At 36.8% G+C, this 144,179-nt stretch overlaps 7 protein-coding genes and 1 long non-coding RNA gene across 11 annotated transcripts; 4 read left to right on the top strand and 4 right to left on the bottom strand.

Annotated features, from left to right (window-relative positions):
* The first annotated feature begins 15,649 nt into the window (after positions 1-15,649).
* On the top strand, positions 15,650-17,602 carry LOC131855775 (pentatricopeptide repeat-containing protein At3g53360, mitochondrial-like). The gene has a single exon (XM_059211809.1). The coding sequence runs from the start codon at positions 15,650-15,652 to the stop codon at positions 17,600-17,602; it is 1,953 nt and encodes a 650-aa protein (XP_059067792.1).
* Positions 17,603-17,721: 119 nt separating this feature from the next.
* Positions 17,722-28,636, top strand: LOC131052087 (pentatricopeptide repeat-containing protein At3g02330, mitochondrial-like). The gene is made up of 5 exons (XM_059211808.1): positions 17,722-17,908; positions 18,088-18,982; positions 19,042-19,174; positions 25,691-27,952; positions 28,067-28,636. The coding sequence occupies exons 1-4, from the start codon at positions 17,722-17,724 to the stop codon at positions 26,411-26,413; spliced, it is 1,938 nt and encodes a 645-aa protein (XP_059067791.1). The 3' UTR covers positions 26,414-27,952; positions 28,067-28,636.
* Positions 18,996-21,137, top strand: LOC131052108 (uncharacterized). Its single transcript, XR_009358905.1, has 4 exons — positions 18,996-19,649; positions 19,951-20,226; positions 20,347-20,495; positions 20,714-21,137. It is a non-coding gene; the product is annotated as an uncharacterized LOC131052108 (long non-coding RNA).
* LOC131052092 (putative pentatricopeptide repeat-containing protein At1g68930) lies at positions 26,459-27,091 on the top strand. Its single transcript, XM_057986681.2, has one exon. It carries the CDS (start codon positions 26,459-26,461, stop codon positions 27,089-27,091), a length of 633 nt encoding a protein of 210 aa, XP_057842664.2.
* An 11,741-nt stretch (positions 28,637-40,377) lies between the features above and the next one.
* Positions 40,378-98,685, bottom strand: LOC131855854 (pentatricopeptide repeat-containing protein At2g13600-like). Its single transcript, XM_059211806.1, has 3 exons — positions 97,771-98,685; positions 40,740-40,792; positions 40,378-40,642 (listed from the first exon to the last, which is right to left on the bottom strand). The coding sequence occupies exons 1-3, from the start codon at positions 98,683-98,685 to the stop codon at positions 40,378-40,380; spliced, it is 1,233 nt and encodes a 410-aa protein (XP_059067789.1).
* On the bottom strand, positions 95,505-100,334 carry LOC131052113 (putative pentatricopeptide repeat-containing protein At3g23330). Of its 4 annotated transcripts, none has more exons than XR_009107282.2 (2): positions 96,957-100,333; positions 95,505-96,848 (listed from the first exon to the last, which is right to left on the bottom strand). XR_009107282.2 is itself a non-coding variant. In XM_057986706.2 (2 exons), exons 1-2 carry the CDS (start codon positions 100,065-100,067, stop codon positions 98,694-98,696), a joined length of 1,200 nt encoding a protein of 399 aa, XP_057842689.2. In that variant the 5' UTR covers positions 100,068-100,334; the 3' UTR covers positions 95,505-98,693. The 4 variants fall into 4 exon arrangements, 2 of the variants coding, with proteins under 2 accessions (XP_057842689.2, XP_059067078.1); XR_009107283.2 differs by having other exon boundaries at positions 95,505-97,125; positions 97,309-100,333; XM_057986706.2 differs by having other exon boundaries at positions 95,505-99,727; positions 99,902-100,334.
* A 32,331-nt stretch (positions 100,335-132,665) lies between these two features.
* On the bottom strand, positions 132,666-133,603 carry LOC131052095 (pentatricopeptide repeat-containing protein At1g19720). The gene is made up of 2 exons (XM_057986683.2): positions 133,529-133,603; positions 132,666-133,355 (listed from the first exon to the last, which is right to left on the bottom strand). Exons 1-2 carry the CDS (start codon positions 133,601-133,603, stop codon positions 132,666-132,668), a joined length of 765 nt encoding a protein of 254 aa, XP_057842666.2.
* A 5,140-nt stretch (positions 133,604-138,743) lies between these two features.
* On the bottom strand, positions 138,744-142,849 carry LOC131052117 (pentatricopeptide repeat-containing protein At4g21065-like). The gene is given in 2 exon segments (XM_057986714.2): positions 138,744-141,765; positions 141,768-142,849. Coding segments are annotated over 2 exon segments (2,781 nt in total). The 5' UTR covers positions 142,728-142,849; the 3' UTR covers positions 138,744-139,944.
* Between the last annotated feature and the right edge of the window lie 1,330 nt (positions 142,850-144,179).

Here is a 144,179-nt window from a genome sequence, read left to right as displayed (position 1 = left end):
GTCACTACAAGATTGCACCTACATATAAAACCCAGTAGTAACTATTCTTATGGAAAAAGTGCTGAATATATAAAAGGAAATTATAGAAAAATAGAATTTTTAAGAGCATAATTAATTTAAAAAATTATGTGCTAACATGTTGCATTGTCTAAAAAGGATAATCTTTACAAGGATGCAATGGAAACTAGTTCTCAATTAGGTGATCGTGAACTTGCAGAGGAATTGCTGGTGTATTTTGTGGGACAGGTATACAATTGGTAAAACATATAGTTGGCTGTTCTCTCTCACAGGCTAAAGTATATTTTGAATTTTCATTTTGGATTGCGGCATTCAAATGGGGCTTACTTTTGCATTTGGGACTGCAGGGCAAGAAAGAATGCTTTGCTTCATGCTTGTTCATATGCTATGGCTTGATCAGACCAGATGTGGCTTTGGAACTTGCTTGGATGAATAATATGATTGACTTTATGTTTCCATACCTACTTCAGGTTCTTGATATACTCTGATGATTTTGTGAATATTTTAAGTTTCTCTTTAATAAACATTTTAAATCTTCTGCAGAATTAAATAGCTAATATTCAAAAAATCTCTTTTTTCAGAGTTCATTCGAGAATACACAACAAAAGTTGATGAGCTTGTTAAGGACAAGTTAGAGGCAATCCAAGAAGAAAAATCCAAGGAGAAAGAAGAGAAAGATCTTGTTTCTCAACAGGTATACATTTTGCTTAATTGAGCCTCAAGGAGCACTTGTTCTACTCTACTGACGGTTTTTAAAAATTCAAATAAATATGTGCCTATTTTGTTTACAGAATATGTATGCTCAACTTCTTCCCCTTTCTTTTCCAGCACCTCCAATAGCATTTTTAAGAGCATAATTAAGGAAATTATAGAAAATAGCATTTTTAAGAGCATAATTAAGGAAATTATAGAAAAATAGCATTTTTAAGAGAATAATTAAGGAAATTATAGAAAAATAGCATTTTTTAAGAGCATAATTAAGGAAATTATAGAAAAATAACATTTTTAAGGAAATTATAGAAAAAATATGTGCTAACATGTTGCACTATCTAAAAAGGATAATCTTTACAAGGATGCAATGGAAACTAGTTCTCAATTGGGTGATCGTGAACTTGCAGAGGAATTGTTGGTGTATTTTGTGGAATAGGTATACAATTGGTAAAACATATAATTGGTTGTTCTCTCTCACAGGCTAAATTTTCATTTTGGATTGGGGCATTGAAATGGGGCTTACTTTTGCATTTGGAACTGCAGGGCAAGAAAGAATGCTTTGCTTCATGCTTGTTCACATGCTATGACTTGATCAGACCAGATATGGCTTTGGAACTTACCTGGATGAGTAATATGGTTGACTTTTTGTTTCCATACCTACTTCAGGTTCTTGATATACTCTGATGATTCTGTGAATATTTTAAGTTTCTCCTAATAAACATTTTAAATCTTCTGCAAAAATAAATATGTGCCTATTTTGTTTACATAATATGTATGCTCAGCTTCTTCCCCTTACTTTGCTAGCACCTCCAATGCCTGGCATGGGAGGTTGCTTTCAGCCAGGTATGAGTGGAATGGGAATGCCTCCCATGCCAGCTTATGGTATGCCACCTATGGGTGGCTATTGATGGGATTGAATAACTTAACATGGGACACAATTCTTCAATCATACATGGTTTTTTGAGGCTGGTCTTCGAGTGGAAAGATTAGATTGTCAAATTATTTTTATTGTTGTTTGGTTGGTTGATACAGAATAATGAATCTTTAGTATTATTGTATTGGTCAATCAGTTCAAATCTTTCCATCCACCAAGCATCCAATGCCCGAGTTGTCGCATGCTTAGATTGTCATTTGGTTGGTTGATATAGAATAATGAATCTTTAGTATTATCGTATTGGTCGGTCAGTTCAAATCTTTCCATCCACCAAGCATCCGACGAGGATGTTGTATGTTCGACAACATCCTCGTCGAATAAGCAGTGAGGGGGTCGTCAAAATTTTGACGACTACCCAATTTATTTTGACGCTCGAACCGTTGCACATACAACATACTCATTAGTGCGGATGCCCTGGTTGTCGTTGGACGTCATTAAAATTCTGACGGACCCCCACAAAACATCTGATGAGAATGTTGTATATCTGATGACATTCTCGCCAGATGGGCAGTCATGTTCACCGTCGGATTATTACCTAGAAGCCATTGGAATTTCGAAGACTTATCAAGTTTTACCGACGGCTAAGTGCATTCATGGTTGTCATCAGAAGAATCTTTGATGGCATCAAAATTTTGATGGTCTTGAGCACCATAGGAATGTTTGACTACAAGTTTTCAACGGTGTTGCTCGTCGGTAGTCCGACAAATTGTAGTCGGAATTTCGACAAACTGCCATCATAATTGAGCCCCAAATGTACTAGTGTGTTATGGGGGTGGGTTTCATGTCAACAAAGGAAAATGAAAGCTCAGATGATACTCCCCAACAATTGATGCCTTTCATTCGATGGGCAAAAGGGACAAACAAAGATGAGTGTCAAGTTGAAGCCTTCATTGGATGGGATTCATTGATGCATTTCCTACATGCGAATGAGAAAGAGTGAGCAAGAGGGAAGAGAAATCTTGGGATGAAGGAGGAGCCAATTGCGAGATTTGAGTTGAAAGACTACTAGGTCAATGGAACCTTGAAAGTAGTGAGAAAGAACTAATACAAAAAATGACAATTTTTTTGTTCAATGTTTTTAGTATTTCTATATGGACTCTATGCTTAAAAATGTGATAGTGCATGTATGGATGTATAGGGTGGATCTCTAGTTGACAGGGGTAGGGTTTGAATAGAGGCTATGGCAGTATGTATTTTTTGTCTTTGCTGCTATTTTCAATGTCAATATAGAAATGGGTGTACATGGTTGAATCCGGGGCAAGGGGGTAGGGTTTGGGAAATGTTTTTCCTAATTTTGGACATCTCATTTTTTATATAGTTCTATGGAGGATGGATGGATGATATTTCTAATTTTGTAATATGCTTTGAATAAATTAATAAAAATATACTATTACTAACCAAAAAAAAGATTGTTTCAAGTTTATTTTGTTTTCATGATTTCACCATATTTTTTGCAAGGAAAAACTTCTTTTTAGGTGTCACTTCATTCTATTTCCCTACATCTCTTTGCTTTACTTCACCCCTTCATTATCACTTTCTTCCTTGTTTTGTAAATTTGTAGATTTCTCACATCTAACCAAACTTGGCAAAAATCTTTCCATTATTTACTTTCTCACATCCCTTTCTTCCTTTTGCATTCTTTCATTTTTTTACCTTTGTGGATTTATAGATTTGACATAAACTTCAACATCTTCCCTTACTTTGCTTCATTCCTTACTTTCTTGTCTCCCTACAAGTCTTAACTTCCACTTTGTGGGATTATGGAATTCCACACACCATCGATCTTCTTCCATCTTTTTTCCTTAATCCTTGTCTTTCACACATCTTTATGACCTTTCTCTAGATCAAACCTTCTTTTTCCTGGTGAAATTTTCATGGACTTTCAAACATATTCTAAAGTTCCTTCATGTATGATTTCCCTTTCCAACTTGGACTTTTGTAACCTTGATGTTAAGTTTCACCAACCAACCCACACTTGACACATGAGACCTCCTTACTAGCTTGCAACTAATATAATCCCAACAAAAAATCAACCCATTGAATATTATATATATTCACCATTACATTGAGATGAATGACAAAGAACATTTGACTATACAAACCTATTATAGCGTACCATGTGGCAATTTTTTATTTGTCACATCAACGCTCTATTTTTTAGTGATTATTTACACTACATCTGGCCTATTCACCTCTCCTTGGTCATTCAAAATGAGAAAGAAACCCTACACTTCATAATCCTAAATTTGGTAGCTTGTCTAACCAAAAAAATATTATCTTATGCATGTCTAAGGCACTATGAAGAGCTCATTTTTCCATCCAAGCCCCTATTTGAATTGTTCTTGTGTACGAATCTAACCATTAGCATGTGCAACTCCTAAAACTACCTACCTATTAATTTTTATATGCTCCCATAGCATATTTTACTCAAATTTAAGTTTTCTTATATTTGACTCTTTGTTTGCCATTTATGCAAGATTTAACACCATACTTTGCCTAAATCCATAACTAGATGTTTCATAAGTGAAGAGTTAAATAGAAATATAACTCAAGTCATAGATATTTATTCTTTAGGCTCGATTATACAAGTTATAATTTACAAAACAAGTAGGTCCACATGAGTGGGATTTGTCTAAAATTGTGAAAGTTGAAAATACCCATAATTTTAAATTTTATCTTTTGGGTCCCTTGAAATGCACAACATAATTAATTAGGGTATTTACCCTCTTCCTAAGAGATGTATAAATACCTCTTCCTAAGATATATAGAAAGATTTAGTAGAATTTTAATTGGAGTGGGACTGACTTGAGATCTATGAATAAGGAAAAAGAGAAAAATTTCTTCCTCTATGCATGTAATTGACGGAGTAGGGATTGTAGCATCATTTGGAACTCCATTTTTATAAGCTCAAAGAATGTATTTGGTACTATTATTCTTAGTAACACGTGTAATATGGTGAAGCTTAATGAATATTTATTTGTGGATACAATAGTTATTGGCTACACATGTAATACGATGATGATTTCATTCTTGTATTTATTTACAAATTTACTTTCATCAATTATATGCTAACTTGGAATCTTATACATGTGATTTTATGTGTTGAGGTGAAACTAATGATACAATCTATAATAGTTGCATGCTAAGAATACTACAACATGACAATGTTCCTCCTTGCAAATGGTGGATCTCTTCAATTTTCTCTTTCCCTTCTTTTTGTCCCTTCCTTCTCTTATTTTCTTTCATTATTTTTGTGCCTCTATTAATTGTTAGGTTAGTTTTATCATAGCTTCCCATTATCTAAATTTTAAAAAGTCTACATTTTTTCTCTTGAATCCTTATTAGACCCCTCATTATAATAACATCTCAAATGCCACTAAGTGAACCTTCCAAATCCAATACTTAGTGGCTATGAGACCTTACAGAGATCATGTATCCCTTTCAAGAGAGGAATCATACCCTTGATTACTAAGTGCTGGATTACATATCATTTCATAAACTAATAATTATAGCACTAGAAGGACCTTCTCTATTTCCACTCAATTTAGAAAGTTGCAAAAATCTTAGGTTCATGCTCGCATGTGGGTTTTATAACTATAGCTTGATTGTTATGCATGATTTTTATAACTACCCACTTTATGATCTTACAAAATTTTAACAGTATTTTCCAACTCATTTTGAGTGAGATTACCCCCCTCCACCTCATTTTAACCATAACCATCTATAATAGTGGATGCACTTGTTTCAAATTATCACTCATTATTTATTATATAATTGATCATTTGGATTTGATTAGTTTTTTTAATTTATCTTCTAAAATTAATTATTAGTATTTTGTTATTATTTAATTAATGTAACCAATGTTCACTTACTATTTGCCACTACTCATCCAACCTTGTTTCTACCACCTACTATACATTTCCTCCTTCTATAATTCACCTTGTTGGGAAAGGTGTTTAACCTTTCTCCTAATGTTGAGATTATAAAGTGTGATTTTCATATATAAAATAAATAAAAACTCATTTTTTAGGCTATAGAGTTGGTTTTTGGTCAAAACAAAAATTCCCAATTGTTTGGCACCACCTAGAGGGTTCTTCTTACATAAATCTCATTGAGTAATTCAATTTAAAAAAAAGGCCTAATCGACCGACCAAATTAGAAGTTATGACCTCCAAAAATTTGCATAGGAAATGTAAAAAGTTGTTGGATGCATAAAAGATTTGTAAGTTGAGTTGGATCCATCAACCAACTTATGATGTGCGTTACTACAAATCATAAGGCATCTTTGATTGAGAATAATTTGGGCAACACTTTGTAGCATTGTAAATTATATATCCTTCATAGTTTCATGCTAGGTTTAGCACCTGCCTTGGCATTTGTGATTGATTATATTTGATTGTGCCCACCCTAAGACCAAAATTGTGACATGGATCACATAATGTTATGCCCTGACCTTTATGCAACCTTAGTCTTAGGGTGGACACGAGTGCCCAACACCCCTATCCTCCCAAACTGGTTCCAATTTTAAATATTTGAAAGTAGACGTCACGCCCTTCATTGTTGTATCCCTTTGTTGACCTCTCCCGAGAAGTTGCAAATAAAAAAGTGCAAGTCACATATAAATGTGGCTCCATTTCCTATTTGAAAAGCTAGATCTCTAATTATTAATCATAAGAAAATTCAGTTCTTATGAGAAAAATTGTGCAGACATTTCAAACCATTTATTGCAAGATTAAAGACATACCAACATAAAAAATCCGAAGATCAATAATCAAGCATACTCAAACATCATCCTTTGTGTGGACATCGTGTTGCATTAAGGACTTGCAAATCTACACCATCTTCATCATAAGGTCCAAACTAGGATTTTGTGCATGAGGTAACCATTGTTATGTTATTTCGTTTGCCTCTACTTCCCCGAGGCACACACTCTTTATCAATCATTATTGTTTTTGTGGAGGTGGGATTTAACAATTGATGTCTGAGGATGATATTGCACAAGTCCAACATGGTACCATTTCAACCATTTATTTGGCTTAGAGAGTTATATATGGTATATTTTTCACACATACATGTTTACAATTGTTTATTGCATATGCATATCATATCAATTATCATTAATAAAATTATATATTCATTTATATTTTGATTTTAGTTTACTCTCGTAGGATACTCCAAGTATGGGTGAGGTGCAACATTTCCAATCTTTGACAACATAAAACTGAATTGAGGAAAGGTAATTGAACATAATTAAATAATTGAATTAATAGTTTAAAGAACTTATATAACTTATTGTAGCACGATTTAGATGTTAAATTTTCAAATGTATTAAATGATTATACATGTACATAGCTTGATAGTCTTACATTCTTGTCTTTTTTATACGACAACCTATTGGCTTTACATCCATGATGCTTGCTCCTAAAACATTTGAAGAAGCATCAAAAGATGTATGCATTTATTTTATATTGTAGATACATGTGTTTGGATATAAGTATCCATATATGTTTAGTTTATGTTTCTTTGTCAACAATTATATATTAATTCATATCAATTTTATTCTATTTGTTATAGTCTTTTACACGATTTGGCAATTTCATGGAGCTTCTACCATTGTGATATGTTAGGAGTCTGATTGTCCTATGGAGCATCATATGTAGAACATCTTTTGAGAAAAAGACCAAGAGATGAGGTAATCAAGAATTTAATTATAATTCAATATCTAGTGATTTTGATGTTAATTTGACAATTCTAAATTACAATATATAATTTTCTATTTAGTAGTATAACTTGTCAACCATTGACATAATTAATCTAATTTGTGGTTTGAATAATTAATGCACAGACAAATTCAGAGATACAAAGTACTTCAAAGAGGCTTGATTTTGATGATCCACACAAGTTTAGGATTTGATAGAGACATATAGTGTCCCCTGTGGACAGTTAGGTATTGATACATAACTATTTGACATGTATATTGTATATAGATCTTGATATGACATCTACCACATTTTGTAAAAAAAAATATTAAGTTGGCATATATGTAATTTTTGTATATGTACATACACAATTATTCTACAATTTGATATAGAAAACTTTATTTTTGATCTGTTTTATTCCTTGTGTACATGTTTTCCTACTTTGAAACTTAAATTTTGAATGTATAAACAATTTAGAATGATTAAGTTATGAACAATAACATGTTATAGATTAATGATATTACACTTCAATCAAACTTATGATTTACAATCGGTAATCCATTTATATTAGTGTTAAATTTGGTTTCCTTGGGCAACTTCGCCAATTTTATGACCTTCTTTGTAATGTTAACAATCATAACATGGATTCTTAGTAATCACAAATAAATACATAAAAAGGGTTGTTTTCAAGAGTTTAGGACTACCATAATCCACATAACAATACACTATCATGCCGGGATAGTCATAACAACCTGTAAGAACACTGATTCCCATAACTTTATGTGAAAAAAATAAAAGATAATCATTGGACATGGTAGACTTACACACTGGCATCTAGGTATATGGGTTATCATTATGTCCTAAAAAATAAGAAAAATGGGACAACCCTATGCTACCCATGGGAAAATAATTGTTCCTCCAAACCAACCTCTTTCAATTTTGGTCAACTCAACCCTATTTGATTATGCCAACATCAAATTCATTCTTGCAAAAACTATTAGTGGAAAGCAGTACAAAAATGGAAAGATTGAGAATTTTTTGTTTCATTTTCCTTGGAAAAAACCTGACTATACCAACACATCAAGGGAGGTAGTTGAACACTAGGGAAGCCCTCTTTTTGTTTCCCAAATCACTTGTTCATGCTCTAGAGTGCACATTTGGGGTAGTCTTCAAAGAGTCCTAAGAGAAAAACACTGCGAAACTATGACGAAGACGTTGTTTTATGCATCATGAAGCAGAACCAAGGTCACCAACACATCAAGGTGGGTAGGTAAATAATAGGGAAGGCTACCTTTTGTTTCCCAAGTCCCTCGATGACTCTAGAGTGCACTGATTCAAGGTAGTCTTTAAAGAGGCGTAAAAGAAAAAAATGCAAAATTATAAAATTGCTAGTGGTTTTGACAAATGGGTAGTGTGGACATGTAGAGGTAGGTAGGTAATTGCTAGGGAAGGTCTCTTTTAATTTTCCAAGCCACCCAATTATTCTGGGGCACTCTATCCGGGGTTGTTTCTAAAGAGTCTTAAGAGTAAAAATTGTTAGTAATTTTGATAAATGGAAAACATGGAGACATTAAGGTAGCAAGTACATGCTAGGGAAGGTCTCTTTTTGTTTCCCAAGTCACCCAATCATTCCAGGGTTCTCTATCTAGGGTAATCTGTAAAGAGCCCTAAGAGCAAGATACTATCAAACTATGACAAACTTGTTTTGGGAGCTTGTGGCACATAGGAATGCTTTGTCTAGACCTAAAAGTGGATACTGAATCCCTTCAAACCAACCTCTCTCCATTTTCATCAACTTAACATCATTTATGTGTTCCAAGGTTAAATGCATTCTTGCAATAATTGTTAGTGGAAAGCAGTGCAAAAATGGAAAGAAGCATGATTTTTATTTTTTGCATCATGGATCAAAACCAAGTACACCAACACATTAAGGTGGGTAATTTAATGCTAGGGAAGGCCTCCTTTTGTTGTCTAAGTCCCCTAATGATTCCAAAGTGCACTGATCCAAGGCAGCCTCTAAAGAGGCCTAAGAGCAAAAAATGTAGAATTGTAAAAATTGTTAGTAACTTTTTGACAAATGGACAACATGGACATGTCGAGTTAGGTAGTTAAATTATGGGTAAGGTCTCTTTTTGCTGCTCAAGTAACCCAAACATAATGAGGTGCTCTATCTAGGGTGGTTTCTGAAGATGCCTAAGAGAAAAAAATGCAAAATTATAAATTTTTTAGTAGTTTTGACTAATGGGCAGTGTGGACATGTCAAGGTAACCATGTAAATGCTAGGGAAGGTCCCTTTTCTTTGCCCAAGTCACTCGATCATTCTAGGGTTCTCTATTCATGGACAAGGTGAGAAAGAAATAAGAATCAAGACAAACTGGAAAAGGTGACCAAGACCTGAGAGAGAGAGAGAGAGAGAGAGAGAGAGAGAGAGAGAGAGAGAGAGAGAGAGAGAGAGAGAGAGAGAGAGAGAGAGAGAGAGAGAGAGAGAGAGAGAGAGAGAGAGAGAGAGAGAGAGAGAACTAGTAGAATTGAATTTGACAAGTAAATGACTATGTGACTAAAACTTTTAGTCACAACAACTAAAAATGACTAATTTAATTGTTCACAACTAAATAACTAGTCACACAAATAAAAATGACTAAATAAATGACTATTACTCTTCTATTACAACTAAACATAAGATTTATGCTTGAACAATAGTTTTATATGAAGTTTCTGAGAAGAGGTGAGGTTTCCATTCCAAACCCATCTATACCTAACACATCAAAGTGTTGCTTTATTATTAACACATTGTTTTTTACATATAACACATAACAATCGTCACAATAATCAAATTTAATTATAGTTACATTAAAAATATGTTAAATTTACTTTATTTAATTTAATTAAAAGGACGTAAGTTAACCCTAAAAATATCAACTGCACCAATCACATGAAATTCTAACTAGTGTTTATAATCATTAAATGCTTTCTTTATTATTACAAAATGAACAATTAATAATCATTCCATTATTTATTATTAAATAAACCATCATTTGGATTATTAACCCCTTTATCAATTAATCTTTTCATATTTTTTTCCTCATAAAAATCCTATAACAAATAATAACAAATCATATAGTTAAAAATCTCAAAATCCACTTACTAATTTTAAAATAATTTAATAATATTCTTTTACCAGATGTTAAGATTCATTATTAGCATTTAGCAAATAAATCTTAAAGATAGGCACTCCTTTCTAAAAGAAATAAAGAATTAGAAACTTTATTTAAATTTGAGTTGACCAGATTTTGAATGGAGCGACACATGGTTTTTTCACTTATTCTAGAGGTCCGAGGCAAGGAGACCCACTTTAGTCTTTTCTCTTCATTATCATGGCAAAGGCACTGGGTAGAAGAATTGGCCGATTTCGTGCTTCTGGAAGATGGAACGGTTTGGAAGTAGCCAATGGGCTACAACTAGTCTCACACCAACAATTCACATATGATATGATCTTCTTTGGAGAAGTAATTTGCACCAAGGCAAGTGTCATTAGATCATTCCTAAACAAATACTACAAGGCCTCAGGATGGAGTATCAATTGGAGAAAGTTAGAAATATTCTTTGTAAACATGAGCCTTGGTCTATAGAGAAATTGCAAGAATCCTTGATTTCTGAATTGCCTCCCTTCCAAGAAGATTCCTCATGATGCCTTTGTTTGTTGGGGAAAATAAAAATGCTGCTGGAACAATCTGATAAATAGTTGCAAAAGCAAAATGGAGAAATGGAAGGGAAAGTGGCCTACATCTATGCGTAGGCTGCTTACGGTCAGGGCCATTCCATCTTCAATCCTAGTATATTCAATGTCATGTTTGAAAATCCTAAAGGTTGTGGAAGGTGCTCTCAATTAGATCACAAGGAGATTATTTTGGAGTGGTACATAAGACTAGAAAAAATTCCCACTCATAGAATGGGATAAGGTTTGCACCCCGAAGGAGGTGGGGGGAGGTGACATAAGACAACTATTTGTAATGAACCTAGCTATGGGAGTGAAACTAGCATGGAATATATACACAAAAGGAAATCAAGAGTTGGTTCAAAACCTCAGAAGGAAATATCTAGACTCTTATGAGCTGAGTAGAATTTTGACAACTATGAACCTGCCTGGAGGATTGGCGATTTGGAACTACATAGTGGAATGTAGGGACATTGTATCATAGCATGCTACTTGCAAAGTTAGGAATGACATGAGTGCCCTTTTTTGGACCAACTCATGGGAAGGAAAAAAATTGATTGCAAGCTCGATATCCAAATCTATAAGCTAGTAGAGCTAAGACCACCAAAGTTTGGGGAAAGAGAGTATATGACTATGAGACCAAGGTTAGGCAGAATGGTGTGACTTAGTGGGAATGACACTCCCTCGGCACAATCAATTCCCTAAAGGATCAAAAGGAGACCCTCAAGATCTCATGAAAAATCAATTGATCTCCCCATCAGATGATGCTGATACCATCAGGTGGTGTGGATCCACTATTGGAGAATATAAAGTTAAAATATGATATAAGATGAAAGAGGCTGCAATGAAAAATCAAGAATGGCCTATGAAATTACTATGGAACAAGCACTGTCTACCTAATGCCAAAGTATTTGCATGGATGACAATACAAAGGAGAATTCAGACAGAAGATCGATTGTAGAAAATGGGCATCTAGGGCCTTGACAGGTGTGAATTGAGTAAATCTAAGAGTGAAAAAACCAACCATTTGCTACTAGGTTGTCCTTATGATAGATCTTGTTGGCACTTCTTCATGAACAAAATTAACCTTCAATGTCCAATGCCTATAAACATTAGTGACTAGTTCAAAATGTGGTTGAAGTTCAAGAGAAAGGCTTTATGTGATTGTTATGGAATGTCATTCCCTCGACAATAATCTGGGAGTTGTGGAAAGAGAGGAGCCAAAGGATATTTTAGGGTAAATCCACGCAAAGAGAGAAATTGTGTGATAAAATGGTGGAACAAATCAATGAATTAATTAGTAATGATGCAATAAATAAACCTTTGAAGAATAACAAATATACAGGTTGGGATGATGACATATTAAGGCTTTCCCTAGGCTGAAAGCTTCCCCCTATTAATCGGGTTGGGCTGGTTGATCAACCAGTAAATCCCAGGGATGGATTTTAGTGGGTTGCCCCAGAAGCAAGATAGATCAAAATCAACTTTGATGGTGCCTCAATGGGCAATCCAAGACCAAGTGGTGCTAGATGTGTCACCAAAGATCATGGAGGTCGTATACCGAGAGAAAAGAGAGTGTCGTTAGGGGTGAATACTAATAAATTGGTTGAATCTTAGGTAGCTTTGCTAGGTCTCAAATTGGGTTTACAATTGAAGGTGGATAGAGTGCACTTGGAAGACGACTCCCTCAACACTAGCAATGCTATCAGATAAAATTAGACCCCAAATTGGAAGCTCAATAAAATGGTTGTCTCTAATTAGATCTTTGATTGAGAAATACTCAGACTTTATGCTCACACATGTGTACAGGGAGGGTGACTTGCTGGTAGTCTAGATTGCCAAGAGGGCTGCTAGTAGGAACTGAGGGACGACATCAACAAATGATAGATTGAGGTACTACTGAAGAGTAGGTGATTGGACTAATGAGAGCAAGGATATTATGAAGTGGTAAGCTTTGAAGTAGGGGTAGGACAAAGGCATTAATAGGAATATACAAGGGCTTGTGTGACAAATGGTGAGGATGAAGTCATGGCACCCCATCTAAATTTAGATGATGTTGCCATTATGATTGGCAATACGGTTGCTGCAAGAATTGTGCAACATATACCATGAGCAAATAATTAAGGTTGAGTGGCAGATTGGGAAAGATTGACCCGAATGATGTAAATCATTAATGCAAAAGGCAATATGATTTCATGATGTTGACACAAGGTAGGTGCATTTACATGGGTGGAGATGGTGGCAGACGAGTCACTTTGAGTTGCTTGACTTTGTGAGCTAAGAGAAGAATAAATTGACCCATCAATTCTGCTTGAGTCATCCAGTCGACAAATGTCCTTCTTAGGGGAGGTGTTTGATAAAAGGCTAGTGGATATACTTGCCATGGGCCACGACCCACCCTTTGGTCATTCATGCTATGAAGAGAATCTTTGGGAAGGAGTTTCTCACGACCTTTCACCATCATAGGGTGAATATAGATGTAACTGTAGACACCTAAAATTGTCATGTCTAATTAAATAAATATTTTATTTATTTAATTATCTAAGCCTAATTCTTCTATTAATTAAATAAATCCTTATTTATTTAATTCATTCATTTATCCTCTTCTAGCCTTATTTCTCATTTAAATAAATACATTTATTTATTTAAATTATCCTTTTCTTAAATTAAATAAATATTTTTATTTATTTAATTATCCTACTTCTTCTATTAATTAAATAAATCTTTATTTATTTAATTAATTCATTAGCTTTTTCTACACATGACACATGTCATTCATCTCTTAATTCCTACACTACCTACCTCTTTCATTATTTTGGTATTTCTTTTACCTACCCTCTAATCCTAGCCGACCTCTCTTTTTACACCTCTCAATCTTATCCCTCCATTTCATATTGTGTCTTCTATTTAAGGAGATGCCTTCTTCACTGTCAAACCCTAACAACTTGATCAATTGGCTACACTACGATCCTACTTGCAACCACATTCCGTTCTTTGTTGAGCTCTTGTGCATATAAAAATCTGAGAGCAAATATATCAAGCAAGATCAATGGAGATAGGAAGAATGGAGATCAAAACCCTATTGGACATGTGATGGTATAATCTTTGTAATTTTATGTGATTTGCATTGTCTTAGGTAATCTTCATATGTTATGGTGGATCTTTGTTGATTGTTAGGCTAGGGTTTGGTGGTTGAATTCATTTAGCCTTTCAATATTGTTATTATTGTTATCCATTTTCACCATAAACAGTAACCACCATGTTTTTGGTTGTGGTGCTAATGACATGGGAGTTGGAAGATGGAGCTAAGGTGCTATGCCAAAAAAATTTCAAACATGCCTTCCTAGGTGAGATTGATGTGGTGCTGGATAATGTGGATGGAAATTTGCACATTTCGATGCCACATAATTACTATATGTAGAAAGACAGGGGTGGGGAAGTGAAGAAACTCCCCCTTATTAGCACCTTGGAGCTAGACATTTTGGTTGGATGTGGGAAGGAAATTGGTAGGAGCATTGTATTTTTGTAGAGGTTGACTGGGATTAGGATGGTCATAGAGGAAGGCTGGGTGAAAGAATACATGCAAAAGGAGGGATTGTTGGAGGAGAAAAAAGTAGAGCCAGATGTGGACCTAGATTTTGGGGTGTCGATACTGGAAGTAGAGTGGGTAGAGAATGACATGAGCGACCCCTTGGAGATGGCAAGCACTGCAGCTTATGACGCTTGTGGCCTAGAGTGCCCCGTGGTGGCCAGAGCCTTGGAAATCAAACGGCTAAAAGATGATTTAGTATGGCGGTCTGTGTGGTTTTGGATTTTTGGCATCTTCTCTGTCTCTAGTAAAGAAATAACAATTTTTAAGCTGTAAATTGATAGGTCCTAGTTCATTTCACCATTTTGCTAATACGGTGAAAAACATAATGATTTCCATGTATAACCTCCAATTTTGTGACATGGAGAGATTAGATGGGGCAAGTGTAGTGATACTTATATTGATAAGGGGTTTTTTGAATAGAAAGGTAGAACGCGATAGGAAGAAAGCTAATGAACTATATTGTACCTTTTTTCTCAATAATACAAAGGTGCCATGCAGTAATTTATCTAGAAAAAAAAAAGAGTTAAAAGATGTTCTTATCAAAAGAAAATAATAATAAAAGATAAAGTTGAGATAATTTTTTTCTTTTATGTGCATTCTTTTTCTAATTATTAATATTAAAATATAGATATTTTAATTTTTATCTTTATTTTTTAAAAAAAATTAATGTAAATTTAAGCATACTATTGAAATTGATTTTATAGTCTTGCATCCTTCTCCTCATCAATTTCAAAAAATATGTGATCCACTTAGGAATGCTTTGTATAATTAATTAAATTATTTTTATCAATTAATTATTAATTTTTTAATTTCCAGTTAATTAATAAATATAACAAATGTTTCTCAGACTACGACTTCATCCAAGGTCTCTGCGCCAATTTGGAACCGGCATTATTGTTAATGTTTTTCTCAGTTTTGATGGTTTTAAATGAAGTTTGTTAAGTGTACATACTGCTGCTACCTTCGTAACAACCCATGCGATGTTATCCGTTGCCTATTTCAATGGTCATGTCAGTTTGAGAGCACTTTGTAAAGAGGGTTGTTTGAAGGAGGTTCTGCGCATTCTTCTAACTGCAAACAACCCTCCTGTACATTCCTCTACATGCATTCATATATTGCACGCCTCCTTTGCCGGAAAAACTCTTTCCAAGGGCAAGCAAATCCACTCTTACATCAATGACAGCAAATTCACTTTTGCGACAAACCCAGTTTTACAAAACACACTTATCAACATGTATGACAAGTGCGGAAGCTTGGTGGATGCTCGTAGAGCCTTTGACAACATGTCTGAACCAGATGTCTTGTCATGGAATATGATAATTGCAGCTTACAGAAGGCACGGGCTTATTCAGCAAGCATTAACTCTGTTTCATAAAATGCAACGAACAGACATACAACCTGATCACTTCACCTTCTCTACTATTCTCCCTGTATGTGCCAATCCGGCGTCTCTAAATCATGGTTTGGAGATTCATGGAAAAATCATTAGATGTGGATGTCAATCTGATGTTATTGTGACGAATACCTTGATTGACATGTATGCGAAATGTCAGAGAGTAGAGACAGCCCATGAACTGTTTGACAAAATGCCTGACCGAGATGTGGTCTCATGGACTGCGATCCTTGCTGGATATGCACGGAATGGACTTTTTGAAAAAGCCTTGCAGAGTTTCAAGCAAATGCAGTTGGCTGGTGTAAAGCCGAACTCGGCAACGTTTGCTACCATGCTACCAGCGTGCTCCAAAATTGGAGACTTGGAACAGGGTATAGAGATTCATCAAGTAATAGTCGAAAGTGGTTTTTCGTCAGATGTTGTTGTTTCGAATGCGCTGATAGACATGTATGCGAAATGTGGAATCATACAGAAGTCACGCGCTGTGTTTGATAAAATGCATAATGCAGATGTTGTGTCATGGACTGCTATGATTACAGGATATACTCAAAGTGGTGTTCTTGACGAGGCTTTGATGCTTTTTGAAGAAATGCCTCAAAGAAATGTGGTTTCGTGGACTGCAATCATTGGTGGTTATGCACAAAATGGGTTTGTCGATAAATCCTTTGAGATTTTCGAGCAAATGCAATCATCAGGTGTTAAGCCAAACTCGGCAACCTTTGCTAGCATTCTCCCAGCATTTGCCAAAGTGGGAGATTTGCAACATGGCATGGAAGTCCATCAAAAAATAGTTGAGAGTGGATTGTTGTCAGATGCTACAGCTGTAACTACCCTGATAGACTTTTATGCTAAACGTGGAAGCATAGACAAGGCACATGAGCTGTTTGACAATATGTCTGAAAGGAATGTGGTCTCGTCGACTGCAATTGTTGCTGGATATGCACAAAATGGACTCGTTGAACAAGCTTTGGAAATTTTTAAGGAAATGCTTTCAGCAGGTGTGAAGCCAAACTCAGCAACTCTTGCCACTATTCTCCCTGTGTGTGCCAAAATGCGATCTTTGGAATATGGTATGGAAATCCATCAAATAATAATAGAATGTGAATTTTTGTCACACGTTGTAGTTGTTACTTCTCTGATAGACATGTATGCAAAATGTGGAAGTATACACAAGTCACGTAAGTTGTTTGAAAAAATACCCCAACGAGATGTGGCCTCATGGACAGCAATCATTGCTGGATATGCACAAATTGGGTTAGTTGAGGAGGCCTTGGAAATTTTAAAGCAAATGCAATTGGCAGGTATAAAGCCAAACTCATCAGTCTTTGCCAGCATCCTTTCAGCTTGTGTGAAACACGGAGTTATGGAAATAGGTATGGAAATCCATCGAAGAACAATTGAAAGTGGGTATTCGACAGATGTTGTAATTGCAACTAGTCTGATAGACATGTATGCAAATTTTGGATATGTAAATAAGGCATGCAAGTTGTTTGAAGAAATGCCAGAACGAAATTTGGCCTCATGGAATGCAATGATCTAGGGTTATACACAAAATGGTCTTGTTGAAAAAGCCTTTGACATTTTTTTAAGGAAATGCAATTGGCAGATGTAAATCCAAACTCAGCAACCTTTTCCAGCATCCTCCCAATGTGTGTCAAAATGGGAGATTTGGTGCAGGGATTGGAGATCCACCAAAAAATAATTGAATGTGGATTTTTGTCAGATGTTATCGTGGTGACTGCCTTGATAGATATGTATGCGAAATTTGGAAGCATACAAAAGGCATCCAACTTGTTTGATAAAATGTCCCCACGAGATGTAACATCATGGAATGCGATGATTATAGGTGATGCATAGAATGGCCTTGTTGATAGAGCCTTGGAGACTTTTAAGGAGATGAAATTGGCAGGTGCAAAGCCGAATTCATCAACATTTGTTAGTATCCTCCCAGCATGTTCCAAAATGGAAGCTTTGGAAGTAGGTATGGAAATGCATAAAAGAATAATTGAAAGTGGATTTTGTCAGAAGTTGCAGTTGCAAATGCGTTGGTAGACATGTATGCAAAATGTGAAAGCATACATAAGGCACATGAATTGTTTAACAATATGTCTCAACGAGATGTGGTCTCGTGGAATTCAATGATTGTAGGATATGCACAAAATGGACTTTTTGATAGGGCTTTGGATGCTTTTAAGGAAATGCAATTGGCAGGTATAAAACCAGACTCAGTAACCTTCTCCTGCATCCTTCCAGCTTGTGCACAACTTGTAGCTATGGAATTGGCCATGGAGATTCATCAAGGAATAGTCAAAAATGGATTTTTCTCAGATATTGTAGTTGGGACTTCCCTAATAGACATGTATGCAAAATGTGGAAGTTTACAGAAGGCTTGCACATTATTTCACAAAATGCCTAAAAGAGACGTGGCCTCATGGAATGCAATGATTGTAGGGTATGCACAAAATGGCCTTCTCGATAAATCCTTAGATTATTTTAAGAAAATGCGAATGGCAGATGAAAAGCCAGAATCATCTACTTTTGCCTGCATACTTCCAGTTTGTGCCAAACTTGGAGCACTTGAGCAGGGTATGGAGTTCCATCAAAACATAATCAAAAGTGGTTTTTCGTCAGATGTTGTAGTTGTGACTGCCTTGATTGACATGTATGCAAAATGTACGAGACTGCGGAAAGCCCGTGAGTTGTTTGACAAAATGTATCATCCAGGCATAGTCTCATGGAACACAATGATTTCAGGATATGCAATGCATGGCTATTGCAAGGAAGCCCTTGAACTATTTGAACTTATGAAGCATTCCGGAACAATTGCAGACCATGTAAGCTTAATCTGTGTTTTATTTGCATGCAGCCATGCAGGTTTACTGGATGAGGGATGTAAATCATTCATTCACATGAGCAACTCATAAAAATGCCAATAGAACCTGATATGGTTGTGTGGATGGGTTTGCTTGGTGCTTGTAGGTCACATAAGAATATGAGGCTAGGAGAATTTGTGACAAGAGTCCTTCTTGAGTTGGATCCTGGAAACGCTGCACATTATGTTCTTCTGTCCAACATATATGCAGACGCTGGCATGTGGGGTAATGTTCAAAAGGTAAGGGTATTGATGAAAGATAGAGGAATTAAAAAGATACCTGGGTGTAGTTGGATTGAAGTCCATAAAACAATACATAGTTTTTGTGTATGAGAGCGCATCAAAAAACACATGAGATCTATATAAAAAGTTGTAATATCATCTTGGGAGATGAAGGTATCAGGGTCTATTCCAAATACAAGATTTGTATTGCAAGATGTGGAGGAGAAGGAATTGCTTCTCAGAAACCATAGTGAGAAGTTGACAATTGCACTTGGATTGTGTCTCGTGGAACAATTATTAGCTTGTCAAGAATCTTCAAGCATGGGGTAACTTACACACTGCAACCAAGTTTATCTCACAAGATTATTACAAGAGAAATTGCTGTCATCGATGTGGAACTTTTCCATCATTTCACAAACTGAAATTGTTCTGAGGAGATTGCTAGGGATGCTAAGTGAAGCCAGCTGTAAGCATGGTCTTGCACTATTACAAGGTGCATGGTGTCTATCTTGCAGTGACAAGAAGTAATCAGGTTTCATTTAAAGTTTGAAAAAAATTGTTTTGGAGAGCTAATCCATACAATGACTTGATGAAATGATATTGTGTACTATGTATTACTTACTGGATATTGCGGTATACTGTATCTGTTAAACCCTGTTGTATGATACTGTGGAGGAGTCATAACGTTCAATTGTTTTTCTCTTTCCAAACCCTTGAGGAATGTCCTAGTACCCTTTAGGGAGGTCCTTGGTTCCTCGGTAAAGCTGATCTTTTCTTGAAAAAATGGTCTACAGGTTTTAATGCAGCCAGGGAAAGCTTTAACAGTGTCTCTGTCTGGGTTTAGGCTTCCAGGACTTCCTTAGGAATACTGCGATGAAGAGATCATATGAGGAAATGCCAACTCTCTTGGTCAGTTTTTATCAATTGATGAAGTCATGAAATCTATGAAACAATCGATTTTTGTCAGATTTTGCATAAGTGTTGATATTGATAAGGTGCTGCCAAATGCCATAAAATTGTGTCCCAAACTTGTGGTTTGGGAACAGAGAATTCATTAGGAGTCTTCACAGGTTTGCCTTCTTTGCCATAAAGCTGGACATTTCTTCCATTTTTATTATGATTTCAAGAAGCAGCACCATATTTGAACAAGAATTTCAATTCCTTCTCTTTCTCATTGGAATGCGATTCAGATTGTTGAAGGTGTTTCAAAGATCAAATAAGCACCCTGCTATGAGGATAGAAGGGAGGGATTTAGGCACCACTGTGGTCCTTAGGGAATACGTGAGGGTTTCCCGTTAGGGACACAGGTAAAGCTTTGTCTCCGCTTCAAAGTTCATTGGTAAGGTTTGGATTCAAAACTCCATGATTGTTGGTTTGGCTGTTCTTTTGTTGTTTGTTTCTTAGGGGGCCTTTCTAGTTTCATGGCCTGTTTCTATGTAGGTTCTGATTTCATGTTGGTTTGTCTTTCTTTTTCTGTTCAAGGTTTCAGGTTCCTTTCAAAACCCTCTCAATTTTTTTTATCTAATCAAGAACGTTCAATTGTTTTGGATCTTGTAGAGCTCTAGACTATATATCTGGGAAGAGGCAGAAGTACAGGAAATATGAAAGCAGAAAGCAGAAAGCTGTTAAGTCAAAAGGAAATATTAGAGAAGGGCCTCCAATGAAGCCAATGCTTAGATATGATGAGCAGAGCAACAGCATCTCTAGTTGATTTTATATGTCACGTTGTATGGCACATTTCTGGATTAATTCTAATATCTTGTGCCTCTCTCTGGAATGAAGTTGTCTTAAATTATATGCTCCAAAATACACATGCAAATTTAAATTTGTCCTGGTGGATTTCTGTCGGTTATGATTGTGGAATACCGAGGACATTTGATTGGTTTAACTTCTAAAGACCGGTGTTCAAATGTGGTTATTTTATTTCCTTAGTGAAGAATATATATATATATATATAGATGAGAAGTAGACTTACATTTTTTGACATGATCAAACAAAGCTTTTGGAAAAAACTGTTTTTTGTAACACTTTCAGATCACAGGATCCATCAGTAGGATGAAAAAAGATCATGAAAATTAATGATATACCAGATGTACACTTATCTTCTGAAATTGTATCTTATTTGCTTGATTGATTTTTGCGTTGCTTTTGTTACTCTCGATCTATTTATCTGGTTCTTAAAAGGCTTTACCTTGTCATTATAGCTTCTGATTGAATCGTTTTGTGTCTTCTTTGTTGTTTTTATAGATAACATTATTGGGGTCGTATATCGTCCCAAACAACATGCATTGATGCCATAGAGAGAGTTAAAACTGCTTGAACAACCCTAAACATAGGTGTAGCATACGGAAGCATGATAACTAATAGCATTAACGCCATAGGAAGAGCTAAAACTACTTGAACAATCCTAAACATAGGTGTAGCATAAGGAAGCATGATAACAGAAAACAACTAAGTACCAACCTCAGCTTGGGCGTGTCCAAAAGACAGATATAAAACAAACTACGTGACTGTAAGCAAACCCAAACAGCACCAAAAAATACTATTCGAATTCTAGCCATAACAACTATCGACAGAAAAACCTCCATAACATTGAAGTTTTACCACCACCCAACTTGCCATGCCACCAACAGTGCGAGCACCGATGATCATAAGTTCTGTAAAGCTATATCCCCTAAAGTTATATAAAGATTTGCAGCATGTTTAATTTGATTAGTTTAAATGTTGTACAATTTTATCATTACTATAATCCAATGCAATTTAAACAAAATTTTATTATAGTTTGATATTAAAAAATAAAAACAAATAACAGTGCAGATTCATGTATGTAATTTCCAAGTAGCTTTTAATAACAATATATTCAAATAACAGCCGAGAACAGCCCCTCCCTCTTTATATAATCTTTTGATTATCTACATTACATTAAGGTGTGATAAAAGAAAACAACTTATACCACCCTTCCATTGGGTGTGCCAAACAGATACAAAATTATGTTATACCAAGTAAGGATGGGGATGGGGATGGGGATGGGGATGGGGATGGTATGGAGGCCATTTTTAAGGGGAAGACAGTGATAACTATTAAAAAATTAAATAATTTGAAATATAAAAAATTTCAGCTATTCATATCATGGCAATCATATGATATCATGATAAGGCAATCATCATATATATCATAGAACTTCAACGTTTAATATTAGAGTTCAATTGAAACTTTTCATTTCATAAAAAAATGAGAAATAAATTAAGTTTTAATCAATTACATTCATTGATAATATGCATATATTATATAAAAATTACAACAAAGTTCTTAAAGGTTGCAAGTTTCAACTATAAAATGACAAAAATATAAAAATATGCAATTGTCTATAATCAACATCTCTTAACATTACATCGAAATCAAAATTGAGTGGAAATCACTACCACCATGAGAAATATGTACTCACTTGAATCTCCTCCACATTGAGTAATAGGGTGTTTAATTTTAGGGTCATGTATTATTAGTTTAGATTAAAGGTGAAATTTAGGTGTAAAAATTTGTAATTTAGATTTTAGAGTGTAACAATTAGGGTGAGGTATTGATATTTTAAAGGATAGAAAAGAAATTATAAAATGAAATGTAAAATTTAATGTATAATTAAAATAAGTTTATGATTATTGTAGAATTAAAAAGGTTTATGATTATTTAAATTATTTTGTAAATAAATATATGTTTTTTAAAACATAGATAGTGATATGTGTATTCAATTATTAGACCTTCTATATAAATTATAAGGTAAGATTTAACCATTGTAATTGTTATTAAAAAGTTTTGGGTTCATTTAGGTGTTAGATAAGTTATACTTGAAAGAAAAATATGAATTTCTTTTAATAACAAATGGTATTTTAATGTATTATTCTAAGGGGTCTCATGATTAAGTTTTAGTTGAATCTTAAAAAATACATTTTAAGGACACTTAAAAAGTAGATGTGTGAATGTTGTGGATATGACCAAAGTATTATTTCAAAAGAAGATTCGAAATAATTGTATATTAAAAGACAATCTTAAACAAATTAAATTAGTGTTAATTGATTTTGATTTATGAAATAATGAATGTATGAAAGTTTTTAATAACATCCATAAGACTAAACAACCTAACCTAGGTAACCGTCAACAACTAAGATAAGCAAAAAAATTAAAATAAACATAAGCCAGAAAACTAAAACAAACAGACTCACAAATGCTTACTTGTTCTCCCTCTCCTTTTAGATCTATATTAAAAAATAATCTTAAACAAATTAAATTAGCTTTAATTGATTTTGATTTATGAAAAAATGAATAAATGAAGGTTTTTAATAACACCCGCAAGACCAAACAACCTAGCTTAGATAACTGTCCACCACACAAACAAGTGCCACATAGTGGTGAGTACTTGCCTTGTTAATTTGTAGTTGAAATAGTAATTAGTATATTGTTTAATTTAATTTAATTTATTTTATATTATTTATCTTTCTTGTTAATTTGTATTTGAAATAGTAATTTACTAATTGTAACTAATTTATTATTTAATTTAATTTATTTTGTTTTATATTATTTATCTTTCTACAATTGTGTTGTCTTAATGGTATAATTATAAAATATTTTGTGAATAACACATTAATAACTATATTTTAATTATGGTATGTGAAGGTTTTGTTGATCAAGAAAATAAGCAATTACATCTTAGCCGCATTAATTCTAATCATAATATTAACCATAAACTTAATACTAATTAAACCCTAACCCTATAATCTCATTTTAAATCTTAGGAACACATCTTAGCCACATTAACTCTAATCATAATATTAACCATAACCTTAATACTAATTAAACCCTAACCCTATAATCTCATTTTAAATCTTGGCATAAGGCTTACATTTGCAAGGCACACACTTTTACAGAATAAGCTTATTAACTTGTATGACAAATGCGGAAGTTTGGTGGGTGCTCGCAAAGTTTTCGACCAATTGACTGAACCCAGCATTTTCTCATGGAAAAATCATCAGGTGTGGGTTTCAATGTGAAATTATTGTGATGAACACCCTGGTAGATATGTATGCAAAATGTGGAAGAATGGAAAAGGCGCGCGAATTGTTTGACAAAATGCACAGTGATGCTCTGCAAAATGGACAAGGTTAGTCTGAGATAAATAACACACACACAAGAAACCGTTAGTGTTAATCAATCAAAAACTAATCTAAACAGGCATATCAAAAGAGATACTAAAAACATGAAAGCATATTTAACTAAAGAAGCAAATATGATAAGGCATCTCCAAATACCTCCTAACATGCTCTTAGCTTCTTCTCTTTTGTTCCTCTCCTCTCCAAGTTCCAAAATAGTGTAGCTCTCAGCAGTTTTTTGCACTATGGATGCTTATGGAGGATTGAGATTTGAGTATTTTTCTTCAAATGAGAAATGAAAAACTAAAATACTGGATGCTATTAAAATGATTGATTTTAACTAAAATAACAAAGATATTAGTTTGCTATGCTAAATGCTCTCTAAAATGCCTATAGGTTAATTGCATACAAGTTTTCAAGATCTGGATTATGAAGAAATGAGCTCTATTTATAGGAAAAATAGAGCAATGGATGGTTGAGATTGAGTAATCTCAACAAGGGTCAATATTGAATGATTTCAAATCCATGTGAGGGCTTTCAACCCAATCCCAGGATGACAAGTGTTAATGTGAGATAGGTTGAGAGGAGAGGGAATAAGCATTAAATGCTTGATATGACTTTGGGAGTTAAAGTCAAGGTTAATTGAATGAATAAACTCTTTATTCAAAGAATAAAACTTTTATCCAATGGATAAATTCTTGTGCAAAGGCAAGAAGGATAAATATGGTCAAAGCAATAAATGCTTGGGGGGACAAGTTTGAAATAACCATAAATGGTTATGTAAAAGCCATAAATGGTCATGTAAGAGCCATTAGTGGTTTTTGAAGACTTTGGGAGTTAATTTGTTGAACACACAAAGCATTAAATACTTTTCAAAGACTTTAAAGTCTTTGAGAAGTGACTCCATTTTGCTTAGGAATGTGACAATAATTAAGGGATGGATTAGGCTAATTAAGAAGGGGTTAGAAGAATCTAGAAGGGGATTAGATTTTGCAATTGGATTTGGTGGGTGAGGGAAAATAGAATTTTTATTTAAAATAAAATTAGTTTATTTCAATAAATGAGTGCAAGTTGCATTTGTAGGAAAATGCAAGTGGGGGGGATAATGATTTAAATAAATATTTTTATTTAATATATTTAAAAGAAGAATAGGGAGATTTAATTAAATATATAGATTTTATTTATTTAATTGATTGGAATTTGATTTAATGAATTAATTAAAATAAATTGAATAATTTATTTAATTAATAGAAGAATGTTTGAGGATGAATTAATTAAATATTAATTAATTAATTGATGGCTAGTGGATTTATTTATTTAATTAAGCTGGACAGATTTGTGTGACTACACATAGTACAGACGTGATTTCATGATGATTATGGGATATGCGTAGAATGGTGTTCTTGACGAGGCGCTGAGGCTTCTCTATAAAGTTCCAAATCGAGATGTGGCCTTATGGACTGCTATGATTACAGCATGTGTGCAAAATGGTGCTCTTGACTTGGCTTTGAAGTTTTTCGAAGAAATGCCTCAGCGGAATGTGGTTTCATGGACTGCAATCATTTCTGGATATGCACAAAACGGGCATTCTGAAAAAGCATTGGAGATATTTAACCAAATGCAATTGGCAGGCGTAGAGTCAACCTCGGCAACTTTTGCCAGCATCCTCCCTGTTTGTGCCAAGATGGGAGATTTGGAAAAGGGTATGGAAAACCACCAAAAAATTATTGAATGCAACCTTTTGTCAGATGATGTTGTTTTGACTGGCCTGATAGATATGTATGCGAAATGTCGAAGCATGCAGAGGGCACTTTGTTTGTTTAAGAAAATGTCTAAACCAGATGCTGCCTCATGGACTGCAATCATTGCTGGATATATGCAAAATGGATTTGTTGATAAAGCCCTAGAGTTTTTTAAGCAAATGCAACTGGCAGGTGTAGAGCCGGACTCGTCAACATTTGCAAGCATCCTCCCAGCTTATGCGAGCATGGGAGATTTGGAACAGGGTAAGAAAATCCATCAAAAACTAATTGAAAGTGGATTTTTATCAGACACGGTAGTGACTGCACTGATCGACATGTATGCAAAATGTGGGAGTATACAGAAAGCTAATTAATTGTTTGACAAGCTGCCTAAATGAGACGTGATCACCTCAAATGCAATGATTGTAGGATATGTACAAAATGGGCTTCTTGATCAAGGCTTTGAGCTTTTTAAGAAAATGCAATTAGTGGGTGTAAAGCCAGACACATCAACGTTTGCCAGCATCCTCCCAACTTGTGCTAAACTTGGAGCTCTTGAGCAAGGTATGGAAATCCATCAAAAAGGATTTCTGTCAAACGTTGTAGTTGTGACATCTCTGATAGACATGTATGTAAAATGTGGATGCATACAGAATGGATACAAAATGTTTGACAATAAGCCTCAACGTGATGTGGCCTCGTGGAATGCAATGATAGTTGGATATACACAGAATGGACTTGCTGATAAAACCTTGGAGATGTTTAAGCAAATGCAATTCGTAGGTGTCAAGCCAGACACGTCAACCTTTGCCAGTATTCTGCCCGCATGTGCCAAGCTGGGAGGTTTGGAACAGGGGATGGAGATCCATCAAAAAATAATCGATAGTAGATGTTTGTCTGATATCGTTGTGACTGCCTTGATAGACATGTATGGAAAATGTGGAAGTATACAGAAGGCACGAGAATTGTTTGACAAAATGCATCATCCAGGCGCAGTCTCATGGAATGCAATGATCGCAGGATATACGCCCTCAATCTCTTTGAACAGATGAACTACTTTGGAACCAAACCTGACCCTGTAAGCTTCATCTGTGTTTTATTTGCATGCAGCCATGCCGGTCTAGTGGACGATGGCTGTAAATACTTCAATGGCATGAGTACATTTTATTCCATCATACCTAGAATGGATTATTATGTATGTATGTATGGTTGACCTTCTTGGCCGTGCTGGCTATCTCGTGGAAGCCTTCTACTTGGTCATCAAAATGCCATTAAAACTTGACAGGGTTGTATGGATGTGTTTGCTTGGTGCTTGTAGATCACATAAGAATATTGGGCTAGGAGAATTTGTGGCTAGACTCCTTTTTGAGTTGGATACTAAAAATGCTGCTCCTTATGTTCTTCTCTCAAACATCTTTGCAGAAGCAGACACGTGGGATGATGTTCATAAGGTAAGGAAATTAATGATAGATAGAGGAATTGAAAAGCTACCTGGATGTAGTTGGATTGAAGTCCATACAATGGTACATGTTTTCTGTTTAGGTGACAAATCACACCCACAAACACAGGAGATCTATACAAAGTTGGATAAATTGTTGTGGGAGATAAAGGGAGCAGGGTATGTTCCAGATACAAGATTTGTATTGAATTGCAATTGCATTTGGGTTGTTGAAATCACCACCTGGAACTACTATCAGAGTTGTCAAGAACCTTCGAGTATGTGGGGATTGCCACATTGCGACTAAGTTCATCTCCAAGGTTGCTGCAAGAGAAATTCTTGTGAGGGATGCAAACCGCTTCCATCTTTTTAAGCACGGCCAATGTTCCTGTGGAGATTACTGGTGATTATGAGGAAACAAGATACACACGCAGGCATGCTGTAGAACGAGGTGCATGGTTTCAAACTTGCAATGGTAAGAAGGATTCTCATTTTATTTTCCGTTTCTCTGATTCTGGAGAGCTATAGCATGCTTTTGACATTTTATAATGATTTTTAAAACTATTTCTTGTCTTTTTAACTGCTCAAGGTATTGAAGAGGTAGATCATGATTCATAGTACCGTCAAGGAAGTACCTCTACAACTTTGGACTGATAAGCTGGACTATAACGCATAGGAAAGGGAAATGCAAGAGAGGAATACTTTAAGGGCCAGCATGAAATGTGAGGGAACTTACAATCAACCCAATGCTTGGATTTGACAGAGAGAGCTTCACTTTATTCTTGTTGGATTATTCTATTATCCTTTTCTTATGTCAGGTCTGCTATCTGGGCCTAAATTATGCGTGCCAAATTATATATGCATGTCCACATGTTTGCATTGATTTTGTGAATTTTATGGCCACGATGCAAGCACATTTTGCAAGCGTCAAGTTAGATCTTATCCTAGCCAGGTTAATGGGTTAGGTTGTTCAAATATTGTTATTGGAAATTCTTTAGGGAGAGGAGTAACTTCTTGGACTTGCAAAGATGCCATATATAATCTAAATGCGATTCCCCTCAAAATCACAATCTTGGAATACGGTCCTGTAAAAATCATAACGAGCTTGTAAATGTCATTGTTATACATTTTTCACTTTCAGTTATAAATGCACATTTAGGGTCTTTATGTATCATTTAAACTTTAGTTTGGTTGGATTTGTAAGTCAAAATACAAATCTTGCGAAGAGTCTCCATTTATTGCAATACAATGAAAATCTTTATGAAGGGAACAGTCGTGTTTCAAGCATATCTGGAAAAATACGAATTGGGTTTTCATGATTGTTGGACAGAAATAAAAAACAATAAAATGAAAAAATTCAATAAATTTCGTGCAAATCTAGTTTGTAGTTTTTGAGAAGTCTTCCCCAGTCCTAAGTGCAATATTTGAAGGTTTTCATTGCTATAGAATGGTTGTTTTGATCATAAAGGAATATTTGTCAAACAAGGATGAATAAAAGAGGAGTCCAAACTCAAAAAATGCATTCAAAATGCGGTCAAAGCAATCATCAATGCAAACTTGAGTTCAAATTTCAAAAGATGAGCTAAGGGGGTCAACCAAGGAAAAGATCCACATTTTGGGGAGGTTTTTGGAGGATAATGCAGCAGTCAACCCTCAATTCGAAAGCCCACATGGGTTAGTCATCAATCAAAGCAGTTTGGAGAGAAAAATTAGCATGTTTGCTTCAATTCTAACCTAAGTTACCGGTTCGGGTTCGGATTCAATCTTGGGTACGGGTACGTGTTCGTCCGTACACACACACACACACACACATATTTTAATTATATATATACCCATATATTATATATATGTTCAATATATACAATCCATACAAAAATAAAATATACAATGTGACTTTCCATACATAAATGATAAATGATAAATGATAAATCAATAATTATTAATTGCCAATGCCAGGAAATATTCATATATCGCAAATGTAATTAGTAAACTAATAACTAAAGTCTAATATCATATTCATAATTTGCAAAAAAGATAATATTCAAGTTTCAAGTCTTTTTTAAAAAGTCATAAAGGGGCGAATTAGAGTTTTATTATTAAAAAAACTATTTTAAAAAGTCTTTTTTTATTGTTTTTTTGACCCGTGGCCCTGTTTTTTGGAAACCATGGGCCTGGGTTCACGCGGGTCCTCCTGGGTTCACCCGGGTCCTCCTGGGTTCGACCTGGGTTCCACTCGGGTCCTTCCCAGGTGGTCGGGTTCCCTGTGGGTCCTGCGGGAAGGACCCGGGAGGAACCCAAGGAGAACCTGGGGAGAACCAGGACCGGGCAAGAACTAGAACCCGAACCCAAGCCAAAAGGTGAAGAACCAGTAACTTAGATTCTAACCTTTTTTTGGTGGGATTTTCAAGCCTATCCGCTCAAGCAATTGAATTTTGAAATGCAACAATCATTTGGTCCTGATTTTGAGGAATTTGTTTCAGTTTACAACCTAATTTGAAGAAGAGCTCACAGCCTCCTCACCTACATTTGGAGTTCACACTTAGCCAGTCACTACAAGTCAACTTAGTCATGGAGTCAAAGGGAGCCAAAATTTCAAATTCAAAATTTTGGAGTATCTTTTCAATAAAAGGCAGCTTCATTCTTTCATGGAAGTTCTTGCTTTTCTTTTTTTGTAGGTAGAGCAGAAAGACTTGTCATGTAACTCAAAACCTTTTTAGTTTTATCAATTCCTCATGCATTGCAATCAGATTCTTCTAGAAAATCAATAAAGAATTGCCGTTCCTGCTCATTTTCTTCTCAAATTCATGTTGATATATGATTTTTATGGAGTTCATTATGATTATTTCAGTCTGTTGATTTCATCTCATCTATGCAATGTGAATTGAAAAGTGGTCCCAAGGTTTGATCAGGTTGTATGATGTGTCAAAATCTGAAATGCAAACTAAAACAAATAACCTCCATATGAAATGTTTATGGTCATCTTAAGTACAAATGAGTTGTGAATGTAATTAGTTTCTTTGTTGAACCAGTTGTAATCAGTTAGTTTTAAAACCAGAAAAGTAAATATTGGTGCATCACCACAAATTAGTTGTAGGTTTATGTTTCAAAGCACATTTTTTCTCTTTTCCTTGTAAAAAATTAGTAGTTTTAAAGAGTTTCAAAGAGAATCGACCCTCTTTGGAGGTCTACTTTCACTATAGGGTACCCACAACCTGAAAGTAGTCCCATGTTTTACAGGTTAGCTGAGTCTAGGCTTAGCTAGGGTGTAAAACCTTAGTGATAACAGTCATGATTTAAATATCTCAAATTTTGGATGGAGATTTGTAATTGAACTTCATATTCTCATTAAATTTTTCTTGGAGAGTTGATATATTTGTGACATTGTTTTCCATTAAATTTAAAATCAGTAAGTTTTGTTAAGTCATAGTCGCTTTGGTTATTTTAAATAAAATATTGATTTTTTTAGAATTAAAATTACTATAATTGTATTTATGTATAGTGTTTTTTTATTGAACAAAGCTGAAACAAAATTGTAGGTGGTTCTCATGAGACTAAATGTGCCCAATACCTCATGGGCTTTCTTGAGTAATGGACAATAATGGGGAGCATTGGATTTGTTCTAGTAGGCAGTCAAATGGCCAAGAATGTGAGTAAGTCTTCCATGGTTGTCCCAAGGTTTTCAAGTGATGGTGCTGTCTTCCCGTTACTCTTCATTTATCCCAAGGTTCAAACCACAAGCAATATATATTGCATCAAATGAGAACTTTTTTTAATTGACTATATTTCATTGTTCAAACTTTTTTTTCTATGTATATATTATAATATAATTATTTAATTTTCTTTTCATCTTTGAATACACAACATTCATTTTTGAGGTGTTAATAATATACACGGTGTTTTAAAATGAGTGTTAGGCTACATTCCTTAAACATGTTAGAATTATTGTGCTTACAATGTCACACTAAAGGTATTGAGTTTAACATAATGATAACAAGAAGGTTGGACGTACCTTTCAAATGAGTTCACACGATTCAAAGAATACAAACATATGTAAAACACTATTGGTAGTAAAGTCACCTTACTAAAGTTCCAAGCAAATAAGTCTAATCCATCCAAATTTGAAGGGCATCATGAACTTTAATAAACAAACAAACTAAAGTTGAAGCCCTCAAGCAACGCTTGTGGGACAATAAAAAAGCAACCACATTGAAGGCAACATGATCCAAGTTGTGACTACATTGAAAATCAATAGCAACAAATGACCAAAGAGGACCAAGACTATACAATCCCCAACCTAGATGTACCCCTTGTCATCGTTTTATTTAAGAATGAAGTAAGAAATTGTGGGGGTAAGAAACATTTTTTGAAGACTTTTCTTCCTCTTATGCATTATGGTCCAAAAAATGTCATTTATCACACTTGAGTAGTTGTAGCCAAAGGAGCTATGCTCCTCTCATTAATAGTTGGACATGTTGTAGGAGAAGAGTTGACGTTGAAGCACCTGGTAGCTAACAACAATCCACATCATCCAACAATATGGGACAAGTTTTATTTATTATCATTTGTGTTCTATTTTATTTTTTGCATTTCATTAAATAGTTAGATGCCAACATTTTTTGCTCCTCTTTAGACATCAAAATGGAACATTTGATTCCCACAAATCTAGAGGTTTTAATTGCAAGTTATGGGGGATCCAAAAAGGTTCTTAAAATTTTGACAAGCATCTACCATTCATATTAGATGATCGAGAGCACAAAAGATTGTTTGTTTTGGGAGAAGAAGTGACTTTTGGAATTGTTCTTTTTTGTCATTCTTCTATTTGTTAGAGAAAGAATAGGGATGAAAAAAAGAGGGGATTGAGTAACTAGTAGACAAAAGGAAAATGATGCATGTGGGTTTACTAGGAATATCTAAGAGCTGTAGGTGATTGCTATAAGTTGAGAACTAAGAAGGATTTACACCTGAACAAGGGAAGTTATCCCCACATTGCATTATCTAGTAAAAGTGAAAATACTTGAATTGTTGTAATTTTTTTATTATTATAATCAAGAGAAAAAACATTATCACTTATTGTGCCTTTTGTCATGTTTTGTTATCTGTGGGTGCATGAATGGTAGAGCTCCTAAGATTAAATTTGGATGTTTTCTAATAAAATATAGCTATGCTTGTTGTGAAAGCGTAAGAGTGTGAATATAAACTAAATGTTGGTTCCTCATAGAATTACCATAATAATAAATAAAGTACTCAGAGGCACCTTGCAAATATTTAAAGACATTTTTGATTGCATCGCAATGATATCCAATCTCAACCATGAATCAACTTTAGAATCCTACTTTTTGGGCAATTTCTATTCTTATTCAAACCACATCATACATAAAAATCCTAACAACATCAACATAAGGCATTGAAACCATGTCCTCCATCTCACTATGTGTAGATGGACTATGCTTTACAGATAGATTTATCCCTACCAAAATAGCAATACTCAATGATCTACATACTAACATGCTAAATCTCTCCACTATAAACTTATCATACTTACTATAGTCACATAAATTTGTCCACTTAATTAAATGAATATTTAGTATTTATTTGATTATTTAACCATCAATCAATAATTAATTAAATTAATATTTAATTAATTCATTTTAACCCTCTTCTCTTATTAATTAAATAAATTATTCAATTTATTTGATTTAATTCACTTAACCAAATTTGGACCATTAATTAAATAAATAAATCATATTTGTTTAATTAAATCTTCTCTCACATTTAAATAAATTAATATCTATATTTATTTAAATCCCCCAAAATCCCATCTCTCACATTTAAATAGATTAACATTTATTTAAATCACCTTTATCCTTCACCCACTTGTATTTTCCTACAAATGCAAGTTGCACAACTATTTTAAATAAATAAATAATTTATTTAAAATCATATTTATCCTCACCCACTTGAAAACTTTAATGGCTTCGCTTAAAGTCTTCAAACTTAATGACTTCCTTCCAGAGTCTTCTCAAGCCTTTAATGGTTTCCCTTAAAGTCTTCAAACTTAATGGCTTCCTTCTAGAGTCTTCTTAAGCCTTTAATGGTTTCCCTTAAAGTCTTCAAACTTAATGCCTTCTTTCTAAAGTCTTCTTAAGCCTTTAATGGTTTCCCTCAAAGTCTTCAAGCATTTAATGCTTTATCTTCCTTTTTTCTCATATAAATAAATTAAGATTTATTGAAATAAAATCCAAAATTCGCATTCACATTTAAATAAATTAATATTTATTTAAATATCTATCCAAATGCAGATTACACCATTTAATTGAAATAAATGATTTTATTTTAATTGAAAATCCCAAAATTTCTCCCACTTGCATTCTCCTACAAAATCCACTTGCATGCCTAAATCCCTTCTAGATTCTTCTAACTCCTTTTAATTAGCCTAATCCTATCCTAATCATTGTCACATTCCTAAATAAAAGGAAGTCACTTCTCAAAAACCTCCAAAGTCTTCAATAACCATTAAAGGCTTTATGTATTCAAATGGTTAACCTCTAAAGTCTTCCAAACTATTAAAGGCTCTTACATAACCATTTATGGTTAACTCACCTTTTACCTTTGGTTAGAGACTTTCCTCTAACTTAACTATCCTTTTGACTCATGGGTCTCTTCAAAGCATTTATTTCTTTGACTAAGGTGACCATTTAACCCTTGCACATTCATTTATCCCTTGGATAAAAGGAATATCCATTAACCTAACCCTAACCTAACCCCCTAGGGTAACCATCATGTCCCCTCAAGGATTTAATGCTCCTTATCTCTCCTCTCAAGCCTCCTCATGGTGACACTTGTCAACATGGGATTGGGTTGAAAGTCTCACATGGATTGAATATCTTTCAATCCTAACCCTTGTTAAGATTTCTCAATCTTAACCCTTCATTTCCCCATTTCTTCTATAAATAGAACCCTTCCCCTCAAGCAAAGAAGGAAGCATTAGAGTATTGTTGTTATACTGGTATTAGCATAGAGATTTTTCATAGCATCACTATCTACACTTGCATAATATTTATTTATCATTTTCAACCATCGTGAATCTCCACATGACATCCATGGCTAGTGCTAAAAGCTGAGAGCTACACTCATGTGGAACTTGGAGAGGAGAGGAACAAGGGAGGAGCAACTATGAGCATCTTGATTAGCATTTGGAGGAGTATAGTTTATCTATTCTATGTTTGTATGCTTTCTAATTCATGCTTAATATCTCTCTTGATATGCTTGTTTAGGATAATCTTTTGTTGCTAACACTAACGTTTGTTTCTTGTGTACAAATTTTCTAATCCTTTTTGCAGAGCATCACTTACAATTGCTAAATATCCATACCCTAGATATACTTGGGAAATCCAAGTCCATGTTGAACTATGCTAAAAGACCAAATTTCAAGTCACAAATCACATCCTTACTATTAACAAAAGATAATACAACATGTGTAGAATATAATAACAAGGAATTCATCAACATCCATTTGTAATAAACATTATCATTTGATTTAGATTTCAAAAATCCTAAGCCCAAAACAAATGAATCAAACTTCTTGTACTTGTTTGAGACCATATAAATATTTTTTGATCTATATAATAAAATTTAAAAGAACTCTTTCCATGTAGTTCTTAGGTTGTGTTATGTATATCTCACCATGCAAAAATGTTGTCTACACATCTAAAGTTATTGCTATAGATAAAAGGAGCCTAATAGATGCCATCTTATCAACTAGGAATTAAACTCACCAAAGTCTATCACCTCAACTTGGAAATGTCCTTTCCTAACTAACCTTGCCTTGTACTTTTCAATACCACCATCTAAATTGGTCTTCTTTTTGAATGCCCATTTAGATCCAATGGTCTTTCTTCCTTTTGACAATGATACCAAGTCCCATATTTCATTCTTCTTCAATATAGCCATCTCCTCATCCATAGATTCTCTCCAAGACTTAAAATCACCCATATCAATTACCTCCCTCACATCTCTAAGGTCATTAGTATTAGTAATCAAAGCAAAAATACATCTCCAATAAAAATGAGTCTACCTATTTGGTTCCTACCTTTGTCAAATCAAACTCCTCAAGAGCTAAGGTGGAGATTCTATGCCCTCTTTCGAACCATTGGTACTATTTGAGCTCTCCTACTCTATAGGTCTTTCATGAGCTTCTATTTCAACATTATCAATATTTTGGGTTAGTTGAACCACATATTTTTCCCATTCTTTTTTGGTTGCAACACTTTTGTTATAGAAAACTCTTGGCAACAAGGTCCCAAAGATTTTACTCATTCACATTGACACCATTGATGATGAAGATATGTTTCACTACTTTGTTCTTCAACTTTAAATGCTTCTTCTTAGGCATATCTGCATATGCATTACAGAAAAAAAACTCTCAATTGTTGTAATGAGGATTTTTTTCCCCTTTGTCTCTCTACAAGTCTTGTCAACAAGAGTTGATGTAGGAGATATATCAACTAGGTATCAAGTTGTGGCAACTATTTTTGCCCAAATTTTTTATTCCAAGCTCAATGTATTAAACATAGTCTTAGCCATCTCCATTAACATCTTATTCATTCCTTATACAATTTTGTTCTACTGAGGGGTACATGGAGTTGTCCATACAAAACTAGGGATGTGTAACACGCCATTGATCCCCTCCACTCACTTATTTAAGAATCAAATCTTAATTCTACCATCACTAACTATGCTCAAATGAGAATTATCACAAAATTACACCTTCCCACTACCATATATTTCATGCTTTAAAAACCATCTTCAATGACATGTCACGTGGAAGGTAGCTCCAAAGTCTATCAACCATGCACCTTTTGATGCATAGTTGCCAAGGTTGTAATAAAGACATCTGCATCATGTTAGGTGAATATTTTGTCAACAACGTATCAATGACAAAATATATAATTCACACACAACTATGTTGAGAAGTTAATCTCTCCTCTCATCAAGGGGAGGTTCCCTTTGAAATTTCTTCTCTAATTGACAAGAAATCAAAATCTATGAGTTGGTGTTGGGCATATAACTCTCTTTTTTTAGAGTTTATGTGTTCTCCCTCTACCTTGTTACAATTTCTCTATCTCTTCAGATACTTAAAGAAAAGAACAATGGGTCTAACAATCTACGCTAAAACTTACTATCAAGTAGCACAAAGTCTCCCTTGAAGGTAATACTATTTCAAACTGATTATTACAAATAATTAGAAATTTAACTCGCAGCTCAAAGTCTTCAAGTATGAATTCCTAATCCTTCAAACTACAAGTAACGACAACAATACAAAGTTTACCACTAATTACTCAATTACCAAAAGGATTCCCAAATATGCTAGAAGCACACTGTCTACTCGCACAATTCAAGAGCTCTCTAACTCACATAACAATCTCTCCAATATCAAAGAGGTAAAGAACATATGTAAGCAATGGACATAAGAACATTAACTCACATAAACACTTTTCTTGATACAACACAAAGTTTGAGATCAACAAAATGCTTTCTTTATTTGCTTGATAAAATTTTCACTACAAAAGCACAAAGTCTTCTTTGAGGCAAAAATTCTGCAGAGTTTTGCTTAGCATGAAAAAGATAAAAAATATACAAATGAGGTCCTCCTTAAATAGGAAAAGAATGGAGAAAAATGTGGGCACAATTGACTAATTCAACTGCACAGTCCCACTTTACTACAACTACAACATAAAGAAAACGTGCAACTGCAAGAAAACTAACAACATCTAATGATGCAACTGCATAAAAAGAATGTGTCAAAAAGGGGACACTTTATTCATCTTTCTCCTCCTCATTGGATTTCTAAAAATCTTCGAACTTAGCCAAGATGGCTTTCACCTCTGCTTCATCTAGCATTGGGGTAGAACTTGTGATCACTCGAACACGAGAAGTTGCATCTTCAATCTTTACCTGTTTCTTCTTAACATCCTTTAGCATGGATGCGAGAACTTCAAAACTGACCAGGATCTCCAAAAGCTTATCAAATGTATCAAGTGAGAAATCCTGTCTCGTGCCGTGATCCATCAAGGAAAGGAATTCATGTGTGATAACTTTAGCTGTGACGAGATTCTAATCACCATCATATAAATAGCAAGGAAGACCGCCAACTTTGGAAAAAATGAGGTTAATCTCATCATCACCCTCTTTCTTCTCTCGGTCCAGTTCTGCAATCATCAACCTTATTGTCTCTTGCTTATGAGATAATAAGGACAAAATCTGGATGTACTTTTCCCTTGTAGGAATTACCTGATTTTCAACAAGGACATCTATTCTGAAGTCCTCCATTTTACTCCATAAGGTAGTACCTTTCTCAACTTCCTCAATTTCCTGTGATAATGAAGTTTTGAGTCCTTGCATCTGACTCTGGATTACTTCAAAATCTGACAGTAGTCCAACTGTGGAACTCAGTAGATAAGAGTCTTCTAATCTTAACCATGAAATCCACTCATCCATCACTCGACCTTTAGCTCCTACCTGTTCAATCTTATTTAGAGCTTCGGTGTCCATTGAGGATCCTATGGGCTCGACTTCTCGAAAAGATTGTGTAACTTTGAGAAGAACATTAGTCAGCTGCTCACACTTTTGCTTCAGTTCATGCTTTTCATCCCTCTCCCGATCAAATCTTCTCAATAAAGAATCAAAAGCTGTTTGAGAATCCAATTTAACACTCTCATGTGTTTCCACCCCAAGTTCTATGACTTGCATGGTATAATCTTCGGGTTGTATGTTACATTTATCTTTGTCTGATGATGGCACCATGACCTCAACATACTTTCTCTTAGAAGTTGGGTCCACCAATACTCGAGATACGGTCTTTGGCTTCTTTGTTCCTTTTGGCTTCGGAGGAACCAACTACTCAAAATCAAACTCATCGGGAGAGATCACCTATTTTTTCCTCTTAGGGGCCACCACTTCCATCCAAGGTGGTAATTCTAGATTGGCCGATGGAGTAGTAGCTCCTTGCTGATTTTCCGTTAAAGTCTCGTGAGCAGGCTGACTAGAGCTTGGGGCAGTTATGAGTGTTGTCGATGGCACCAATGTAGAAGTATCTAGTGGCACATTCATTGATATTGTAACATTGGCTGTTGCTGACACCTCTTCAGTTACAGATGGGAGAATTGAAGGCGCTGTGGGTGCAACTTCAGTACTTACCAATGGTGGAATTTCTGTTGTGACTGTAGTAACAGGTAAGTCCACTGAAGCCTCTTCTGCAAATACCTCTTCCAAGGCTTCATTAAAATCCATCATTGTAGATTCAATGGTAGATGAGGGAATATCATCTAGATTGGAGAAGTTGGTCAGTGTGAAAAAGTGTTGAGCGACCTCTGACTGGGCCATGCCCATACTTAGATCTCCATCTTGAAAATCTTCATCCTCTTCATCAGAGTCAGATTCAACAAAGTGGATGACTACCTATGAAGTGGTCAAGGCATCAACTCCTGTTGGATGTGATACCTCTTCAACTTGTACTTCCTCTTGTTGAGGAATTTCACCTTCTTCGACTTCCTTTCCTTTTTCAACTTCATTGGTAGGCGGCTGTTCTGGCTCTTTCGTCACTGCTTCCTGTACTACGGATGACGATTCACCCTTTTTGGACCCTTTAACTGTAAATTTGATTTTAGGCCCTTTACCCTTCGACTGTACCATAAGAGCTGAGGATAGTGCTTGCGGGTCTGCCCTACTCTTTGTTCTCGTTTCAGCTGTAGCTGTCTTGCCAACTAGGCCATCGCTGTTATCATCATCTCCTGAACTAGCAGGAGGCTGCTTCATCCTGAGATTCTTCTTTATCAGCCATGCATTGGTGTTTGCCAGGATGGGAGCAATCCTTTGAGTGATCGATTTGCTTTCTTTCTTTGACCATTGCACGGGAGGAAGTGGAGAATCAACAATCTTTTTCTCATAATAAACAGGGTCTATTATGTCATATGTGTCTTCCATGGTCATTGGTATCTTAGCTAAATCCAAATTTTCAATTTGTTCCAAGGTAAGATGACTGAAATCCATCTTTCTTATATCCTCCTCATTCTGACAATCTGCCCAAACATCCTCAAACCTATAGACATGGGTATAACTCCTCTTGAGTTTACTCTTTATGCCACAAAAGTCAAAATTGTTTTGTGCCTTGAATCTTCGCATGGTATTCCATTGCATTTCTTCCTCCATGTTCTTGGCTTTAAGGTTGGTTAGGACTGAGTAGCCGCTGATTGAATCTGGGAACTTCAACCCAGTCTTATGTTCTTGTGATTGTTTTTCATGCACATACATTAGTTGTCTACACAACTCCATGAGAATGATCTTGTCAGAAGGGAATCTCGGTAGAATAAAAGGCTCACCTGAGAAACATCCAATTTGGATGTAAGTGAAAGTAGGAAATTGAAGAAAAACACACCCAAAATGAGATACCCTGTTATAGGCAGCCTCTGATAATCTCTGCTTCTGCAGGACCTTGTCAAACATGCACTTCCATACAACGAAGAAGGCATCATTAACTCTTCTGAAGTGGGTGCCTTGATTCTTGATGGTAAGCTGCTCATAATACTCCCAAATAGACACCAATCTTCTATCGCCCTTGGTAGATAGACCTGGATATTGCCTCATAGAGGCAGCTGCATAAACCAGGTATGGAGTCATGTAGAATTTTAGTGTTACTTTGACCTCTTTCAATTGAGCATAGAGTGCATCACTTATCTGTTCGCCTCAATCAATTCTTGTAGCCCCTTTTCTAATTATATTCATATAGTAATACATCCAAGTTTGGAAGTAATGAGAGTCTTTTAGCCCCTTTACTCTTGACAACATGGTAACCATGTCATTGTATTCCTCATTGAAGTCACTCCTATGGAAGGACTTGGGCCATCATGAGGTAGTAGAATGTCTAGAAGCAGAGAGGTACACAGTGTTGACCACTTTCTTGCATTTAACTTCATTTTTCTCATAGGACTCTTGAGCACTTTCTTGAGAAATGTCAGCTACCTCTTCAACTGGAGAGCCTCTGAAAACACTATTTAAAAATACACTGTCCAGAGTCATAATGACATTCCGATCTACATCTTTCACTTGCCTTGTATTTGGATCAAAGTGATCTGCTACTGCAAGCACAAATTCTAGTCGTGAGCTGCAACTGGGAAGGATGCATATTTATGCAACTCAGACTTGATCAGATTGGTTAGGCGAGCAGGAGCCTTCTTAACTCGGTCAATGAATTCCTGCATACTGACATGTCCAATCTCAGTATCTCTGATTTCCTTGATATTTGAGTCCACTGAACTCTCTGGGTACATATTCAAGTACTTATTGTACTTGTACTTCATTTTTCTTGTTGATGTTTTACCCAAAGAAGATTCCAATTGACTCGTGGAAGGCTCAGATTTATCTTGAGGGAGCTTTGACATTCATGATGACTGCATTCAACATTGAGGATTAGCTCTTTTGATATTTATCATCATCATAAAAATCAGTTTTTCTCAATCGGATAAAAAAACGGGACTCAAAACAAGCTTGGGAGTAAAACTGCCAAAAACAGTAGGTCGGGGAAAAAAGTCCGACATGCTCTTTTGGAAACAAAACTTGCACATCGGGCTTTAAAGTCCGGTGTGCAAGGATAAACATCTTGATTGACACATTGGACTTTAAAGTCCGATGTGCAAGTTCGAGGTAAGTTTATTAGCACATCGGACTTTAAAGTCCGATGTGCTAATCCAGGATGAGTTATCAACACATCGGACTTTAAAGTCCGATGTATTAATTTGGGGTAGATCAATGGCACATCGGACTTTAAAGTCTGATGTGCAAGGGTAAAACCTTAGGCAAAACCAACACATTGGACTTTAAAGTCCAATGTGCTAGGGTAAAAACAATCGGTTGACATGTCGGGTTTTAAAACCCGACATGTCAACCAAAACTTCACATCTCCTCATATTGGGTTTTAAAGTCCGATATGCAGAGATAAATTATCTCGCATATCAGACTTTAAAACCCGATATGTGGAGATTCCTCCATCCAACTGCATACCGAACTTTAAAGTCCGATATGCAGCTTGGAGAAGGATGACTTTGGAGGGCAATTGGACTTTAAAGTCCGGTTGTCCTCTCGACACAAGGCAAAACCTAGAGAAAACAAAACAAGGAAAAACGAATGGGAAGATAAAACAAAATAGGAAAAGAAACTCGAAAAGAAAGAATAAAAACCCTACCTTCTCTGCAACGAGCGATTTGGGGAAAAAATCGATGATGGCGCGATCCAATCTGAGTTGCGGCGAGCAAAAACGAAGGAGGGCGCGCGGAGAAGAAGAAGACACAAGCAAAAATGAAGAAAAGACACGCGAAAAGTGATTAAATAAACCTCTTATTTAACCATTAACATTGCATTAATGAATAACACACAGTGCAGGTCGGACTTTAAAGTCCGAACTGTAGGCTTCAACCACCTGCAGGTCGGACTTTAAAGTCCGAATTGTAGGCTTCAACACCTAGCAAACACACATCGGACTTAAAGTCCGATGTGCATAAAGCAAAGAAATACCCTGTAGTTCGGACTTTAAAGTCCGAATTGTAGGTATTCCTACAAACTTAGAAAAACTAAGAAAATACTAAAAATGAAAAGCAAGAAGCTAAATGAGCTAACCAACGAAGTCGATTAAGCTCTCCCAGAGACCATAAGGTACGAAACAAACCAGTTTCATAGGGTTGCCTCATGATTTTGGCCGTGCTGAAATCGAAGGCAACACGTCATTATGAAAAGACTTCCCAAAATTACAATCCAAATAATTTTCTTTCATTTTCTTCTTTTATAGTTTCTATGAAAGAGTACAATCTTTTCATAGTTCTAACATTTAGCCATAGACTTTGTAGTTGATTATCTTCCACAAGATTTGACTCTATTTTTTTGTTTCTTCTTTTTCTCTTTTGTTCTTCTAGGAACATGTAGGGCCTCCTTACTAGATTTGAAAATATTCCACTAGATCACCTTTGAGAGTAAAAAATCACTATCTCATCTAGTTTGAGTTATGAGGTAGTGCTTTTGATTATCATTACCAAGCAATCCCATGAGTTTGGAAAAGAACAAAGTAGTGCCATGCAATTATCCTTTTTCTCAAGTTTCACTCCAATAGAGTGTAACCAGGTTACTATCATATTGAATGCATTCAAATTCTTAGCTATATAAACACCATAATCCATTCTCAAGGTGTACAACTTTCTTGAGAAAATTTTGGTAGTTAGGGATTCAACCTATTACAAGTCTCCCAACTTCTTCCAAAGAGTTTTTGTGGTGGCTTCTTCATGTACATTCATCAAAATAGATTCACCAAATAGATCCTAATGAGGTCCTTTGCCTTTCTATCCAATATCTTCCAATCAACTTGTGACATTGCAATGGGTTTGGATCTTAGATATGATAGTTGACATATCTCTATCTCGAAGCATATCCTCCATCTTTAGTTTCCATAGCTCAAATTTATTTCCTATGAACTTCTCCATTTATATCCTTAATGTGCATGTCATTTTCTTGCAACAAGTTCTCCTTTTGTGCAAGCTCCTACTTGAACCAATATTAGAACAAAAAATCTTTTTCATAACACCTACGACACAAGGTGATCAAGCTCTGATACTAAATGAAAGGAAGTAGAGGTGTGGAATACATTTCTCACAATAGTTTATGAGAGGAGGTATGCACAATTGTTTTTGGATCATATTGTTACAATTAAATAACACAAATAAATATATTATAACACAATGATTTACATGAAGAAAAACATTTCAAATAAATGCAATCAAATTCGTGCAAGAAAAACAATCTCTCATTTATCTCCTACAAGAAAAACATTCTTTGTACACTATGCTAGAAGTAGTCCTAGAGGGGTCTCAATCAATCCTTCTATGACGTAATTGCTTCACTTGTACATTCACATTGGATAATCTCTTTTGGAGAGGGGTTTTGTTCCCTTTGGGTTTTCTTCTTTACTCAATTTTATGGGAAATTTTTACATGCGTACCTAACATGGCTAGTAGTCGAGATCCATCATCACTATTATTTACATTACTCCCTAAGTTTCACTTAAGGGGGGGCATTGGTGTAAATAGTGACTTGATGTATCTAGTTTGCTTTTAGCTTACTTAGGTAGAGTCCTATTCACATTTTTTAAGTGTCCACTTAGGGAATTTTAGAGATTTGTCTCACTTTATGTAGTTGAGACATGTGTACTCAGTTAGTGAGACACCTCTTGCACATGCCACTTTCTCACACACTTGTCAAGTGTGCTTACAAGTATTTGCATATGGAGGGGTAGTTAATTATCATTCTCTACCTTCTCACTTTTCTTGTTTGCCTACATATCTAATCCTTCTATGTAAATATCATTCAACTCCTTGATAATATTCATTTTCGTCTGCGTGCTCATAGTTCGTGGAAGTTTGGTTTTTGCTTGTCGATCTTGAAAATCCCAACAAATAGTACATTAAAAAATCACTATGAAACCTCAATCTCAAGTGTGCAATACATAGGACAAGCAATACATAAAACCATTATATGGTAATTAGGAAAGCATGAACTAAATATGATACCCAAATCTATACACAAAATACAACACCCAAATCCCAATATGAGTCAACAAACTAAAACTAATATATTCTTTGTAGCTATCATAAGCTCATCCTAATTCACTTTCCAACTTGGACGCTTCATTGTGGACCTATTATCTCCAATCAAATAGGGTTTAGGTCATGTCATAATGTGCATCATAAGCTCATCATAATTCACTTTCCAAATTGGATGCTTCATTGTGGACCTATTATCTATTGGTATTTTGGATGTGTTGATATGGTTTTGTCATTGATGTCTTGTCAACACTTGGAGATCTTTGTTTATGTTCGCCGGCATGTTCAGTGACTTATGCACAGTCACCGGTATCTGGTTCCAGCAGGTTATATTGTTCACCGACACTTGGAATGACTTGGAGATTACTTGGTTATGTCGAAGACATTGTTTGGACACTTGGTTTTGGTGATTTGTTCATTGGTCTAATCGGGTTTGCATATTTGTTGTTACCGACAAATAGGTCTAGGTTATGGACCAGCAAGCATATCTATTCCAAATTATCTATTCCATATCAACACGACACGTTATGAAGATGATTTATTATTATTGTAAATGCATTGAGCCGACATGATGCATCACACATTGATTCATTTGTAATTGATTTTATTGCAATATCTCGTAGTGAGCCGACCTACTCATTTGGTCTTAGGTTTTGGTATAAATGTAAGATCTCATTTGTGAGATTGTAATAGGAAGTGTGGAAGAGGAATATAATAAGGTATATGCGAATATAAGTAGAGCTATACACGCAAACATCATTCAAGGTTGAAGGAAGGTTTGAAGAAGGAAAATCAAAGCTTAACTGGCACTGAATCCAACATATGAAGATGCTATTTTGAGCAGTACATTATTATTGGATTTAACCATCCAATTGTAGTCAGTGTGACTCCCATTTTGTGATTGAGCAGGGAGCTCTAGGCAGTTGGCCTTTCTGCATGTGCAGACTCCATATTGTACACACATACTATCTGCAGTAGTATCATCTAATTGTGGGTAAGGTTTCCCACCGTGGTTTTTCCCCTTATAGGGTTTCCATGTACACATATCTGTGTTATGTGTTGTGGATGCTATTGTCTTTCATTTTCATGCATTAAACTTTACTGGTACTGCAATTAACTGATAAAACTGTCTACTGACATAAAGTTTGGTTTACCAGTATTAAGCATTAAGTTTGGATAAGTTAGTTTTGGTTTGAATTTATTGGACAACCGATTCACCCCCCTCTTAGTTGTCTCCGGGACCTAACAATTGGTATCAAAGCTTAGTCCTCTTTTTGCAGAAGTTTAACAGCTTGAAGAGATCTAATGTCTTCTAACTATTTCAGGAAGGACAGTCCAAAACTTGATGGAACCAACTATGGCCTATTGAAGATCAGGATGGAGACACATTTGAATTGCATTGGCAAGGACATATGAGATGTTACAAATAATGGTTATGTTGCTCCTACTCAAGGTCAACCTAATCCACCAACCTTGGCTAAAGATGAGGAAAATGATTGCAAAGCAAGAGAAGCACTTTTGAGCGCATTGTCAGATCATCAAATCATGGGATTATCAGATAGATCTACTGCTAAAGCTATTTGGGACAAATTGGAAACATTGAATGAAGGTGATACCATAGTCAAAATTGCAAAACTGGAATGCTTCCGGGTTAGGTATGAAAATCTGAAAATGGAAGAAGATGAAAGGATTTCTACTTTTATGGAAATAGTAAATGAAATTGTTTTGGGTATACAATGTTGTGGAGGAACCTTAAGTGAAGATGAAATTGTTTCTAAAGTTTTAAGAGCATTGCCACCCGCATATAAAATAAAAGTAATTGCTATAAATGAATTGAGAACAATGCCTAATGCGTCAGTATCTAGAGACACTTTGGTTGGAAAACTTTTGGCTTTTGAAATTGAGGAATTTGGTCCTGTTGCTACTATCAAGACAGATTTAGCTTTCAAGGCATCATCATCATCTGCAACATCATCATCATCTGATAAATCTGATTTGGAAAACCTTTTATGCAAGAGAACTTGAAGAAATCAGAAAGGAGAATGAAGAACTAGAAGAACTTGAAGCACTATTTGCAAGGAAAATGCCTAAAGGTCCAGTTGGAAGTAAGTATGAAGGTAAAGCACCCTTTAAATGTTTCAACTACAATAAAATTGGTCTTATGGCATCTAGGTGTCCTGATAGACATGCAAGATTGAAAGAAGAAGCTAAAAGAACATATAAGCCCAACCCTGAATATCAGAGATACATATTTAAGAAGAATAGAGACAAATCTTGTTACTATGTTGATGAAGGAGTTATTGATGATTCTGATGAAGAACCGACAGACAATGGATGGGTTTTTGTTGCTATAACAAAAGATCAACCGACACCTACCGTTCAACCGGTAGAGTAGGCTCTGGCAGCTAAAATTGAAGATAAGGATGAATGGATCATTGATTTTGGATGTTCACATCATATGACTCATGATAAAAGTAAATTCTTAACCTTTCAGGAATACAAGGGAGGTCTAGTAAGATTTGGAGATGACAAAGCTTGTTTGATCAAAGGAAAAGGCACTATATCTTTTGATGGTAAGCACAATACTGATAATGTTTACTATGTTGAAGGTTTGAAGCATAATCTTTTGAGTGTTGGTCAATTAGTTGAAAAATGATTTCAGTTACAATTCAAGAATGGTAAATGCAAAATCATGAACAAAACTGGCTTAGAAATTGCAACCGGTAATCAGACTAGAGGTAATATCTTTCATTTGAATAACAGTGAGAAGGCATGCTTGATTGCACATATTGACGAAAGTTGGTTATGGCATAAGAGACTTTGTTATGTAAATTTTGATTGCATTGTGAAATCAGTACAACTAAGGTAGTAAGAGATTTACCTAAGATTGTTAAACCTCACAATCCGGTATGTAAGGAATGTCAATTTGGAAAGCAAGTTAGAGCATCTTTGAAGAGTATTCTATAAAAATCCAATAATGTTCTTGAATTAATTCATACTGATTTATGTGGTCCAACAAGAACTAGAAGTTTACAAGGTGATAGATATTTTATGCTAATCATTGATGACTATTCTAGAATGTGTTGGGTTACTTTTCTCAGGGAGAAATCATAAGATTTTGGGAAATTCAAACTATTCAAGGTGATGGTAGAGAATGAAACCGGTAAGAAATTCAAATGTTTAAGATCAGATCAAGGAGGCGAATTCACATCTAAGGAATTTAATACATTCTGTGAAGTGAATGGAATTAAGAGACAATTATCAGCACCCCAGACACCCCAGCAGAATGGAGTTGTGGAAAGAAAGAACAAAACTATTTTGGATGTAGCTAGAAGTATGTTATCAGAAGCAAACTTACCTCATGTATATTGGAGAGAAGCAGTGAGTACCACAGTTTACACATTCAACAAAGTTCACATCAAAGGTGAAACCGGTAAGACCCCTCGTGAACTATGGTTTGGTAATACTCCTACTCTTAAATATTTCAGATTATTTGGAAGCAAATGCTCTATTAGAAGAGATGAGTATATTGGCAAATTTGATCCTAGAAGTGATGAAGGAATATTTCTTGGTTATTCATCTAAGAGCAAGACATATAGATGTTTTAATAAGAGATTGCATAAAATTGTTGAGAGTGCAAATGTGAAGATTGATGAACAGTTTAGAGATAATTCAAGGTACATGGACTCTGAACCGGCAACAGAGATAATATCAAATGAACCTACACTGGTACAGAATGTTGATCTAGTCACACTGGCATCATCTGAAAATTTCACAGTGACTGAAGAACAACAACAAGTAAGAACACCTCGGTATGTAATATTGAACCACTCTGAAAATCAGATAATTGGGAACAAGCACCAAGGTGTTATGACTAGAGGAAGACTAGAAAATGAAGAGGTATGTCTTATTTCTCAAATTGAACCAACATCAGTTAATGAGGCATGTGAAGATAAACACTAGATTAAAGCTATGGGAGATGAATTGGAACAAATTGAAAAGAATAACACATGGACATTAATTCCCTGACCTAAAGACAAAAATGTAATTGGAACTAAATGGATATTCAGAAATAAACTCAATGAAGATGGTAAGGTAATCTGAAATAAAGCAAGATTAGTGTATAAGGGATATTCACAGAAAGAAGGAATTGATTATAAAGAAAACTTTGCATCGGTATCTAGAATTGAGGCAGTCAGATTATTCTTAGCTTTTGCAGCACACAAGAATTACAAAGTATATCAAATGGATGTTAAATGTGCATTTCTGAATGGTGATCTTGAAGAGGAATTTTACATTGAACAACCTGATGGATTTTTATTGAGAAATGACAAAGATATGGTTTGCAGGTTAAGGAAAGCTTTGTATGGACTAAAGCAAGCTCCTAGAGCTTGGTATGCTAGATTGGACAAATATCTTTTGAAGATTGGTTTCACTAAAGGTAATGCTGACAACAATCTATATTACAAAGTGACTAATGATGACATCTTGGTTATAGAAGTTTTTGTTGATGATATAATCTTTGGAGGAGAAGATGAACTATGTAAAGAATTTTCTAAAAAGATGCAGGAAGAATTTGAAATGTCTATGATTGGGGAGAAAAAATTCTTTTTAGGATTGCAGATTTCACAGATTGATAAAGGTATATTCATAAATCAATCAAAGTACTTGAAGGAATTACTAAAGAAATTTGGCATGGAAAACTCTAAACTGGTAAGCACACCTATGACTACAATTGACAAACTATCATTGCAAGATGAATCCGCGCCTGTTAATCCAACTAGGTACAAGTCTATGATAGGAGGTTTATTGTATTTGACACAAACAAGACCTGATATTATGAATGCAGTATGTATTGTTTAAGATTTTAGAGTAATCTTAAAGAAAATCATGAATCAGTAGTGAAAAGGATTTTCTGGTATCTACAAGGCATTACAAATCTTGGCTTATCGTATCCTAGAGATGAAAACTTTGATTTATGTGCATACACAGATGCAAATTGGGCAGGAGATGTAGATGACAGAAAAAGTACCACCGGTGGAGCATTTTTTCTTGGTAGTAGATTAATTTCTTGGTTGAGCAAGAAACAAAGTTGCACATCTTTATTAACAATAGAATCAGAATATGTTGCAGCAGCAACTAATTGCACACATGTATTATGGATTAAGCAAATGTTGAAGGACATTAAGGTAAAATGCAAGGAACCTATAACTATTTACTATGATAATATGACAGCAATTGATATATCTAAGAATCTGGTATTTCACTCAAAAAATAAACATGTTTATATCAAATTCAATTTTCTAAAAGAGAATGTTGAAGCAAAGGAAGTGAAATTGGTCTATGTGAATACTAAAGAGCAGATTGCAGATATTTTTACTAAGCCTTTGCCTAAAGAATCTTTTGAGTATCTCAGAGAGCAGCTTGGGGTTATACCCCCACCAGTAGAGAGTTAGACAGTTGATGATTGTCATCAACCGACAGAATTAACAGAGAAATCTTTTTCCGGCTTTGATGGGGAGAGCTACTTCTGAGGGGGAGTAGCTGGACAAATTGATGAGTTGGTATTTTGTATGAACTATTTGAATCTGGTTTTTGTATTGCTTTGACATTTGATGTCAAAGGGGGAGAGATATCTATAGAAAAACACATTATCTTTTGAAAAGATTATTGGGGCAGAGATAATTGTTGGAGAGATTGTTACTCTTTGTATTTGTATTTTGATTTCTGGTTAATAATCTCTTTTGGAGATTGTTGGTTTTTGGTTTTTGGCATTTCTGTTTTTGCACTTTGATGGTTTTTCCATCTTGTGTTGCCATCAATGCCAAAGAGGGAGATTGTTGGTATTTTGGATATGTTGATATGGTTTTGTCATTGATGTCAACACTTATCAGCACTTGGAGATCTTTGGTTATGTTCACCGACATGTTCAGTGACTTATGCACAATCACCGATATCTTGTTCATCGACAAGTTATATTGTTCACCAACACTTGGAATGACTTGGAGATTACTTGGTTATGTCGAAGACATTGTTTGGACACTTGGTTTTGGTGATTGTTCATTGGTCTAATCGGGTTTGCATATTTTTTGTTACCCGCAAATAGGTCTAGGTTATGGACCGACAAGCATATCTATTCCAAATCAGCACGACATGTTATGAAGATGATTTATTATTATTGTAAATGCATTGAGCCAACATGATGCATCACATATTGATTCATTTGTAATTGATTTTATTGCAATATCTCTTAGTGAGCCGACCTACTCATTTGGTCTTAAGTTTTGGTATAAATGTAAGATCTCATTTGTGAGATTGTAATAGGAAGTGTGGAAGAGGAATATAATAAGGTATATGCAAATATAAGTAGAGCTATACACACAGACACCATTTAAGATTGAAGGAATGTTTGAAGAAGGAAAATCAGAGCTTAATCGGTATTGAATCCAGCATATGAAGATGCTATTTTGAGCAGTACATTATTATTGGATTTAACCATCCAATTGTAGTCAGTGTGACTCCCATTTTGTGATTGAGAAGTGAGTTCTAGGCAGTTGGCCTTTCTGCATGTGTAGACTCCATATTGTACACACATACTATCTGCAGTAGTATCATATGATTGTGGGTAAGGTTTTCCACCGTGATTTTTCCCCTTATAGGGTTTCCACGTACAAATATCTGTGTTATGTGTTGTGGATGTTATTGTCTTTTAGTTTCATGCATTAAACTTTACCGGTACTGCAATTAACTGATAAAACTGTCTACCGACATAAAGTTTGGTTTACTGGTATTAAGCATTAAGTTTGGATAAGTTAGTTTTGGTTTGAATTTATTAGACAATTGATTCACCCCCCCTCTCAGTTGTCTCTGGGACCTAACATTATCTCCAATCAAAGAGGGTTTATGGCATGTCATAATGTGCATCATAAGTTGGTCAACACGTGTAGCTCCTCTTTTAACTTTCTTATGTGTCACAAATGCTCTCACATTTTTAATGTGCGAGGCCCAACTTTTGGAGGCCATAACTTTTGATTTGGCAAGTTGATTGAACCCGTTTTCTAAAATCGAAAATCTCAAAATGATTCATGTTGTATAATCAACATTTTGTAGTTAAGAACCATTTGACATTTTGGGGGCCAAATCAACCTCTAGATCCCTCAAAATAGTAATTTTCATTTTATAGTCTATAAATTACATTTTGATTTTCATAGCATAAAAATGCAAGGTTGAGACACCTTTCCTAAAAGTACCATGAAATTACCTTTTTGCAATGGGAAATACTTCACTTTCACCTTCCATTCTAGACTAAACCATTCTTTGATATCTTCATCAAACATTTATCTTTGCCACACCCTTTAAGAGTCTTTGACAAATTGGTATTTGAATCCATGTTGACCTCTACTAGATCTGGTTGCGCTACTGTAGTGTTGCTATGTTGATAACCATGAAAAGAACAAATTGGCAGATAACCTTTCCACCTATTTTTGCTAACTCTCTCTACTAATAAATTTTTTCATTGCCCTTATATGTTTCTTCTCAGATGTCTTGACCTATGATACAATCAAAATCATTATATGTTATACTAGTCAGCATTTAGCTTTCCTCTACACCTAAATCTATCATTGGCAAGCTAGAGTATTTGCATGCAAGGTTTTCTATGGGCGCTACAATGTAAAACCTTTCATTTTAAATTCAAATTCATTTGAAATTTTTTCCTTCGATTGAATCTCATTCATTCTTCTTTGTGGATTTATTAGTTATAAAATTATGTTAACATGAATTCTAGTAAACTTTGAATGAAATGGAAATACTAAGAGATTGTTTATTAAAAAACTAGTAAGCAAAACTAATGACAATAATGTGGAAACTAGTTGGAGACTAGGAAGGAAGGTTGGAAACTTATTGATACTTAATCATGAAACCCAAGAGTTGGAAGAATCTAGGAAAGAGTTTGAAGAAACTAGGAGAGTGGAACCCTAAACCTAATATGTAAAATTAGGACCAGAGTTAGTTAATAACACTTAATTCGTTTTCAAATGGTATTTACATTGTAGAATTGTAGTCACCGGACGTGCTTACTAATTTGACCTTCCCATGAAATCAATTTGATTGGTATGTGTTGGGAATTACGAGTACTTTCTATAAAAATGCACTTGATTTAGTGTTTTGTGCCAATTAAAGTGTCAAACTTGATGTCATGATCGAAAGTTTATAGTTGAATTTTCCTAGGGACTAATTAGAAGTTATTTGTCTGTTTTTTTTTTGTTTTTGTTTTTGAGCAAGCACTTTTTGACTGGAGCTATGAACCAGTGAGATCACAAGGAGGACCTCATCTCTGAATCGAGGGCCAAGGCATCCTCTTTGAAGCATCCTACACAACCTGAGAGCACAACTGTCAATTTCCTAGCCAACGAACAAAGAGCAATCGTCCAGTGAGCATCAGGGGGACCAAGAGCACGCTCCAAATTTATCAATCACTCCTCGATATGCACCAACAACGAACTACCTCTCCGGCCAAAGCAAACCTTTGTCTTCCAAGTCAGCAGGCCGGTACAATGACAAATGATGTGGAACGGCGGAGCGGAGAGGGGCCAAGCCCTGTGCATCGAACTCACGACCTCCATTGAGGGAGGCTCGCAACAGTACTGCTGCGCTATGGGGTGAACCCCCAGCTATTTGTCTGTTTTGATTTTTATGTTCATAAGATATATGTGCATTATAATATACATGTAAATTTATCTTTCCTATTTTCAATTTATTAGAAGTCGTATGAATTTGTGTTGACCAAAGCCTAGAGGAAAGTTAGGGAAAGGGACTTGGATAGTCATTTTTGGAAAATATTGCGCTTGTTCAAATATTTGGGTATGGTTGACTTCTATATGGCTTGGAATTGAACCCATGTGGCTTGGGGTTGAGTTGGATAATTCTTGAGTGGCTTAGGATTGAACCTTGACCCTCAAAGGTGTGAAACTATTTATTTTGAATTTTGAAATCCTAATTTTATGATTATTATTATTATGCCTATCATAAACAATGAGTACTTCACTTAGTGGAAATAATTAGAAAACTAGATGCAATGTATGCTTAGATATTATCAACCTTTCAATTATGTTAGATTTGAGTTATATTGATTATTTATAGGATATTAACAATTTTTTAGTTTTGGGGTGTGATGCTCTGCAAAAAGGGAAGGTTAGTCCATGATATCAAGACACAAACAAGAATAAAAGGCAAACCATTAGTGTCAGAAATCACAAACAAAATACTTTCCTACACAAGCATATCAAAAGAGATATCAAAAGCATGATAAAATATCTAACTAAGAAGGTAAATATTATGAGGCATCTCCAAATGCCTCCTAACATGCTCTTGGTTTCTTCTCCCTTGTTCCTCTCCTCTCCAAGTTCCAAAATAGTGTAGCTCTCAACAGCTTTTAGCACTATGGATGCTTATGGAGGTTTGAGATTGAAGTATTTGCTCTAAATGTAAATAAAGAAGCTAATACTAAGCTATTGATACTAAAATGATTTATTTTATCCAAAATGACAATATATTAGTTGATTATGCTAAAATGCTCTCTCAAAATGCCTATAGCTTAAATGCATACAAGTTTTCAAGATTTGAATTATGAAAAAATGAGTTCTATTTATAGGTAAAATGGAGCAATGGATGGTTAAGATTGAGCAATCTCAACAAGGGTCAGGATTGAATGATTTGAGATCCATGTGAGGGCTTTCAACCCAATCCCAGTATGACAAGTGTCAATGTGAGATAGGTTGAGAGGAGAGGGAATAAGCATTAAATGCTTGACATGACCTTGGGAGTTAAGGTCAAGGTTAGTTGAATGAATAAACTCTTTATTCAAAGAATAAAGCTTTTATCCAATGGATAAACTCTTGTGCAAAGGCAAAAAGGATAAACATGGTCAAAGCAATAAATGCTTGAGGAGACACATGAGTGCAAGTTGAAGTAACGATAAATGGTTATGTAAGAGCCATTAGTGGTTTTGGAAGACTTTGGAAGTTAAATTGTTGAACACACAAAACATTAAATCCTTTTCAAAGACTTTGGAGTCTTTGAGAAGTGACAATAATTAGGGAATGGATTAGGCTAATTAGGAAGGGTTTAGAAGAATCTAGAAGGGGTTTATGAATGCAAGTGGGTTTGGTGGGTGAGGGAAATTATGATTTTATTAAAATAAAAATTCATTTATTTCAATAAATGTGTTCAATTTGCATTTGTAGGAAAATGCAAGTGGAGGGGGGGGGGGGGGGATAAATGATTTAAATAAATGTTTTATTTAATTTATTTAAAAGAGGAAAAAGGGGGATTTTATTTATTTAATTGATTTGAATTTGGTTTAATGAATTAATTAAAATAAATTGAATAATTTATTTAATTAATAGGAGAATGTTTGAAGATGAATTAATTAAATATTAATTTAATTAATTGATGACTAGTAGATTTTTAATCAAATAAATAGCAATTATTTATTTAATTAAGCTGGATAGATTTGTGTGACTACATTTGCACCTCTTTGAGACGGTGCGGTTTATCGTGTTGTTTCAAAGAAAGAAAAATAGGTGTGAAGAATATGCCCCATAAAATATAAATTTAATGGGTGGTATGCCCCCTCGAGAGATGGGCCGAAAATTTTCGAAAAATTGGACGATTTTTCGAAAAATAATGAAAATTGGTAGGGTAGTAGAAGAGAAGAATTTAGCAATACTGGTGAAAAATAGAAGAAATCGGGGGGAAAATGGAGAAATGGCGATTTTTCGAAAAATAATGAAAATTGGTAGGGTAGTAGAAGAGAAGAATTTAGCAATACTGGTGAAAAATAGAAGAAATCGGGGGGAAAATGGAGAAATGGGAGGCTTGGGAAGTTCACGGGGACCACGGCAGTGAGCGGGGGAAAGGTTACGGTGATTGCGAAGGGTTTATATGGGAAGAAAGAAGTGAAAACAAGATCATTTGTTACCGCGACTAGTGTGAAACCAGAGCTCTGAGATTGACTTTTGAGAGGAGTGAGTAGCAGTCAGGATGCCGGTACCAGTAGCAGAGCACCGATTCGAGCGAGTCCGTTGGTTCCAACGGCCAGACGACTACGGACTAGCGGTACGCAAATTTGAAATTTTAATTTTTATGCATTTTGGTCATGTTTTTTGCTGAGTCGAAGTTGAGTCGGAACAATAGCGCTGAAACTACGTTTTGGTGCTATTGTTCAATTAACTAGCGCTATTGTGCCGCAATGACGCTATTGAGGTGCTGTTTGAACACTTTTGAAACTGTTAGCGCTATTGTAGGCTAGTTTAGGCGCTTTTGATGTATGAACGCTATTGAGTGCTTAATTAAGTGTTTTTGTTGTTAAGCAACGCTATTGTATAGTTGTTTAGGCGCTTTTGCAGTTTTAACGCTTTTGCAGTTTTAGCGCTTTTGTTAGGGGTTTAGCGCTATTGTAGAGAAGTAGTGCTTTTGTGTGCAAAGTAACGCTTTTGTTTGCAAGATAATGAATTCCCCAGTTTGTGTGAAAATCTCCCGATGCCAAAGATGGATGGATAGGGAGGTGAAGTGAGAGTTGTTTTGAATCGTAGCAGCCTGATGAGACTTAGGTCATTAGAATAAATGCCTGTTGAAGTCTAGGTGTGCCATGATTGCTTACCTGTTGAGACCCGAAGATACTTGATCAAAGTATCCGTTGATAGTCTCAGGTTTAAACTTTAAGAAAGTTTGAAAACAAAACAACTAATGAGGAGTGATTAATGTCCGTGTGTAGGAGGATCTACGCGTGTTGCAGTTACGCGAGAGACATCCGATGACACAGGGGTTGCGGGATCGGCTAACAGAGGTCGAGATCAATTGCATTGCAGCTACCGGTTTGTATGATGTGATGCACATGCCTGTGATTCGGATGAATCACAGATTGATTACCGTGTTAGCAGAGCGTTGGCACAATGAGACGTGCACTTTTCACCTTGCGTAGGGGGAGATGACAGTGACCTTGGAGGATGTGTGGCGCATCCTGCGTATTTTGATTCGGGGGGAGCTGGTGACATATGACAGATCCTGGGGGACTCTAGTAGTACAGAGGTTCTTTGATGAGGATGTTTTCATTGATGATGGCTCCATTGCTTGGGAGGAGACTGCGAGCTTATATGAGCCTTTACCAGCAGTTGTGTCCGACATTATGGGAGGACTACTGTGTCCTAATAGGCGCTCTCATGGTCTGGCCATTGGATGGGGATAGGTGATAGAGTAGATGATTACAGAGGGGACCCGTTTTGCCTGGGGCCCGTGCATGCTGGCGCACCTGTATCAGGAGCTGCATGATGTGGTCTACAGCGGGAGGGGTTCATTAGCAGTGGGAGTGACGCTGCTACATATTTGGGCGTGGGAGCATTTACCAGTAACTCGACCAGTGAGTCTTAGATTCTGAGTAGTGGATAAGCCGTATATGTTTATGTACAGTGGTATGATGAGTCAGCCCCACCTGGGGAAGTTAGAGTGGTGGCGGCGGGCATTGGATGATATTGATGCAGTGATATGGAGACCCTATCTAGAGTGCAAGCCCTGGGATGATGATGCGGAGGCATTGCCATATGTGTTTATGACCCGATTCCTTATTGGGAGGACCTTGTACCATGTAGAGAGACAGGTGCCTGGTAGAGTGACGAGGCAGTTTGGACAGCAGCAAGGACTGCCTAGTGGTTCAGGGGAGTATGCTCGAGTGATATGAGAGAGATATGCCTGGGGGCCAATACTTCCGTATGACCAGGCACTGGCAGAGTTTCAGATGCTGTAGGCGAAACCTTGGGACATACGACCGAGGGTTGTGGATGCAGGGGTATCTGATGAGTACACACAGTACTTGGCAGCTCATCCGATTCTATGGATATCTGATCCAGCAAAGCTAGTGCCCGATTTTGAGGATGAGAGGGGATGAAGATGGAGGAGGGCAGGAGGTCGAGGACTGATAGCAGGTGGAGGAGGGAGAGGAGATGGTGGAGATGGAGGAGGAGGGGGTGGTGGGGGAGGTGGAGGAGGTGGTGGGTTGGGTAGTCGGATCCAGCGGAGAGGGAGGGGCGGATTGCCACTGCGGATATTGTAGGGACCGTTGATGCAGGGAGGAGTTAAATTGGGTGGGAGAGGGATGGAGAGGGAGATATCGATGGATAGAGGGGAGGGAGCCACTAGAGAGGGATATATCGGTGAGGCAACCATGGAGACAAGAGAGGGATCAGGTGGAGATGTGCGGGAGCAACTGATAGTACATTTGTAGTCTCGACTTGAGGCATCTGAGACACGGGTGGAAGATTTGGAGGCGGATGTGGTAGCTAGAGATGTGTAGCTATTTGCACGAGAGTCAGAGCTAACTATAGTGCTGCAGGAGAGAGATCAAGCCATGGACAGGGTGATCCAGTTGCAGGAGAGAGTGAGGGTTTTGGAGGGAGTGCAGGGATAGGGGCCATCTGTGGAGGCATTGGCGAGGGAGGTACAAAGAGCAGGTGGAGAGGTTGATTATTGGCGGGGCCTATATGAGCAGGTGGTACCATCCAGTCAGCGAGCACTAAGCTATTCTCAAATGCAGCATGCCAGATTAGAGCGATCCCAGAGGATGCAGAGCAGTGGGGGTGTGATGGGTCCTCTACGGAGAGACAGGTCAAGGGGTGCAGGAGCGAGTGGGGGATTGATGGGGCCTCCACGGAGAGATAGATCAAATGGTGCGGGGACCAGTGGGGGAGCAAGTGGTGATGGTGGTACAACATCTGGTCAGAGTGGCATTTGAGAGAGCATTTTTGCATATATGTATTTTATTTTTGGACTGTATCTTGGATGGCTCTTGGTAACCGATTTTGTAGACTTCATTGTACTCTAATACATGAGATGATATATATGAGGAGATCCCATTTTTTGATTTATATGCATTTGATATGTATGGATGCTATGCAGGATGGTGATTGTATGAGTTTATGCTTAGATGGATATGTGTATATGTATGCATTTATGAGATGATTCCTATATGCATGCTTTTATGATGATTTGTGATGTTCGATACTAACATATGAATGCAGGTTTATACATGTGTGCATGTTTTGTTTTGATGTAATGCTTTATGTATGCTTATGATGATTTATGAACATGATTGTGGTGTTTTCATGTTTGGTATAATGATGAGATAATGATATGCAATGATGTTAATGCAAAGAATGAATGATTTATGTATGGATATGCATCTAGATGTTTTTAGATGAATGAAATATGGATAAACAAATGTAAAGTACAAATGTTTTTATGATGATGTCTAAATGAATGCATATATATAATGGATATATAAATGGTATGAACCAATGTTTTGGAAACAAATGGGTTTATGATTCTAAATGCTTAAATATAATTAAGTAAAAATGTGAGGATAATGCAACTTATTCTTTAATAACTGCACCTTAATGCAATTAAAAAGGGATAATGAATGCAATGTAAAATGAATCCTAAAATGAGCATAATAAGATACTTAATAATGGATGAATGAATGCACCTTTCAATTAATGAATAGATAAGTGAATGTATGTAATGATAAAGGATGATAAAGGATGATAAAATGATAATGGATAATTGATACTAAATGAATGCATAGTAAATGGTTTAATACAATCAAGGACAATTTGATCATATGAATCAAATTATGCAATGATGCAAATGATTAATGAAGACTAATGTCAATAAACTAAATGAACTATATGTAATTTAATTAAAATGACATGAATGTACTTAATGCAAAATGCAACTAAATGTAATGATGATACGACCATGAGGAATGCAAGGTTTTTGAGACTTTGCATGATGCATTGATGATGTATCAGAGTACTCGGTCGTGATTGTATCCAAGACCAGCTTAATTTTCTCATAACTGTTCTCATTAACCCCGTTCATATTTGCATATAAATCATACATATGAATGAGTGAATGGATGGGTGATATGCAACAGAATGCAATATATAATTAGATGAGATGAAATGACGATCCATAGTGCTCTATTTTCATCATTGAGCTTTAAAATGTTGGAAGAGAATACAAGCATCTTGACATAATGATTCAAGATGACCTGAGTATTTCTTACATGGATTTTGATATAGCAAGTTAATACAAATGACTTGATATAAGGGTCAAGCCGACCAGAGTATTGCTTGCAGAATAGACAAGGATCATCTCCGTTCATGCATGACTTGGATCATCCTCCTTGATCTTGAATTGATCATATCCTGAGACAAGTTCATACCTTAATAAGAAACAAAAACCTTTATCCAATTGAATGAGGAGGAACCAAAGAAGGAGCATTGTTCTTGTAAGAAAACAGTATGTACATAAAGAATAAAGAATATGGATCCTTGGTAATGGTTCATGCTCAAATGGTCGAGGTATACACTGTAGTCAGCAAGTCGTAGTGATCGATGACTGCATTTTGCATAAGATCACGTAGCTTAGTGAACTTCCCATGTAGACACCATTAGGACATGCTCCAGTACTTCATCGGAATAATGCGCCGAAGATACACAAAAATGCTGAAAGATCCCAATATAGATAGACGAATGTATTACTCACAAATTAACCAAGTATTTGATAGCCTAACACAATTTTCTTGTCAAAGAAAATGTCATTTTGTCTTTGTTTTGGTAAGGAAGGATGCATCCTCGTTGAAGACAGTTTGATTGTTGATGTCGATTGTTTTGGTCAATTTTGAGAAGTGATCATTGTACGAGAATTGTTCAATGTTTGTTTTGTATCTGCTCGGATTAGTATGTACAATGTGTTGCCATGTTTTTGTTTGATTTTTGATGTTTTTTGATGTTTTTGGATTTTGAATTGTTTTGAATGTTTTTGGATTTTGATGCTTGTTTTGAATGTTTTTGGTATTTTGATGATTGTTTTGAATGTTTTTGGATTTTGTGAGATAGTTTTGAATGAAGAACTTTAATGAATCACAAGACAATGTAGAATCCACTTCCATCAATAGGTTAAGGGCATTGCCCGTAGTTTAGGCATGACTATGAAAAAGCGGGATGCAAGACGCGTGCAATACTTTATCGATTGCAGATCAATAACGAGCCATGGTTTGGACGGATAGATGTGTGTATGGAGTGGATGTGATTGCAAAAAGTATGAAAGACACTGGAGCCATAGCCTTTACGAGTGGCGCCTGTTTGCCAAGTTTTCACCATCGCACTTACCCAAGGTGCCACTAGAGTGGTTGTTCACCGTTTGTATGCATGATTTTTCTTTACTCTTTTGATGTTTTTGTATTTTCTTCAGGTCATTTATCTGGATGTTTTTGGTATTTTTGCCAGTATATATGGGAGTCTGATGCTTTGTGCAGCTTTTATGTATAAAATTGTTTGAGGTGCATGCTGTTGATCGAATCTGCTAGCGGTTCTCCTTCTGAAGTAGCCAATTGATATGCCCCGGACCCAAATATAGCAGTGACAACATATGGACCCAGCCAATTTGATTCAAACTTTCCTTGATGTTCTCAGTTGGGTGATTACGAGGATTTTCTTGAAGAACAAGATCACCTACCTCGAATGTACGAGGCTTAACTCGATGATTATAACTTCTGCTCATGCGCTGCTGATAGGCTTTGAGATGATTGTATGCAGCTTGTCATTTCTCATGAAGTAGCTCTAAGTCCTGAAGATGTGATACTCTGTATGCTTCATCATTGATGAGATTATGCAAGGAAACTCGTAGTGATGGTATTTCAACCTCAATAGGTAAGATAACTTCTACTCCATAGACCAGTGAGTAGGGAGTTGCGCCTGTAGGGGTTCAAATGCTAGTTCGATATGCCCATAGTGCTAAATTCAATTGAACGTGCCAGTCACGACCGACATCATTGACTGTCTTCTTTAGGATCCGTAATATGTTCTTGTTTGATGCTTTGGCCTGACCATTGCCTTGTGGGTAATAGGGAGTGGAAAAGCGGTGTTGGATGTGAAACTTCTCACAGAGTTCACAAACATCTTGATTCTTGAAAGGAAGACCGTTATCTGTGATGATGGACATGGGTACACCATACCGACAGATGATGTAATTGAGGATGAATGAGGCGATTTGCTTGCCAGTAACTTGGATAAGTGGAATAGCTTTGATCCACTTTGTGAAATATTCGGTAGCGGTAATAATGAATTTATGGCCATTGGATGAAGATAGATGGATTTTACCCACAAGGTCAAGGCCCCATTGACAAAAAGGCCATGGTGTTGTGATTGGTTGCAATTCTTGTGCCGGTGCATGTATCAGGTCTCCATGAACATGGCATTTCTTGCACTTCCTGACAAAGTAGTAGGAGTATTTTTCCATAGATGGCCAATAGTATCTATTGCACAGGAGTTTCTTGGCTAGTGACGGACCGCTTGCATGAGTTCCACAAATTCCTTCATGTACCTCTTCCAAGGCCTTTTTTATCTCATCTTGTTCCAGACATCGAAGGAGAGTACCATCAAGACTGCGTCGGTATAGGGTTTCGGCAATAATGGTATATCGAGCAGTTTGGCGAATGAAGGTTTTAGGTTGGTTATTCGATTGGTTAGGAGGAAGGGTGTGATCGCGGAGATAGGTGTAGAATTCACCGTACCATGGGGATTCGGAACCGACAAGGTGAGATATCATCTCGGATTCGGGATATCATAAGTAGGGATCCAAAGCTGTTCTACCAAGAACTCGTAGCTTGTTGAATTCTGTGGAAGATCTAGGAGAGATGCAATAGTAGCCATAGCGTCAACAGCTCGATTTTGATCTCTTGGTATCTACTCAAAGGTGATAGTAGTAAATGATGCCTTTAGACTATCCACCATTTGCTTGTATGGCATGAGTTTATCATTATTGGTCTGATATTCATCTGTTGCTTGTCGAATGACCAGTTGGGAGTCGCCATAGACTTGTAGTTCTTGTAATTTCCATTGTACAGCTAGCCTGAGTTATGTGATTTAGGCCTCATATTCTGCTATGTTGTTTGTGCATGGAAATGTGAGCCTATAAGACTTCAGGATGCTATCACCTTGAGGTGTGATAAATAGAATGCCTGCCCCCGAGCCATGCCTAGTGTACGAACCATCAAAGTATAGTTTCCATGGTTGTGTTATAGTGATCATGAATATCTCTTCATCTAGAAAATTGGAAATGAGAGGATGATCGCCTATGAGTGGTGCATCGGCCAACTGATCTACAATGACGTGCCCTTTGATAGCTTTACAATCCACATACTCGATGTCAAATTCACTTAGAATCATCACCCATTTGGCCAAGCGGCCTGTCAATGCTACTTTACTGAGTAAGTACTTTAGTGGATCAATCTTTGCAATGAGTTGTACCTTGTGTGTTAACAGATAGTGCCTCAGTTTAGTTGCTGCCAAGATTACTGCTAGGCAAGCTCGCTCAATAGGTGTGTAATTGAGTTCATAGCCCACTAGTGTACGAGATATGTAGTAAACAACGCACTCTTTCCCTTCTGCATTATGTTGTGCCAATAGTACACCCAATGCTGTACTTGTTGTTGATATATAGAGTAGTAACGGTCTATTTGGATTTGGTGGGATCAACAATGGTGTATTCATGAGATAGTCTTTAAGCATCTGGAATGCTTGCTGGCATCTGGCATCCCACTGAAAGCGGATGTTCTAGTGTAACAGGTGTGTAAAAGGATGACATTTATCAGCCAATTGTGCAATGAATCTTCAGATGGATTGAAGGCGTCCTTGTAATGTCCTTAGCTGACTGATGTTCTTTGGAGGTGGCATGTCCATGATTGCTTTTACCTTTGTTGGGTCGACCTTAATACCTTTACTTGAGACAATGTATCCTAGAAGCTTCCCGGAGGTTACTCCAAAGACACATTTCTTTGGGTTGAGTCGAACATGGTATTGTTCCAGTCTAGCAAAGATTTTATCTAATATGTCGAGATGACCTTCTCTGGTGAGTGATTTTGCTAGTAAGTCATCAACATAACCCTCCATCATAGTATGCATCATGCCATGGAAGATGGTGGTCATTGCTCGTTGATAGGTCGCTCCTGCATTCTTTAGGCCAAAAGGCATTACATTCCAGTAGTATGTGCCCCATGGACATGTGAAGGTTGTCTTATGTTGATCCTCGGGTGCGATCTTTATCTGATTGTATCTTGAAAAGCCATCCATGAGTGAAAGCATGGCATGTCCTGCCGTTAGGTCCATTATGATGTCGATGTTTGGTAGGGGGAAGTCATTCTTAGGACATGCCTTATTCAAATCTATGAAGTCAGTACAAATGCGGATGCCCCCTTTTGGTTTGCCGACAGGAACAATATTGGAGATCCAGTCTGCATAATCAATTGGTCTAATGAAACCAACATCTAGGAGTTTCTTGAGTTTTGTTTTGACTAGTACTGCAATCTGAGGATGCATCTTACGAAGCTTCTGCTTGACAGGCTTGGCTCCTTCTGCTACTGTGAGGTGATGCATGACTAAATCAGGATCAAGTCTAGGCATGTCTGCATATGACCATGCAAAGTTGATCTGACACTTTTGGAAGAATTCAACAAATTTAGGTTGTTCCTCAGGAGTTAGAAGAGATGCTAGATGTATGAGGTGAGGAGTTTCAGGAGTCCCCACATTGTATTCTTTGGTTTCTTCAATGAGAATCATTGATTGTTCCTGCTGTGTGCTACAGGGAAGGATGTCAAACCTTTCATCCTCAGGCACCTCAGAGAGGTTTTCACCGTTGGATATGCTCTTTCTTTTTACTTTTGTTGAATCAAACAGTCCCACAGTGTGGTTTTCACTGGAAGATCCATGTTTTATTGTTATATTTTTGCAACTGAAAGGTCTAGCATCTGCCCAAAAGTATGCTGCGCTATTAAGTTCTATGGCGAATCCAGCTTTGTGATCCCTGCTTGGCAAGTTATCCCTTAATCCCAAAAAGTCAATGATGGCCTCATCATTTTGGAAGAGGTCAAGAAATGGGGGATTTGGTTGGTTCCATTCGATGAGTTCAGGATGGATAATGGGCATTACTTCATCGATTAGGTTAAGTTCGTTAGATGTATCAGCGAGGGTTAAGACGTTATGGTGAAGGTCGTTGATGGTACTCTCCCTGTCAGAATCAGGCGTAGGATGAGACGTAGGGTCTATGGAAGAAGTTTCCAGCTCAGGAACCCCAGAGGTCTTTATCTGTGCTTCTCCGTAAATAGGGATGTCTTTGCAAGGTGGAGGTGGTGATGTGTCTTCCTCATCTGAAGTGTTAAGTTGGATGGAATCATATTACCATTCATGTGAGTCGGTCTCTGAATCACTTTCCAGCATCCGATTACTATACCATACTAGGATGTCTGTTGTGTTAAACACTGCGGGTGTGATCGGTTGATGTACCTTTGTAGATGAAGTGATCGGTGCTGCAGGAAGGATGATGGTGATAAATGAATCTGATATGGGGAGTATCGGTAGTGTTGACTCGGTTGCTTCTGTTGGAACTGCTGGTGGTGTAGATGTTGCTGCGGGTTCTAATACAGTTGCTGCTGCTAATGGTGCTTTTGATGTTATTGCTGCTGCTGATGGGATTACTGGTTTGTTTGGTGGGATGATTGGCATTGTAGATGGTTGTGTGGGGATTTCGAGCCTCGGTGGGGCAGTTGCGATGGTGTTTGATGCTGCTTTGATAATGAAAGGTGTACTCTTTGCAATAGGCTGATATAGTGGTTTGCTGGGTTTTCCTTTGAATTTGAGCTTAGGAAAGATCTCCTTTTCACAGCTTAGGCCTGTATTACCTTTGGGTTTTAATTCCGGCAGCAGAGGTTCATGTCTTCCTTGTTTGCAAGATCCCAAAGCTCTTTGACCATCATACCCCATTCTTTCCATAATGAGGAGGCCTTTGCCATATTGATCCATGGGAGTGTAGTTTGCGACATATCAGTGGTGATGGGATCTTTATAGATCCATTCCACTAAGTCCTCATCTTGGGTTTCTTCTTCTTGACTCTTTCCAAAGATGAAAGGCATTAAAGCACATGCTGGCGTGATCAGTGGTTGCTGGAGTAACTGCTGTGGTTTGCCATATGTTCTAGGAGAAGTGGGCATTTGTCCCACACAAAAGAGTTGACTCAAATTGTATTCCCCAGGACCTTCCTCTGCTATTTTCATCTTAAGCTTTTCTTGCTTGGGTATAGTGGTGTTCGAACTGGCAAGAGAGGCTGGACTTATATATGATGTGGAGGAAATGGCTTCTCTATTGTTAGGAATGGTAATCTCTAGTTGATGGCTGATATTATGACAATATGCAAAGGGGTTTGCATCGCCCAGGATTGTGATCTCTACACCGTTATGTGGGAACTTGATACATTGATGGTAGGTGGATGGAACGACTTGCATGGCATGTATCGAAGGTCTTCCTAACAATAGATTGTATGGCAGGGGAAGGTCCAGAACCTGACAGGTGATGTATTTTACCACAGGGCCCACTCGGATTGGTAGTACCACGGCTCCTTTGGATGAATACTTTGCATCATCATAGGCCTTAATTGTGATCTTCTTGCGAGGATCCACATATTAAATGGCATATCCCAATGCTGTGACCAACTGTAGTGTACAAATATTCAGGCTGGCTCCATTATCGATCAAGACTTGCTTGATCCTATGTTGGTTGATAAAGCCTTCAATGTGTAGCGAAGCGTTATGAGGTTGTTGGAAGGAAGAGTTGTCACTTTCGGAAAAAGTGAGACAAGGTGATGACTTTAGGCTTCCAACCATGGCTTGAAATTGGTTTGTATTCAAGTTAGCAGGGACTGACGCTTCTTGGAGAGCTTGATCCAAGATTGTTTTATGAGATGGAGATAGACACAATAGCTCTAAAATGGATATAAGCGCAGGCGTTTTGTCTAATTGTTCCACAAGATTGTACTGCTTTGGTATGGAGGTGGTGCCTTGTGGAGCTGCCTTTATGGTAACCTTGCCGCAACGTGTAACAACATTGTAACTAGAGATGGGATTCTTGATGGTTATAGTTGCAATTTGTTCACTGACATCATACAGGTGATTCACAATATAATTATACATAGCCTGAATATAATCAGTGGTATCAATGCCTCTTCTGGAGGTGGAAGGACCCCTTTGATCTTGTGATGGAAGTGGATTTTTGAACATCAGATGATCATTGTTTGTTGTTTTTGGGTCATGTCCTTCGATTTCAATTTCACCTCGGTCAATAAGATCCCGAATAAGATCTTTTAATCTGTGACAATTACTTGTCTTGTGTCCTCTCCCTTGATGGAAATCACAGTGTTCAGTATCTCTCCACCATGCAGGTTTGACCGGAGGTTCATAGTTTGATGTTTTAGGTAGAGTTACCAAATTTTGAGAAACCAGTTGTCACAACACTGTTTTGATGGGTTCCCCTAAGGGAGTGTATGTTTGTTTTTGTTTTTGTTGACGAGGTCTAGGTTCATTGTGAGATGTGATGCGACCTTGATTGGAAGGAACAATTGTGTTATTCTGAGGTGGGGGATTCTATCTTGCAAATCGAACCACAGGTTGTGCACTTTTGATAGTTCTGGCATCCACAACCCCATCGTTGACGATATTCTTGTTTTTGTTCCAGAAGCTTGGTTTATTACTATTGAAGCGTGGGCGAGGACCATCTTTTGGTTCATTATAGATTTTGATAAGTCCTTTCTTGATGAGGGCCTGTTCACGTTTCAAACCCTTGGTGATCATGTCATTAAAAGAGTTTGTGTCTTTGATATCCAAGTGAAATTCAGTTTCTTTGTTTAAGTTGGAAATGAATATTTCCACTAGTTCTCGTTCAAGTAATTGAAGAGAATGTTTGCTAGACATTTGACGCCATCGTTGCAGGAATACTGAGAATAGTTCACCTGGTTTTTGTTTAGTGTTGCACAGATCAGCCATGGTGATGTCGCGTTCAATGTTATGAGAGTAATGTGCCAAAAAATTTTGGATTAGTTCTTCAAAGGTCCTAATGCCACCTGGTAGTCGGGAAAACCATGATGTGGTTGTTCCTCCCAAGCTTTGGGGAAAAAGTCGCATTAGGTATGTGTCTTCATATGCCACTTCGAGGCAAGCATAATGAAATTCTCTGACATGATCGCTAGGATCTCCCTTTCCTCTATATTTTTCAAATTTGGGTGTTTCGAATCCTCGTGGAAAGGGTGGCATATAAAGATTCCTATCAAAGGGATAGGGACAGATGTCATTGAGTGAGAATTGGTTAGTGTTTACACCACTATGGAGTTGTTGGGCAAGATTCTCGACTTGTTGCCGCAGCATCTCCATTTCATTTGGAGGAGGAGGTGGTGGGTTACCTCGAGGAATGTTATATCTGATGGGATCTCTACCTCTTTCTTTTTCATGGCGACTTTGTCATTCTGATGCTTGTCTTAATTGGGCAAGATCAAAGTCAGAGGGGAGTTTGGCTCCTTCTTGAGTGAGCTTTAAAAAGTGAGCATCTGCATTGCTCCTGAGTATTTCATCAAAAAGCCTGTTAAAGAGAGGGTTATGCTAGGCCCTTTCTATTGTTGCAAGAGTAGGAGTACTTGGAATTTCATCATTTGCATTTCCTCCAAGTGCTTCTTGAAATTCATTGATATTTTCCTCCTCTTCTTCTTCAATTTCTACTTCTCGTTGCCTTGACTGTGATCAGGTGTGAGCCATTTTGTTTACAAGTTTTTGTTTGAAGTTGAGTGAAAATGATGATGAGTTGTTGATGAAATGAGAGATTGATGTTTGGTGAATTGTGTTGTATGTGGATCTCTAGCACTTTAAAGGTAGATGTAATCGAAATTCCTTTTTTTGAATTGCTTGTTTGTTTGATAAGGTTTGATGTGATAAGGTGTAGAAAGATCTGAGATGTGTTACAAATTTAACTACCTAGTAATGAGAGGATTCACTCATGAACTAGTTTTAACCTGCGTAGATGTGTCTCTTAGGATGAGCTTATCCTAGATGTAGAAACAATCTAAAAACTGATGTGATGTGTTTGATTCAAGCAATATCTAAAAGAGAACTTAGGACAAGAACCTCTTAATGTTTTGAGAGTTTGGAATGAATTGATGATGAAGTGATGATGTATGAATGAGATGATGGATGAAATGTTTTAACTTCAATAAAAACTTTGTGTCACAAATGGAACAAATTCTACCTCTTCCCTTTCGGGCGTTGGTGGCATTTCTCGAGTGATGTTGTATGTGATACAAACGTTTGGGAAGAAGTTGGGATTAATCTTGTCTCCTTGGTTTTTGTGATAACTTAAAGCTCTATATTGCATAAAAGCTCTGCGGTTTAATGATTCTGAATCAAATTCGTTTGTTTTGCCTTGAAGGTAGAGACGCATGTGACGTAAAAAACTCTATGAGAGACAAAGATTTGTCTATTGAGATAGAAGAATTTCCTCCTTTTGATTAAAGCCTTTGAGCTCAACGGTCTTCTTTTCAAGTTGATGTTCAGATGACGATTCTTCTTTCGCAAGATGTGAAGAATGGTCATAAAGTTTGATACTTTGTTGTTTGCACTTTGTTCTTGATATTTTTGGTTGTTTTTGAAAGATGTTTGGTTGGATGAATACTTGTTTTGGAATTGATTTTTGATTCTTCTTTGACAAGAAAACAAAGCAAGCACACAAACACAAGAATGTTGCCTTAAAAGGCACAAATGAGTATGGGTCTAGATCAACCCAATCTTTGGACTTGTTATGACCCTTTCCTTTAAGTGTATTTTAGGTGTTTTTCTTTCCAAAGCTTGAAGTCGGCTCAATTTGTACTTGGTCTTGACTAACACAAAGACACTTCAAACACTTTGTATCCCTAAGGTCAAATAGCTAGTTGTGATAAATTTAGCCCACATCTTGATATTTCTTCGACTTTGGTACTACATACCTTATGAATCTCATCGTGGCAGGTAAGGATGTGATATACTAAGTCTTGCGTGAGTATAACAAATAGATGATCCCTATGATGGGCGAGTCACCACTTTTATCAAGCCACAAGTGACTTTTCAAAAAGATATGTTTCTACTCAAGGAAATATGTATGGTGAGTATCTTGGGAGCAAAATCATCTATGCTCTTGCACTGAATTATATCTCTAATATTCTCAATCAATAGAACGGTTGGGCTACTACTTAAAGGTGTTTAGTCATTTTCAATGTCTTTGGACATAAGATCATTCTTCAGTGACTCACTTAAGAGCCTTGTAACTTGTGGTGGGGCCCATTTATCCTTTCAGCAAGTTACACTATAGGAACAACTATACCCAAGGCTACATCTTTCGCTCTCATCTGATTTCTATAGCGGTTCGAAGGATTTACCGCGCAAGGTCATTCCCAAAAGTGATGTGTCTCTTGACAGGCCTCTCTTAAAAAGATAAATTTTTTGAGTGTTACTAACACTTTTCTCTTGCACCTAGGACCACGAAAGCCAAGGGAGAGGATAGTGTGTGTTAGAAGTAGGACCACTTGACCAACTTTTTGCACAAGTGTGCCAAACACGAAAAATACTTGTTCTTTCTAACTTGCCATCGCAATGTGTTCTAACTATTTGGAGATGTTGCTCCAATAATCATGGTGTTCTTTTTATCCTCAAATGCAAAATTTCAAGTAAACTAGAACTTTGAAAATCCTGGTCAACTTAATTTGAAGCACGTATGAAGGAAAACTCACTTTGCAAAAGTTTGAAACAAGTGGATTGTAAGTTTTAATTGCTCCAAAATTTGAAGTGTGGATTGTAAATTTTAGGTTAAGTTTGATGCTAGAAATGAATTTGTCTTGTTGATTTTAAGCACCAAATGAAAAGTTAAGCCTAAACTTGCAATAAACAAAAGTTGTTTTGTTCAATTTTAGAGCACCAAACACAAATTTTGATCCTAAGCTTGCAAGAAAACAAATTTTGTTTGTTCAATTTTAAAAAACTAAAAGGAAGTTGTTTGTTTTGTTTGTATTTATTTGATTAAAAATCCACTAGCCATCAGTTAATTAAATTAATATTTAATTAATTCATCTCCAAACATTCTTCTATTAATTAAATAAATTATTCAATTTATTTTAATTAATTCATTAAAATCAAATTCCCATTAATTAAATAAATAAATCAATTTATTTAATTAAATCCCCCTTTTCCTCTTTTAAATAAATTAAACATTTATTTAAATCATTATCCTCCCCTCCCACTTGCATTTTCCTACAAATGCAACTTGCACACATTTTGAAATAAATGAATTTTTATTTTAATAAAATCCTATTTTCCCTCACCCACCAAATCCACTTGCAAAATCTAATCCCCTTCTAGATTCTTCTAACCCCTTCCTAATTAACTTAATCCATCCCCTAATTATTGTCACATTCCTAAGCAAAATGGAGTCACTTCTCAAATGGCCCAAAGTCTTGGATAACCATTGAAGGTTTTCAACCTTCAACCACCAAAAACCCCAAAGTCTTTGAAAACCATTAAAGGCTTCCAACTTTCAACCACTTAATCCACAAAGTCTCCAATAACCATTAATGGTTAATTCAACTCTCCCACATGGTTAAAACATTTGTTTTGACTCAACCTCTACCCAACCCAAGGGTCTCATCAAGCCTTCAATGCTTTGACCATGATTATCTCTTAATCATTTGCACAAAGGTTTATCCTTGGATTAACTCCTAATCCAGTGGGTAATCCTAATTTAGGCTTGACTCTTAGCCTTTAGATAACCATGAGGTCTTCTCAGGCCTTTAATGCCTCCAACCTCTTCTCTCAACCCAATCCTGTGTTGACACTTGTCACTATTTTATTGGTGCAAATTGTGCACATGGATCCCCAACTTTCAAGCTTGACCCTTGATTAAACCCTTCAATCCTGGCCATCCATTGCTCCATTTTTCCTATAAATAGAGCCCATTCCTTCATAATCCAGATCCTGAAAACTTGTAAGCATTTAGACTATAGCCATTTTAGAGAGCATTTTAGCATAAACAATCTAATCTTGTTGTCTTTTGGTTAAAATATATCATTTTAGCATTAAAATAGCTTTTCATTTCATGTTTAGAGCTATACTACAATCTCAATCCTCCATAAGCATCCATAGTGCAAAAAGCTGCTGAGAGCTACACTATTTTGGAACTTGGAGAGGAGAGGAACAAGGGAGAAGAAGCTAAGGCCATGCTAAGAGGCAGTTGGAGATGTCTCATGATCATTTGTTCTATTTATTAGATATATTTAGCATGTCTCTTTTAGTGTCTCTCTTGGAATGCCTTCATATGTTTTAGTTTTTGATTGATTAATGCTAACGTCTTGTGTGGTTTTGTGTTGATTGATCAAGAACTAACCTTGTGCCATTTAGGAGGGCATCATAAATAAAGAAGCTAATACTAAGCTATTGATACTAAAATGATTTATTTTATCCAAAATGACAATATATTAGTTGATTATGCTAAAATGCTCTCTCAAAATGCCTATAGTTTAAATGCATACAAGTTTTCAGGATTTGGATTATGAAAAAATGAGCTCTATTTATAGGTAAAATGGAGCAATGGATGGTTGAGATTGAGCAATCTCAACAAGGGTCAGGATTGAATGATTTGAGATCCATATGAGGGCTTTCAACCCAATCCCAGGATGACAAGTGTCAATGTGAGATAGGTTGAGAGGAGAGGGAATAAATGCTTGACATGACCTTTGGAGTTAAGGTCAATGTTAGTTGAATGAATAAACTCTTTATTCAAAGAATAAAGCTTTTATCCAATGGATAAACTCTTGTGCAAAGGCAAAAGGGATAAACATGGTCAAAGCAATAAATGCTTGAGGAGACACATGAGTGCAAGTTGAAATAACCATAAATGGTTATGTAAGAGCCATTAATGGTCATGTAAGAGCCATTAGTGGTTTTGGAAGACTTTGGAGGTTAAATTGTTGAACACACAAAGCATTAAATGCTTTTCAAAGACTTTGGAGTTTTTGAGAAGTGACTTAAAGTTGCTTAGGAATGTGACAATAATTAGGGAATGGATTAGGCTAATTAGGAAGGGTTTAGAAGAATCTAGAAGGGGTTTAGGAATGCAAGTGGGTTTGGTGGGTGAGGGAAAAATAAGATTTTATTAAAATAAAAGTTCATTTATTTCAATAAATGTGTGCAAGTTGCATTTGTAGGAAAATGCAAGTGGTGGGGGGGGGATAAATGATTTAAATAAATATTTTATTTAATTTATTTAAAAAAGGAAAAAGGGGGATTTTATTTATTTAATTGATTTGAATTTGGTTAATGAATTAATTAAAATAAATTGAATAATTTATTTAATTAATAGAAGAATGTTTGAAGATGAATTAATTAAATATTAATTTAATTAATTGATGGCTAGTGGATTTTTAATCAAATAAATAGCAATTATTTATTTAATTAAGCTGGACAGATTTGTGTGACTACAGGGTGTATGCAAGTACTTTGGTAGTGGATAATTTATATTCAAGTACTAAATACAACACCTATGTCTTGTGATCACTAGGCCATGTTCCTTAGATATATAGCCATAGATAGTCATTTCACTATATACACATTCTATTAGATGAACTCATCAAGGGTATGATCTAGAGGGAATAAGATGTATGCTTATTCAAAATGTGTATCTAACACCATGTGTTGAGAGATATTTGATTGACGTCTCCTATTCCTTGAGTTCACATATATACTTTCAGGATGTTTGAGAGGGGTTTCAGACCTCTAGGAGTTGTAATGCAAAATCTAGTTTTTGGAAGATCCTCCAAATTTCAGACTTAGTCAAATTTCAGGGCATTTCAGAATCAGGATTTGTAAAATTTGTAACCGAAAAATTGAGTATCTTAGGCTTGTGGAAGCCCCCCTTGAACACCAATTTTTACTAATTTGTTTTTGTTGATACAGGTTAACAACTCACCATAAAAATCACAAATTTGTCATTTAGTGCTTAAAAAGAACTTAAAACTACAAAACAAAAAAAAAAAAGAAGTTTCATTATTTTCTAGTTAGGACTCATCTTTATTTTTGGTGCTTAAAATCAACAACACAAATTTGATTTCCTTGCATCAATTCAGACCTAAAATTTACAAACCACACTTCAAATTTTGGTGCAAATAAAATACACAATCCACTTGTTTTGATTTTTGCAAGCGATTTTTACTTCATGCAAACGTGTTTTCCATTAAGTTGACCAGGATTTCAAATTCTAGAATACAAAAACACATTGCTTTTTGAAGTTAAAAAGAACACCATGACTGTTGGAGCAACATCTCCAAATAGTTAGATCACATTTGCAAATGCTGGATTAAAAAGAACAAGTGTTTTACGTGTTTGGCACGCTTGTGCACAAAAGTCAGTCGAGTGGACCTACTTCTAACACACACTATCCTCTCCCTTGGCTCTCGTGGTCCTAGGTGCAAGAGAAAAGTGTTAGTAACACTCAAAATTTTATTTTTTTAAGAGAGGCCTGCCAAGGGATCGATACTCTTGGGAACGACCTCGAGCGGTAAATCCTTCGAGCCGCTATAGAAATCAGGTGAGAGCGAAAGCTGTAGCCTTGGGTATAGCTGTTCCTACAGTGTAACTGGCCGAAAGGACAAATGGGCCCCACCACCAGTTACAAGGCTCTTAAGTGAGTCACTGCAGAATGAACTTATGTCCAAAGCCATCGAACATGACTAAACACCTTTAAGTAGTAGCCCACCCGTTCTATTGATTGAGGATATTTGAGGTATAATTTAGTGCAAGAGCATAGATGGTTTTGCTCCCAAGATACTCACCATACATATTTCCTTGAGTAGAAACATAGCTTTTTGAAAGGTCACTTGTGGCTTGATAAAAGTGGTGACTCCCCCATCATAGAGATCATCTATTTGTTATGCTCGCGCAAGACTTAGTATATCACATCCTTACCTGCCACGGCGGGATTCATAAGGTATGTAGTACCAAAGTCGAAGAAATATCAAGATGTGGGCTAAATTTATCACAACTGGCCATTTGACCATAGGGATAAAGAGTGTTTGAAGTGTGTTCGTTTTACAGACCTAGTGCAAATTGAGCCGACTTCAGGCTTTGGAAATACACCTTAAAAATGAATCTAAAGGAAGGGTCAGAAACAAGTCCAAGAATTGGGTTGATCTAGACCCATACTCATTTGTGCCTTTTTAGGCAACATTCTTGTGTTTGTGTGCTTGCTTTGTTTTCTTGTCAAAGAAAAATCAGAAAATCACTTTCAAAAACAAAGTACTCATCCAACATCTGTCAACACAACCAAAAATACCAAAAACAAAGTGCAAACCAACAAAGAGTCAAATTTTATGACCATTCTTCACATCTTGCGAAAGAAGAAGTGTCATCAGAATATCACCTTGAAAAGAAGATCACTAAGCTCAAAAGCTTTAATCAAAAGAAGGAAATTCTTCTATATCAATCGACAAATCTTTGTCTCCCATAGAGTCTTTCTACATCGCATGCGTCTATATCTTCAAGGTAAAACAAACGAGTTTGATTCAGAATCATTGAACAGCAGAGCTTTTATGCAATATAGAGCTCTGAGTTATCACAAAAATCAAGGAGGAAAAATTAAACCCAACTTCTTCCCAGACATCTGTATCACCTACAACATAGCTCGAGAAGTACCACCAATGCCTGAAAGGGAAGAGATAGAGTTTGTTCCATTTGTGACACAAAGTTTTTATTGAAAGATTGAAGTTGAAAACAAAAACATCCATCATCTCATTCATACATCATCACTTCATCATCAATCCATCCCAAAGCTCTCAAAACATTAAGAGGTTCTTGTCCCAAGATTCCCTTTTAGATATTGCTTGAAATCAAAACACATCACATCACTTTTTAGATTGTTTCTACATCTAGGATAAGCTTATCCTAAGAGACACATCTACGCAGGTTAAAACTAGTTCATGAGTGAATCCTCTCATTGCTAGGTAGTTAAATCTGTAACACATCTCAGATTTCTCTACACCTTATCACATCAAAACTTATCAAAACAAGCAAGCAATTCAAAGAAGGAATTTCGGTTACATCTACCTTAAAGTGCTAGAGATCCCCATACAACACAAATCACCAACCAATCAATCTTTCATTTCATCACCAACTCATCATCATCTTCAATCAACTTCAAAACAAACTTGCAAACAAAATGGCTCAAACCCGATCACGATCAAGGCAGCGAGAAATGGAAATTGAGGAAGAAGAGGATAACCTCAATGAATTTCAAGAAGCACTTGGAGGAAATGTGAATGATGAAAACCCAAGTACTCCCACTCCTTCAACAATCGAAAGGGTTCAGCATAACCCTCATTTTAACAGATTATTTGATGAAATACTAAGGAGCAATGCAGATGCTCACTTTTTAAGACTTGCTCAAGAAGGAGCCAAACTCCCCTCTGACTTTGATCTCGCCCAATTAAGGCAAGCATCAGAAAGACAAAGTCGCCATGAGGAAGAAAGGCGTCGAGATCCCATCAGATATAACATCCCTCGAGGTAACCCACCACCTCCTCCTCCAAATGAAATGGAGATGTTGCGGCAACAAGTCGAGAATCTCGCCCAACAACTTCATAGTGGTGTTAAGACCAATCAATTCTCACTTAACGACATCTGTCCCTATCCGTTTGATAGGAATCTTTATATGCCACCCTTTCCACGCGGGTTCGAAACACCAAAATTCGAAAAATATAGAGGAAAGGGAGATCCCCGCGATCATGTCCGAGAATTTCATTCCGCTTGTCTCGAAGTCGCATATGAAGACACATACTTAATGCGCCTTTTTCCCCAAAGCTTGGGAGGAACAACCACATCATGGTTTTCCCGACTTCCAGGTGGCATTAGAACATTTGAGGAACTCATCCAGAAGTTCCTATCTCATTACTCTTATAATATTGAACGCGACATCACCATGGCTGATCTATGCAACACCAAACAAAAACCAGGTGAATTATTCTCAGTATTCCTGCAACGATGGCGCCAAATGTCTAGTAGACGTTCTCTTCAGTTACCTGAACGAGAACTAGTGGAAATTTTCATTTCCAACTTAAACGAAGAAATGGAATTTCACCTGGATGTCAAAGATACAGATTCTTTTAACGATATGATCACCAAGGGTATAAAATGTGAACAGGCACTCATCAAAAAAGGACTCATCAAAATCTTTAATGAACCCAAAGATGGTCCTCGCCCGCGCTTCAATAGCGATAAACCGAACTTCTGGAACAAGAATAAGAATATCGTCAACGATGGAGTTGTGGATGCTCGGACTGTCCAAAATGCACAACCTGTGGTTCGGTTTGCAGGACAAAATCCTCCACCTCAAAATAACACAAATGTTCCTCTTAATCAAGGTCGCATCACATCTCATGATGAACCAAGACCCCGTCCACAAAAACAAAAACGCACATACACTCCCTTAGGGGAACCCATTGAAACAGTGATGCGACAACTCATTTCTCAGAATTTGATCACTCTACCTAAGTTATCAAATTATGAGCCTCAGGTCAAACCGGCATGGTGGAGAGATACTGAACATTGTGAATTCCATCAAGGAAGAGGACACAAGACAAGTAATTGTCACCGATTGAAAGATCTCATTCAGGATCTTATTGACCGAGGAGAAATTGAAATTGAAGGGCATGACCCAAAAACAACCAATAATGATCATCAGATGTTCAAGAATCCACTTCCATCGCAAGATCAAAGGGGTCCTTCCACTTCCCGACGAGGCACTGATACCACTGATTATACACAGGCTGCGTATAACTATACTGTCAATCACCTATATGATGCCAGTGAACAAATTGCAACTATCACCTTCAAAAATCCCACCTCAAATTGCAATGTTGTTACACGTCGTGGCAAGGTCACCATAAAGGCAGCTCCACAAGGCACCACCTTCGTCCCAAAGCAGTACAATCTTGTGGAACAATTAGACAAAACCCCTGCGCTTATATCCATTTTAGAGCTATTGCGCCTATCACCCTCTCATAAAACTATCTTGGATCAAGCACTCCAAGAGGCGTCAGTCCCTGCAAACCTGAACACGGACCAATTTCAAGCCATGGTTGGAAATCTAAAGTCATCACCTTGTCTCACTTTTTCCGAAAGTGACAACTCTTCCTTCCAGCAACCTCATAACGCCTCACTCCACATTGAAGGCTTTGTCAACCAACACAGGATCAAGCGAGTCTTGATCGATAATGGAGCAGGCCTAAACATTTGCACACTACAGTTGGTCACAGCATTGGGATATGCAATAGAATCAGTGGATCCTTGCAAGAAGATCACCATCAAGGCCTATGATGATGCAGAGCGTTCATCCAAAGGAGCCGTGGTACTACCAATCCGAGTGGGCCCTGTGGTAAAGCATATCATTTGTCAGGTTCTGGACCTTCGTTTGCCATATAATCTATTATTAGGGAGACCTTGGATACATGCCATGCAAGCTGTTCCATCTACCTACCATCAATGTATCAAGTTCCCACATAATGGTGCAGAGATCACAATCCTGGGTGATGCAAATCCCTTTGCATTTTGCCATAATATCAGCCATCAACCAGAGATTACTGTTCCTAATAATAGGGAAGCCATTTCCTCCACATCATATGTAAATCCCGCCTCTCTTTCCAGTTCGAACACCCCTATACCCAAGCAAGAAAAGCTTAAAATGAAAGTAGCAGAGGAAGGTCTTGGAGAATACAACTTGAGTCAGCTCTTTTGTGTGGGACAAATGCCCACTTCTCCTAGAACACATGGTAAACCACAGCAGTTGCTCCAGCAACCACTAATCACGCCTGCATGTGCCTTGACGCCTTTCATCCTTGGAAAAAGTCAAGAGGAAGAGACACAAGATGAGGACATAGCGGAATGGATCTATAAAGATCCCATCACCACTGAAAAACCGCAAGTTACACTTCCTACGGAACAGTATGGTAAAGGCCTCCTCATTATGCAAAGAATGGGATATGATGGCCAGAGTGCTTTGGGATCCTGCAAACAAGGACGACATGAACCGCTACTGCCAGAGTTCAAGCCCAAAGGTAATACAGGCCTAGGCTTTGAAAAGGAAGTCCTTCCTAAACTCAGATTCAAAGGAAAACCTAGCAAATCATTTTGCCCGCTTACTGCAAAGAGGACACCTTTCATAATCAAAGCACCATCAAACACTATCCCCACTGCCCCATCGAGGCTCACAAACCCACCGCAACCATCATCAGTGCCAAACATACCACCAATCGCACCAGTAATCCCATCAATAACACCAATAGCAGCAGCAACTGTATCAGAACCCGCTGCAACATCTATGGCGCCAGTAATTCCAGCAGAAGCCACTGAGTCACCATTACCAATACTTCTAGTAACAAATCCTTTAAACCCCATCACGGTTCTTGCAGCACCGATCACCACAAAGATACATAAACCAATCACACCTGCCGTGTTCAACTCCAAAGACATCCCAGTATGGTATAGCAATCGGATGCTGGAAAGTGATTCAGAGACCGACTCACATGAGTGGGAATTTGATTCTGTACAGCTTAACACTTCAGATGAGGAAGACACATCACCACCTCCACCCCGCAAAGACATCCCTGTTTACGGAGAAGCACAGATAAAGACCACTTGGGTACCTGAGCTGGAAACATCTTCCACAGACCCTACGTCTCATCCTACGCCTGATTCTGACAGGGAGAGTACTATCAACGACCTTCACCACACTGTCTTAACCCTCACTGATACCTCTAACGCACTTAACTTAATCGATGAAGTAATGCCCATTATCCACCCTGAACTCATCGAATGGAACCAACCAAATCCCCCATGTCTTGACCTCTTCCAGAACGATGAGGCTATCATTGACTTTTTAGAATTACGAGATAATCTACCAAGCGGGGATCACAAAGCTGGATTCGCCATTCAACTTAATAGCGCAGCATACTTCGGGGCGGATGCCAAACCCTTCAGCTGCAAAAATATAACGATAAAACATGGATCTTCCAGTAAAAACCACACTGTGGCACTGTTTGATCCGACAAAAGTAAAAAGAAAGAGCGTATCCAATGGTGAAAACCTCTCTGAGGCACTTGAGGATGAAGGGTTTGACATTCTCCCTGCTAGTACACAACGGGAACGATCAACGATCCTCATTGAGGAGACCAATGAATACAATGTGGGGACTCCTGAAAACCCTCATATCATACATCTGGCATCTCTTCTCACTCCAGAGGAACAGCCTCAATTTATAGAGTTCTTCCAACAGCGTCAGATCAACTTTGCATGGTCATATGCAAACATGCCTGGGCTTGATCCTGATTTAGTCATGCATCACCTCACCGTAGCAGAAGGAGCCAAACCTGTCAAGCAGAAGCTTCGTAAGATGCATCCTCAAATTGCAGTGCTAGTCAAAACAGAACTCAAGAAACTCCTAGATGCTGGTTTCATTAGGCCAATTGATTATGCAGAATGGATCTCCAACATTGTGCCAGTCAGCAAACCAAAAGGGGGCATCCGCATTTGTACCGACTTCAGAGATCTGAATAAGGCATGTCCTAAGGATGACTTTCCCCTACCAAATATCGACATCATAGTGGATCTAACAACAGGACATGCCATGCTTTCACTCATGGATGGCTTTTCAGGATACAATCAAATAAAGATCGCACCAGAGGACCAACATAAGACAGCCTTCACATGTCCATGGGGCACATACTGCTGGAATGTAATGCCTTTTGGTCTAAAGAATGCAGGAGCGACCTATCAAAGAGCAATGACCACCATCTTCCATGATATGATGCATACTATGATGGAAGATTATGTGGATGACTTACTAGCAAAATCACTCACTAGAGAAGGTCATTTGGACATATTAGAGAGAATCTTTGATAGACTGGAACAATACCATGTTCGACTCAACCCAAAGAAATGTGTCTTTGGAGTGACCTCCGGGAAGCTTCTAGGATACATTGTCTCAAGCAAAGGCATTGAGGTCGATCCAGCAAAGGTTAAGGCAATAATGGACATGCCACCTCCAAAGAATATCAGTCAGCTAAGGACACTACAAGGGCGGCTTCAATCCATCCGAAGATTCATTGCACAATTGGCTGATAAGTGTCACCCATTCACACACTTGCTACACAAGAACATCCGCTTTCAGTGGGATGACAGATGCCAACAAGCATTTCAGGAACTTAAAGACTATCTCATGAATCCACCATTGTTGATGCCACCAGATCCAAGTAGACCATTGTTACTTTACATCTCAGCGACAAGTACAACATTAGGTGTACTACTGGCACAACATAATGCAGAAGGCAAAGAGTGTGCTGTATACTACATCTCTCGTACACTGGTTGGCTATGAACTCAATTATACACCTATTGAGCGAGCTTGCCTAGCAGTAATCTTGGCAGCCACTAAACTGAGGCACTATCTGTTAACACACAAGGTGCAACTTATCGCAAAGATTGATCCACTCAAGTACTTACTTAGCAAAGCAGCATTGACAGGTCGCTTGGCCAAATGGGTGATGATTCTAAGTGAATTTGACATCGAATATGTGGACCGTAAAGCTATCAAAGGTCAGGTCATTGCAGATCAGTTGGCCGATGCACCTCTCATAGGCGATCATCCTCTCATTTCCAATTTTCCAGATGAAGAGATATTCATGATTACAGAAGCACAGTCATGGAAATTATACTTTGATGGTTCATACACTAGGCATGGATCGGGGGCAGGCATTCTGTTTATCACACCTCAAGGTGATAGTATCCCGAAGTCTTACAGGCTCACATTTCCATGCACAAACAACATAGCAGAATATGAGGCTTTGATCACAGGACTCAGGCTAGCCATACAATGGAAATTAAAAGCACTGCAAGTATATGGCGATTCCCAACTAGTCATTCGACAAGCAACAGATGAGTATCAGACCAAAGATGATAAACTCATGCCATACAAGCAAATGGTGGACAATCTAAAGACATCATTTACTACTATCACTTTTGAGCAGATACCAAGAGATCAGAATCGAGCTGCTGACGCTATGGCTACTATCGCATCTCTCCTAGATCTTCCACAGAATTCAACACGCTACGAGTTCTTGGTAGAACAACTTTGGATCCCCGCTTATGATATCCCTGAATCTGAAATGATATGTTGCCTTGTTGGTTCCGAATCCCCATGGTACGGTGAGTTCTACACCTATCTTCGCGATCATACCCTTCCTCCCAACCAATCAAATAACCAACGTAAAACCTTCATTCGCCAAACTGCTCGATATACCATTATTGCCGAAACCCTATACCGACGCGGTCTTGATGGTACTCTCCTTCGATGTCTGGAACAGGATGAGATAACAAAGGCTTTGGAAGAGGTACATGAAGGAATTTGCGGGACTCACTCAAGTGGTCCATCACTAGCCAAGAAGATCATGCGAGCTGGATACTATTGGCCATCTATGGAAAAGGATTCCTACTACTTTGTCAGGAAATGCAAGAAATGCCAAGTTCATGGCGACCTGATACATGCACCAGCACAGGAACTGCAACCAATCACAACACCGTGGCCTTTTTGTCAATGGGGTCTTGATCTTGTGGGTAAGATTCATCCATCTTCATCCAACGGCCATAAATTCATTATTACCGCCACCGAATATTTCACCAAGTGGATCGAAGCTGTTCCACTTACCCAAGTCACCGGCAAGCAGATCGCCTCATTCATCCTCAATTACATCATCTGCCGGTATGGTGTGCCCATGTCCATTGTCACAGATAACGGTCTTCCTTTCAAAAATCAGGATGTCCGTGAGCTTTGTGAGAAATTTCATATCCAACACCGCTTTTCCACTCCCTATTACCCACAAGGCAATGGTCAGGCTGAAGCATCCAATAAAAACATACTAAGGATCCTAAAGAAGACAGTCAATGATGCCGGTCGTGATTGGCATGTTCAATTGAATCCAGCATTATGGGCATATCGCACTAGCATTCGGACCCCTACAGGTGCAACTCCTTATTAATTGGTCTATGGTGCTGAAGCTATCTTACCTATTGAGGTCGAGATACCATCCTTACGAGTTTCCTTGCATAATCTCATCGATGATGAAGCATACAGAGTATCCCGTCTTCAGGACTTGGAGTTACTTGATGAGAAACGACAAGCTGCATACAATCACCTCAAAGCCTATCAGCAGCGCATGAGTAGAAGTTACAATCACCGAGTTAGATCTCGTACATTTGAGGTAGGTGATCTTGTTCTTCGAGAAAATCCTCGCAACCAACCAAACAGAGAACATCAAGGCAAGTTTGAATCAAACTGGTTGGGCCCATATGTTGTCACTGCTGTATTCGGGTCCGGGGCATATCAGTTGGCTACACCAGAAGGAGAACCGCTCGCAGATCCAATCAATAGCATGCACCTCAAACGGTTTTATACCTAAGGTGTACAAGAGCATCAGGCTCCCCTACATATCAAGAAAATATCAAAAACATTCAGAAAATGTCCTGAAGAAAATACAAAAACATTCAAAAAAGTAAAGAAAAATCATGCATCCAAACGGTGAACAACCACTCCGGTGGCACCTTGGGTAAGTGCGACGGTGAAAACCTGGCAAACAGGCGCCACTCGTAAAGGCAATGGCTCCAGTATCTTTCAGGCTCGTTGCGATCACATTCATGCACACATACATCCATCTATCCCAACCATGGCTTGTTATTTGATCTGCAATTAAGAAAGTACTCCACGCGTCTAGCATCCCACCTTTTCATAGTCCGGTCTACAAACTGGGGGCAATACCCTTAACTTATTGATGGAAGTGGATTCTACATTGTCTTATGATTCATTAAGTTCTGCATTCAAGCAATCATCAAAATACCAAAAACATTCAAAAATGTCTCAACACAAAATCCAAAAAAACATGCAAAAATGTCTCACAAAAATCCAAAAAACATTGAAAAACAATCGAAAATCACCCAAAAACATGACAACACCTTGTACATATTCATCCGATCAGATACAAAACAAACATTGACAAACTACTCACACAAATGACCACTTATCACTCGACCAACACAATCCACATCAACAACCAAAACTGTCTTCAAAAAGGATGCATCCTTCCTTACCAAAACAAAGACAAAAGTGACGTTTTCTTTGACAAGAAAATTATGTTAAGCTATCAAATACTTGATTGATTTGTGAGTACAATCGTTTGTTTATCAGTATCGGGATCTTTCAGCATTGTTTTGTATCATTTGCGCATTATTTCCGATGAAGTTCTGGGGCATGTACTAATGGTGTCTACGTGGGAAGTTCACTAAGCTATGTGATCATAGGCAAAAATACAGTCATAGATCACTACGGCTTGCTGACTACAGCGTATACCTCGACCATATGAGCATGAACCATTACCAAGGATCCATATTCTTTATTCTTTATGTATATATATGCTGTTTGTTTGCAGGTACAATACTCATTCTTTGGTTCCTCTTCCTCCAAATTGGATAAAGGTTTTTATTTTTCTTAGTACGGTATGCACTTGTCTCAGGATCTGATCAAGCCTAAGATCAAGGAGGACGATCCAAGTCATGCATGAAAGGAGATAATCCTTATCTGTTCCGCAAGCAATACTCTGGTCGACTTGACCCTTATATCAAGTCGTTTGTATTAACTTGCTATATTAAAATCCATGAAAGAAATACTCAGGTCATCTTGAATTATTGTGTCAAGATGCTTGTATTCTCTTCCAACATTTTAAAGCTCAATGATGAAAATAGAGCACTATGGATCGTCATTCCATCTCATCTGTATATATTGCATTCCGTTGCATATCACCCATCCGTTCACTTATTCATATAGATGTTTTATATGCAAAAATGAGAAAATTAAGCTGGTCTTGGATATAAATCACGACCGAGTACTCTGATACATCATCAAGTGCATCATGCAAAGTCTTAAAAACCTTGCATTCCTCATGATCATATCATCCTTGCATTTAGGTGCATCTTGCATTACGTCCATTCATGTCATTTTTCAAAAAACATTGCATATAGTTCATTATTGACACTACTGTTCATTTGAAAATCATTTTCATCAATCATAAATAATTAGATTCATTCATGGGATTAAATTATCTTTGATTGTATTAAATCATTTTATAAGCATTCATCTTATATCAATTATCCATTATCATTTTATTAAACTTTTCATCATTTATCATTTGCATTCATTTCTTTATAGTTAAAAGATGCATTCATTCATTACTAAGTATCTTATAATGTTCATTTTTAGGATTCATTTCACATTACATTTATTATCATCACATTAAGGTGCAGTTATTATCCCCATTAGTTATCATATTATCATTTGTCATTTACCAACATATTTAAAACTGCATTTAGAATCATAAAAGACCAATTGTTTACGAAACATTGGTTCATACCATTTCATATATCCATTTTACGTCTGCATTCATTTAGGCATTATCATATAAACACTTGTACTTTACATTTGTTTATCCATCTGCATTCATTTAGGCATTATCATATAAACACTTGTACTTTACATTTGTTTATTCATCTACATTCATTTTAATATCATCATATAAACACTTGTACCTTACATTTGTTTATTCATCTACATTCATTTTACATATCATCATATAAACACTTGTCCTTTACATTTGTTTATTCATCTGCATTTATCATATAAACATTTGCACTTAGACATTTTTTTTATCCATATTACATTCATCTAAAAACACACATCTAGCTGCATATTTATACATAAAATCATTGCATTAACATTGTCACATAAATCGTCTCATCATTACATCGCAAAAGGAAACATCATAAAATCTTGTTCATCCATCAAAAACATAAGCATATATCATCTAGATGCATATCCATACATAAAATCATTTCATCCAACCATTGCATTTACATCATCACATAAATCATTGCATCATTATATTACATATATAAATCATCGCATCATTAACAAAATAGGAAATACCAAAAATCCTGTTCATGCATCAAGCATAAGCATATATCCTCATCATGGCATTCCATACATAAAGCATTACATCACCAATCATCTACATCATATACATATAAACCTGCATTCATATGTCAGTATCCCACATCATAACTCATCATAAAAACATGCATAAAAGAAACATCTCATCAAATGCATACATATACACATATACATCTAAGCAATACATCACAAACATGCATAAACATCCATACATAATCACATGCATAATCATCACAAATATGGTATCTCCTCATATATATCATCTCCTATATCAGAGTACAATGAAGTCTACAAAATCGGCTACCAAGCGCCATCCAAGATACAGTCCAAAAATAGACAAAAATACAATATATAGATGCAAAAATGCTCTCTCAAATGCCGCTCTGGCCAGATGCTGTACCTGCCCCACCCCTACCTACTCCACCACTGGTACCGGCCCCACCTGATCCATCCCTCCGTGGAGGCCTCATCGAACCCCCACTCCCTCCTGCATCCCCTGATCTCTCCTGCCGTAAAGGACCCATCACTCCCCCACTGCTCTGCATCCTCTGTGATCGCTCGGATCTGGCTTGCCGCATCTGTGAATAGCTGAGAGCTCGCTGGCTAATCGGTACCACCTGGTCATATAACCCACGCCAGTACTCTATCTCCACCTGTGCTCGCCGTATCTCTCTCATAATCTCCCCTGAAGGCCCCTGTGCACCAGTCCGGACTCTCTCCTGCAGCTCTGCTAACCTCTCCACCGCAGTATCTCTCTCCCGCAGCACCACTGTCAGCTCTGCCTCACGTGCACATAGCTGCACATCTCTAGCTGCTACCTCTGCCTCTAATCTCTCTACCCGGGTCTGCAAATAACCTATCATGTGCTCCCGCAGATCCCCAGTAGCTCCCTCCCCCGTGGCCATGGCTGCTGCACCTGTATCATCCCCTCCACTAGGTCCCTCCCCTGCACCACCCTCTCCTGCACCTGTATCCATAGGGATCTCTCTCTCCATCCCCCTCCCACTCAGCTGCACTCCTCCCTGCATCAAAGGACCCTGTGATATTTGCAGTGGTAACCCCCCTCTCCCTCTCCGCTGTCTCGGCATCAACATCCCTCCTCCACCTCCTCCTCCACCACCACCACCTCCTCCTACTCCTCCACCTCCTCCACCACCACCTCCTCCTCTCCGTCCCCGTCCCCTCTCATCCTCAAACACTGGGATCGGCTCAGCTGGGTCTGATATCCGTAGGATCGAGTGCGCCGCCCGATACTGTGTATACTCTGCTGTAACCCCTGCATCAACGACCCTCGGTCGTAGATCCCATGGCCTCGCCTGCAGTGTCCAGAACTCTGCCAATGCCTGATCATACGGTAACACTGGACCCCATGCATACTACTCTCGGATCACTCGTGCATACTCCCCTGATCCGGTAGGCAGTCCCTGCTGCCGTCCAAACTGCCTCATCACCCGTCCTGGCACCTGTCTCTCTATGTGATAAGAGGTCCTCCCAATGAGGAATCGGGTCATAAAGCAATACGGCAGTGCCTCTGCATCATCCTCCCATGGCTCACACTCCAAGTATGGCCGCCAGATCACTGCATCCAAATCATCCAATGCCCGCCGCCACCACTCTACCTTCCCCAAGTGGGGCTGGCTCATCATACCACTATACATAAACATATAGGGCTGGTCCACGGCTCGGAATCTCAGACTCACTGGTCAAGTCACTGGTAAGTGCTCCCATGCCCACACATGCAGTAACGTCATGCCCACTGCAAGAGACCCCCGCCCTCTGTACGCCACCTCATGTAACTCCTGATACATGTGCGCTAGCACGCACGGCCCCCAGGCATATCGGGTCCCCTCTGTCACCATCATCTCTATCACCTGTCCCCATCCGACCGCTAATCCATGTGACCGCCTGTCTGGACACAGAAGTCCTCCCACGATCCCTGACAATACTGCTGGAAGGGGCTCATATAGTGCCGCTATATCCTCCCAGGCGATCGAGCCATCATCAATGTATACATCCTCATCAAAAATCCTCTGGCAAGACACTGTCCCCCAAGATCGATCATACGTCACTAGCTGCCCTCGAATCGGAATCCGAAGAATATGCCACACGTCCTCCAAAGTCACCGTCATCTCGCCCTGAGCCAGATGGAACGTGCATGTCTCACTGTGCCATCGCTCTGCTAAAGCTGTAATCAGGCCGTGATTCATCCGAATCACGGGCATATGCATCACCTCATAGAGCCCAGTAGCCGCAATACAATCTATCTCGATCTGAGTCAAACGATCTCGCAACCCCTGTGTCGCGGGGTGGCGCTCGCGTAACTGCAACACGCGTAGATCCTCCTGCACATAGACATTCATCAAACCACCATCAGTTGTTTTGTTATCAAACTTTCTTAAGTTTAAACCTAGACTATCATCGGATACTTTGATCAAGTATCTTCGAGTCTCAACAGGTAAGCAATCATGGCCGCCTAGACTTCAACAGACATTTTTCCTAACAAATGACCTAAGTCTCATCGGGCTGCTATGGTTCAAAACAACTCCCACTTCACCTCGTCATCCATCAATCGTTAGGCATCAGAAGATTTGTTTTGTCCGAAACTGGGGCATCTTGTTATCTTAAGGCAAAAGCGCTATTTAATCTACAATAGCGCTCATTCTGAACAATAGCGCTACAACAATATCAATAGCGCTCAAAAAGCCCTACAATAGCGCTACCAAAACAAAAGCGCTAAAACAGCTACCCAATAGCGCTATTCAGGTCAATAGCGCTCAATTAACTACACCATCGCGCTAATTAATCAAAAGCGCTAAAACCGCTATACAATAGCGCTATTACACATCAATAGCGCTCAATTGACCCTTCAGTAGCGCTAATTTATCAAAAGCGCTAAATACATGCACAAGCGCTAACACTAGCCTACAAAAGCGCTATTGCGGCACAATAGCGCTAATTAATGGAGCAAAAGCGCTAAAAACCTAGTTCCAGCGCTCTTGCTCCGACTTGACTTGGATTAGCTAAAAACATACCAAAAATGCATAAAAAGTGGGTTTTCGAATTTGCGTACCACTGGTCCATAGTCGGCTGGGCGCTGGTACCGGCGGACTCGCTCAAATCGGTGCTCGGTGATCGGAAACGGCATCGTCGCTCCTCGTTGCTCCTCCAAATGTCACTGTCAGAGCTCTAGTTTTCAACTGGTCGCGGTCACAAATGATCCTATTTTACCCCCTTTCACCCCATTTATACCCCCCGCCGTCATCGTAACTTCGCCCCGATCATCGCCGTGGTCCCCGTGAACTTCCCGAGCCCCCCATTTCTCCATGTTTCCCCCGATTTCTTCTATTTTTAACCAGTATACCTAACTTCTTCTCTTCTATCACCCTGCCAATTTTCATTCTTTTTCGAGAGATCGCCCGATTTTTCAAAATTTTTCGGCCCATCTCTCGAGGGGGCATACCACCCATTAAATTTACATTTTATGGGGCATTTCTTCACACCAATTTTTCTTTCTTTGAAACGATGCGATAAACTGCACCGTCTCAAAGAGGGGCAAATGTAGTCACATAAATCTGTCCATTTTAATTAAATGAATATTTCGTATTTATTTGATTAAAAATCCACTAGCCATCAGTTAATTAAATTAATATTTAATTAATTCATCTCCAAACATTCTTCTATTAATTAAATAAATTATTCAATTTATTTTAATTAATTCATTAAAATCAAATTCCCATTAATTAAATAAATAAATCAATTTATTTAATTAAATCCCCCTTTTCCTCTTTTAAATAAATTAAACATTTATTTAAATCATTATCCTCCCCTCCCACTTGCATTTTCCTACAAATGCAACTTGCACACATTTTGAAATAAATGAATTTTTATTTTAATAAAATCCTATTTTCCCTCACCCACCAAATCCACTTGCAAAATCTAATCCCCTTCTAGATTCTTCTAACCCCTTCCTAATTAACTTAATCCATCCCCTAATTATTGTCACATTCCTAAGCAAAATGGAGTCACTTCTCAAATGGCCCAAAGTCTTGGATAACCATTGAAGGTTTTCAACCTTCAACCACCAAAAACCCCAAAGTCTTTGAAAACCATTAAAGGCTTCCAACTTTCAACCACTTAATCCACAAAGTCTCCAATAACCATTAATGGTTAATTCAACTCTCCCACATGGTTAAAACATTTGTTTTGACTCAACCTCTACCCAACCCAAGGGTCTCATCAAGCCTTCAATGCTTTGACCATGATTATCTCTTAATCATTTGCACAAAGGTTTATCCTTGGATTAACTCCTAATCCAGTGGGTAATCCTAATTTAGGCTTGACTCTTAGCCTTTAGATAACCATGAGGTCTTCTCAGGCCTTTAATGCCTCCAACCTCTTCTCTCAACCCAATCCTGTGTTGACACTTGTCACTATTTTATTGGTGCAAATTGTGCACATGGATCCCCAACTTTCAAGCTTGACCCTTGATTAAACCCTTCAATCCTGGCCATCCATTGCTCCATTTTTCCTATAAATAGAGCCCATTCCTTCATAATCCAGATCCTGAAAACTTGTAAGCATTTAGACTATAGCCATTTTAGAGAGCATTTTAGTATAAACAATCTAATCTTGTTGTCTTTTGGTTAAAATATATCATTTTAGCATTAAAATAGCTTTTCATTTCATGTTTAGAGCTATACTACAATCTCAATCCTCCATAAGCATCCATAGTGCAAAAAGCTGCTGAGAGCTACACTATTTTGGAACTTGGAGAGGAGAGGAACAAGGGAGAAGAAGCTAAGGCCATGCTAAGAGGCAGTTGGAGATGTCTCATGATCATTTGTTCTATTTATTAGATATATTTAGCATGTCTCTTTTAGTGTCTCTCTTGGAATGCCTTCATATGTTTTAGTTTTTGATTGATTAATGCTAACGTCTTGTGTGGTTTTGTGTTGATTGATCAAGAACTAACCTTGTGCCATTTAGGAGGGCATCATAAATAAAGAAGCTAATACTAAGCTATTGATACTAAAATGATTTATTTTATCCAAAATGACAATATATTAGTTGATTATGCTAAAATGCTCTCTCAAAATGCCTATAGTTTAAATGCATACAAGTTTTCAGGATTTGGATTATGAAAAAATGAGCTCTATTTATAGGTAAAATGGAGCAATGGATGGTTGAGATTGAGCAATCTCAACAAGGGTCAGGATTGAATGATTTGAGATCCATATGAGGGCTTTCAACCCAATCCCAGGATGACAAGTGTCAATGTGAGATAGGTTGAGAGGAGAGGGAATAAATGCTTGACATGACCTTTGGAGTTAAGGTCAATGTTAGTTGAATGAATAAACTCTTTATTCAAAGAATAAAGCTTTTATCCAATGGATAAACTCTTGTGCAAAGGCAAAAGGGATAAACATGGTCAAAGCAATAAATGCTTGAGGAGACACATGAGTGCAAGTTGAAATAACCATAAATGGTTATGTAAGAGCCATTAATGGTCATGTAAGAGCCATTAGTGGTTTTGGAAGACTTTGGAGGTTAAATTGTTGAACACACAAAGCATTAAATGCTTTTCAAAGACTTTGGAGTCTTTGAGAAGTGACTTAAAGTTGCTTAGGAATGTGACAATAATTAGGGAATGGATTAGGCTAATTAGGAAGGGTTTAGAAGAATCTAGAAGGGGTTTAGGAATGCAAGTGGGTTTGGTGGGTGAGGGAAAAATAAGATTTTATTAAAATAAAAGTTCATTTATTTCAATAAATGTGTGCAAGTTGCATTTGTAGGAAAATGCAAGTGGTGGGGGGGGGATAAATGATTTAAATAAATATTTTATTTAATTTATTTAAAAAAGGAAAAAGGGGGATTTTATTTATTTAATTGATTTGAATTTGGTTAATGAATTAATTAAAATAAATTGAATAATTTATTTAATTAATAGAAGAATGTTTGAAGATGAATTAATTAAATATTAATTTAATTAATTGATGGCTAGTGAATTTTTAATCAAATAAATAACAATTATTTATTTAATTAAGCTGGACAGATTTGTGTGACTACAGGGTGTATGCAAGTACTTTGGTAGTGGATAATTTATATTCAAGTACTAAATACAACACCTATGTCTTGTGATCACTAGGCCATGTTCCTTAGATATATAGCCATAGATAGTCATTTCACTATATACACATTCTATTAGATGAACTCATCAAGGGTATGATCTAGAGGGAATAAGATGTATGCTTATTCAAAATGTGTATCTAACACCATGTGTTGAGAGATATTTGATTGACGTCTCCTATTCCTTGAGTTCACAAAAGGTTTATTCCATATTTTCGACAAAAAGTTTGAGTTTCTGTTCAAAAGGATTGGGTTCCATGAGAGGTTTATCACATTTTCTACTTATTAAAGGACGATTTTTATCCAAAATGATAGGGTTTTATTGAAGGTTTATTCCATGGTTTATCTTGATAGTTAGATCGTACATGAAAGTTTGGAGTTCTATTTGAAAGGGGTAGAGGTTCTTTGAACAATTAGTTGGTAGTATTCATTACACCTAGTTGGTGTGGTTTTTATTGGGATATCTATTTATGCATTTTTGGGTTGTAAGTGTGTCAATTTGACAACTTATTGATGGATGAGTCCTAGTGTGTCATTGTGTATCTTTACTAATGGTTGGAAGTAAGATATAATATATTGCTATATAAAATATAGACTATATATATAACTACTTTGATGGTTGTGGAGGATTAGGTTTTCTTCAATGGTTAATTCATATTGCCCCCCAACATAGTTTGTGCTTTGAGGAAGTGGAAATATCATTTAAAATGATACTAGATTGTACACTCTTGGTTGTACTTTATACATGGGAAGCGATATGATTATTGTCAAGATTATATCATGTCTACACTTGGCTTATTGCCATTATTGTAGTTGTAATTTATATATAGACACCTAAATTTGATTAATTAATTAATTGAATTTAGCTATCTTAAATGCTCTTAAATTAAATAATTATACATTATTTAATTAATTAGTGTTCCCTCCTAGCTAATTAATTTTGTTAATTATGCTATCGTCCTCCTTTAATTAATTAATTGACAATCATAAATCAATCAATTAATTAAATTTGATCCCTTCTTTTATTAAATAAATCAAATGCATAGTTTGATTATTTAATCCATGTTGACTTTTTTCCTCTTGAATTTTCTCATAGAATTAATTAATTCTATTTCCCCACATGCCTCCTAATTTTAATCCTTATCTAACTCTTCCTCTAACTTAACCTATTAACTAACCTTGGGTTTTAGTCATTAATTTATTTCTTCCCACTACTTTCCCACCCCATATGTGTATTCCTAAATATCCTAATATTTGGAAATATCTTAATATTTGGAAATGAATCCTTTTATTCTTTCCAATCTCCTTTCCACTTCATATGTGTGTATTTCTAAATATCCTAATATTTGGAATTGAATCCTTTTATTCTTTCCAACCTCCTTTCCACTCCATATGCGTGTATTCCTAAATATCCTAAGTCATGGAAATATCATGGAACAAATTATTTAAATTAGTTTTATTTCCTCACATGTCTGCTAACTTTAACCCTCATCTAATTCTTCCTCTAACTTAACTCGTTAATTAACCTAGGGTTCTAGTCATCCTTTCATTATTTTTCCAACTTCTTTCCCACTCCAGATGTATGCAGATTCCCAAAATATCTCAAATTTCCTAACATTTGGGAAAATATCCCAAATTTCTTTAAACATGGGAATATCATGGTTTTGTAATCTCTTTTGGAATAGAACCTTCCAATTTGGGTATCTCATTCTCAAATGGACATGTGTCCTCAAGGATACATGCCATTCCTTTGATATGTGTTATTCTCATGCCTCTCCATTTCGCATTCAAGCCTATTTAAACCCCTCATTTTCCTTCACGATCCATCCACTTATAATGTCAATTTAGCTATCCGTTATAATGTCAATTTAGCTATCCACTTTTTCATTCTCATACTATTATAATGCCATTTTAGCTATCCACTTTCATTTTCATACTCTCATAATGCAGAAATGTTCACTCATCTTTATGCATAATCACATCCATTTAGCATAATATTTTGTATCACATCTTGCTTAATTTTCATCTTTGCATTCACTATCATGGAGCACAATTGAGTATCTACCATATAGCAAGCACACATCAAATCAAGGGACAATCAAATCGAAGGAGGAATATGGAGTTTGCATTTTAATTACTTCTTATCTCGTTTATCTACTTTTCTTTCTTCTTCAACGTACTATTCTTGAGTGTGGTTGAAATGTGTCTGTTAATTGTTCAATAGCTTGCATTCACAATTCTCTCTCTCTCTCTCTCTCTCTCTCTCTCTCTCTCTCTCTCTCTCTCTCTCTCCACACACACACAGTGAAATTTGGATGTACTTATTTTATATAAAATTATGTCATTGATTATATAAGCGTTAACATCGTTGTACATCCATATAAGGATCCAAAGAATCATTGTATAAATTGTAATATTGATGATCTTATTGATGAGAAGAGTTGAAATTTATATCTAAAATTATAGCCTAAAAACGAATCTAAAGAGGACTTCAAGAAGTCCATGGTAACATGATGCAATCAATTCCTCTAAACTTGCAATTTTAATAATCACATCTTTTGTATAATAGAGGAAATTAGCACCATAGAATAGAAGAAAGAAGAATTTAGGGCATACACCTCGAAAACTCTATTATGAATTCTTCATTCTCAACATGAAAACTTACATCTCCAATACTAAACTCTTGTGATTCCAAGTCCCCTTTTTATCTAGAAGTAAACCCCTAATTACCTCCTTAAATTCAACTCCTAAATTATCTGCTACAAATACTACAATTAATGGCAGTCCAAAATAGAAAAAATCGGCTCCTAATTTTACACCTATGTAGTCTACTTAACAACAACAGTTAAAAAACAATTGCATCATAACACTTCAAAATAGTACATATAGAGGATACTTTAGATGTAGACGATAAGTTTGAATGCATAACTACCGACATTATGAATATGTACAAAGAGCTCGATGCAATGAACAAACCTTTTCTACTAAATATGATGTTAAAGAAAAACAGAGTAAATGCTCTTGTAGATAATGGTTCATAGTGTAATTTAATGTATACTAATATTGTAAGAAAACTTGAGTTGAAAACACTATGATCATCCTCACCCATATCCATTTAGTTGATGAAAAAGAATGTGAAACTATGAGTAAATTAAGGTGCATATTTTGGTTTGATATAAGATCATAATACGTCGATGAGGTAATTCCCCTTGATGCTTTCGATATAGTGCTTGATATTCTTTGCTTACCAGAAATGTAATTTTTATGAGGACTAACATATAGATTGGTCAAGGATGGGGTCAAATACATCATAAAGGGATACCAGAGCATATTAAAACTTGCAATGTGTTGTCAATTCTTCATTAAGTGTCCTATGAACCCAAGGGTTTATCACCAAGAAGAGAAGAGGATCATGAGATACAATTGTTACTTAAATCTCCTCTACCATTGAATCATTTCAACTTAGGTGTGCTATGTACTATGAGGTGAACAAAATATTCAAGGTGCCAACCTCACCACAAGTGTAAGAACATGAGATTGGCAACTCAAGTTGTTTGGATATATCTCAATACACATCATGTCCAAATTAAACTTGATCTCTAATAATATAATAAAAGTTTTGATATTTACTTCTACATATATATTTCTTATAATACATTTCAAACTATAAGCAACACAAAAAATATATAATTGACAAAGGTTATTGAAACCATTTTTCTTTTTAATATGTGTCCTACAATGGACCCCTAAAACCTAATTACAAATCTCTTAACCATTACTAGGAGTTTATGATTTCAATAAAAGGAACCTATGTATATCATATGCCTAGGTTGGAAATCAGATTAACATTTATTATAAGTCTTGTGATATTTTTCTCCTCTCTTCTAAAGACTTCCAATAAATAGATCGAACACCAGCCTTCAACAGTTAACCTTAGAAAGAGATGATATAGATTGATCTAGAAATGTTGCCCTTGCTGTTCCAAGACCATATGTAACGCCGCACTAGGAGGCCCAGAGGACTTAAACAAAATAATCATCAATAAAATGCAATTTTATTTATTTTTTATTATTAAAAGAAGACACATTTAAAATACCTTGAGATACAAGATGCAACAAGACAATGAAATGATGTACAATACACATTGGCAAAGTCCTCAAGGCCCCACAACGATGAAACTCAAGGTTGAACATCATCCAACGAAACCAAACGAGGAATTGCCATACAATTAACAACATTGTTCAATTTACATAGGTACAAGATACATTTTACATTGCTTGAGAATATACATATGAACATCAAGTACATTACAATGGATCCATAAAGATACAATCTCCAAGAGTCCCAAGATGGGATGAATACATGAATCTGGTACATAGAAAAGTCTTCAATCTTCTCATGAGCCTTCTCGTACATGAACCAAGACGGGTCAAAATCCAATGGGTGCGAATAGCACTCCACCCAGCCATGTGGTACCATAAGGTTCACCCCTCGTGCTAGGAGGTATCAGTTAGACCCACAAGGCAGAAGCAATCAGAAAGAGAACCAACAAGACACACAAGAGAAACTCTCAAGGCTTAACCACAAGAGACTCACAAGGCTTAAAGTAAAACAACCATCTTCCAGAGGCTCAAGCAATCCACAAGAGAATAAAAGACAAAACAACCATCTTCCAGAGGCTCAAGAAATCCACAGGAGAATAAAAGACACAAGTTACCACTAGGTAGCAATAGAGAAGAGTGTCATCACTAGGTTGTCATGAGTTACCATGGTAGGTCTTCACTAGGTCCTAACCCCCATCCTGGGTTACCTTGGTGACCTCTCCCAACCCCTGGCCCCCATACAAACACTAGTGAACCACACCAACCTTTTGAAAGGACAAGATTGGTGGAAGCTATTCCAGGCCCTTCTCTACTTACCTCAGCCCTAAACAAACACCTGAGCGTAAGATAGGCAGCAAGAATTAGTCTTTATTAATGTGAGCTAACTACCCATCCCGATTCATTATATTACGTTTTCACTTGATTACCAAACCTTTCATTGAGTTACTCTGGCGACCGCTTTGGGTCTCAAGCCCCAATGAAAGCCACTCCCCCAAGATTGCACCTAGGAATCCAAGCAATACCAAAGGTCAAACCGAAAGTCACAGGATGGTAAGACACCAAAATACCATAGCAAGGCTTGACTCTCTTGCTAGAATAAGATAACATACAAGGAGTATCCCAAGTAGGCTAGGAAACACCATCTAGCTTCAAAATCATTCAAGGCTTGAACTCTTAACATCAAAAGAGAAGCATGACTATACAATAAAGAATCCCAAAACTCCCTTCCTAAGCCTCTAGAATTCAAATACATAAAACTACACATCTGAGTATCCCCACAATGAAAGACAAGATCCAAAAGTAAAAACAAGGACTCATGATGCCAAAAACAAGGGAGTTCATTCAAATCTACCAAAGAGTCCATAATAACACATAAACCACTGAAGAAATCAACCATAGTCAAACTAAGTTAAATGAGGTCTAATCGATGGAGGGGCATTACACCATAAACGATACGATTTCAACCTGGACAAATATTAATCAGCTTAAATGGTAGTTTGATATGCACAAAATAACATAATTATTTTAGGCAAAATAAAAACATACTAAATGAATAATGTTAGAGTTAACAACCTTTCAGAGATACTATCCTCATCAAATCCAACCACTGACTTGAATGTAAATCGTTCTAATACTTCTTTCTAGCTGAGCAACTTTCCTTTTCCTTCAACATGCCTCTCTTTTTGCATTTCCTATTCTTTTTCTCCATTCTCCAGCTTCTACTCCAGAGCTCTAAAACTTCCTGCAAACAAGTTCAATGTGGTGACTCCTCCATGGCATCATAAACAAGGGCTTTAACAAAAACCCTTTTAGTTTATCTAAAAAGTGATGTATAATATATATTATCGTTTCATCCAAATCCAAATCGTGATCTAGCATACCAAAAATACATAAACAACATTCCTTCAGGAAATGAACATGTAACCTGATTCCTTCCTGACATTACAAGTCTGATACAATGCACTTTCTTACAGTGCAAGCCAGTGTATGAAGCTTGCCTTATTAATTTTCCACAAGAACATCACCTGTGTTTAAAATAATGGAATGGTTATCATCTCTCACAACAATTTCTCTTGCAACAACCTTAGATGTTCTTGACAGTTCTAAAACTTGTTCTACAGGACGTGTTTAACATCCAAATGCAATTGCTAGCTTCTCACTATGGTCCCAGAGGAGTATATTCTTCTCCTCCACATCATTCAGCACAAATCTGCTATCTTGAATTTACGTTGATGCCTTATCTCATGACTATGTTTCCAACTTCAGATGCATCTTCCGTTTCGTAGGTCTAACCCGTCTTCTACACAAAAAGCATGTACCATTTTGTGGATTTCAATCCAACTACATCCGGGCAACTAATTCCTCTCTCTTTCATCAATTTCCTTACCTTATGAACATCACGCCACCTGCCTGCTTCTGCATAAATGTTGGACCAAAGAACATAAGGAGCAGCATTTTTAGGATCTAATTCAAATAGAAGTGTTGCTACATACTCTCCTAGCTCTATATTCTTATGTGATCTACAAGCGCCAAGCAAACACATCCACACATCTACATCGTTTTGCAATGGTATTTTGATGATAAAGTTTAAGGCTTGCTCAAGATAGCCAGCACGGCCAAGGAGATCAACCATACATACATAATGATCCGGTGTAGGCATTATACAATAAGAATCACTCATGCAATTGAAGTACTTACAGGCGCTGTCCACTAGACCTGCATGACTACATGCAAATAATATACAAAGAAAGGTTACATGGTTCGGGTCAGTTCCAGAGTGCTTCATTAGTTCAAAAAGTTCGAGGGAATCCTTGCTATATCCATGCATTGCACATCCTGCAATCATTGCTGTCCATGAAATAACACTTTTTTGAGGCATTTTGTCAAACAACACACGTGCCTTCTGTATACTTGCACATTTGGCATACATGTCTATCAGGGAATTCATGATTGCATCTTCAAAAAACCCGTTTTTTATTATTTTTTGATGGATTGCCATACCTTGCTTTAAAGCTCCAATGTTTGCACAAGCTGGGAGGACACTGGCAAAGGTTACCGAATCTGGCTTTAAACCTGCCAATTGTATTTGCTTGAAAATATCCAAGGCTTTGTCGACAAGCCCATTTTGTGCATATCCTACAATTATTGCATTCCATGAAGCCACATCTCGACTAGACATATTGTCAAACAATTCGCGTGCCTTCTGTATGCTGCCACATTTTGCATAGATATCTATCAGAGCAGTCACAACGACAACATCTGACAAAAATCCAGTTTTGATAACTTTTTGGTGGATTTGCATACCTTGTACTAAAACTCCAAGTTTGGTACAAGCTGTAAGGATGCTTGCAAAGGTTGACGAATCTGACATTCTGCCAATTGCATTCGTGTAAAAAACTCCAAGGATTTGTTAAAGAGTCCATTTTGTGCATGCGCTACAATTATCTCATTCCATGAGGCCCGATCTCGTTGATGCATCTTGTCGAACAACTGAGTTGCTTTCTGTATGCTTCGACATTTTGCATACATGTCTAGGAGGGCATTTGCGACTATAACTGTCGACAGAAATCCGTATTTCATTATTTTTTGATGGATTTCCATACCCTGTTCCAAAGCTTCTGCTTGTGCACATGCTGGGAGGAAGCTAGCAAAGGTTGTTGAGTTTGGCTTTACACCAGCCACTTGTACCTGCCTATAAATAGCCAAAGCTTCATCAACGAGCCCATTATGCGTGTATCCTGCAATCATTACGTTCCATGAGGTGGCATCTCGTTGAGGCATTTCATCAAACAATCCTTGTGCCTTCTGTATGCTTCCACATTTTGCATACATATCTACAAGAGCAGTTACTGCAACAATATTTGACAAAAGTCCATTTTCGATTAATTTTTGATGGATTTCCATACCCTGATCCAAAGCTTCCATCTTAGCACACACTGAGACCATACTGGCAAAGGTTGCTGAGTTTGGCTTTATCCCTGTCAATTGCATTTGCCTAAATATTCCGAGGGCTTGTTTAATTCGCCCACTTTGTGTAAATCCATAAATAATTGCAATAAATGAAACCACGTCTCGTTTAGGCATTTTGTCGAACAGTTCAAGTACCCTCTGCATTCTTCCACCTTTTGCATACATGTCTATCAGGGTATTCATCACAATCACGTCAAAGTGATATCCGCATCTGATGATTCCTCCATGTATCTGCAAACCATGTTTAAGAGACGATGCGTTGGTGCATACAGGGAGAAGAGTGGAGAAGGTGAAATGATCCGGTTGGACCGCAGTTCGTTGCATTTGGTGAAACAGTGTGAATGCTTCCTGAGGAATTCCATTTCTTTGGTAACCTGCAATTATCATATTCCATGAGAACACATCTCGTTTAATCATGTGATTGAAAACTTGGCGAGCATCCACCAAACTTCCGCACTTGTCATACATGTTAATAAGTCTGCTTTGCCAAAATGTGTTTGCAACAAACATATATCCTCTGTCATTGATTTGAGAGTGGATTTGCTTACCCTCTGTAAAGGTTTTGTGGGCAATTAAGGCGTGCAATAGATGAAAATATGTAGAAGAATATACAGAAGTGTTAAGGATAGTCAGAAAAATGTGTTGCGCCTGCTTCCAGCAACCTTCTCTACAGAATGCTCTGAGATTTTGAGTGAGATGGGGAATTGATGACATAGTATTTTGTTATCTCGCGAAGCTTTCTGGTAAGAGTATTTCCGTAGCAGATCTCCATCTATAACCCAATCGAGGATTGTTTTCCCTTCCAAATTTATTGCCTTTCATGTGACTCTCGTGGTTTGAGCCTTACCCATTTTCATAAATTGGGGTTGGTCTTGTGTGCCAAATAGAAAATTTGTGCCCTAGAAGATCATGAGGATGGAAAATTTTCTTTACACATTACATTGCTTGTGGAGTTCCTTATGGTAGGTAAGCCTACCAATGTTTAGGCTTTCGCTCCATCCTCATCATGAAGGAGGTAGTGCAAATTCAAAGCATTATTGTTGTCGAAAGTATAGGGAAGGTTTGGAAATGATGGTTTATTTGGAAAGAAAATGATTTTGAGATTGGATCTCTTTTCATTCAGTAAATGTTTTAGTGGTCTTTTATGATCAAGTTAGTAATTGGGATTTTGAGTCTTTTCAAAATATTATCAAGTTAGTGCCTACAAAAGTGTTGCCTAAGGTTAGGATTTGATGTACTACATCCCATTGGAAGGATTGGAAGTGGTATCTAGACACCCTCTTCAAGAATCACAAACCCTCCCAAGGGTATTCTTGGTTTTCCATTCAATTGTCCATTGTTTATAAACTCAATGCCAAGGGGAACCTCCAATCCATTATCACTTAATGCTGCCATAGATTTCAAATAGTCTGGTCTTCCATTTTAGAGCTCAAACTAGCAAATTTTGTTGGTGTCTCCTACAAATTAGGGTCTTCCCACTAGAACTCATTTTATTGATTTGGGTGATTCCAACCCCCTCTATCCTTTTTATGGACATTTAGAAACTCTAAAACATCTCTTCTAGTTTTTTCCATGAGCCCAATTTGCATGGAATCAAATATATGATTTCTTCAAATCTTTCTAATTAGAGCTTTTTCCTTATTATATACTTTTCGCTGATTGGTCTAAGATTCCAATGAGATTTACCTAAATTTATATGTTATAAGAGTGGAAATTATATTCAATATATGGACAAATAGAAGTACTACTTTATTTTTTAGGTTTGTAATGGATGTTCATTTCTGTTTGTTTACTAATGTCATCACATGCTTTAATGTTTTGTTATAGATATGTGTAGGCCAATAAGATTTCTCACTTGTAAAAACTTATCAAGAATTGGGCCAATGCCTCTTGTGCTATGGCTCATGTGTCACCTTCTCCCTCTAGCAAGGTGTTTCTTCTTTGTGCAAGTGTTGTCATGGTCATGACAATAATATTTATTTTAGACATGGTTTTCATGGATTATACTTGGATCCCCTCAATGTGGACATCATGGTTAGTTTCGCCCAATATGTGGATAGCCTTTTACCTTTCAACATGATTGTTGCCTCCATAGTTAATATGAAAATGGGAAGTTTCCTTAACTATACCTTACTATTTTACTTGTTTACACAACCCTTATTGATCTCAAAAGAAGAAAGAGACAAAGATGATACCATCAAAATTTGGATCTCCCAATCCTAGGGAAAACCTCTTGATAATGATACTTTTCATCATATTACTAATATAACTCTTGCTAATTAGTGGTATGTTTATTTGTTTGTAGACTCCACATTGACTTTTGGGAGTTTGATTTCATTCCACCTTTCTTTTATGTAAATTATACATCACATTTTTATGTTTTTCATATAGAAATACATTGTTCACAATAGAAAAGAGTTATTAACTAGAAATCACACTTAGGAGTGCAATGGGTACATCAAAGAGGTGTGGAATAATTAGAACTAAAATAAAACCTCTAAATTAGGAGGATAATTAGGTTCCATTACCAATAGGCTCATGTTATGTGTGTAATAGAGAGAGAGGGAGAGAGGAGAGATAGGGATAGAAAGAGGGAGAGATAGATGGGGGAGAGTGAGAGAGAGATGGAGACAGAGGGGTAAGAACATAGAGATATGAGATATTGATAGAGATGAAGGTATATATATGTGGATGGAGATGGGGATAGAGTAGGGGGGGGGGGCAGGAAATGGGGAGAATGAGGAGGGAATATGAAGAGAGAGAGAGAGAGAGAGAGAGAGAGAGAGAGAGAGAGAGAGAGAGAGAGAGAGAGAGAGAGAGAGAGGGGACTTTGTGATAGATAGAGATGGAAGAGATAAATATAGATGGAGAAAGAAATATAAATATAGAGATAGGACGTGATATATAGAGAGAGGTAGAGAGATGGAGAGATATAGGGATAGAGGGAGATGGAGAGACAAAGAGATAGAGACAAAGAGAAAAAGAGATATAGATGTAAAGGTCTAGGAAAAAGGAAGAGGTGAGGAGAGAGGGAGAAATGTGGATGAATAGATAGAGGGAAAAATATCTAGAGATAGAGGAAGATAGAGGGAGGGAGAAAGAGGGATAGAAATAGAAAGAGGTAGAGGGATATAGATAGGTAGAAAGAAAGTGAGAGAAGAAGAGGGGGGAGAGGGAGAGAGATAGGTGGAGAGGAAGAGAGAGAAGAAGAGGGGGGAGCGATAACTCGTTATGTAGAGAGGGAGAGGGAGAGAGGGAGAAGATATATATATATAAAGGGTGATATAGAGGGGAAGAAATAAGGAGTGTGTGTGTCTATGAGTGAGAGAGATATAGAGATAGAGATAAGGAGGTGGAGTAAGGAATATGTGTGTGTGGGGGAGAGAGAGAGAGAGAGAGAGAGAGAGAGAGAGAGAGAGAGAGAGAGAGAGAGAGAGATACAAAGAAAGATAGAGAGAGAAAGAGAGTGATGGGGAGATAAATAGGGATAACAAAAGAGAGTAAGGGAGGGAGAGATAGGGAGAGGGGAAGAGATAGATATAGATAGAGAGAGAGAGAGAGAGATCTCTTTTTGTTCTCATATCCTTGATCAAATGACATGCTAGCACCTTGAGCATAACTCCCCAGAGAGATATGTTATCTTTTGATTATTGGTATTTGATGACTAATCATATGATAACTGTAGACACCTAAAATTGTCCAGTCTAATTAAATATTTATTTAATTATCTAAGCTTAATTCTTCTATTAATTAAATAAATCTTTATTTATTTAATTCATTCATTTATCCTCTTCTAGCCTTATTTCTCATTTAAATAAATACATTTATTTTTTTAAATTATCCTTTTCCTAAATTAAATAAATATTTTATTTATTTAATTATCCCACTTCCTCTATTAATTAAATAAATCTTTATTTATTTAATTAATTCATTAACCTTTTCTACCCATGACACATGTCATTCATCTCTTAATTCATACACTACCTACCCCTTTCATTATTTTATTATTTCCTCTACCTACCCTCTAATCATAGCCGACCTCCTTTTACACCTCTCAATCTTATCCCTCCATTTCATATAGTGTCTTCTATATAAGGAGATGCTTCCTTCATTATCAAACCCTAATCAATTTATGCATTTGACTACATTGTGCTTTTGAGCATATGCGATCCTACTTGCAACCACATTCCGTTCTTTGTTGAGCTCTTGTGCACATAAAATCTGAGAGCAATTATATCAAGCAAGATCAATGGAGATAGGAAGAATGGAGATCCAAACCCTATTGGACATGTGATGGTATAATCTTTGTGATTTCGTTTGATTTGCATTGTCTTAGGTAATCTTCATATGTTATGGTGGATCTTTGTTGTTGTTAGGCTAGGGTTTTTGTGGTTGAATTCATTTAGCCTTTCAATATCGTTATTATTGTTATCCATTTACACCATATACATCGGTGGGACTCTTGTCCCTTTTTACATTTAACATCCTTGTTGCAGATTTTGTGTTTTGAAGTTGCAGATCTGACATTTTCAACAACATTTTCATACTTTCGCGTCTGCATACTTTCGGATCGCGTTTTCGATTTTTTGGTGCGTCTGCGACATTTGGCATCGTGTCTATGTTATCGATAATATTTTATTTTGTAGATTCTGGAAACCGCGTTTGTGTTCCTTAGTCGCGTTTGCGCTGTTTTTAGATGCGGCTGTGTCCAGAAGTCATGTCTGGGTTCTGGAGCCGCGTCTGTGTCTCACAGAACCGCGTCTGCGTCAGGAAGTCGCATCTGTGTTGAAGGTAACCGCATCTGTGTGCACCAGTTTTAATTTTTTTTGGGTTTATTGATTTGGTTTTGGGTTTTGCATTTAAGGTTTCAGATCTGGTTTATTTTGAGCTAACATTTTCAGATCTAGCTAACAAAATTGGTGCAACTTGTCTTGAAAGCAAAATCGTTTTGTTGAAGTCCCCTATTTTCACAAAGTCTTTTGTATTTAAAATTTACCTAACTTGTGTGCTTGCAGGAAGGGGTGATTATTTGAAACAATCCAAACACTAACAACTATTTGGTGCAAGTCCTTGGCAAAGGTTTTTTGGATTTTTATTGTGTGCCTTGTTTTCATAGACTAGCAAACACTTCAATTGGTGCACTAAAATTGATTCATTGTCTTTTGTGTCTTGAGCAATAGGCTCTTTTTGTTTAATCTTTAGAGGGCTTGTCTTCCCGTGTGGTCATTAGGACTACTAGTGAGAAGAGAACGACCCAAGTGGTAGCGAGGAAAACCCACCTCTTCCGAACCACTATAAATAACTGTATTCATGGTGAAAACTATGAATAACGTGTGCTGATTAGTTCATACCGACACTATGTCTCCCCATAAACCCATTTGATCAAATTTATTTGATCAGTTATAGGGTGTAACCCCTACCATCTGGGAGCCTTCTGTATTTACAGAGCTGAAAGTGCCGCATGTATGGCCACACGAGCGGATACCCTTACTAGCACCTTTTTGTTTTAGAAGCCCAAATCCTTCTAGTTGTTGGGGCAGGAGGTCGGACCTCTGGTAGCGGCCCACACACATACGGTTCTTAGTAGAGATACAAAGTTTGCCACGGGGAGTTTTCATGGGGACAGATGCTTGGCTGACCCAAGAAGTGAGTGCCAAGGGTGGAGCTAGTGAAGTCAAGCATCTAAGTATCCGCTCTGAATAGCGTAGCCTCGGGGGTAAAACCCCATGTGGGATCAACAACTATTGTCTTGGCCAGCCATAAGAATTGTGCTTGACTTATTTTAAACATTTAAAACATTCAAGACCAAACAGCAAAACATTGTGTCTTTTGTGTCTTCAAGTGTATGCAAAACAATTTTTACATCAAACAACACACTTTTCTTGGAGTTATTTTGAGTCTAGACACTCGCAAACATTGGGTCTTCATCAACACTGTGTCCCCTTATCACGAACAATAGTCAAACTTTCAGATTTGGTCATAACAAAAACGACTTCACAGATTGAAAAAATTGCACAAATTTTGCAGATTTGCGTATGTGTCTCATATAATAGCATCTGTGTTGTATAATCGCGTCTGTGAAGGGCAGAAACATGTCCGTGTCTCCAGAATCAACAGTGCACTTTACAAAAATCTCATAAGCGCGTCTGTGTTAAACAAAACCATGTCTGTGTTAGGAAACCGCATCTGTGCAGTATACAGGGGCGTCTGTGTTCAGAATTGAAAAAAAACTTTTGCAGTTCAGCAAACAAACATAGTCAGTTTCGGAATTCTTGAGCTTCCTAGGTCATTTCTCCAGGGTTTCATTTAGCATTCAACCTGTCTCTGGGTCTCACAAAGTCCATCATTGCTTTACACCTTACATTACATTCACATTTGTTTAAACTTGAGTCAAAAGGCCACTTGCTTGTCCTCATCATACTTTGTCAACACACTGCATACAACAACATTTTGCTAAGTGGTCCCTCATCAAGGTCTATCACCTTTGGGCCTCATTTGGTCTTACTTAGAGTCAAGGTCAACTTACCTCATCAAGAGAAACTATCCTCTCTTTGGAAGTCACGCCTACTCTACTACATACATACTTGGTCTTACACTTTAGACATTGCAAGTACACCTCAGATTCATTTACATTACATCCAACTCTTGGTCTTCCATACTTTTTCCCATTTTCATCTAGTCTAACACATCTTGGTCAATACCTAGTTCATGGTTGAAACCCATCTTCAAAAATCTAGGAGAGAAACTAAAGAGGCTCAAGAGTTCGCAAACATGAGTGTCTATGAGTATGACAATGATGTCTTTTTCAATACTGATCATCACACATTACTTGACATAGATGCCTATAGAAACATTCCAAATGTTGAGAACATGGACACTACAAACAACAATGATACACACAATGACAATATGGACAACTTTTCTGTACATTCCACAGATGTGGAAGAATCCATTATGGACCCCCGCTTCAATCGATTGATTGAGGAAATAATGAGGAGAGATAGACAATACTTCTTACAAATGATGGCACAAAGTGGAGCCAAGATACCTCATGATTTTGACATGTCTCAAATAATGGAAAATCGACCTTTGCAACAAACTCACTCCAACATGGATCAAAGGAGACCTAATAGTAGAGGCAATAGAGGACCATATATGGTGCCTGAATCACCATCATCTTTGTTTCAAAAAGCAGAGGTCCCACATACACATGGTCACGCATATGATACTCACCTTCACAGACCATTATGGAAGTCTTATGCAGAAAGATATGCTCAATCACATACCAATGCTAAGGATCAACCACCAAAGCAATTGGATATTCAAAGGCATGCTCAAAATTTGGACACAAGGAAACCCCGTGTCAAATTTGGGGGTAACACGTTAGAACATGACATGCCTGTAGAATATGGTATACATGGACAAAATAGATATGGCATTTCTCAACATGAATCTATACCAAGTGGTCCATATATGCAACATCACTATAGACCTCCTCCATATGAACATGTGTACGATCAATATCATCCATATATGCAACATGCTCCTCCTCTGATTGGTGCCTCAAGCATGGGGTACGGTCCAAGAAGTCGATCTCCACCTAAGAGCAATTTGGAACAACAAATCAGGGACTTACAAAAGAAAATGGAGGGCATAAATACACCAAAGCCAACATACACAATGAGAGACATATGTCCTTATCCATTTGACAAGAGCATTCCAATGCCTCCTTTTCCTACACACTTTGTGACGCCTAAATTTGATAAGTATTGAGGAAAAGGGGATCCTAAGGCACACATAAGACATTTTTTCACAACTTGCATTGAGGTAGCAGCAGAAGAGACATATTTGATGAGATTATTCCCACAAAGCCTAGGTGATCAAGCTATGGAATGGTTCTCCCAACTTCCACCTGGAATTAAGTCATGGGGTGACTTAGCAGAGGCATTTATCCAACATTTCTCCTACAACATAGAGACAGACATATCAGTCACTACTTTGTGCAACACTAAGCAAAGGGATGGAGAATCTTTTTCATCATTTTTACAAAGATGGAGAAATCTAGCCAGCATATGCTCTTGTGAAATTCCACAAAAACAAATGGTAGAGATGTTCACCCAAAACGTTAACAAAGACATTGGCTATGATCTAAGAAAAGCTTGTTTGTCCACTTTCAAGGACGTCATTGAAAAAGGCTTAGCAACAAAGAAGGTCCTAATTGAACAAGGAGTCATTAAGATATTTAAGGAAAACAAAGATGATTTTAAAGGAAAGGACAAGCCAAGATTTTGGAATAAAAACAAGAACACAGTCAATGATGGTGTTGTTGATGCCAACACAGTGCGACCCAAATTCATTTTTTCTGGATCAAGCTCTACAAACAATCAAGTGAATACTCAAACAACTTCTAGATCACGAAGGAAGTACACTCCATTGGGAGAACCACTTGAGTTAGTTTTCAAGAAGCTAGTGGCAAACAAGGTAATCATAGTTCCAGATTTTCCTCCGTATGAACCAAAGGTTAAACCAATTTGGTGGAATGATGATGAGTATTGTGAATTTCATAAGAGCAAGGGTCATAAGACAGGAAATTGTCATCGACTGAAGAACATCATACAAGATCTCATTGATAGAGGTGACATTGAGATTGAGGGACACTCATCCAATCAAGAACATGAGATGTTTAAGGAACCATTCCCAAAACATGACAAGGGAAAAGCTAAAGCCACAGATGACCAAACCAGCTATGCCAGAGCAACCTATAACTATGATTCAACTATCAATCACATTTCAATGGACAATTATGTCTCTACCATTATCATCAAGGACAAAAACCCTGAGAATTCTACCCGGAGACCCAAGATTGTCCTAAAAGGTGTTGGAGCTTCTTCCAAACCTACCTCTGAATGTCATGTTACAACCCGTCGAGGTAAATTCACTTTGCAAGGTGCTCCAGCCAAAACACCGTTTCTTCATCAACCAAGCCAAAGTATGACCTTGTAGAACAATTAGGGAAAACACCCGCGCTCATCTCCATTCTTGAGCTCCTACGCATATCCCTCGCACATAAGGCCATTCTTGACAAAATCTTGAGAGACACTGTCGTTCCTACTGATTTGAATGTGGACCAGTTTCAAGCCATGGTGGGATACCTTTCCATTCCACATTCCCTTACATTCACAGAAGCCGATGACGCCTCTGTAAGTTAGCCACATAATGCATCACTACACATTGAAGCCTTCATACACAAACATCAAATAAAATGAGTCCTGATAGATGGAGGAGCTGGTCTAAACATTTGTACATTGAGCACAATTAAACAATTGGGATATTCTGATAAAGCTGTGAATTCTACAAACAAAATCACCATCAAGGCATATGATGATGAAGAGGGTTCATCCAAGGGCACAGTCACCTTACCTCTCAGAGTCGGGCCAATTACGAAGGATGCGGTTTGTCAAGTCCTATATCTAGAACTCACTTACAACATATTGCTAGGACATCCTTGGATTCATGAAATGAGGGCAGTCCCGTCTACGTATCACCAATGCATTAAGTTTCCTCACAATGGAGTGGAGGTAACAGTTAACGGTGATCCTAATCCATTCATATACTGCAATAACCTGAGATAAAAAACTGAGACCATCATTCCCAGTAATCGCAAAGTTGTTCCTTCTTCGGCATACATTGATCCTGAGTCATTAAAGCCTTCGACATCAAAACAAGGTGAGCTTAAAGGCAAATTTCAGGACAAGGGCATGGGGGAATACACTTTAAATCAGACCATGTACTTACAACAAGTCATGAGTTCACCAAAAGAATATGGAAGACCACATCCTAATAAGCAAGTATCCATCATTGTACTCAAATGGGACCCTACTACCTTTCAAAGATGGGGAGAACTGGAAGAGGAAGACTTATACAAAATGCTTTACAAAGACATTGAAGATGATACACAAGATCACATCAGTCTACCATGTGATAAATAGGGTAAAGGTTTCAAGATCCTACAAAAATTCGGGTATGATGGAAAAAGCCCTCTTGGGTTACGAAAGGAAGGCATCATTGAACCTTTACAACCTGAATTGACTTTCAAAAAGGAACGCTTGAAGGGACTTGGTTTCCTGACTTCCAAGGTCCACACTCAAAGGACAGAAGAAGCCTTACAAATCAAAGCTGCCAAAATTCAACAAGAGGATCGCTATTCCACAGACTCCAACGAATGGGAATGGGGTTCAGACAAATCTTCTAGTGATTACAAGCTCATCGAAACATTCAAAGAGCCAGATGAACCCACAGAAGAAGAGGAATTTTATAAAAGATTCAAAGTTGGTCAAGAAACAACCCATGAGGATTCCACACAGTCCTTGTCTCTAGGTCCTAGGTTGAAATCACATAGGATGAGAACACCTATCTCAGAATGTGCTACTAGTGATGATAATTTGGATTCATTCGCGATCAAGATTGATGAGGAGAGTGCCATCGATGACCTCGATAATTACCTTGACATACCTGAATATAATTGCATCTTCACTCTTAGCCCCGCTAACTTCGAAGACATTAAAGGCCTTCCCCTCGTTCACCACCAACTCATTGACTGGGATCATGAAGGACCTGCACAGTTTGACACATTCCAAAATGATGAAGCTTTTATTGACTATCTTGGCATATGAGATGATCTTCCCCCTGGGGACCATAAAGCGGGATACACTATAGAACTCAATAGTGTGGCATATTTTGGTGAGGGCGTCAGACCTTCTTGTTGCAAAAATGTGAAAATAAGAACAAACCAAGGGTCTTATGGCGAAAACCACACTGTGGCACTGTCTGACCCCAAAAAAGTAAAAAGAAAGGATGTATCTGAGGGTGAAAACCTCTCTGAGGCACCCGAAGATGGAAGGCTCGACATTCTCCCAACATCATATGAGGAAATGTCATCCATGTTGGTAGAGGAGACTATCAAAACAAACATTGGTACAGAAGGGGTTCCACACAACATATTCCTGGCTCAATCATTGACGGAGTTAGAAAGGTCAAAATTCATAAGTTTCTTCAAAGAATGACAAATCAACTTTGCCTGGTCATACGCTGATATGCTTGGATTAGATCCGGATTTGGTAATGCATCATTTGACAGTTAAACCGAGGGCAAAACCAGTAAAACAAAAATTAAGAAAGATGCATCCACAAGTCGCATTATTTGTCAAAGCAGAGTTGGAGAAATTACTGGATGTCAGATTCATACGCCCAATTGATTATCCTGAATGGATCTCCAACTTAGTGCCTGTCAGTAAACCAGATCGCAGCATCAGAATATGTACAGATTTCAGAGACATCAAAAAAGCTTGTCCAAAGGATGACTTCCCATTACCAAATATTGACTTGATTGTCGATCTCACAGTAGGTCATGAAATGTTATCGTTGATGGATGGATTCTCTGGTTATAATCAAATAAAGATCGCACCCAAGGATCAACACAAAACATCATTCACTTGTCCTTGGGGAACTTTGTGCTGGAATGTCATGCCCTTCGAGCTAAAAAATGCAGGTGCTACATATCAAAGAGCCATGACTACTATCTTTCACGATCTCATGCACGTAACTGTGGAAGATTATGTCGAGGACCTCTTAGGCAAATCAATAGACAGAAATACACATTTGGACATACTTTCAGTCGTCTTTAATCGATTGAAAAAATACAAAGTAAGATTAAACCCCAAGAAATGTGTCTTTGGAGTAACCTCCGAGAAGCTCCTAGGATTCATTATATCCAAAAGAGGAATCGAAGCTGATCCAGCAAAAGTCAAGGCTATCCTAGAGATGCAACCACCAAGAAATATCAGTCAACTTCGGTCTTTACAAGGGAGACTCCAGTCCATACAAGGATTCATAGCGCAACTTGCAGATACGTGTAATCCTTTTTAGCACCTGCTACATAAAAACATCAAATTCAAATGGGATGATAACTGTCAACATGCTTTCCAGACACTCAAAGATTATCTTCCGAATCCACTAGTTCTGATGCCACCAGTTCCATATCAGCCTCTGTTACTATACATATCAGCTACTCCAACAGCACTGGGGGCACTCTTAGCACAACAAATTGCCGAGGGCAAGGAAAAAGCAGTATACTATATCAGTCGCACACTTGTGGGATATGAGCTAAACTACACACCAATTGACCGTGCATGTCTCGCCGTGGTCTTTGCTTCGCGGAAATTACGACATTACATGCTCACTCATAAGACTAAGTTGGTTGCAAGAATCGATCCATTGAAATACCTTCTCAATAAAGCAACACTTACTGGGCGACTAGCCAAATGGGTAATGATCCTGAGTGAATTCGACATCGAGTATGTGGACACAAAAGCAATAAAAGGACAAGCCATCACAGATCAATTAGCAGATGCTCCCATGATAGATAATGTTCCTCTAAGTTCAGAATTTCCAGATGAATCCATTTTAACAATGTCACATGCAAAGCCATGGCAACTGTACTTCGACGGCTCATACACACAGCATGGGGCAGGAGCTGGCATCCTCTTTATAACTCCTCAAGGGGATTCTATACCAAAGTCATACCACTTATCATTTCCTTGCACTAACAATATAGCGGAATATGAGGCATTAACAACTAGATTACGGATTGTAGTTCAATGGAAGATCCATGAACTTCGTGTTTTTGGGGACTCTCAACTTGTAATTCGTCAAGCAATTGATGATTACCAAACAAAAGATGAAAAATTAATGCCTTACAAACAAATGGTGGATGACCTGAAACAACACTTCACAAAGATAGACTTTGAGCAGATACCAAGAGAGTAGAATCGAGCAGCTGCAGATGCCATGGCTACAATTGCTTCCCTGATCGATCTACCTCCAAATGAGACCCGCTATGAGTTCTTGGTGGATAACCTTTTGGTTCCTTCATATGAAATCATTCCTATTGAGATGATATGTGTTGTCGGTCCCGAGTCCCAGTTATATGGTTCCATTTTCACATACCTTCATGACAATACCCTACCTCCTGATCTATCAAATAACCAACGTCGCACTTTCATTCGCCAGTCCTCTCGATATGTCATTTTAGCTGATATCCTATACCGGCGAGGTCTAGATGGCACTCTTCTTAGATGTTTGGAAAGCGACAAAGCTCAGATTGCGTTACATGAAGTACATGAAGGGATATGTGGTCCACATGCTAGTGGTCCTACCTTAGCCAAGAAACTCATCAGGACTGGATATTACTGGCCCACTATGGAAAAAGACTCATATCAGTTTGTCAAGAAATGTAAGCAATGCCAAATTCATGGAGACCTCATACATGCGCCAACGCAAGAACTTCAACCAATTGTGTCTCCTTGGCCCTTTTGTCAGTGGGGACTTGATCTCATAGGCAAGATTCACTCTCCTTCTTCCAATGGTCATAAATTCATTATCACTGCCACAAAATATTTCACAAAATGGATTGAAGCCGTCCCTCTCACACAAGTCACTGGAAAACAGATTGCTACGTTCATCCTCAACTATATCATTTGCCAATACGGTATTCCTGTTTCCATTATCACTAATAACGGGCGTCCCTTAAAAAATCAGGATGTTCGTGAACTCTGTGACCGCTTCCATATTTCCCATCGTTTCTCCACGCCATATTACCCCCAAGGTAACGGTCAAGCTGAGGCGTCTAATAAGACAATCCTTAAAATCCTAAAAAAGACAGTCGACGATGCTGGCTGTAATTGGCATATCCAACTTAATCCTGCACTTTGGGCATATCGCACAAGTGTCCGCACACCTACAGGAGCTACACCCTATTCACTTGTCTACGACGCTGAAGCCATCTTGCCTATTGAGGTCGAGCTACCCTCTTTACGAGTCTCTTTGCAAAACATTATCAGTGATGAAGACTATAGGGTCTCTCGCTTACAAGAACTTGAACTATTGGATGAACAAAGACAAACTGCTTTTAATCATCTCAAGGCTTACCAATAATGACTAAGTCGCAGCTACAATCACAAGGTCAAGCCTTGCACATTTGAAGTAGGTGATTTGGTTCTCAGAGAAAACCCCCAAAATTAGCAAGACAGAGAGAAGAAGGGCAAGTTCGAACCAAATTGGCTTGGTCCTTACATCATCACAACAACATATGGATCTGGTGCATATCAGCTCTCAACTACAGAGGGTGAACCTTTGGAGGATCCTATCAACAACATGCACCTTCGTAGGTTTTACACATAGCTCTTCAGAGTATCCTAATTCAAAAATACAAAAAAATTAAAAATATTAAAAAATACAAAAAAATCATAAAAACATAAAAATCGTTACTTGGTGAAAACCTGGCAAACAGGCACCTTGTGACACAAAAAACATTGAAAAATCAAAAAAAGTAAAGAGAAATAATTTCATCCAATGGTGAAAACCACTTCGATGGCGCCCTAGGCAAGTACCATGGTGAAAACTGGGTCACCAGCGCCATGTGTAGAGACATTGCTCCTCCCTCCTTCAGGATTCACTTTCATCCTTTCACTTTGCACACACTCACAACCTATCCATTCATAATAAACCTCCCTTTTCACCTCCCTTTCCATCCATAATAAATCAAATCCTATCTGTGGCTAAGGAAAATCCTACGTCTAGTGATGGGTGTGGAACTGAGAACATCACATGTTTCGAGGAGTACAGTTTCTTCCGGCTTTTTTCAGTTTATCCGTGCACAATCCGCAATAAAGCAACATCTGCATCGCCAATCCACAATAAAGTTCCATTTTATTCGCAATAAAGTATTAGTTTCATGGATTCAGTCAGTTTCAGATGAGACATAGCAGCAAAAAAATGGGCTTCAACAAATCAAAATTTTCAATAGACTCAGACAACATATGGTTCAGTGCTATCTATCCTTTTTGTGAAAGTAAACATTGTAACCACAATCAAATAAGACTTATACAAGTGACAAGAGACACTAAACTTGAGGAATACAGTGGATGTTGGTGTCGAGTCTTGGTTTTCTTTTGATTTTATCTTTTGGTGACATGTCTTTTAGCTTTTTCAGGATGTCTTTGACTAGAGATTCTATCTCCAGGATGTCTTTGACTAGAAAGGCAAGGATGGGGTATCGTCACCTATTTGTATTTGCTGTCTATGGATTGTCTCTTAGTAATGCTATGACTTGTCCAAGGATATGAGGACACTAAGAGTCTAGTGTGAACTAGGGCATTCCTCGTTTGTGACTGTCTTATCTCCATGCAAACAGGTACAATGACTTTCTGGGTCAAACATATGCCTTGATTGTCATAACCTACTTGCCATAATAAAGCTCAATGATGATAACGCACAAGAAGCTCTTTCACTTTCATATCTTCTATCTTTCAACCCCCTTTCTTGATTGACTTTCATTGTCCTTCTCAAGTCCGCGTAGCCTGCTATCACATGATTGAGTATAATGACACACCAAAAACATCTGTATTTCATGTAGTTGCACCTGCATTACCACATATAAGCATTTCATACATACATATAGATATCACAATTGCATCCTGCACGCAACACATGTTAACAATCTTACATTTTTATCATGTAAATAATCATTTGCATTATCATATTCATCTGCATTACATACATTCACATTTGCATCATGCATACACATATAAAACATAAAAGAAAACAAAAATATTGCATTTCATCATGTACATATTTACATCCATATCATAAGCATCACATAGAAACATCATAGAAACACATAGAAGCATCACATAGGTACACATGCATATAGCTGCCTCAAAGAAGAATCATCTCATATATATAATCAAAAGTGTCATGATACAATGATGTCAAAATCATATGGCTACAATCACCCGAAGGTGTCTACATCATCATACAAAAATGGTACAATACTGATACATAGGGAGCCCTCTACGGCTATGATGAACTCCCTCCCTCGGAGCTGCCTGGCCTCGACGGAATCTAAGCCTCGGAAGGATCCGCCCCAGGATCATCCCTCCTGTCCCCTCTATCTGGTGGTGGTGGAGGACCCATAACCCCACCACTAGACGCCTATCTCCTCCGGCTCCCTCCCGTAGCTGTCGCTATCCGCGACAATCTATGGAAGCTCCTCGCCCGCTGATCAGTTGGCACCGCACCATAATAGAGATCCCACCAGTAGCCTATCTCCTCCCCTGCCCGCAGGACGTAGGCATATCCAACCCTTGTGTCCTCTGCCACCTGCCTACCAGCCCTCAGTGTTGTCTCAGCCTTTGTGTAGCACTGAATGGCTTGGTCCCACTCCCGCTCAGTATCTCTGAGCCGCCTCTTGAACCTATCCCTCTCCCTCTCTAGGTCCTGGATCTCATCTGCCTGTCCCTGGCAGATCTCCCTTAGCTCAGTCAGCTCATCCTCCTCTGCCTCAGTCCCCTGTGGCTCCCCCTATATGGGTGCCTGCCCCTATGCCTGTGCCTGTACTGGTGGCAGTACCTGTACCTGTACCTATCCCTATACCTGTCTGGAACCCTGTGCTGCTGGCACCTGTAGCGGTAATCCACCGTGACCCCTCACCACCCGAGCCTGCCTGTCCTCTCCACCCTCCCTCCGTGGCGCCACCCTCCTCTCTCCAACTGCCCCCCTCCTCCTTCGTCGGCCTCTACCCCCATCATCTCCATTATCATCACCGTCCCCACCACCATCTCCATCTAGTAGCTCTCCTGGATCCGTCAGGCGTGGGAATGGATGCTCGACCCAGTATGCTGTGTACTCGGCATCCATGCCGGCATCCTCGATCTCTGGCCATATGTCCTAGGGTAGGGGCATCATCTCTACTAGCTATGTCATAGCTTGATCATATGATAGTAAGGGCCCAAACTGCGCCTGATCCCTGACAGTCCGTGCATACATGCCTGAACCCCGTGGCATCCGCTGGATCCTGCCAAACTGCCTACCCACCCTGTCCACTAGCTGCCTCTCCAGTACATAGGGCATCTGCCCAATTAGGTACCTGCTCCGGAAGGTGTAGGGTAGCTCTACCGCATCATCCTCCCACTGCTCACATCTCAGGTATGGCCTCCACATAACCATATCAATGTCATCAATAACCCGTCGCTAGTGCTCTAACCTGCCAATTCGTGGCTGTGAGGTGATCATGTAGTACAAATGCATGAAACTGTGTCTGTGACCTTTGCCCCTAAAGTGTATCGGTCTCGTCACTGGAAGATGCTCATAGGCCCACACCTGTAATAATGTGACCCCGCAGCCCAATCCCACTGACCCATGGTACACAAACTGATGCAGCTCGTAATACAAGTGTGCCAACACACACGGTCCCCAGGCATATCTGGTGTGCTATGTCACCAGTGTCTCCAATGCACCTCCCCAGCCCACAGCCAACCCTCGTGTCGCTCTATCCGGACACAAGAACCCACTGATCGCTCCTCCTATCACTGCTGGCAGCGCTAATCCTGTAGCTGTCATGGTGTCCCAAGCCACATGCCCTACCCTCATCTCCAGTCCTGGGTCCTAGAATACTCATCTTAGGGCCTCCCTGTCTCCATCTCGATCATAGGGAATCAACTCCCCATCGATCGGTATCCTCAAAATCCTGTATACATCCTCGAGGGTGACTATCATCTCCCCCATCGGTAAATGAAAGGTGCAAGTCTCAGAGTGCCACCTCTCCGCTAGTGCATTCAGCAGTCCCATGTTCACCTGAAACTCAGGCACATACAGAATATGTCTCAGACCCATAGCCTCAATAGCCGCTTGGTCCTTGAAGGTTAGCTCAAGTCGTAATCTCTGCATCGACGGGAATCTCTCCTGTGACTCCAACATAGGCAAATACTCCTGCAGTCAAGCAAATCAATCATGTCAGTCATAGTGGCATTCACTGTTCATCACAAAATGCTACTTTTTATCTAAGTGCAAATGGTACTCTATTTTAGTGACACTCCTTGTTCATCACAAAGTGTTGCTTCTATCCTAGTGACACTCCCTGTTCATCACAAAGTGTTGCTTCTATCCTAGTGGTACTCATTGTTTATCACAAAGTACTATGTGTTTGGCACTCACTGTTCATCACTAAGTGCTGCTCACATTTGCACTCACTGTTCATCACAAAGTGCTGCTCATATTTTAGTACTCCCTGTTCATCACAAAGTACTATATCTTGGTACTCACTGTTCATCACAAAGTTCCTAGATCTATCCTATCCTAGGGCCTCTGCTTGAGTGGATCCTCTTGAGTAATTTCCTAATTGGCAACGTATGTTCTATCACAAAATTATCAATCCTAGCCCTATTTACAATCCTAGTCTTCCTTAGAGGACCTACTTGAGTGTATCCTCTCAGCAGCTTATCCAATCGACAGCGTATGTTCATCACAGAACTGCTGATTTGAACTAGAAGACACAAATTCACATTTTTGGACACAAATGCGCTTTCCTGACATAAACATGCTTGAAGACTGCATAAATGCGCCTGTTTTACACAGACGCACCTGAAGCACGCAGACGTGCCTGGGCGACACAGATGTGCCTTCTTGGCATAGACGTGCCTACACAGCACAGGCATGACCGCATATGGCACAGATGCGTTTTCTGACACAGACACGCCTGGCACAAACACGGACGCGCCTAGCGAGCACAGACGCACCTGGCACCAACGCAGACGCGCTTGGACAATTTTGACATTTTTTTGACCCTATTCTAAGCACATTTATTGCCCTATCTAGCATGCATTAATGACAACAATAAATACAACAAAGTACAAGGAGGTTTTGTGGTACTTACTAGCTCTCTTGCCTTTGCTGGCCTCTAGAATCGGCGAACGCGGTCGAATTTGTGAACAAAAGCCATCGCTGCTGACTGTTGTTGCTCTTTTTCTGCACTCTAATCTCTTGGAGGTGTAGATGACAGTGAGGATGTATTTTCCCTCGTGGCCTATCTTATAGACTACCCTAGCCCTAGCCCTCGTCTCCTGAGTCAGTCTTCATTATCCCGTGACTCTGTCACTTTATCCAGTCATTCCATTCTATCCCGTCTTTCTTATCGAGAGATTGTCTGCAATCTTTCTAGACATTTTCATTCAATCTCTTGAGGGGGCATATCATTCCCATCTTGGGGCAACTCTGTATAAGTTTATCTTATCTTCTTTGAAACAACGCGACAAGTCGCATTGTCTCAAAGAGGGGCAAAATGTAGACACCTAAAATTGTCCAGTCTAATTAAATAAATATTATTTATTTAATTATCTAAGCTTAATTCTTCTATTAATTAAATAAATCTTTATTTATTTAATTCATTCATTTATCCTCTTCTAGCCTTATTTCTCATTTAAATAAATACATTTATTTATTTAAATTATCCTTTTCCTAAATTAAATAAATATTTTATTTATTTAATTATCCCACTTCCTCTATTAATTAAATAAATCTTTATTTATTTAATTAATTCATTAACCTTTTCTACCCATGACACATGTCATTCATCTCTTAATTCATACACTACCTACCCCTTTCATTATTTTATTATTTCCTCTACCTACCCTCTAATCATAGCCGACCTCCTTTTACACCTCTCAATCTTATCCCTCCATTTCATATAGTGTCTTCTATATAAGGAGATGCTTCCTTCATTATCAAACCCTAATCAATTTATGCACTTGACTACACTACGCTTTTGAGCATATGCGATCCTACTTGCAACCACATTCCGTTCTTTGTTGAGCTCTTGTGCACATAAAATCTGAGAGCAATTATATCAAGCAAGATCAATGGAGATAGGAAGAATGGAGATCCAAACCCTATTGGACATGCGATGGTATAATCTTTGTGATTTCGTTTGATTTGCATTGTCTTAGGTAATCTTCATATGTTATGGTGGATCTTTGTTGTTGTTAGGCTAGGGTTTTTGTGGTTGAATTCATTTAGCCTTTCAATATCATTATTATTGTTATCCATTTAAGAGTAGGGGAGGGAGAGATAGGGAGAGGGGAAGAGATAGATATAGATAGAGAGAGAGAGAGAGAGAGAGAGAGAGAGAGAGAGAGAGAGAGAGAGAGAGAGAGAGAGAGAGAGAGAGAGAGAGAGAGAGAGAGAGATCTCTTTTTGTTCTCATATCCTTGATCAAATGACATGCTAGCACCTTGAGCATAACTCCCCAGAGAGATATGTTATCTTTTGATTATTGGTATTTGATGACTAATCATATGATAACAAATTCCAAATGATCAATAATACGTGCCTTGATGTACACGTTTTCATCTAACTTTTTTGGGCATTTCCAAACAAATCAACAAAGGATTAATTGATGTTCTTACTTCATTAATGCCTAGAACCTCAAACAATAGCTGCAAGGTCTTGATTTACCTCCAAAGCCATACTAAATTTTGCAAAAAAAAAAGACTTACCATTTAAGCATTTGAGGGGTCTAAAGTTAGGATATATGATTATTCAGTTCTCTTCTAAAGAAATATACAAATTTTAAAAATTAATCATGACTCAATTTATATTAATACTACTACTCATCTTTATTTTTCACAAACCGTGAAGTTATCTCAAGATTTAATGTAGATGGTAACATTACCATTTCTCTCAAGATTGGCAAATTAAATAAACATGCTTAAAAGGAACCCTAACTATTTCTAATTGAAATTCTACACCCTCCTTACTCAATTTGTATGATATCTTTATGATCAACACCTTGACGATCATATAAAAAATAAACTTATTGAGCTTATAAACAATTAAATAAAAAATAGAAGTAACTATTTATTTATTAAATTGAATAATAATATTATGATATAAGTTAAAGTACAAAATCAAAATATAATTATTCCAGAATAAATAAAAATTTAATAAGACAAATAGTTACAAATTAAATTAATTCTAATAAACTTTAATTATTATTTGCAATTTCATATATAAGACATAAATAATTAAAATAAATTAAACTTAAAATCTAAGTTAAAAATAAAAGTAAAGCTAAATTCAAAGTTTAATAATATCAAAATTTAAATAATAATAAATATATATATATTTTTTGATTGGTAATAGATAGTTTTATATTAATATTAAAATAGTAAAATAGATTATACATTAACTAATCTGAAATAACCAAAATTGGGGATTAACCCCTAACATTGTCATAGACCCTCCCACATATGCCATCCGGTACCCCCACAACTACCCACCCATAGAGAATATCTTGCTATAGTTCGTTATCCCACCACCTAAAATTCCGCTTTCAGCCATTTTTTACAAATTGCAAATTTAAACATTCTCATTCTATATAAATTTTAAACAAAATATAGAAAAAAACTACCGACAATCTAGATTTTCATTTTGTTTTTACCAATGCCATTGACCCAGTAGTCCTCTTGAGAAAAATTGGTCTTCTTTTCCTCATCCTTCTGCTTCTTCATCCACGCCATTTGCATCTCCACTCCCTTCTCACGAGTGTTTTAGTATTTTAGGTTCTGCCAACCCACCTATGCCTCCTCTATTCTAGCTTCTTAATTTGCACCATCGTTCTAGAGAACAATTCCTTCACTTCCATGACTACTAGTGGTGCACTATTCAAACTTCCTCTTGTTGCTATCTAAGTCTTTCTTCACATACCTCCACCTTGGAAAAGACAAAACATAGCCCTCCTGTGTATTTAAATGGCTCCACCTGAACAATTTAAAATTTGCCCTCCCATCAATGATATACTATGTGACCAAATCATCATTTTGAGTTCAAGCCACTCATGACACCTCCAACTCAACTATTAACACTCCACCACACAGTTTAAATGGAGTGAAAAATGATGATGAACATGATTAAAGTGCATTAATAGCACCATACATACACATCATCCTCCCAAATAATGAAGAAGGTCATGGGCAATACGTTACCTGCCAATTCCTCAAATTTTCTCCATTAGACCGTTGGAGACCTGTGCTCAGTAGGACCATTCCACCACCTCACACTTTGGACATTTAATCACATCCTTTATTTGATAACTGATCAACTTTTGCATTACCTTCCCTTTAAACACGTGATATTTTAAAATCTTGAAATTTTTTGAGTCTTTGTTTGATAATATAATTTTTTATTTATTTTCCAACAGTGAGGAACTCCTTTATCAATAGCCTCCATAACAATTTTTGAGTCTCCCTCCAAATGCAACTTTGTGATTAAAAGTGTATCTGCTAGAGAGACAACAAGCAAAGTAGCTTCTACCTTCACTTCATTATTGGTGCCATCCTGTAATTGCTTTGCTTCCCTTGCCAAAACAACTCCTTCATCATTTCTTGCAATGCAACCCACTCCCAAGACTCCTGGATTTCCCCTTGAAGCCCCATCAAAATTATTTTTTATCCAACTCGACTTCGGTTTTTTCCATACCACACCACCCTTTGCATCAAGGATAAGATTAATCCTACCAAGCCCATTAACATGTAGTAATAAAAATAATAATTAATAAATACATAATAAATCTATTAAATTAATATATAATAAAATATTTATGCATTTATTGAAAATTTCCTATTTACATATATGTTAAAAATATACTTATATTATTAAATTTTCATATATTATTAGAAAACCATTTATAGGTTATATTTATTATTTAAATATTTATTATAAAAAAATAGATTTAAAAAGTTCAAATAAAAAAAGTTTTTCATTTTTATAAAACTACTACTTACCATGCATTGCCTAATCTATGCGCAATATTAGAAGGGGACCATAAAATTTTAATTTAAAAATTTGAATAAATTTATTAGTTTATGACATAAAATAAAAGCAAATACATATGGGTGGAACAAATAGAAAATAAAAAACAATTTACAATTTTTGGTATACAATGGGTGTTAAACAAACTAAATCAAAGGGATCCCTTAACGAATAGGACAAGTGTAGGGTACAATTTTTACCATTGCATATATTACTTATTCTGCAATAAGAGGAAATGATCCGTTGCAATTTCCAACAGGAAATTTGTTTGTTGCGGTAAGTTATGCATTTTGGAAAAATATGTGCCTATGAAAAGTAAAAGTTAGGGACAAAAAATGAGAGATACACAATCAGAAAGGGAAAGAGGACAAGAAATGATGAACAAATGAGATTCATTCAATTGTTTTGCTTTCACATAAAACGTAACGATAGATATAGATACATTCTCATAGCTCGTCCATTTCATATAAAGAAACACCTTCAACCTAAATATATTACCTGAATCCTACAATGGACACCTCATAAATGTTAGAAATTTTGTGATTTGAATAGAAAAGGAACCTACTTATGCTATATGCCTAGGTTGCAAATCATATTAACACATATTATGCTTCTTGTGATATTTCACTTATCTCTTTTGATTCCTAAATAAATAAACTAGCATGTGCACCAAGAGGAGGTGCAAAGGTTATTCCACTAGTTAGATATAGTTAACTAATGCTAACCCCAACCTAAGTTTTATGTAAGAATGGGAACCTTAATTTTAGCCAATCCCTAACACTAATATTAAGCTAATCTTAACAATAATCCTAAGATGAAACATATTATTTAATTTTGGTATATATTATTTAATATTTACATTAGATTAAATATCGTAATTCCATTCATCCATAAAATAATTTTATGAATTTTCTATTGAATTTTTATAGGAGAATAATTTGATATCATTTTCTATCCATTTTTTGTGGATATGTGTATTTTATTTTCTTATAAATAGATTCTCACACACGTATTCATAAAAAAATGACAACAAATAATAGAATAGAATGAAAAATATCTTACAAAATATAATCAAATCCAAATTAAAAAGAAGAGACAAATTTCGTTCAATAGAATTAAAACTATTATTAATATAATGGCAAATAATTTGAAGAGGAAAAGGCAAAGCTTTACACCATAATTTTTCACCTCACACTTTTGGCTTCTATTTTCCACTCCTTTTTTTTTTTTGTTTGCCTTTTGTTCTTGTAATTCTTACAATCTTAGAAATAAAACTAAACAGTGAAAAGAGAGGTAAGAATACGTCAGCATCATTTTGTTGAGAAGAAAAAGGTAATTTTACTTATATTAGGATGCATTATGGTACATCACGATAATTGTTTTTAGAAACTAGTATATATATATATATATATATATATATATATATATATATATGTTGAGAGATACTAAATAAATGTTCTTCTAAAATACTAAATACCAAGAATACATATCCATTAAATTACTGTATCAAGAGAGGGTTCTATTTTATTTAGAGTAATAAAGTAACACCTCCACAAAAGCTGAAACATGACATATTTCATGCATTTACCTGTCATTTGCATGTCAATTTTTTTCAAAAATGGATTTTTGTTTACAGACACTTTAATGTCATTGTAGATGCCTCTCGACATAATTAAGCTTATGACTTATGCACAAATACATCATATTTAATTAGATTAGAACAGATCAATCCCAAAAAAATTTAGAAACCTTTGCAAGGCACACTAAACAATCAATAAAACCTTATTGATACTTTACTACACAAAGAAAGTAAAGAAATTCAAATAAAGTGAATCATGAAAGCAATGCATTTTTAAGAGTGGTATACAAATGCAATCATGCACATTGCATCCTATTCTGTGTAGGAAACATGATTCCATTAATCATTTTTAGATTTGGAATCTTTTAAACAATAATTTTTCACATCTTGCATAAGAAGGAACTATCAATTAGTTTAAAATTTTCCAAAAGAATGTTGAAGAATAATATCTAATTCAATTTGTATAAAGTAAACCAATTTTTTCATTCAAGTATTTTCTTTTGGCACACCTTGGTTGTGTGTAGGTTATAAAAGTATCATGTACACAAATACATTCAAACATGAAGGAAAACAAATTAGACGGTCAAAACATGTAATATGTTTGGTATCCTCCCAAAGCCTAGGGTATGAATTCAACATTTTCTCAATATCCTCTGAAATAAAAATTAATCTGAAAATTCATCTTTCAATCTCAAAGGGATTAAGGGATTTCTATAAATGGACATGAACCTTGAGAATAGAACATGCATAATTAATCTATTATGAGAGACTTCTAGTTTTTACACAACTTCAAATTAATAGGATGTAACCATTCAAGTTTATTGTCTGTCTTAAATTTTTTTTATTATTTTAGAAGTTTTTTTTGTCTCATCCTTTCAATTTACAAAATTTGTATGAATAACTTTCTTATTTATTGGTACATTTATTTACTTAAAATAATCCAACACAAATTAGGTTGTCATGCATATGTATTTATGTACTACATTGACTATAGGACATGCACAAAATGGATTTATTGAAAAGGCTTTAGAAACTTTCAAGCAAATGCAATTGGCAAGTGTATAGCCAAAAATCCACAACCTTTCTCGACATCCTTCAAAATGGGAGTTTTGGAACAGGGTGTGAATATACATCAAAGCAAAATTGGTTGGTGGATTTTATGTAGATATTATAGTTGGAAATGCTATGGTAGACATGTATGCAAAATGTGGAAGCTTAGAAAAGGCATGCAAACTCTTTCATAGAATGCCTCAAAGAGATGCATCTCATGGAATGCAATGATTGCAGGATATGTTTCTGATTGTTTCTAAGTCCTTATTGATACCTGGTTCTGTCCCCTCCTTGATTGTTATATATCTATATCTTAAATGAAATAATTATTATTATTAATTACCAACGAATGATTATTTGAAATTTATTTATTTATTAAATATTATTATTTAATTAATAATATTTATTACTAATATTCTTGAAATATTCAAATAAAAATAAATTAATATTATATTATACACATAATTTTTATATATATTATTTCGCCGAGAGGCGATCTACAATGGGATCGAAGTTGTCCGTAAACACAAAATGCCTTTAAGAAAAAAATGACGGTCTCATGCCTGTTTAAATAATCCAAACTATATATCATTGCCATTAATGATTATGGAACGCCTGTAGTTGAATTATACTTAACTACAAACGCAAAGCGACAGAGGTAACGTTTCACAGCTTACTGGCCTTATGAAACTGACGATAATGGAAGAAGAAGCGGTTGTGGAGAATGGAAGTGCAAGAGGCATTCACCTTTTCCTATTTTAGAGGGGCAGATGATAGCAATGTTGAAGAATTCCATTGTAAGCTCCACAAATAAGCTCTGCAAAAGATGGAATGGGTGTTAGAAAAGGGCGATCATCCAGCGATTCAAAACATGGAATGGGTATTAGCAAAGGGCAATCTCCAATCAAGAACAAATGTAGCAACTATTGTAGAAAAGCTGGCCAAAGTGAATGAACCAGTCGCTATGAAAATCAGCTCCATAGACGGAATACCAGATGTTTACTGCCAACTTATTTATGTTATGAGATAATAGGACATTATGTTCTATTATTCCTTGATTTAATTTTCCACTTTCCAACCACTATTTTAGATTTAGAATAGTTCAAGCAATTTAGACTTTCTATTTTAAAATTAGCTAATACGATATTCGTGGGAGTCTTTCTTTGATGATTCTACAATTTAGACTTTCTATTTTAAAATTAGCTAATTTGTTTCTGCAATTTACATTTTTTGATGAAGGAAGGTGAATCTCTATGGGTTTCATTGTTAATCACTTTTTCCATGAATTTTCTGAGTTCATAGAAAATGTTGAAACGTTGTTGTAGGTAGTTGCAATAGATGGACAAAACACGAATATGATGACATATTATGTCTTCAAGGTAATTTTTTTTCAGAATTAGTGTGAATTTGCTAAAAACGAACAACTTACATCTTTTTTCCTTTGTCTGTTGAGATTTTGAATGTTTGAAAGAAAAAAAATTGAAATTTTTGGAACAGATATCTGCATTGGACACCATAGTAGGAAATCAAATGCACCAATCACTATAGCGATCAAGGCACACCATCAAATGATGAGATGGGAATGTTGAATGAAGTTGCTCAGAATTTTCTCAAGGAAGAATACAATTCCTCTCTTAAAATGATTCCCAAGAGTTTTATTTTCAATCTATACATAGACAAGTCTCCTATTTTTATTGAAATTTTTAATTTTTTTTCCTATTTATTTAAATGATCTGTTCATTAATTTCTACCGATCTATTAATATTTAATATTAGGTGAGCCTTGGAAACTAATATTCAGATGCAAAATTTTACCCAATTTTCATATTATTTTTTTTGCTGTGCAAATTCATTAAAATGTTGATATTATTTATTTATTTATTGTTTGGTCTAATTGTTCAGTGAACAATTTCACATTCTTATAACAACTCAATTCTTCTTATTAGTCTTTTTTGCTATTTTGTTTTGGTTATTGGGATTTAGCTATTTTGCCAAGAAGATAGATTGCAATTCATATAACTTTACTAGAATCTCAAATCATTCTCAAGCTGTAAAAAGTATGGTAGTAAACAGAGACAAGTTTTGATCTTTTTAGTGTACACTACTGTAGAAAGGGAGGCAACACATAGATCTTATTCTCATTAAAGTAGATAAAAATGGAGTTAGAAATTTTAGAATGTCAAATTTGATTGTTTTGTTTTGATTTGTTGTAACATCACTACAAGATATAAACGTCATTTTTGGCATCTTCCATAAGCTCTATTAAACCCAAATAAATTTTTCCTATCTTGAGCTTTCTATAATAACATGCATTGATAGAATACATGCCTTATAAGCATCATTTTTGGCATCCTCCATAAGCTCCATTAAACCCCAAATAATTTTTTCCTATCTTGATCTTTGTATAACAATGTGCATCTGAGAGAAAATACATGCCTTTTCTGTATATTGAATTTCGAGCATAATGATCAAATCATGAATGTATTAATCTATATTCCAAAAGGAATTTTTGTTGCTGTGTAAAATTTCCAATGTAAATTAAAAAGATTGAAAGTTTCAATATAGCTCAATTGTTGAAGTACTACTTCTTTCTAAAATTTAATATACATATTCATTTCACTTTAATATTTTAGATCTAATGTCTTTTAATGTCTTCTATGTTGCTTAGCAAAAATATAGAAAGGTTCTATTTATATCTAGATTTTAGTTTTAAATTTATTCTAAAAGATTGATGATTCATTTAAAAAATAGAAATGTTTTATTCATACCTAGATTTTAGTTTTAAATTTATTCTAAAATTGAATGTTTATTTATTTATAAATTTAAAAAAATTATTTTAATTTTATAATTTAAATTTATTTGGTATATTTAGAAATATCAAAAAGATTTTTTTTGCTTTTGTTTCTATATTTCAATCATAAAAATATAAAGTTTCTAAATTCAAAAAATCAAAATTACATGCTACAAGTACAAAGAATAAAAATGGTATATAATTTTAATTTTCAATTTTAAAAAATAGAAAAAATTATGTTTCTAAAGTTTAATCATAAAAATATAATGTTTCTAAATTCAAAAAATCAAAGTTACATGCATTCACAAATATTTCAAAAATATGATATAGATTTGATTTTTCTATTTATATCTCATTTATCTCTTAGTTGAGTTTGAATATTTTATTATATATTAATAAAAATCTCATTTTTTTTGTATCAAAATTTTAAAAATTAGTTCCTTTAAAATAGTTTTCTAGAAACTCTAAACCTAATATTATCATTAAAAACAAAAAGTTAATAAGATTTTAAATTTATGTTAATAAGATTATTTTAATTAAAATAAAGTTTAAGCTATTTTAAAATGTATTTATTTTTTTAGAACAAACTTTAAAGCTATTTATTTCATAAATTGAAAAAAGGAGAAAAAATTAACCCTACTTACAACTTGAACCCTAATCTAACCATAATTGAACTTTAACCATATTTGAACCCTAAAACTAATTATAAACCTAATTAAACCCTAATTGAATTGTAATACTAACTCTATTCATAATGGAGCCTCAACCTTTACCTTGAGCATTATCCTTCAATATTTTTCGTAATTATACCCTAACATTAATACTAAACCTAATCTTACCAAATTAAAACCTAACCCTAAACTTAAGTATAACCCTAGAGAATTAAACACTACCTATAACTTCAACCCTCATCTAATTATGATTGAGTCATAACCCCAAACTAAACCTTAACACTAATTGAAACCTAATTATAAACTAACCTTAAAATTTACTATAATTCTACAATTAATTTCTAATTACAACTTGAACCCTAAAATAACCAGAATTGAATCCTATCCCTCAACTTAAACCCAACCCTAATTGAACTATAATCCTAATTAAACTCTAATTCTAAGCTATCCTAAACCCTAATCTACTCTATACCTTGATCCTAATTTAACTCTGATCCTAACCCTAACTATAATTAAATTGTTACCATAATCAAATCCTAATCGTAATTGAACCCTAAATCTAATTAACTATAACCTTAACCCTTAACCCTAATCCCTCTAATTGAATGCCAACCATAACCTAACCATAAGCTTAACTCTAGCCATATAATTAAACCCTAATCCTAACAATAACCCTAATCATATGCCCTAACCCTAATAATAACCCTATTCATGATGTAAATCCTAACCATAACCCTAACACTAAGCCTAACCCTAACCATGGTGTAATCCCTAATATTAATACTAATAGTAACCATTAAAACATACCATAACCATGATATAAAAAATAGCCCTAACTCTACCCCTAAATTAAATTATATCTCTAATTATAACACTAATCATAAATCCTAACCCTAACTCTAACCTTGAATCTATCTCCAAGATAAAACCTAACCCTAAAGTTAAGTCTAACCCTATCCATTAACCTAAACCTAACTATGATATAAACCTTAACCATAATCCTAAAGACTAATCCTAACTAGACCCCAAAATCTAACCCTAATCCTAACACTATACCCTAACCCTAACCATAACCCTACCCCTAACCCGAGCATTGTCCTTAACTATGATGCATCCCTAACAGTAACTATAATTGTAAGTATAACCCTAAACCTAAACATAATCCTAAGCCCTAACCTTAACTATAAAAGTAATCATAAACCTTTTCCCTAACCTTGAATCTATTTCTAAGCCAAAGCCTAATTGTAATCCAAACCCTAAACCTAAGGCTAACCCTATTCATTAACCTAAAATTAACTACGATGTAAACCCTAAACATAATCCTAAACCCTAACTTTAACTATAATCCTAAACCCTAACAATAATCCTTATCTTTAATAAAACATCACCCTAACAATAACCCTAAATCTAATATGAAACCTTAATCCTAACCCTAAACTTGACCATAATCCAATCACTAAATCTAACCCTAACCCTCATTGTTAACTTAACCTAACCATGATGTTAACCCTTACTATATTCTTAACCCTAAATTAACACTAACACTAATTATTAACTTGACCCTAACAATGATGTTAACATCAAACTAACAATATCCCTAGCTGTGCTAGAAACCCTAACCCTAACCATATTCCTGACCCTAACCATGAACTGTAACCCTAACCATATTCCTAACCCTAACCCTAAATCCATCCCTAAGATTATCCTTAACCCTAACCCTAAACCTATCCCAAAACCTATCCCTCATCCTAAGAGTAAATCCTATTCATAATCCTAATCCTAACCCATACCATAACCCTAACCCTATCCTTAATTGTAAACCCTAACCATAATACTTGAACCCTGACCCTAAACCTAAACCTAACTCTAACCATGGTGTTAATTATGACCCTAAATTGAATCATAACCCTAACCCTAGACATAATCCTATTAATAACCCTAACCCTAATCTTAACCACAATCCTAAATCTAACCTTAACGCCAATCATGATATAAACAATAAACTTAACCATAACCCTTATCATAATCCTAACCCTAACCCTAACCCTAACCTAACAATGATCCTAAACCCTAACCCAAACAATAATCCTTCCCTAAACATAACCCTAACCCAAATTGAACTTTGATCCTAATCTATTCCTAACCTTAATCTAGCCCAAACCCTGATCCTAATTGAACTTTAATATTAATTTAACCCTAACCTTAATGTAATTGAACCATGACCCTAATTCTAACCCTAACTTTAATGTAAACCCTAAACATAATTGTAACCACAACACTAAACTCTAATCATAGACTTAACCTTAAAATAAAACCTTAACCCTAACCATAATCCTAACTATAACCATAAACCCAAACCCTAACCCTAATCCTAATCCTAAAACAAACCCTAACGTTGATGCTAACCCTAACTATGATATACGACCTACCCATTATCATAATCCTAAGCCTAAACCCTTACCCTAATCATCACTCTAAGCACGATTTAAACCTTAACCTTGATCACAATGTTAACCTTAACCATGATCCAAAACATAACCATAAACCAAATCCTAATCCTAACCATACCCCAAATTATAATTCTAACCCTAACTCTAACTGTAATTATGCTTACCCTAACCCTAAGTTTGATGTAAACCCTAAACATAATTGTAAACATAACCCTAATCCTTAACCCTAACCTTAGAACCATAATTCTAATTGTAATCCTAAACCCTAACGTTAACCATAATCCTAAACCAAAAGAAAACCCTAACGTTGATGCTAACCCTAACCATGATATAACCCCTAAACATTATGATAACCCTAACGGTAAAACCAAATCCTAATCATAAATCTAACCCAAACCATGATGTAAACTTTAACGCCGACCATAACACTAACCTTAACCCTAACATTGACCATAACCATAATACTTGTGATTAAATAAAGTTAAATAATATATCTCGGATTTTAGTATTTGCTTTGATCTTGCAACACATATATGCTATAAAAAATAGTCTAAATAGAAATATAAAATTTCATATATCTCTACGTATTAATATAATAATATTATAATATAATTTATTTTAATAAAAAGATACTATATAATTATATATTGATTTATTTTATGTTTTCTATGTTGTGTCGCGCGGATGCCACTAGCATATACACCTTAAATTTTAATTTAATCTATATAAAATACGCCCAGAGATATCCTTCTCGAGGTGCCTATTTGACTTTAGGGTGTCAAATTGATTAAAAATAGGCGCCTCGAAAAGGATATCTCTCGGCGTATTTTATATAGATTAAATTAAAATTTAAGGTGTATATGCTAGTAAATTATAAATAATGATTAAGATATTTTATGGAAGTGACCAGTTTATAAGATTACATATGACAACAAACATGATTCAAAAGAAAATGAAGTAGCAATAATAAAATAAAGCATCAAACTCCATGCATCTTAAAATAGTGACTTCATTGCAGCGACTCATTAAAAGTATTATGCAGACAGACATGGGAACAGTTACGACTCTTCACATCACATCTACTTGATGACAATATGTGGAGGTTTGTGACTCACCCAGAAGGGGGGAATAGGAGGAGATCGAAGAATAAGAATAAGAACAAATTCATAGTAATAATTAAGATTTAAAGTAAAGAAGTCTCTTGCAATTACAGTTGTTATGCTAATAGGGACATTACATACCTGTCCTTTTTCTTCCTTCTTATCAATCACTGTGATTCAAAGTTGCAAAATTGTTCATCAAAATATACAATTCATCACAATTTTTTCCAAAAAATATACCAACTCATTCACATCAACCATGAAAACATGGTAATATAAAGAGACCTTAATTAAAACACAAAGTAAGAAAAGCAGCAGCTGTATGTTTAATACGCGCGATCGATCAATAAGAGGGAAACTCTGATCAGAATCAATCTCTTAAAACCAGTAGTGCCGACCCGATCGAGAGCTTAGCCTCCCCTGTTTCTTGTTTGCAGAAACTCACCTGGGCTTTGGCGCACTGGTTTGAATGGCCTTCTGTTGTAGACGTTTGCATTTCAGTTGAGAGTCTCTTATATTACATTTAGGCATTTGAAAGTGTTTTTTCAATTATCTTGGATGCTTTCTGTATACTTCCACAGTTTGTATGCATGTCTACCACGATACTTGCAAGAACGACATAAGACAAATATCCATTGTCAATTATGATTTTATGGATATCCATGCCCTGTTCTAAAGCTCCCAGTTTTGAACGGGCTGGGAGGATGATGGCAAAGGTTGTGAAATCTGGCTTAATGCCTGCTAGTTGCATTTGCTAGAAATTTTCAAAAGCCTTTTTCAAGAAAACCATTTTGTGCATATCCAACAATCATTGTGGTCCATGTGTCAACATTTCTGCAAGGTATTTTGTCAAACAGTTGGCGTGCCTTGGATATGCTTCCACATTTTATATACATGTATTAGGGCATTAACAACTACGATTTCTGATATAATTGATAGATTTTCATACCTTGTTCTAACCCTCGTATTTTGTTACAGGCTGAGAGGATGCTGGAAAAGGTTGTGGAATTTGGCTTTAAATCTGCCAAGTGTATTTGTTAAAAACCATCCCAAGGCCTTTTCAACCAACCCATTTTGTACATATCGCGTAACCATGACATTCCATGAGATGATATTCGGTTGAGGTATTTCATCGAAAAGCCTTAATGCCTCGTCAAGAACACCATTTTGTGTGTATACTGCAACCATAGCATTCCAGGAAACCTCATTTTTATGGGGTATTTTGTCAAACAGCTCACGTGCCTTGTATATTTTTCCACATTTTGTATACATATCTACCAGGGCATTTACAATTACGACATCTGACAAAAATCCCCTTTTGATTATGCTTCCATGTAGATCCATACCCTGTTTCAAGGCTCTTACTTTGGCACAGGCAGCGAGTATGGTGGCAAAAGTGAGGATACCCATGTCTTTGTAAGCTGCGATGATCGCATCACATGAGGACACATCTCGTTTTGTCATGTCGTCAAACTCCTTGCGAGCATCAACGAATCTTCCACACTTGCCATACATGTTGACGAGCTTAGTTTGAAAAACTCTGCTCTTAGCAAATGCAAATCCCCTGTGGACGATGAGAATAGATTTGTTTACCATGAGAACCGTCCCGGAAAATTTCCCGGCATCTGTCAAATCCGTTGGGTGTTTTCCATATATTATAGCCTATCGGTTAATAAATTTTAATAAAGGTTAATCATTAATTAATAATTTTATTTAAGTTTTTGGCGTTTTCCTTTTGGCCGTCTTTGTGGCGGTTATTTCGCTGCGCCGATATGGCAAGGGATTAGTATATATATGCGTTGCTATGAGCTAAGACATCGATGAAGTTTATTTACTTGGTGCCTTGCTTTCTCAGACTGGAGTGTTAGCTTATGCCGGGAGTCGAACAGAGGTTGAGCAAAGCAGGCCATCCGTAGCTTATAGCAGAATCAGATAACGGCTCCTAACCTTGTGGGTTCATATTGCGCAATCGGGTGTGTATATGCAGTGTTGTTTGAAGTCATAGTTAGTTATAATCAGATTCCATATAACTGTTATTTTCAGAACATCTGATATATAAGGTTCCTAATAAAACATTGGATTGCCAGTCTGTTGTTAATGCAATATCATTGTTTGTTCATGAATATGAGTGTGTTCCATTCGTGTTCGAAGAAAATTCTGCTCTACATTCCTGATAAATTCTGTGACAAGTTTCTATAACTGGGTATCTAAACTTGAGAATTAAGTAAGTATAGTTCAAACAACAGCCTTCAGCAGTTAATCTGAGCAAGAGATTGTCTAGATCGATCCAAAAATGCCCTTGCTGTTTCAAGACCATAAACTAAACAATATCAACCAGGACAAGTATTATTCAATTTAAATTGCAGATGTGATATGGACAAGATAACATAATCAGTTTAGGTTGAAAAAACATATTAAATGAATAATGTCCTCATCAAATCCAAGCATTGGCCTGAATGTAAATCGTTCTAATACTTCTTGCTAGCTGAGCAACTTTCCTTTTCCTTCAAGCATGCCTCTCTTTTTGCATTTCCTATTCTTTTTTCCCATCCTGCAGCTTCTAGTCCAGACTCTCCAGAGCCCTTTACACTTCGTGAAAACAAGTTCGATGTCGTGACTCCTCCATGGCTCGATAAACAAAGGGTTCAAACAAGGGGTTCAACACAAACCTTGCTATTTTATCTAAACAGTGATGTATAAAAATATTATCATTTTATCCAAATCCAAAGGATGATCTAGCTCACCAAAAATCAATAAACAATATTCCTTCAGGAAATGAACATGTAACTTGATTCCTTCCTGACATTACAAATCTGATACAATGCACTTTTTTATAGTGCAAGCCAGTGTATGAAGCTCGCTTCATTAATTTTCCACAAGAACATGTCACCTGTGTTTAAAACAATGGAATCGTTATCATATCTCACAACAATGTCTCTTGTAACAACCTTAGATGTTCTTGTCAGTTCCAAAAGTTGTTCTATAGGATGTGTTTAACATCCAAGTCTAACTGCTACCTTTCTCACAATGATGGCAGATGAGCCTCCACACCATTAAGCACAAACCTTCTATCTTGTATATACGTTGATGCCTTATCCCAAGACTATTACTCCAGCTTCAGATGCATCTTCTGTGTTTGTAGGTCTGATCTGTCTTCTACACAAAAAGCATGTACCATTTTGTGGACTTTGATCCAGCTACATCGGAATGATTTAAATTATACACATTAAGCTTACACTTCTAAGCTTAAAAGTGTTAAACATTTAGAGTTGACTGATATTTTCTAGGCTTAATATGTCACAGTAAGAATACACTTCTAGACTTAAAAGTGTTAGACACTCAGAATTGACTAACATTCTCTAAGCTTAATATGTTGCTTAGTTTGTATGGTTTAAGTCTGGCCAACTACATCGAGGCAATTTTCTAATTCCTCTCTTGTTCATCAATTTCCTTATCTTATGAACATCACACCACCTGCCTGCTTCTGCATAAATGTTAGACCAAAGAACATAAGGCGCAACATTTTTAGGATCCTATTCAAAAAGAAGTGTTGCTACATACTCTCGTAGCCATATATTTTTATGTGATCTACAAGCGCCAAGCAAACACATCCACACACCCGAATCGGTTTTTAATGGTATTTTGCTGATAAAGTTTAAGGCTTGCTCAAGATAACCAGCACGGCCAAGGCATGATTCAAGAAGAGTCTCTCATGCAATTGAAGTACTTACAAAAGCTATCCACTAGACCTGCATGACTGCATGCAAATAAGATACAAAGAAAGCTTACATGGTTCGGGTCGGCTCCACAGTGCTTCATTAATTCAAAGACTTTTAGGTAATCCTTGCTATATCCATGCATTGTACATCCCGCAATCATTGCTGTCGATGAAATAACACTTTTTTGAGGCATTTTTTTAAACAACACAAGTGCCTTCTGTACACTTCCACATTTGGCATACATGGAATTAAGGATGGCATCTGCAAAACATTCATTTTTTATTATTATTTTTGAGGGATGCACATACCTTGCTCTAAAGCTCCAATTTTTGGACAATCTTAGGAGGATACTGCGAAATGTTACTGAATGTGGCTTTAAACCTGTTGCTTGAAAATATCCAAGGCTTTATCGACAAGCCCAACTTGTACAAGAAATGAAGTTCCGGGTAAAAGGATTCTTGTATTGTGGTAAAGTAAAAATCTTTGGAATACTTTTTCAAACCATTCTGATTTATGCATTGGTATATTGTTAGATTGTGTAATGCGTTATCAATGTTAAAAGGGGGATTGTTGAACATTGTGTTGTCATTAATGGCAAAGGTGTATGCTAAAAGAACTGCTAGAGGTTGTTGTAATTTTAATTACTTTTGCCATGTTGTTTTGTGTTAGAGCACTTACGTTCTGGAAGAATAGAGTCAAACTCTGATGGATACCCTTTTGCAGAATGTTAACTGTATCATCATAAACCCATGACATATATTCTTTGTTGTAGTTGAGGTTACCAGTGCCTCATTATCTAAGTTGGTGCTTTGTTCTTTGTTTTGGGGATCTATATCTCTTGTAGCTTGGAGCTTGCAAATATGGTGGGGATTGGTGTCTTCATCATAGGTTGCAATTTCAGTGGGTTAGTGCTTGCAAAATATTATAACTTCTTTATTTGCTTCACGAGGCTAGATTTGGGCAATAGATCCAAGCAGCTATTCTCATCGTGTTCTTTCTCTCCCAAGTTTCCACGTAAATATGGAGTTCTATTTTGTTGGTGTATGCTTGTCTTTTGCTTAGCAATTCCTATGATAGTTTGAAAAGTTATTAATGGTAATTAATGCTAAATTAGGATAAATTTTGCATATAATGATTCACCCCCCTCTCAATATAGCTATGTGTATGACATGTTTGTCCCTCTAATTATAGTGAGTACATTCCTTGTCATGATCTAAATTACATTAGAAACTAATTGAAAATCTAGATATTTTCAAAATGACATCTTGAAAGGCATTGCCCTCCACCCAAGGACTAACCATTTTTCTTGATACCTTCTCATAAATAGTTTGAAAGCACAACTAACTTCTGCTAGTGAAAAAATGAACACAAAAGCATGTCTATCATATATAAAAATGAGTGTTAAATGTACAATGATAAACCTTGTATATGCAAGTAAGGATGAGGAGGTGAGAAGGTAGTAGTGAAACTTTGCCTACCCATCCAAAGGTGCAACACTTGTGAACTCACTTGACAAGTGTGTGAGCAAGTGGCAAGTGTGCATGCAATAGGTGTCTCAAGTGATGAGGACACATGTCCTAACCATATGAAGTGATTTAAAAGTATAAAATATCCTAAGTAAACTTAAGCTAAGTGTGAATAGGTTAATCCTAGAAAGGTGATTAGCTAACTAGGTGGATAATGATGCTATTTACGCTAACACCCCTCTTAAATGCAACATAGGAAGTAATGTATGCATGATGATGAGTCCCAGATACTAGGTAATGTTAGGTACTCATGTACTTGTAAGTTTATCATAAAGTGGAGATAAAGGAGAAAATGTAATAGGAACAAAACTCCTCTCTAAAAGAGATTATGTTTAAAGAAGTGTACAAGTATGGAGAAGAGAATTGACAGAAGGAAGGACTCATAATGAAATTCTACTGAATACTTCTAACAAAAGTATAATAATGATCTCCCCATAGGAGAGAAAGAGAGGCGGCCATGTAACCCCCCCAAAAATGTGAAGTAATGAACTCCAAGTGAAAAATGCTTCCTCTCAAAACTAATAATAGAAGGGAAACCATGCACCTCACCTTAGAATGATGTATATAGTGCTAGTAGATGCTCGATATTGGATGTTGAAGATGATCCATGATCGACAAACAACATTTATTACCTTAGTAAGAAACAATACCTCAAATGTGTGCACAATGATCTCCCATTCCAAATAGGAAGATGTAGGAAGTATTATGAAGGTCTTTGAATTTTGCCCATGATCGATTCTCCAAACCAATGCTGTGAGGTGAAAAATGTTGATATGATGGATCAGGTACTATAGAAGATTTAGGAACATGGACCATGTATGTATGGTGATATTTGGACTGATGTGAATTTGATACTATTGCAACTGATTATAATTGACTTAGTTTAAACACATGAATATTTGCACAATTTGTCATGATAGAAGCTTATGTAGGGGAGCAAAGAGAAAGATCCAAATATGGCAGTGGTGATGCATCTTCATCAAAGTAACATCAGATAGAAGACAAATGTCTTGAATGGTGTCTCCCAAATTTGCAAGGTGGGATTCTTCAAACACACATTAAATGTTGAGTAAATATGCATCGCAATATGGTGGATCTAGAGAAACAATAACATTGGCTTGATGCAAAGAATTAATGGAAGTCATGGATGGGTCAACAATGTATTCACATGTAGCAACAAGTATTTTAGCTTTTGTAATCATGGAGAGAAGTTGGAAGAGGTTAAGAAATGAGGACACCATTCATCCACATGTTAATTAATCTTGCAATATGTGCACTACACTTTTTAATGTTTAGGCATTGTCTAATGATGAGCAAAATCAATGTGAAATGCAAATATACTCCCCTAAGTGCAATATAAAGTGACCCATCCAATTTTCGACACTTTATAATTTAGTGTATTTTACACTGCAAATAGGGCCAATGGATGGACCATTGAAAAATATAAACTTTTGCAAAAAGTAGCTCTTGATTTTGAATTACTAATCAAAAGTTATTACAGAATCAGATTCTTGTAACTAAGCCTATTTTAATTATAATTACATTAAAGAACTGAAAACAACACTAAAATGTAATCAAACTTAGGCATGCAACCACTCATTAGAATTGGAATAAAATGAAAATGCTCTTTGTTGACTATCCACACTTAAAAAAAAATCCTCTTAAAAAAAACCTTTTAATTATGTCAAACAACCAACTTACCACTAGCGGTTAACATATAAATGTGCTTAGTTACAAAAAAATATTAGCATATAAATGTGCTAGAGTATTTAAAAGTTAACATAAATGAGTCGTTAGTGCTTGACCAAGTCCAATGTGGCCGAGTCTTTGCTAGAGAGCTGATGGCATGTGCAGGTATTATGACTGCAATGTGCAAGATAAAACCACAATTAAGTTTCCAAACACCCGTGTAATAAAGGCTTGACCACTATCATGGATACATTTATAACTTGTGCACTGGGGGATATGTAAGAGATTGTTGGGGAGTAATTTAATGTGGAGATAGACTTCTTCAACCAACTCCTGTTGAGGTATTTGCCTCTATTGTTGGCAATGTTGCAAAGGCAAAATGCAACCACACTCTTTATTTGCAATTTCAACCATCAAAACAATCTCTTCAAAATTCAGTTTACAATTATAACAATACTATTTCTAATGATTAATGGGATGCAGAATTTGAAAAATTGTAACACATTTTAAATTTTAGCTTTCATGGTAGCAGCTTACTCCAAAGTGCTCCCAAATTTTCTCACAAGCACCTGTCAAGAAAAAAGGAGTACTTCCCTCGATAGAACCATTGCCTAAAAGGGATCTTCTGAATTCCTAGAGAACATCTTGTAGTCATCCAGTCTTCTCTGCTAAGGAATACCGATAATCAAATTCGATTTAGCAAATTCCCTGGTCAGGGTTCCAATTTGACACAAAATGTCGTTGGTATTACTTTCCTAAAAACAACACAAAATCCATCTGAACAGATACTTCGTTTTAAAATTTTGCACCGATGGAAGAGGATTTCAGCTGACATGAGGGCATTTAAACCCCTCCAAGTTAGGTACCAACTACCAAGTCATTAGTGTCCCTCGACAACTTTAGGGTTGTTGGGCACTTGGATGACTTCAGGGCGTTAGGCACCAAGCTGAGTTTAGGGTTGTTAGATACCTGGCATGGGCACAACATAGTATAGCCAAGTCAAAAGGACCACACAGAATGTCAAAGGAGAAAGAATTGATCAATAGATCCTGTCATTGTATCCACAAACTGTCTTGATTGCATTTCCTACTGGCTGAGTGACTTTCCATTCCCTTCAAGCATTCCACTCGTTTTGTATTTCTCATCCTTTGGAATCCTTTTCCAGCTCTTCAGCTGAAAGGTGTATTAGATCCCTGGTACCAGTTCAATGTCAGAAACAGAATAAGTTAATCAACTGATTTCTTCTTACCACTGAAAGTCTAAACCGTACACCTTGTTATGGTGCAAGCCTTTACTTACAACTTGCTTGCTTTATCATCACCAATAATCACCACAAGAGCATTGTCCATGTTTGAAATGATGGAAACGGTTTGCATCTCTCACAACAATTTCTCTTGCAACAATCTTGGAGATAAGCTTGGTTGCAGTGTGGCAGTCCCTACACACACGAAGGTTCTTGGCAACTCTAATAGTCGTTCCAGGGGATGTGTTTAGCAACCCAAATGCAATTGCCAACTTCTCACTATGGTGGCAGACAAGCAATTTCTTCTCCTCTTCCTCCACATCATTCACTACAGGTGCTGTATCCGGATTATACCCTTCTGCCTTCATTTCCCAAGACAATTTCTCCAACTCTGCATAGATTTTCTCTGTTTGTGGGTGTGATCTGTCTCCCACACAAAAGGCATGCACCATTTTATGCACTTCAATCCAACTACATCCTGGTACCTTACTAATTCCTCTATCTCTCATCAATTTCCTTACCTTTTGTGCGTCACTCTGCCTACCCACTTCTGCATAGATATTCGATAGAAGAACATAAGGCGCAGTATTTTTAGGATCCAAATCAAAAAGGTGTCTTGCCACATTTTCTCCTAGAGCTATGTTGCTATACGATCTACAAGCGCCAAGCAAACACATCCATATGGCCACATCAGGTTTTATTGGCATCTTGGTGATAAAATTTAGGGTTTTCTCAAGATAGCCAGCGCGGGCAAGAAGGTCAACCATGCACACATAATGATCGACTGTGGGTTCGATGCGATAGAAGTTCCTCATGTTGTGGAAATATTGACACCCATTGTCCACTACACCTGCATGACTGCATGCATATAAAACACAAATGAAGCTTACGACGTCAGGATTGGTTCCAAAGTGCTCCATTAGTTCAAAAAGTTTCAGGGCATCCCTGCTATAGCCATGCATTGCATATCCTGCAATCATTGCATTCCATGTGGCAACATCAGGATAATCCATTTTGTCAAACAATTCTCGTGCCTTCTGTATGCTGCCACATTTTGCATACATGTCTATCAGGGTATTTGCAACTACACCATAAGACAAAAGCCCGCCTTTGACTATTTTTTGATGAATCTCCATCCCATGTTCCAAAGCTCCCATTTTGGCACAAGCCGGTAGGATGCTGACAAAGGTTGGAAAGTTTGGTTTTACCCCTACAAATAGCATTTGCTTAAAAATCTCCAAGGCTTTTTCAACAAGTCCATTTTGTGCATATCCTGCGATGATTGCAGTCCATGAGACTACATTTCGTTGAGGCATTTTGTCGAACAATATGCGTGACTTTTGTACGCTTCCACATTTAGCATACATATCTATCAGGGCAGTCAAGACTACAACATCAGATAAAAATCCACGCTTGATTACCTTTTGATGGGTTTCCATAGCCTGTTCCAAAGCTTCAAGTTTGGCGCATGCAGGAAGGATGCTAGCAAAGGTTGAGTAGTCTGGCTTCACACCTGTGATTTCCATTTGCTTAAACAATCCCAAGGCTTTATCAAGCATCCCATTTTGTACATAACCTACAATCATAGCATTCCATGAGATCACATTCCGTTGACGCGTTGTGTCAAAAACTACTTGTGCCTGCTGTATGCTTCCACATTTCCCATACATGTCTATAAAGGCATTAATAACCATGTTCGACAAAAATCCGTTTTTAATTACATTTTGATGGATTTTCATACCCTGTTCCAAATCTCCCATTCTGCCACAAGCTGGAAGTATGCTAGCAAAAGTTGCGAAGTTTGGTTTTACGCCTGCTAGTTGCATTTTCTTGAAAATATCCAAAGCTCTGTCAACAAACCCACTTTGTGAACATCCGGCCATGATTGCGGTTCATGAAACTATATTCGGTGAGCTATTTTGTCAAATAGTTTGTTTGCTTTCTGTATGCTTCCACATTTTGCATACATGTCTATAACTGCGGTCACAACTACATCATCTGACAAAAACAGGCTTTCAATTATTTTTCCATGAATCTCCATACCCTGTTTCAAAGCTCCCACTTTGGCCACCGCTGGTAGGACGCTCGAAAAGCTTCCCAAGCTTGGCTTTACACCTGCTGAAAGCATTTGCCTGAAAATTTCCAAGGCTTTTTCAACAAACCCAATTCGGGTATATCCAGCAACGACGGAAGTCCATGATACTACATCTCGTTTAGGCATTTCGTCAAACAGTTCGCTTGCCTGGTGTATGCATCCATATTTTATGTACATGTGTATAAGAGTATTCATCACAATAAGAGGACATTGAAACCCACGTCTAATTATTGATCCGTGAATCTGCAAACCATGTTTCAGAGATGCGGCGTTGGCACATAGGTGGAGAATTATGGCGAACGTGAACTCATCAAGCTGAGCACCTGTTGCTTGCATTTCATGAAAGAGTGTCAATGCCTGTTGGGGAAGGCCATGCCTTGTGTAAGCGCCAATTATTGCATTCCATGAAAACATGTTTGGTTCAGTCATGTTGTCGAAGGTTTGACGAGCATCCACCAATCTTCCACATTTGTCATACATATTGATAAGTGTATTCTGTAAAAAATTATTTTTGGCAACTGGATGTCCCCTTTCACTTATCTGAGAATAGAATTGCTTACCCTCTGAAAGTGCATTCTTGTGGATGCTAACCTTCAATAATTGGGTGTTTGAAGAAGAGTGGAAAGAAGGTTTGTGTGACGTGAGAAAAATGAGTATGGTTTGTGTGACGTGGAGAAAAATGAGTATGGCATTCTTCCACCGACCCTGCCCAGAAAGTGCCGTGAGACTGAGGCAAGGAATGCCACTGTAAGCTTGATGCATTTTCGTTCTAACACATCGAGACTCTGTTTACTCTTGATGAAAAGGATTGAACTTTTAAAACAAGTGCTCCCTAGAAATTAGGGTTGAGGCAGCAGTCTTTAGAGTGGGGGGAAGAGGGGAGATTGGGAAGTGGGTAAGATTTGAATTTGTGATTTTTTTGAAGAATACAAATTATCTAATTATAGAACAAATTCTTTATTGCCATGGAATACAGGTTTTCATCCTTTAAAAACTGTTTTCACAAATATAATCACAAATTTTTCAATTCTTAACCAAATTAAGTCAAACAAAAAGCACTGGAAAGAGGATTCAGAGATCTTTACAACACATATAGCCTTTTTTCATTATGATTCCTCATGTGACCATACCAAACGCTGCAACAGGATTGTTGTTGCCTTCACCAATATGTTTTTCACCATGAACTGTAACAAACAGTCATTAATAACTTTTGAAATACTGATCAGAAAGAAAATTGCTCCGGTCATACTTTTTATTGCCTAGTTAAAAAACACTCTCAAATTTATAGCTAGATCCAACGGTTAAGTCAAAAGTTATGAGGATTTTTCCAAAACGGGTAACCCTTGGCAGGGTTTTGACAATTTTTGAAAAACCAAACATATCTTGCCAAATACTCCACAAAAATGCATAAGAAAGGATTCATCTAAAATCTATTTCATTAATCTATCATTCAAAAACATCTACATATAAAAATTACACCAAATGTGATCCTCCATTGATCTATGACAGTCACAGATTCCTTAAAACCTTATGACAATTTGAGGGTTTGATAGATAATCTTTGTCAAATCCCCTCCAAATTGCTCTACCCCCTTGATCTCGAAAAAACATGGTTTTATAAACCATTTACAACTCCTTCCTAACTACTCTAACCACCTCATGACCAATGGATTGCATTCTTACACTTTTGTTGCACTTTTTGGCAATGTTGCAACTTTGCAATTTTTACAATTTTTGACAAATTATCACTACACTTCACCCTAGCCTTCATGGGCACCCCTAACATGTTATAATGGATTAAATTTGACCAATTAAAACATTTCAAACTTTTTTGGATGTTCTTCACCCTTTGACCACAGTTGACTCTATCAGGACCTATTAGGTCTCTTGATACAAAATGGCTCCTCAAGCCTTACAACATGAATTGTTTTGATACAATGGTCTTTTGTGACCTTGCAATCATTAACGCAACATTAAAAATAAAGAAAAATGTGGTTTGTCTTCATGATACATCTCCATGGCTAGGTGCCCCTGCACCAGTTTCACTCATAGTCTTGTTCATTCTTTTTGAAATTAAATTTACACTCTCCAAGCTAATCCTTTTCAATATCTAATTGTTAGTCCATTTGCCCATGCACCCAATACCTCAAATTAAGTGACAAAGAAATTGTGCTTATAGGCATTTACTAGGCCACTAGAGAATGAAAAGATTGCA

Source organism: Cryptomeria japonica, chromosome 9, assembly GCF_030272615.1.
Source record: "Cryptomeria japonica chromosome 9, Sugi_1.0, whole genome shotgun sequence".
Lineage (NCBI taxonomy): Eukaryota > Viridiplantae > Streptophyta > Pinopsida > Cupressales > Cupressaceae > Cryptomeria > Cryptomeria japonica.
This window is presented reverse-complemented; position numbering and strand designations above follow the sequence as displayed.

What these genes read in the sequence shown, in the direction of transcription:
- LOC131855854 (XM_059211806.1), bottom strand. Translation starts at nt 98,685, where the DNA reads ATGCAAATCCACCAAAAAGTTATCAAAACTGGATTTTTGTCAGATGTT. An exon ending in GGTGGCGTGATGTTCATAAG is followed by an intron (nt 40,793 to 97,770) that starts GTAAGGAAATTG and finishes ATATGTACCCAG; the next exon opens with AGAGTTCAGTGGACTCAAAT. An exon ending in GAGATACTGAGATTGGACAT is followed by an intron (nt 40,643 to 40,739) that starts GTCAGTATGCAG and finishes CATCCTTCCCAG; the next exon opens with TTGCAGCTCACGACTAGAAT.
- LOC131052092 (XM_057986681.2), top strand. Translation starts at nt 26,459, where the DNA reads ATGATTGTAGGATATGTACAAAATGGGCTTCTTGATCAAGGCTTTGAG.
- LOC131052095 (XM_057986683.2), bottom strand. Translation starts at nt 133,603, where the DNA reads ATGGCCTGCTTTGCTCAACCTCTGTTCGACTCCCGGCATAAGCTAACA. An exon ending in CTGAGAAAGCAAGGCACCAA is followed by an intron (nt 133,356 to 133,528) that starts GTAAATAAACTT and finishes ATTAACCGATAG; the next exon opens with GCTATAATATATGGAAAACA.
- LOC131052113 (XM_059211095.1), bottom strand. Translation starts at nt 100,067, where the DNA reads ATGTCATCAATTCCCCATCTCACTCAAAATCTCAGAGCATTCTGTAGA.
- LOC131855775 (XM_059211809.1), top strand. Translation starts at nt 15,650, where the DNA reads ATGTTATCCGTTGCCTATTTCAATGGTCATGTCAGTTTGAGAGCACTT.
- LOC131052087 (XM_059211808.1), top strand. Translation starts at nt 17,722, where the DNA reads ATGGGAGATTTGGTGCAGGGATTGGAGATCCACCAAAAAATAATTGAA. An exon ending in TTCATTCACATGAGCAACTC is followed by an intron (nt 18,983 to 19,041) that starts ATAAAAATGCCA and finishes TGGTGCTTGTAG; the next exon opens with GTCACATAAGAATATGAGGC. An exon ending in TGTGGGGTAATGTTCAAAAG is followed by an intron (nt 19,175 to 25,690) that starts GTAAGGGTATTG and finishes GGATATGCGTAG; the next exon opens with AATGGTGTTCTTGACGAGGC.